The sequence below is a fragment of the Jaculus jaculus genome, chromosome 8 (genome assembly GCF_020740685.1).
Source record: "Jaculus jaculus isolate mJacJac1 chromosome 8, mJacJac1.mat.Y.cur, whole genome shotgun sequence".
NCBI classification, from domain to species: domain Eukaryota; kingdom Metazoa; phylum Chordata; class Mammalia; order Rodentia; family Dipodidae; genus Jaculus; species Jaculus jaculus.
Window position 1 is genome coordinate 140,947,571 of NC_059109.1, and position 144,179 is coordinate 141,091,749.

At 52.4% G+C, this 144,179-nt stretch overlaps 2 protein-coding genes across 22 annotated transcripts; both read right to left on the bottom strand.

The window, feature by feature from the left end:
• Positions 1–26,538: 26,538 nt before the first annotated feature.
• Positions 26,539–114,691, bottom strand: Kcnq2 (potassium voltage-gated channel subfamily Q member 2). 18 transcript variants are annotated; one of them, XM_045156742.1, is made up of 18 exons: positions 114,383–114,691; positions 88,222–88,312; positions 87,172–87,298; positions 86,761–86,936; positions 85,607–85,732; positions 83,124–83,234; positions 82,419–82,514; positions 79,472–79,566; positions 78,256–78,285; positions 75,199–75,267; positions 73,153–73,182; positions 68,249–68,302; positions 64,275–64,462; positions 63,476–63,584; positions 62,882–63,013; positions 36,107–36,214; positions 33,169–33,292; positions 26,539–32,594 (listed from the first exon to the last, which is right to left on the bottom strand). In XM_045156742.1, the coding sequence occupies exons 1-18, from the start codon at positions 114,676–114,678 to the stop codon at positions 31,869–31,871; spliced, it is 2,688 nt and encodes an 895-aa protein (XP_045012677.1). In that variant the 5' UTR covers positions 114,679–114,691; the 3' UTR covers positions 26,539–31,868. The 18 variants fall into 18 exon arrangements, with proteins under 18 accessions (XP_045012677.1, XP_045012675.1, XP_045012674.1 ...); XM_045156740.1 differs by having other exon boundaries at positions 63,476–63,581; positions 64,275–64,498; XM_045156739.1 differs by having other exon boundaries at positions 64,275–64,498.
• Positions 114,692–128,427: 13,736 nt separating this feature from the next.
• On the bottom strand, positions 128,428–137,578 carry Eef1a2 (eukaryotic translation elongation factor 1 alpha 2). 4 transcript variants are annotated; one of them, XM_045155754.1, is made up of 8 exons: positions 137,305–137,578; positions 135,873–136,021; positions 133,928–134,107; positions 133,120–133,416; positions 131,478–131,628; positions 130,379–130,635; positions 128,979–129,213; positions 128,428–128,583 (listed from the first exon to the last, which is right to left on the bottom strand). In XM_045155754.1, exons 2-8 carry the CDS (start codon positions 136,014–136,016, stop codon positions 128,456–128,458), a joined length of 1,392 nt encoding a protein of 463 aa, XP_045011689.1. In that variant the 5' UTR covers positions 136,017–136,021; positions 137,305–137,578; the 3' UTR covers positions 128,428–128,455. The 4 variants fall into 4 exon arrangements, with proteins under 4 accessions (XP_045011689.1, XP_045011687.1, XP_004669564.1 ...); XM_045155752.1 differs by having other exon boundaries at positions 135,873–136,017; positions 137,305–137,577; XM_004669507.2 differs by having other exon boundaries at positions 135,873–136,089; positions 137,305–137,518.
• Positions 137,579–144,179: the final 6,601 nt, after the last annotated feature.

Genomic DNA, 144,179 nt, shown 5'->3' on the forward strand with positions numbered 1-144,179 from the left:
CTCCTTACAATGTGCTCCCCCAGGCACAAAATGGCCTGGATATGACCTCACAGTGCCCAACACTACCTACATAAGACCATCATAAGAGGAGGAAAAGATCATGACATCAAAATAAAAGAGAGACTGATTGAGATGGGGAGGAAATATGATGGAGAATGGAGTTTCAAAGGGGAAAGTGGGGGGAGGGAGGGCATTACCATGGAATATTTTTTATAATTATGGAAGTTGTTAATAAAAATTTGCAAAAAAATAATCAAGTCCAAATGGATCAAAGACCTTAATATCAGACCTGAAACAACTAGAGGGAGAAGTAGGGGAAACATTTCAACAAACTGACATAGGCAACAACTTGCTGAATATAACCCCAGTTGCTCAGGAAATAAAACCACTGATCAACCACTGGGACCTCATGAAATTAAAAAGCTTTTGTACAGCAAAGGATACTGTGAGTAGAGTAAAGAGGCAACTTACAGAATGGGATAAAATCATTGCCAGCCATAAATCTGACAGGATTAACATCTAGGATATACAATGAATTCAAAAACTAAATAATAAGAAATCAAAAACATCTAAAAAATGTTCTACATCCTTATCCATCAGGGAAATGCAAATTAAAACTAGTTTCAGATTCCATCTCACTCCTGTCAGAATGGCTATCATCAAAGAAAACAAATGACAATAAATACTGACAAGGATGCAAGAAAAGAGGAACCCTTCTACACTGTTAGTGGGAGTGGTACAGCCATTATAGAAATCACTGTGGAGGTTCCTGAGACAGGTGAAAATAGATGTACCATATGACCCAGCCATAGCACTCCTAGGCATATATCCTAAGGACTCTTCTCACTACTTTAGAGATACTTGCCCACCCATGTTTATTGCCAATCTATTTACAATAGCTAGGAAATGGAACCAGCCTAGATGTCCCTCAACTGATGAGTGGATAATGAAGATGTGGTACATTTATACAATGGAGTTATAGTCAGCAGTAAAGAAAAATGAAATTTTCAGAGAATGGATGGACCTGTAAAGGATTGTACTAACCAGGCACAGAAAGCCAAGTGCCACATGCTTTTTCTGATAAGTGGATCCTAGTTACAAATGTTTAGACTTACATATGAGTTGGAATAAAACTCAGTAGCAAAGGCTAGTAAGCTAGAAAGAGGCTATAAAGGAAGGAGGAGAAGAGAGGATTTAAGGAAATAGTATTGCATATATGTAAGTACATGATTACTAGGAGTAGAAGGGTCTAAGTGAGGACAAAGGAAGATATTGAGTAAAGGAATTGTAGGGGAGGATTAATAAAAATATAAGGTGCTATAAATAAGTCATATGGAAACCTTTTTTGGATAATGGCACACCCAGAAGTCATAGAGTATTACTAGAAAAATTTCAGTACCAGGGATGGGATGCTTTCCAGTGAGTTTTTGGCCAGGGAGATCCCTGATGCCCCCAAAACATTTCAGACCATTACCAAGGCTGTTGGTTTCCCACCAGAAATAGATGCCAAAACCCTATTGCTAAGAATTCCACATGCTTGGGCTGCAAGGTCACTGAGAAACCAAGCTGGAACTGAGCTGAAAATCTGCTCCCTATGGACCAGCTGACAGAAAGCTGGAAAAGACTATGCTGCATGCAGCCTAATGGGAGAGAGAAGTCATCATCGGTGATAAACAGTAGACACTAAAAGCCTTAACTTTGGCCAGACAGGCGAAATGACCCAACTGGTGCAATAGTGGCATGTCTGTTATGGGGAAAAACAACAACTGTCTAACTGGACTGGAAGCCTGCTCCACAGGAGGGAATACACACCTAGTACTGAAAACCTAGTCAAAAGTCTATGGCAGGGGAGATCATGAGCCCTAGGTGTGTAATGCCTACATTGTCTGGCTAAATGCATGTATTATTCTCACCAAACTGCCCTGTAAACACTTTTTTTGTGTGTGTGATTTTCTGAGGTAGGGTCTCACTCAAGCCCAGGCTGACCTGGAATTAATCATGGAGTCTCAGGGTGGCCTCAAACTCACAGTGGTCCTCCTACCTCTGCCTCCTGAGTGCTAGGATTAAAGGCATGTGCCACCACACCCGGCTAAACACTTTTCTTAATGTTCATACCCATATATTAATGCTACTCTCACTTTCATTTAGAAGAGCTTCTCTTTTTCAATGGCAGGGATTGCTGGGATGACCCAAAAGGCACCATAGTGCTGAGAAGAAGTGACAGCACTATGTCAGCACTGCAGTATCTCTATCACACTTTCCAGGCTCAGGGTCCATTGTGGAAGAGGTGGCAGAAAGGATGTAAAAGCCAAAGGAAGGGTAGGACTCCTTACAATGCAGCCTTCCACTATCCTTCCTCAATATCTGTGACCTCACAGTGCCTAGTACTACTTACCCAAGACCCTCAAAATAGAAGGAAAAGATGATGACATTAAAATAAAAGAGAGAGAGAGAGAGTAATTGAGAGGGGTAGAGGATATGATGGAGAGTCGAGTTGCAAAAGGAAAAGTGGGGGCATTTTCATGGTTTATTGTCTATAATTATGGAAGTTGTTAATAAAAAAGTTAAAATAAAAAATACAGTGGGGAGAAGACTATGATCATGGTATATGATCAGTATTTATGGAAGTTGTCAATAAAACACTTTTAAAAAGGCTGGAGAGATGCCCTAGCTGTTAAGGTGGTGCTTGTCTACAAAGCCAAAGGACCCAGGTTCGATTCCCCAGGACCCATGTAAGCCAGATGCACAAGGGGGGCACATGTGTCTGGAGTTTGTTTGCAGTGACTTGAGGCCCTGGTGTGACCCTTCCCTCTCTCTCTCTCTCTCTCTCTCTCTCTCTCAATCTCTCAAATAAATAAATAAAAATAATTTTTAAAAAATTTATTTTATTTTTATTTGTGAGTGACAGAGAGAGAAAGAGGCAGATAGAGAGAGAAGGGGCACGCCAGGGCCTCCAGCCACTGCAAACAAACTCCAGAAGTGTGCGCCCCCTAAGCTTCACAGGCAAGCGCTTACCACTAAGCCATCTCTCCAGCCCAAAAATAATAAATTTTTTTAAAGTTAAAAAAGAAAGGGAAGTGGGCTGGAGAGATGGCTTGGGGGTTAAGGCATTTACCTGCAAAGCCAAAAGATCCTGGTTCAATTCTCCAGGACCCACGTAAGCCAGATGCACAAGAGGGCACATGCATCTGGAGTTCATTTGCAGTGGCTAGAGGCCCTAATGCACCCATTCTTTCTCTCTCTCAGTCTCTCTCTCTCTCTCTCTCCCTCTTTCTGTCTCCCAAATAAATAAAATATATTAAATTTTTTTAAAAAAAAGATTAACAGGCACAATCATTAATCACACTAGGAACATTAAAGAAAGAAAGAAAGGGAGTGAGAGGGATGCCTGGTTCCTTATTGGAACCAGGGCCTGTCAGTCCTTCGTTGTTAAGTACAATGTCAATCATCAGTCCTGTGTGCTGCATCTTACCAGTTCAGGAACATCTTTTTTGTTCCAATTTGTCATGCATGGACATGGATTTTTTTTTTTTTTTTGGAGGTAGGGTCTCACTCTAGCCCAGGCTGACCTTGAATCCACTCTGTATTCTCAGGATGGCCTCAAACTCACAGTGATCCTCCTACCTTGACATCCTGGATGCTGGGATTAAAGGCATGTGCCACCACACCTGGCTGTTTCTTTTGTATTTATTTGCAAGGGGGAGAGGAGGGTGATTTGACCACCAAGGCCTCTTGCCACTGCAAATGAACTCCAGGCATATGCTCCACTTTGTGCATCTGGCTTTATGTGGGTACTGGGGAATCAAACCCAGGCTGTCAGGTTTTGCCAGTAAGCACTTTTAACCACTGAGCCATCTCTCCAGTCTCTATTTTTCTTATATACTGCTAGATTCTGTGTACTAATATTCTGTTTCAGAATTTTGCATCTATGTTTGTAATTTTTTTAACTGTCCTCTTCAGGCTCTCAGAAGAATTGAGCAGGGCTCTCCCTCTAGAGGAGATAGAATTGGCATACTTCCATAATGTATGCGAGCCCATCTGGCCTGGTTTTGTTGTTGTTGTTTTGGGTTTTTTGTTTTGCTCTGCTTTGAGGTAGGGTCTTGCTCTAGCCCAGGATGATCTGAAATTCACTACGTAGTCTCAGGGTGGCCTCGAACTCACAGCAATCCTCCTCCTCTGCCTCCTAAGTGCTGGGATTAAAGGTGTGTGCCACCATGCCCTGCTGGCTTTTTTTTCACCAAAGATTTTTTGTTTTTCTCGATAAATTCAATTATATAATTGCTAGAGGACTATTCAGCATATCATTTTCCTCTTGGATGAGTTCTGGCAGATTGTGTATCTTTCAAGGAATTGATTCATGTTATTCAACTCATCAAGTTTATATACACAAAGTTGTTGTTGCTGTTCATTATCACTTCATGTCCATGGGGTTAGGACAAGGTTTTTCTTTCACTCCTTATAATAGCAACTCTTCTCTTTTTTTATGGTCAATTCAGCTGGAGCCACTGCAATTGAATACCAGATGCAGGTGCTACTTTTTGTGTCTGGCCTTCTGTGAGTTCTGGGGAATTGAATCCAAGATAGCCAGCTTTGCAAGCAAGCACCTTAAGCTGCTGAGCCATTTCCCCAACCCCCATGTATGGTCATTTTAAAAAAATTATTTATTTATTTGCAAGTAGAGAGAGAAAAAGATAGAGAGAAGGGAGGGGTGAGAATGGGCATGCCAGGGCCTCTAGCCACTGCAAATAAACTCCAAATGTATGTGCCACTTTGTGCATCTGGCTTATGTGGGTACTGAGGAATAGAAATCATGTTGATAGATTTTTCAGGCAAGTACCTTAACCATTTAGCCATCTCTCCAGCCCCATTGTCACTTTTTTTTTTCTTTTTGGTTTTTAGAGGTAGTCTTGCTTCAGCTCAGGCTGACCTGGAGTTCACTATGTAGTCTCAGAGTGGCCTTGAACTCATGGATATTTTCCTATCTCTGCCTCCTGAATGCTGGGGTTAAAGGTGTGCACCACCACTCCCAGGTCCTATTGTCACTTTTATTCAGTTAAAATATATTCTTTCAGCACTCGGGAGGCAGAGATAGAAGGATTGCCATGAGTTTGAGGCCACCCTGAGACCACATAGTGAATTCCAAATCAGCCTTGGCTAGAGTGAGACCCTACCTCAAAAAAACAAAAAAGCCATATTCTTTAATAACAATAATAATAATAAATTCTAATTTCCTTTGAGATATCACTTTTGACTGACAAGTCATTTAGAAATGTATTGTTGGGGCTGGAGAGATGGCTTAGTGGTTAAGGTGCTTACCTGCAAAGCCTAAGGACCCATGTTTGACTCCCCAGATCCCACGTAAGCCAGACACACAAGGTCACACATGTACAAGGTCACACATGTGCACAAGGTGGTGCACACATCTGGAGTTCGATTACAGTGGCTGGAGGCTCTGGTGCACAAGTTCTCTCTATATCTATCTCTTACTCTTGCTTTTGTTCTCACTCTCTCTCTTATAAAAACGGCTAGTCTGTTGGGCTTGCCTCAAAAAAAAAATAAGTAGTATATTGTTTAGTATAGTTTATAGGTAATTGGAACTTTCTGGATATTTTTCTGCCACTGTTTGCTAGCTAATTCTATTATAGTTAAGATGCCAGAACCACAGCTTTGTTTTGAAGACTTGTTCTTATTCTTTGTAGCTGGGGCCTGAGGGGAGAAAAAGATGGGGTATAGTAATGGGAGGGGTCTCTTGTGCTTGTCTTACTTACAGCTCAAGAGATGTCTTCACAGACCAGACCTCTCTGGAACATTCTGACCTACTAGAGACAGGTCTGAACTGGTTGGTGGACCTTGGTCCTGCGTACCTATATAGGAGATCCACATAAGAACTGTGACAAGGGAGACATAGGAAGAAGATGGACTAGGGGCTTTATGCAGCATGACCTTTTCCCAAGAGACACTAGTAGAGATGTCCACTTTATCAAGGGACACTGTGTGTCCTTTGAGACAAGTCCTGTTCCCAGCAAGACTGCCTGTGTACACACTCAGGCAGAATAAGACCCCTGGGTCTGAGCTGAAGCCTTTCTGTGGAAACAGTGAGTGTGGTGGGTTTCGGGTTCCAGCCTCAGTAAGTGCATGAATGCATCTGTGCCTAGGACTGCTGACAGCAGAAAGGAAATGGGAGGTTCAGTGATGCAGACATGCCTGGCTCAAGCTCTCAGGAAGGCTGGGGAGCTGGGAACCCTACAGAGGAGACACAAGACAAGATTCACTGAGCTAGAGACCACTGGACCCCAGCATCCAGCAGTGTCTTCCCATGCTGTCCTTCCCTCTCCCAACAGGACCCATGCCCTGCTCTACTTCTCTTGATGGGCCCTCAGTGCCAGCTGTCTAACACCACAGGAAGACCCACCATGGTACAGCTCTTTCTCTGTCCAGATCCAACATTGAGATGCCTTCTCAGTCTACCCCTCCACATGGCTGCTGACCTCAGGCCGCTGCCCTCAGCTGGTGTACTAAGCCTTGCTCTGACCAGCTGGAAAGAGAACTGGAGAATGTCATTAGTGCAGAGGTGACTGAGGGGTATAGCTCTGACCCAAGTCCCCAAAGTTCAGGAAGGAAAAAGCCATTACAGGTCTTACCCCACAGACCCTATTCAGCAGGGGAGGCTGAGCCCTGGAAAGTTTAACTTAGAGAAAATAGCCAAAGTGACTCATGGGGGGCTATTCATGCAGCACTGAGAGGAACACTGGTGTGGCAGATGGGTCACTGAGCCTCTATCTGTGAGGACAACAGGTGGGCTCACTTGAGCCTGTCTCCTCAGCAGCAGTGAGTTTAGATTCAGCCTCATCCTTAGATCACAGTGCAGATTTCAGCATGACAGGTAGCCAGGTACAGTCTTTCTCTACAACCCTAAGACATTGTGTGAACCTATGATAGCCTAACATGGTAACATGGGTGACACTGTAACACTGTGGTGCTATCTCAGTGTACTACTGAAACATCATGGGACACTTTTTAGTTCTGTGTGACTTGTAACAGGTGTCACATGGCAACATTGTAACAATGTGTGACAGTGTAACACTGTGATTAAAACTGTAGCACTGTGGCTAGGTGTGATGATGCACACCTTTAATCCCAGTACTTGGAGGCTGAGGTAGAATGATTGTTGTGAGTTCAACACCAGCTTGAGACTACATAGTGAATTCCAGGTCAGCCTGGGCTAGAGTGAGACCATACCTTGTAAAGGCACTTGCCTATGAAGCCTAAGGACCTAAGTTTGATGCCTCAGTACCCACATAAGCCAGATACACAAGGTGGTACATGTGTCTGGAGTTCGTTTGCAGTGGCTGGAGGCCTTGGCATGTCCATTCTCTCTATCTGCCTCTCATGAATAAATAAATAAATAAATAAAATGTTTAAGAAAAACTATAGGACTGGAGAGATGGCTTAGTGGTTAAGCACTCGCATGTGAAGCCTAAGGACCCCAGTACAAGGCTCGATTCCCCAGTACATATATGAACCAGATGCACAAGATGGCACATACAACTGGAATTCATTTGCAGCAGCTGGAGGCCCTAGTGCACCCATTCTCTCTCTTTCTCTCTCTCTCTCCCCACCTCCATCCTTCTTTCTCTCTCAAATAAATAAATATTTTTTTAAATTTTTATTTATTTATTCGAGAGCCACAGAGAAAGACAGAGAGAGAATGGGCGCGCCAGGGCTTCCAGCCTCTGCAAACGAACTCCAGATGCGTGCGCCCCCTTGTGCATCTGGCTAACGTGGGACCTGGGGAACCGAGCCTTGAACCAGGGTCCTTAGGCTTCACAGGCAAGCGCTTAACCGCTAAGCCATCTCTCCAGCCCATAAATATTTTTTAAAAAAACTATAGCCTTGTGATGGTATGCAACATCAGGACATTGTAACACTATAGTGCTGTGTGACACTGTAATGCTGTATAATACTCTGATCATCTATAACCCTCAGTGCAACTCTGAGCTCCCTAAAAGCCTTTCATTGTCACACATTATCTGTGATCAGAGAAGCACTGAAGGCAGCTCAGGCATGAGTCTTGTGCAGGATGGTGTGAACCAAGGACATGTAGACAGGCCATGGGACTATTCTGGATTAGTAACCTATGATTAATCACTTGTGAGTCCCAGTAAAAGTTTTTGCAAAGCTCTGACATTCCCAGAGGCTCTGCATGAGGACAGGTGTACTGGCCTTGCTAACCTGACTACAGAATCTGTGGGTATCCAGAGGATCAAGGAAAATTCTGGGTTTTTTGTGGTCCCAACAACCATCCTGGCAAGAACTTAAAATAAATGCAGTTTCTGGGCTCCATGCTGCACTCTCAGGCTACCTCTTCCTTTGTTTCCTGCTTCCCCATCCCTTAAAAGCCACTGTCAGGGGCCGGAAAGATGACTCAGTGTCAAAGGCACTTGCCTTCAAAGCTTGTTGGCCCAAGTTCATTTCCCAAGCCATGTGCATAAGCCGGGGATAAAAACTGAAATAAGTTTCTGATGTCCATTTTTAATGGCAAGAGTCCCTGGTATGTCCCCTACCCCCCCCCCCCACATGCAAATAAATAAATAAAAATTTTCTTGTGGTGGTGCCTGCCTTTAATCCCAGCACTTAGGAGGTCAAGGTAGGAGGATTGCCAAGAGTTCAAGGCCACCCTGACACTATAGAGTGAATTTCAGGTCAGCTTGGGCTAGAGCCAGACCCTACCTCAAAAAGCCAAAAAAGGCTGGAGAGATGGCTTAGTAGTAAGGTCCTTGCTTGCAAAGCCAAAGAACCCAGGTTTGATTTCCCAGGACCCACATAAGCCAGATGCACAAGGTAACACATGTGTTTGGAGTTAGTTTGCAGTGGCTGAAGGCTTGGGAGTGCCCATTCTCTCCCTCTCTCTCTCTCTCTCTCTCTCTCTCTCTCTCTCTCTCTCTCTCTCTCTCTCTCTCTCACACACACACACACACACACACACACACACTTGCTCTCTCTCTCGCTCTCTTTCTCTCTCTCTCTCTCAAATAAATAAATAGATAAATATTTTTTTCAAAAAGCACCCCAATTTTTTTCTTAAAGCCACTGTCCAAGAGGAAAATTTTGGGATCAAGATTCTGCATTATCCCAAACAAGCTTCCCATGTGCTCCAGCTGGGCAGTAGAAGTGAAGAGCTAAAAGTGTTATGCACGCCTCAATGGACAGATGGCCTGACAGTCACCTGAGCGTCCCCAGTACTCAGGAGAGAAGTCATGAGTGAGCATCTCTGGGCCCCAAGCAGTAAAGACTCACTGCCAGTCAAGGACAGAGGCACCTAATGAGGGCACCTCATCAAAGCTACCCCTAAGCCTGCAGATGAGAGGACTTTGGGTGGCCTTGCCTGTTCAGGCCTCCTCAACCATCCCTGTGATTTTAAAGGTGATGATAGGGGCAGAGAGCATGGAAGGTTCTGGTAGAAATGTAGAATAACAAACATCCCACAAAGTCTTTGGGTGGATAATACAACTTCAGTGTAAGTGGCTCCAGAGTGTAGAGGCGGAGCATTGATCCCACCTCAGAGGAACCCCTGATGTCAGAAGTCCTGTCCAGGGTCCAGACCTGTATGGCTTGAAGACAGAAGGAAAAGAGTGGGAAGAGCTTCCCCAGAGACAATAGAGCTGAGAGGTCACACCCTGAAGTGTGTGCTCCTTAGTGGGCCTGGAGGTCTCTGAAGGTGTTTCTTCCCTGAGACCTTCCTGTCTTCTGGACTGTGGAGAAGAGCTGCATGCTAACACCAGCCATTCAAAGTGAAGGGGCTGAAGCTGGAGACAGAGGAAGAACATGAGATGACTCCTTTCCTGCGGCTATTAGGAAGACCCCCATGCCATTCCTGAGGTACCGGTTTCCTGCATCTGGACAAGAGGCTCATGATGGAGCTGTGCTTAGGGCAGGAGTCCCATTGAGCTCCCTCTACTGAAATGAGCTGTGCAGGGCCCTGCCTGGGGAGTGCAGTGTAGCACAGAGCAAGGAACATGTGCTCCACCCCCTGCCAGAGCTTAGCTGGTGGCTGCAGGACTGGGACCTGAAACCCTCTAAGAGGTGGGGACCTGCAGTCCCTCCAGAGAGGATGGTATAGAAGGAATCCCCCAGTTCATTGTCAGGAGCCTGGAGTCAGGAGGAATATCTACAGATCTCAAACCCTAGCGAGTCAGAGGGAAAGAAAGGCTTTGTTTATTTTGCTAAAATGTTGCTAAACACACCAGTAGCTATGTGGATGCACGTAGATGGTCTGTGCCTGAGGTTTTCCAAGCATCCAGAAACTTCCCTTGTGGCCAGTATGCATCCCCTGCTCCACCCCCACCTTGCCCTGTTCTGCTTAGAAAACTCATTCATCTTTCAACACCTCATCACCAGACCCTTCAGGACCCATCCCCCACCTCAAGTAGCCTGTGCGTGTTTCCATAGCAACCTGCACATGTGCTGGTCACATTTCTTCAGATTGTGAGCTCTTTGAAAGTGCTGCCTGACTTGAATCCTTCATGACAGTGTAGGGATGAGAGCACCTTGACCTTGAACCAGTAGCTGAGGTGAACAGGTCCCTCATACCACCTTCTTGTCTTGAGCACATCCTGAAGCAGGATTACCATTATTTAATAGACAGGGAGTGCCAAATGAGACTGCCACCCCATTCAGCTACAGAGAATGAGGGTGTCATGAAGAGCCAGTGACAACCACGCACCTCCTCTCCTTGAAAGCAGACCTTACACAGCAGTCACCTCTGGCTTCCCAGGGAGAAGCTAGCTCTCCTGAGTGCTCCCTGGGAAAAAGGGTTGCCCTGCAGAGCAGCTCAGACACTCACTCTTGTTTTTTAGGGACGGGGGAGCTACTATCTCACTATGTAGCCCAGGCTGGCCTAGAATTCCCAATCCTCCTGCTTTAGCCTTCCAAGGGCAAATACTATGGCTATTCCCCTTGTTCTAACACAAACCCAGTCCCAGGGCTAGAAGCCAGGAGGGTCCACTGTTCCTTCCTGCTGGCCTGAGCTTGGGGAAGCTGTGGACAGGTGAGGGGGGTTTCTCCCCCACTGGGCAGTAGCACCAACACTTCTGGCACTGGTGACACTTCTATACAGCTGGTTTGCTGCCTGGAAGCTGTTTTCCTCTCAGGAGCGAGGCGCTCTGGCTTTCTAGCAGTTACCTTGTGGATATCTAGGGCATCCTGAACCAGCACTGTGTGAGCAAATGTGGACAAAAGGTCAGCCCTAAGACCTGGGGTGTGACAGGCACAGCTGCGTCCCAGCCTTGTGGCTTTAGTCATGCCTCACACACACTATGAAAGTGGCAACAGGAAAAGGTTCCTTTGTTGCCCTCTGGCTATTCTTTCCTCAGAGGTATGGAAATAACTTGTAGCATTTCAAATATGCCAGGCTCCATGTTTCAATTTCTGATAGTAAAACCTTTTTTTTCTGATGCAAATTTCTTAGCCCACAGAAATTTCTGGAACTGACCCACTAGGAAATAAGAAAAAGAGACTATCTGTCCCTCTGTTTCTGGGCCTGGCCAGGCTTGTCACTCATTCTTCATTCGTGCATCAGGCCCTATTGCTGGATGACCCCTGACACTTGGCAGAGTCACGGGGATCCTGATCATCATGGCTCTGCCACATCTTATGGTGGGGACTGGAGCGGAGGAGTGCTGACATGGATGGCAAGCTGGGAGGAGAGGCTTCTGAAAACAGTGTGGCATTCTCCAAGAAGGGAAGGGCTACCATAATGTTGACACCATCGACTCCCAGGGTAGGATCAGCACCAGAGGGGTGCTGAAGATCATGGAAGGGCAGAGCATGACGTGCAGTGGGAGAGAGGAGCCCGCAGAGATACAAACGCCCGCACCAGGGTTACTTCAACTCCCAGACACCTCACTCCTGTTGCGCCAGGAGCCTCTTCCAACCACCACCCTACCTGCCTGAAGCCAGGCCTGAGAATGCTCTGTGCCCACATAGCAGTTGCTCACACCTTATGTTCCACGTGAGACAATGGATCAGCTCTGGGTTTCTGACAAAGGAAGGAGCACCTGGCTGGTTGCAAGCCAAAGCAATGGCTACGACGGCTGAGCCAGTCTCGAGACTCCTTTGCATGTTCCTGACAGCTCATTCCCTCCCATTCACTCACATCAGAAATTCACATGGCATCAGAAAGCCATGGCATCACCAGGACTGGCAGATGGAACAGTAATAGCAGGCTTGTCAGCAGGAGAACCCAAGAGGACAAGGACAACTGCTTCATGGGGAGGGACCCCAGATGGGCCTGAGCCCAGTTATCACCCTGGAGCACTCTGACAGGCCGCACTCAGTGTTTGTTCCCAGGTCAGCTTCCTTCACCTCCCAGAAAACTAGCCTTTCCATGTGTCTTGCAAGTGCTCTTCACCCCATTTCAAGGGGAAAGGTGTCATCCCAGGTGGAGCCAAATTTACCTCCCTGGTAGCCCCAGACTTTCATTAGAGGAGGAGGAAGGGTGGCTGTGTAGACGTGAACCCAGGAGTCTAACCAACCAAGGACATGCTCTGTCCCACTCCCAACAGTGGTGTTAGCTTAAAGAAGAGGGAATGGGGCCGTTGTTGCCCGGTGTTCCTTCCTGACACTTACTTTCTGGACAACCTAACTAACCCCTCCTTCCTGCCCCACCTCCCAGGCTATACTGATGCTCCTGGCCATGTAATTTTTCTATCAGAGGAGTCGTGGCTGGTCTCTGCAGCACATGCCTCTTTGACCTGATGTTGCCTTCTAGGTGCATGGCCTGTCCTGGGCGTTGACAAAGTCACAGGCTCTTGGGGAGGTTGGTTCTACATGGGGACCTCAGAACGCTGAGAGAAGCCCAGGATGCCCTGTAAATTTAGCTCCAAGCAACACCATTTAATATGAAAATTTTAAAAATATGTTATTTGAGAGAGAAAGGGAGGGAGAGGAAGAGGGAGAATGGGCACACCAGGGCCTCTAGCCACTACAAATGAACTCCATATTCATGTGCCACCTTGTGCATCTGACTTTACATGTGTACTGGAGAACTGAACCTGGGTTCTTTGGCTTTGCAGGCAAGTGCCTTAACTGCGAAGCCATCTCTCCAGGCCTGAAATCAGTTTTAAGTTGAAAAGGAAACAAACTCCTGCTATGAGATGTATGTTCCAAGCTTGACCTGCCTACAGATGGGAGACCCTGACCCAGCCTGTCCCAAGTCCCTGACTATAGATCCAAAGCTACCAGAGATAGGCAAGCATGTGTCACTATAGCGCCATCTGCTGGGCATCTCTGGAAGTGCTTGCAGATGGGTAGGGATGCTGGAATCACATTGCCGGCTTGTAAATTGTGACTGCACTGTTGATTTTGGCCACAGATTCCTGCTCTATAAAGTGGGGTCACCCACACCCTATCTGTCACAGTGTTTACCAGGGCCAGCAGAAAGGAGGACCATCTACAAACAATGAGGGGCTAGGAAACACATCCCCAACTTTGCCTGTGTGCTGTGAGCAACTACTGGCAAGGGCCCACACAGGTCCCTGTGCTTCTGATCCTGCTCTCTTGGGGCTGGAATGACCTCCTTGGTGGGTGGCATGGACAGATGTTCTGAGCAAGACCAAAGATCCTCATTTGTCCTCACTCTCCAGGGAGATGCTAGCTGGCATGCCAGTATGTTTGTCACCTGTGTGGGTAAATGTGTTTGCACAACCCATGCCCCAACTCTCCCCAGGTAGATCTCTTCCACCATTAACCCTATCTCCTCCCTCCCTTAGAGTGAAACTGCCATTTGGTCCATGTCTTACAGCCAAAATCTCCTCCCAGAGCTGCCCACGACACTGTGCCACTCCCCTCAAGCCCTGCTAGAAGCCCATAGGTGACAGACAGGACCTGCTCCAGGCCTCAATCAGGTGCTTTACTCCTCGGCCGGATACAGTTCTCCATCATCAACCCATCTGATGGGCTGAATTGCTGTCTTGGCTGAATTGTTTTTAAGACAGAAATGTTTTTCTGGACCTCTTGCTTCCTGAAAACATAAAATTCGTTTTGAAATCTTAAACTGACACATAGTCCCTCTATACCCACCCACTGAGAATGAATGACATAGTTGGGATTCTAATCACAAACTCAGGGGAGTGTGTTTTCCAAGGCGCCTGCCTGACCTCAGGGGCTCAATGACCATCCTGCATGGCATGTCTAGTCCTGCCTCACTTCTTTTAGTTGTTTCATTTCTCAGGTCTCAGGATAATTGATGCTTTGTTGTTTAATCACAAAATTGATGAATGATGCTTATAACTGTCTCAAGTAAAATAACAGAAAATGAATGAGAATGCACTTGCAATGCCTCACCATCTGCTGGGACAGCAGATACCTCTTAAATCTTTGAGGTAGCGTGCCTGGAAGTGCCTTCTCCTGTAGCTTAGTTCGGGGTATTTGGGGTATCGGAGTGCAGAGGGAGCTTCAAAATGGGGTGTGGGAACCACCTGGCTCTCATGGGTCTTCAGAGACACCTCAGGTAAGTGTCAATTCTCTCTTGATGGCTTAGCCCTGACCCAGCCTCCCTGCAGCCTGGGGTTAGGATGGAAGACTCCCCAGAGCTGCCAGTGTGGGAGGGGCTCAAGGTATGAAAGCCCACAAAAGCTACAGGAAACACGTAAGGACATGGGATGGAATACACTTGACACTGGGTGAGCAGATACCTAAAGGGATTATCCCCAGACTGGAGGGACTACATGCCAGAGGAACCTATGTGGCTTCCACAAGAGTGATGCCACATTTACTGGTGGCCAAGGCCAAGATCTCTAAGAGGCTCAATTACAGGACATTGACCCTAGCTTCCCAAAGGACCAAATCTATGTGAGAAAGGCCCAGGGCAGGGAAATGGAGACAGCTGGTGATGGAGATGAGGACAGCACCATGAGTAAAATCACCCTCCATGTCAGCTAACAAAGTAGAGGAAGGAGCAGCTCTGAGGCCCTGGATACCAGGCAGCAAAGAACAGTTGGCTCAAGACGTGGCAGGCCAGCAGGGGAGGTCCAACTGCCTCACCTTGCTTCCTGGTGGCTCCAAGCCATTGAGTAGAGGTAGGGGTCTGGAGAAGCAGAGGAGGCTGGTATGGATGGAGATGAGAAGACAGTAGGTCTAGAGAGCTTCTCAGCAGCTCATGAGGAGAGGACTGTGCAGGGTCGAGTTAGGACCAGTTTCCATATAGGGCTAGGAAGAGGGTTGACTCCCACCAGATTGGAAAGCCTTGTAATTCAAGGACACCAGGCAGAGTGCTCCATAGCATGAGAAAGCCTGAGACTAGATTAAACAACAATCTATTGTTTATGAGAAAAAATTTAAAGACAAGATCCCCAAACTCAAAGTATTCCAAGAAATGTAGGATTATCCTATAACAAATGCCAAAATTGGGGTTGGGAGATGACTTGTCAGTAAAGTGCTTGCCCTGTAAGCATGAGGACCTTAATTCAATCCTCAGTGCCCATATAAAATGCTAGATATGGTGCTTGCTTGTAGTCCCAGCATAGAGAGGACAAGATAGGAAGATCCTTGGAGCTCACTGGCCAGCCAATCTAAAATACTTGGTGAGTGACAGACCAATGAGACACTCTGTCTCAAAGCAGGTGGACAGAATTCCTGAGGATGACACCTGAGGTCATCTTCTGGCCTCCACATGCATGTACACACACATATGTACATACATACACATGTTTACTTCACAACCATACCCACACACGAACATATATACACACATCCACATACACAAACACACATATGCCAGAAAAAAAACCCAAAATCATGGGGATATAAAAATATCCCCAGCCAAAAAAAAAAAAAAACTACTGTGAGTCAAATTCACAATTCATGGCATTAAATCGGGTTTCCAGGCATGCAAAGAACAAGAAAAAAAAAAACCCACAAATCAAATAATTGGAAATGACCAAAAATGACATAGATGTTAGAGTTGGTAAGAAGAATATTTGAAAGAGTTGTATGTCTATACTTAATTTACTCAAAAAGCTAAGTAGAAACAGGGAAAATATGGGGAAAAAATCAAAATATTTCTAGAGACAAAATCTGGAATGAGCTGGAGAGATGGTTTAGTGCTTAAGGCACTTGTCTGCAAAGCTTAAAGGCCTAGGTTTGACTCCCCAGTGCCCATATAATCCAAATGCACAACGTGACACATGCATCTGGAGTTTGTTTGCAGTGGCGAAAGACCCTGATGTGCCCATTCTCTCTCTCCTCTCTCTCATAAATAAAATAAATATTTTAAAAAACTGGAATGCCTGAGATGAAACATTCACTGGAAGGCTTGGCAGAAGAAAAGATTAGAATGTACAAACAACAAAGCAAAGATTCAAAATCAAACTTGGAAGATTAGAGCCTAGAGCCGGGGTGATGGCTTAGCAGGGAAGAGTACTTGCCACCCATGCATGAGGACCCAAGGTTGATCCCCAGGAGACATGTAAAAAGCTGGGTGTGGCTATACAGGCCTGTAACTCCAGTCCTTATGGACTCCATTCTATCCCGCTCCTCTGAGGTCCTCACAGCCAAGTATGAAGATGGTTCTCTCAGGGTCCACTGTCCTGCACAAAGGACCTCTTCCACACCAGAGCTCTGAAAGGTGAGGAAAACACTCCCAGAAGGCAGAACAGTAATCAAAACCAGAATGGATAGGATGTGACAGATGTTGGGACTGCCAGGCATGAAGCTTAAAATAACCATGAGTGATCTGCTGAAGCCCATGGAGACAGTAGACAGTATACAAGATGCAAAGAGTAATTCCAGCACAGACAGAAACTGTAAGAACCAGATGGAAATACTTAGCAACTCAGACAAAAAGTGCCTTCCTTGCACAGGAGACTCAACACAGCTGAGCAAAGGCAGACGGGCCAACACCCTGAATCTGAGCTAGAGTACTGAGAATGTGGACAAAGAATGGGGAGAACCATCTAGAGAAGCAGAAGCTATGTTGTGTTCAAAGTCAATGCCAGATACCAAACAACAGGGCTAGAAAATCCAAGAGCACGGGTGGGATCAATACCAAAAAAATGGTATGTAGAGCTGGGGAGATAGCTCAGTTGGTAAAGCTTTTCCCATGCAAGTGTGAGGACCTGAGTTTGGATCCCCAGAACCCACATAAATGCTGGTTAGGCATAGGGCACACCTTAATTCTAGTGCTGGATGGTGAAGACAGAGAATCCCCAGGGCAAGCTGACTAGTTAGACTAGATGGGTCAACGTGCTTTGCCCCAATAAATAAATGAAGTAGACAGATAGCAGGAAGACTCCTGGGGGGCTAGGAGTGTGGCTCAGTGATAGAGTGCCTGGCTGGCATGCAAGAAGACCTGAGTCCACCCCCCAGCACCACATAAACTGGGTGTGGTGGTGATACACACCTGTAATCCCAGGACTCAAGAGATGTAGGCAAGAGGATCAGAAGTTCAAGATCATCCCTAGCTACATAGAGAGCTCAATATCAACCTGAATTACATGAGATCTTGACTCCAAAAAATGAAGACATCTGATGCCAATACCTGACCTCCACTCAATGCATACACAGATGTACATGCACACCTACTCATATATGTACTTGCACACCACACACTTATACACAAGTAAAAAAAAAAGACAAAAAGTGCTGCATGTGGGCTGGAGGGATGGCTTAGCGGCTAAAGCATTTGCCTGCAAAGCCAAAGGACCCAGGCTTGATTCCCCAGGACCCACATAAGCCAGATGCACAAGAGGGCGCACACATCTGGAGTTCGCTTGCAGTGGCTGGAGGCCCTGGCGTGCCCATTCTTTCTCTCTCTCTGTCAATCAAATAAAAATAACGTATTTTTTAAAACAAAAACTGCTGGGCTGGAGTGATGGCTTAGTGATTAAGTGCTTGTCTGTGAAGCCTAAGGACCCCAGTTCGAGGCTTGATTCCCCAGGACCCAAGTAAGCCAGATGCACAAAGTGGTGCATGCATCTGGAGTTCACTTGCAGTGGCTGGAGGACCTTGTGTGCCCATTCTTTCTCTCTCTGTCAAATAAATAAATAAATAAAAATAACATATTTTAAAAACAGCTTCATGTAGGAACATACACCTCAGAGTTCTTAAGACTAAATGCAAAACAAAACTCTTGAAGGACACACACAGACATGCACATACACACAAACATGCACACGTAGACACATGCACACAAACATGTGTACATATGTGCAAACACTCAGATTGGAAGAAAAGACCAGTGGAATGATAGCTTTACTGAAAGTAAAGCTGTTTGCCCAGAATTCAATAACCAGCAAAATTATCCTCAAATCTAAAGGATTAAGTCTTTCTCAGGCAAACAAAAGGATTCATCATCTCTGATCTTCTTCCTAGGAAACACTGTGGGACCTCTCTGTGCCAAGGGAACATGCTTGGGTCCAGGCAAAGAAATGAGGAATACTGGAAAGCAGAGGAGTGACTCTAAGATAAAGTTCATGTTTTCACTTGGTCTTAAAAGACAGCTCAGCTAGGCATGGTGGCACATGCCTTTCATCCCAGCACTCGGGAGGCAGAAGTAGGAGGGTCCCCGTAAGTTCAAGGCCACCCTTAGACTACATAGTGAATTCCAGGTCAGCCTGAGCTACAGTGAAACCCTATCTCAAAAAAAAAAAAAAAAAAAGCTAGCTCATTGTCCAAATTAAACATAGAAGTAAGAGATTTTGTGCTGATAGTACATATAAATGTAAATTACTCAGTGATGCTGTGAACGATGTGTAGAGAGAAGGAGGAATAAATAAGGCCAGATGGAACAAATGCAGACATAGCCTGCAAGATGGTAGCTCACACACACACTCTCTCTCTCATATATTTGGGGTGTGTTTACATATGTACAGATATGCATGTGGAAGTCAGAGGACGACTTCTGAGTTGGTCGTCACCTTCAAACTCATATTGAGATAGGATCTGTTATTGTTGCTCGTTGCTCCTCCGTTGTGAACTTCTGGGAAATTCTCAAGTCTCTGCCTCTCTTTTCACAGCAGCTGAGCTGTGATTAGTTCAGCTGTGAACAGACCCCACAGCTTCTGGCTTTCACATGGGGGTCTGGGGCTCTGAACTTGGGTACTCAGAGTACATTAAGCACTTTATCCACTGAGTCATCTCCCCAGCCAAGGTGGTAGATCTCAATTTAACTATATCTATTATCACAATAAATGAGAAAGCAGTAATTGACAAGCAAACCAGGCTGAAAGTGAAGATGCAGAGGCTCAAACAACATCACTCAACCTGATGCAGCTGCACAGAGAGGAGCAGGAATGAAGAGATCACGACCACACCTCCCAGGCGCACTCAGGGCATTGAGCAAGGCAGTTCATATCTTACATGCTGAAAAGGGCAGAATTTAAACAAAATATGGTCTCAGAACATAAGGAAATTAAAGTGGATTAAGTAGAATCCCCATAGAGGAACACCTGTAGCAGTTACTGTCTTATTGCTGGAATGAAACACCCAACCAAAAGCAGTTTATGAAAGAAAGGGGTTTATTTCTGGCTTACAGTTTTGAGGGGACATTTCTATCATGGTGGGGAGAACATGGCAAGAGCAGACAGCCAGGAATCACATCTCCCCATCACATCAGCAGAGAGGAAGTAGCAACAGTGGGCTCAGCATGGTGGCTCACCCAATGTCACAGTGGTTACATCCTGGAGGCTGGTTGAACACTGAGTATATCACAGACTTGAGCTGGTGCTGGGATGGGAAGGAAAGAATGGAACCAGCCCTGAAGTAGGTAATGGGGGAATACTTCTGTGAAATAAGGGGGAAACAAAGTGTGCTCAGAGCTCAACAGGGAAAGGTGACACTCCACAGGGCCAGCCAGGGAATGTCACAGCAGGAGCCACACACTGTGCAGGGACCATGAGCAGAAACAAGAGCTGTGTCCTCTATCCTACTGAAGTCAGGATTGGGGTGAATTCTCCATGTGCCTTACAGCATGGCCCCAAGCTTCTCTTGTGGGTAATGCATGCAGGTATGAAGGTCCATCCCACAGTCCTGCCTGAACCATGGAGAACTGTGTGTGCCAGCAGAGGTGAGAAAGTTAGTGGGAATCTATTCTAACCCAAATGTCAGAGCCATGTGCATGAGAAAAATAGCAGCTTTGAATGTCAAGTACACTCCAACTGTGGCTGTCTGGCTCTTCATGAAGTGCTGAGCTATCTGCAGTTCCCTGTGGGAGCTGGGCAGAGGGGCTCTAAGATGTCGAGGTTGGAGATACTCAGGAGAGATCTGATGCTCCTTGAATATTTGGGGGTGGGGTATCAGGGAAAAGCTCAGCCAGGGGAAACTGTGGCTGTGGGAGAAGCAGGGAAGAGACTGCTCTCCCCTCCCACAGACAGGGCAGTGGCTAGTTTACCAATGTCCAACACAAGGCTGTGTCCAGAACCAAGTATGAGGTCCAACAAGGCACATGATATCCAGCCCTTGAATTCACTGTCAAGGCAAAGTGTGTCACAAAGAAGACCAAGGGTGTCAGTGGATCACAGCCTCCAGGATGTAACCCAGAAGCCTTACAAGAAGCTGTGGGTCCTCATCTGAGTTTGGCACTGTGGAGTCCTAAGTCAAGCCTAATAGGGGTTTGGGTGACTGAGACATTACAATACAACCAAGGCTAGTGTGAGAACAAGGCCACCCGAGGGTGGTAGATAGACCAGGCGAAACAGGCCCAGTGATCCCCTGTCCCAGGGCCATACATTTTGGTCAGGCTCTGAACAGGAGATGCCAAGCACTTGACATAAGGGGTGGGCACCTCAGGGCATGAATCACTCATTCCCAAGATGAACATCACCCACAGTTCTAGCCCTTGTCCACAGTCCCAGGAGGGACTTATGGATATGGCTATGCCTCTTCTTCCCTCAACTCCCTCAATTTATGGAGCACCTGTTACAAGCCCGAATTGCTTGTAACAGGTGCTCCATAAATGCTCTTGGTCACAACATGGTCCTGGGCAGTTGCTCTCCCTCTGCTCCTAGATTACAGGATTGACAGGTACCCCATCCAGGGTCCCTACCACTAACTCTGTATTCATGGTGCTGAGGATTGAACCCAGGACCTTGCTTCATTTTTTAATGAAAAAATTACATTTTCACATTTTATTAAAGCACATGCGGCTATAACCAGGTGAGGATTTCCAAAGACCAAGTGGTGCCTGGATTCTGGGACTTCCCTAGCAATGGCTCAGCAGTGAGTCACTGAGCCTAGGTGCCCAGGTGCTAAGCACAGCTTTAAGGACAAGATCATAGAAAGAGGCCATAAGAGAAGAAGGCACCTCTAGAGGCCTAAGAAAAGCTGCATGGGGAGAGGGGGCTTCAGAGCACTGTGGGGACTTGCAGGAGTTTGAGGTAAATCCAAAGGAGCAGAACATATGGAAGACAGTAGAGAGGAGAGAAAGCGTGGCCAAAGGGGGCACAGTGAAGACGGGACACCTAGGGGAAGGTTAGAGGATGGGGTTGAAAGCTGGGACTTTTCAATGTGGCTAATATGGAGTCACAGACAGATTGAGAGCTGGGTAGTTTTGTAGTCAACTGAGTCAAGGTGCACAGAAGGAGACGGATTTGGAACCTTATGGGGAAGTGAGCACCCAGCAAGGTGGAGGAACATCCAGAAGATGCTGGAAAGGAGAAGTCACAGGACTTGGTGTGAAAGGTCAGCATCAGAGCATGCAGGAGAAAGCCCGGCTGGTTTCCGGGTGGGTGACAGGGTAAGACTTAGGGAATCCAGGGCCACTGCTCATCACTGTAAATGCAAACAGGATGCTTCCCTAGGCAGACCACTACTCCCTAAGAGCTCCTGCATCCCACACATGGGGCCCACACCTGAGTGGATGACTTGAGGTGGGAGGGGGATGCCCATTCCTCACAGATCCCAGGAGTAGGGAGCAGGGAGGTAGTTCACTGATTCTGGAACAGATAGCCATCACACTGGACCATGTCATTCCACTTCTGCGGCCTCAGTTTTCCATTCTCTGAATGAACAGGTCAGCATTTGGGGGCCCCACTGTGACTGTGCTGGCACTGGGGGGCAGTGACCAGACCAGGGGTGGTTACAGGGCAGGTAATTTCAGATGAGGAAGAGATGATCTAGGCTGTGTGCTCTGGGACACAAGGGGCACCTAAGAAGCAGGAAGAGATGATTGCAATGGGGCTGGAAAGATGACTTAGTGTTTGAGGCACTTGCCTGTGAAGCCTAAATCCCAGGTTCGATTTCCCAGTACCCAAGTAAGACAGATGCACAAGGAGGCACAAGCATCTGGAGTTCATTTGCAATGGCTAGAGACCATAGCATGCCCATTCTCTCTCTCTCTCTCTTTATCTGCATCTCTCTATGTCTTAAATAGAATAAAATTAAATTTAAAAAAAGATGATTGCAAGACCTCTCAGCCTCAGGAAGTCCTAGATCCCAGCTCTCCACTCCTAGCATTCAGCACAACCTGCTGGGATCAGTATCTATGCCCCAGGCAGGAAACAGTTTTGTTCCAAGATGGCGTTCTGCAGAGGTCAAGCCCAGTGAAGGACATAAGTACTGGTGCATACATCATAGAGGGCAGGGAGCTCTCAGGCAGGCTGAGAGTGTAAGGGATGGCTCTAGACCACAGATGAGAATATAGGGCAGAGCCCCTGTAAGCACTCAGCCCGGCCTGCAAATTCCCTCCAGCCTATGTCTTCAGAAAGGGCCTGAGAGCTAGAGCCTGGGGGCTAGAAGGAAAAGTCCAAAGAATATAGAAAGGCCTCTCTTCAGTAGGCACAGCAGCCATTTCTGGGACAGCACTGGCATCTAAGGTCATGGAATAGGCTGTACCCTGGGCTCTAGGTTGCAGGTGAGGGTAGAGCCCAACACAGCGATGGTAGAACTTTGTCTTCTGATCACAACCCTCTTAATCAGAAGCAGGTGAGGGCAGAGCCCATACAGCAATGGAAGATCTCTGTCCTCTGAGCATAACCCTCTTTACCAGAGGCAGCAGAAATGACTCATGAGTTACCCTCAGGGTTGGGTTTGTTTGACATTCCTTCATAGGAGTAGTGGGCAGAGAGTCCTCATACCCTCACCTAAGATCTTAGCCGCTCCCTTCTACACCTCTCCACCAGCTTCTATGTAATTCTTCCCCCAACTGACACAGGATGTGCTAGAGTGTATAGCATGCAGAAGGTTGACTCAAGGAGCGACTCCATCTATACAGCTATGGGGAATCCATGCTCGGTTAGACTTTCTAGTGGTGCACCTGCTTTGGTACTGCCCGTGCTCCTGTAAGTAGCCCCTCACCCATGCTCTTCAAGTAAGCAAGCACATTAAACTCATTGATTGGCCAAGATGGACTTTGGTGGAATCGTATTTTGGTCTGTCATTGGTGGCCTATCTGGAGGGAGCAGATGCTTGTCTCCCCAGAGGAAATTCACATGACCAGGGCACCAGGCCACCCCACACAAAGGCCCTTGAGGAAGTCTGACCTCCATGGCAGGTGTAGAAGATGAGTATTGGCTCCAGTCACTGGACATTCCTTGGCTCAAGCCCACCTTCAACCCTTGAGGGTGTGCGTCCAAGGCCTGTCCCCTAGGTCTTCTAGGCAGGCTGAATTCCCTTTCAGAAGACTACCATAGCCTCCATGCCCTCCTCTGGGCCTTGGGCTTAGGTTTGAGGTCCTGCTGATTGGTGTGGCTGCCCAAGGCTTGCCTCCTTGGCTGAAGAAGACAGGAGCTAGTGGGTGACTCTGGCATGACCATCTGTGGGGCAGGTTCCAAGTCATCTTGAGCTGGAGCTGGTCAGCTCTTCCAAATCCTCTCCACTGTCCCTGTTTCTGCAGGAATCCTGTAAGGTTGTGCACTGCCACCTGGTGGAAATCCTGGGCAAGGCCTCAGCTCCAGCATCTTGGACCATCAGTGGACATCCATTGCAGGGACGTTCCTGCAGGTGGCCTGACTCATGGTCTAACCCTTGGGCAGGTGATCCTCAAGCATCCCTTGAGCCATTTGGGCTGGTGGTTCCCCAGCCTCTGCTCATGGCATCTCTTTTCTGTCCACACCGTGTCCTGCCCCATCCTGGACTATGACACATCCAGGATTCTCCACAACCCATGTGGCTCCTATATATGTGCCTCCTGGTAAAGTATCTTCCAGGTGGTTGGCAAGTGCCCAGGGGTCTTGGTGGAGTATGGGGTCACAGCATGTTTACACAGACATGTGTACACAGACACCATGTAGGATGATTGTCACCTCAGGTGTGTAGTGTCATCCCCAGGGTATCAATGAGGCAATCATCCCTCAGCCCTGACAAAGTCCCTTGTGCTAAGGAAGAGCTTGACCAGGGACATAAGATGGAATGCCTAGGGATGGGGTAGTCATGCGGGAGACAGACAACTGACAGGGAAATAGGCCTGGTGGACACATGGTAGGCTGAGGGACAGGAAGTACCCTAGGGAACAGTGTGGAGGTGCAGTGGCCTCTCTTCTGAGGCCAGAAACCTGGGATCAAAGTAGGTCACCCCTCTGCCCTCACACAGTGAGACAAACTCACTGTTTCTCTCAAAACTGGATCCCTGGGTGTTACCCACATTTGGCCCTCCACCTGACAGCCTGACTCAGTCTGGGAGCCTGTCTTGGTGCCCTTCTGCCTGCCAGTCCACCCAACATTGGCATGATATCCTTAGTTGCCTAAATGATGCAGAAACAGTATGGTATGATTGCCTGGTGGTACAGGAGTAAGGGGACACTCCCAGAGACAAGGTGGCTACAGTATGGTCAGCCCAGAAGGGGCTTGTCAGGATGCAGCCCACACTTACCTACAAGACCCCCATGTCATCTCCTGTGCTGTGGAGAGGCTGCTGCTGCCCATCGTACAAGAGGACTCTTAGCATACTGCAGGCCTGGGCCAGGCTATTGACCCAAGATAGAGGATGCCTAGGCACAGGGACCATGCTCAGCGTGGGGATAGAAGAACTATGGCCAATGTGGGTTACAGAGACCCTCTGCAGAACAGGTGAGGCCTCAGCCCCAAGAAGCTGCTCTTCCCACAACTGCTATCTAGTGGACAAGTGCTCAGCCAGAAGCCCTGTGATGCTGCTGTATGGTCCAGAGGCTCCCACCTGGGCACAGGCTGCTAGTGGACCCCAGTCACCTTCCCCTGTTTTGTTAATAATAAACCCCCTCACTTAACTGACCATGTGACACCTAGTAGAAGATCTCATCTCCCAATCTTACTTATGGCCCAAGTTTTAGCCAGTTGAATGGAAGCACTTTATAGCCGTATCCTTAACAAGAGGTGTGCTTTTTCCTCATGTCCCATTGCTTCTCACTGGAAGATGCAATGGCCTGATTCCAGCAGTCATACTGAGTCAGATGATGCCCTAAAGTCATGCACAGTAGAGCCTCCACTGGGGTCCCTCATGCTGGGGTGGCCTCCCTGTGGACAATTATACTTCTCTTTGGTTGTTCAGAGTTTCCCTGTTTATCACAGCCAATTCTTAACCCCCATCCTAATCCCATAGAACCCTCAGGACAGAGAAATGAGGCAGGCAGCACTGGGAGAAAGCTGGTTGCATGCAGAAGGGAGCACAGAGCACAGGTCACACCTGGGGGAGTGGAGACCTTTAGGGTCCAGGTTTCTCACAAGCTGCCCCCACAGAGACTGACTGATGACCCAGGCATGGAGGGTCACACTGGTGTCTACCCAGCCAGTGCCTGTTATGAGCACATGGTCCCATAGACTTTGCTGAGATGGCCCAAACCCTCAACCCCACCCTACAGAGCTGAGACAGGATTTCTGTGCTGGGGTGGTGGACCTGTATATGGCTGAACTAGCAGGTCTGGGCACCAGTCTACAGCCAGTCACTGCCTCAAGGGGCCCCTTAGCCCAGCCTAGCTGCCTCCCCTTTCCTATTCAATTAGTCCTCAGAGCTCAGAGCAGATGACTCCAGGTCTGAGCAACAAAATCCAAAACTCACAGGCCCAGAACCCACCACAGCCAGGCATTGCTGATCACCTTCAGATAGGGTGGGTGGAGATAGACTGGGTGCCTTCCCATTCTCCACCTCACCCCTCTAGGCCTGCAGAGCAGGAGCCAGGGTGAGGATGAAATGGAGATGACCTTGTCAGGCACCCAAGGATAAGCAAGAGGCTCCTGGATGACAGAACACAAGCCAAATGCTGGCCACAAGGAAGGCTCAGCCAGATCCCTGTAGCCCCAGGGCCGGAAGAGTCATCAGGACAGAGTCCATGGGTACCAGGCCCCACAACTGGCTCATTCTTTAGTGAAGTGTATGGGACTGGGCTGGTCCAGGCCAGAGGCTCCTGTCTAAGGACCCCACTGCAACTGACTACTGGGCCACTGTGCTCCTGACTTTGGTTCCAGAGTAACCAACCAGAGTCTAGTGCTTCATAGTACCTGGAAACTCACAGCGCCTGGGATGAGAAAGCCAAAGTCAGAGGGTATCTGGTGGCCATCTCTCACCAGCCAGGTCTCTGGTACTCAGAACAGCCACCCACAGATACATGCAAGTGAAGAGTCCACACCATTCAGGTTGAATCACTGCGTTTTACTAAGTGCACAGGTCCACTGGGCATCCGAACTCAGCCCCGTGGCAGCAGAAATTTCCAGAACTATCCATGTATGTCCCTGCTGTGGGGTTCTGCACCCAAAGCCCCCGCAAACCCACGCCAGCCCGCTGGTGCTGCACAAGCATCAGCCGTGTCGTGTGAATCAGCTAACCATTAGAAAACTAGAGTTCATTACCTGGGCGTCTATCCCTAGAAGACAGGCGCAGTCAAGAACAAAGTGTGCAGGTGACGGCATGCTGGCCAGAAGACCGGTAGCCGTGGCCCAAGGGCACATATAAAATGGTCAGGGTGCACGTTGATACGAAGGCATTATGAAATATTCTTTGGAGCATGAACAAAAGTGCAAAGACAGCCAAAGGCAACAGCGCAGATGGGGAAGCTGCAGCCGAGGGACAAGACCGCGATGGACAGCTGCAGGCCGGGACGTAGGTTGCGTGTGTGCAGAGCCATCCCAGGCAGGCGGACAGCACTGAGGGGAGACAGCGTTGAGCCGCTCTGTGTGGGATGGCTGGTGGCAGCCCCTACTGCCAGCACTACTCTCCAGCACCAGACCTGGACGTGGAGTCTGGGGTGTCTATGTCTGGCAGAGGGCCCAGGGCAGAGGTGACCTGGGTACATTTCCCTCAACATGCATTAAGGCAATAACTTTGTAAAACCACTCCCGGTTAGATGTGCGGTTTAGCGACGTGCACTCCCTGCCCAGGAGCCCCAGGATCTCAAGAGTTTGGGCATCATCCTTCCTCTGATGATCAGACTTCAGGGGAACTTCAGGGCAGCCCATGGGCCACACCCAACATCTTCCATCAATCAGTGCACCAAGGTGAGCATCGAAGACAAAGGGTCTGTGAACAAGCCTGACCCCCAGACACCTCTAGACATTGGCAGGTCTCCCTCCCACACAGCACCCCATTCTCTTCACCTTATTCCCTATGACCTCCTCCAAATCCCTTCTTCAGAGGCCTACTACCAGCCCCACTTCACAAGATAGTAAGATTCAGGAAACTATGGCACCCTGTTCATTCACAAGAGGATACTGGGCCCCTTGGGGTGTGTGACAGGCACATGCTGGGGAGGAAGAGAAGCCAGAGTCTCCCCTGAAGCCTTCATTGCCATCACGCTGACTCCTTCAAGCAGTATGCCTACTCGCCTCTCTGCCTTAGCTGAGCTGGGCATAGGAGGAGCCGGAGACAGCCATGCAAATGCCCTGGTGGCATTCTGTCTGCAAACTCTTCCCAGCCTCTGTCCCACAGCCCACACCAGAAAGGACAAGTAGGTAGCCTGGGATATTTGAAGTAGATGGCAGAGAGAAGCCTGCCCACCCCATGGTTGAGGGCAGTGATGACCACAGTGAGCATCTGATCCCATCAATGCATGCCAGGGCTCTGTGGGTACCATGCAGAGCTCCCAATGTAACCTTAGCCTGCCCTGCTGGGATTCAAGTTACCCTGGACACCTCCAATTCTCCCCACAATGGGCTGCTCTGTCCAAACCATGCCTCTCACATTTGTCTCAGGGGTTTGTGACCTCAGAAGGTGGCTCAAATGTCATCTGGTCCTATTGATCTTGCAGTGTGAGCCTCAGGCAGGTGCAGTGGCCTCCACTGTGTGCAATGTATAAGTGAGCAGGCACGGATATATACCAAGCAGTTCCAAATGAATTCCCAGCCCCTGGTTCCTCTCAACTCTGAGGAAGGGTCTGTAGACATCTCAGGATCCAGTCCTTTCCACAAATAGGGATGTTTTTCAGTGTCCCTGATGTGGGGCAAACCCAGTAGGGGTAGCAGAAGGCAGGGTGTACCTCCTCAATACCAACACCCTGAATCTGAGGCCACCAGCTCATGGGGAGAAAACAACCCTAAATAAGTACATTAAAGGTATGGGTGGCCCTGGCCATGACTGCCCTATGTAGTGACCAAGGGTGATTAGACTTGCAACAGTCAAGGGCACCGCTCTAGCTAGGCTTGTGTACAGTTTCCAGCGACTCCTCAATTTCCAAGTGGTTATTAGATGAGGACCTCCCAAATGTCAAAGGTGTTGCTAAGGGTCAGCTAGCCCTTGCATAAGTGCTTGCCCTGCCCAGGTCATGTGTGAGGAAGAGTGGGCCTTCTCCCCACAGGTGTTCCAGTCATGGTAGACAGGTGTGCACTTTCTGGGAGCTGAAATTTAAGGGGATAGAAATGCCAGTGGTGGTGAGACAATGCCTGCTTGGGGGACAGGCTAATGTGATTAGGCAGACACATATGTAAAAGGGAATCAGGAGCTGGCCAGTACATAATGCTAGTCCAATGCAAGGACAGATCTGGACCCCCAGCAAACACTGGACCTCTCAGCTTTTTTTTTTTTTTTTTTGGCATTTTTGAGCCCCAGGCTTGGGACTGCCACCAGACAATGGAGGGAGAGGGCATTGTGGAAACTTGATGGACTCCAGTTGGACCCTGTATCACTGTTGCCCAAGAGTACTGGACAGTCAAAACCCCCACCCAAGTCAGTGGTCAACATTACAGAACCATCTGTATAGTTACTAATTCCTTGTGGTTTCCTCCTCAGGCAGCTTCTATCAGAAAAAGCAAAGAGAAAAAGATCAGAGATGGGACAGCCAAGGTGAAAACATGATATGTATACATGTGAGCCTGTGTGTGCAGGTATGTCAGTATGTGCATGCAGGTAGTTTGTGCACATATGTGCACCTACATGTGAACATGCAGGTAACCTACTATGTGTGGAGGTGGTCTGTGATAGTGTACCTGCCATGTGTGGTCTGCCAGTCTGAGTGTGTGACCTTGTGTATGCATTCTACATGTGTGTAAGCACTGGGCTAGAAGTGCACCTGCCATGTATGTGCTTGTGTATGGGTACCTGTGTGTAAATGAGTGTGGTCTGAGCTTCTGTGTCATGTGTGTGTGCACATGTGCCCATTTGCACTGGTGCTCATATTGGGGTGCTGAAACAAAAGGAAACTTTTACCAGGGGGCAGCCATTGGTCTTCAACCACATTTGGCCACAAACACCCCAAAAAGTGCGAATTCCTCTCAGGAGCCTCCAGCACCCTTCCCATTTTGCTTTCCTGGGGTGGGGACTCTAAGGCAGTGGACAGTTGAGCTACTCAGGCCTGGATCCTGGAGGCCCCAAAGAGGGGGCTCCATTATCTTCCAAATCAGTGTTCCCATGTCATCCCCCCTGAGGCCTGCAGGCTCCTCGAATGTAGAATGGGCCATGGGGTTCTCATTCTCAATCTAGTTATAACCTAAGAAAGGTCTCTTGCTGGATGCTGGGCAGCCAGAGTTCAAGGAAAGTGGGGGCTACTTGTCTAATATTCTCAACCCCAGGTCAGGGAAGTCCAAGCTTTTGAAGTCTTGGCAACCTTAGGGACAGGGCACATGGGCTACACATCTGATGTTGGGCACACAGCTTGTCCAGCACAGAGACAGGTACAACCTACCTCCCATCAGCTTTGGAGCTGAGATAGCTGTGGCCTGATGTATCAGACATTGCCTGTCCACTGTACACAGCTGGAACCTCTCTGACCACCATGGAGGGCAAGGGGGGCTTCAACCCCCATTGTATCTTCCCAATAAAGGGATAGTAAGGGGGAGGCCATTCTTCTTGCCTTGCCCATGCCCCATGCCATGCCAACACAGGAAGGGACATTTCTCTTGAGAACTAAAGAACATGCACACATTGGGATAAATGTGGGCAGACTCCTAACTAGCAGCCTGGCAGAGGCAACTCAGGGGAGGGTCCTAACATTACTGCATGGAGAGCAGGTACAGGTTTGCCACAGTTATAGCAAACATAGGTCTCCAAGTGCCTGGGTCCCAGAAATCCAGGGGCATGTGACCTCAAGTTCTCTCCAGTGGTCAGGATGACTACCACTGACCACAGGCCCCAGGATACTTCTGGCTCCAATACAAAACACGCTTCATATGAGAGACAGAAGTTGGAAGGGCTCTTCTTGAGCACAAGACCTAGGGTGTTTGTACTCAGCAAGTCCAGACTTAGTGCACACACCAAGGAAGGCTCTGCTTGAGAAAGCCCAGAGGCCCCACCTTCCAATGTTGTCACTCAAGTACCAGACACCTCCAGGCCAGATGCTGAAGGGCCACAACCTCTCAGTGCCTGGGCTTGGGACTTCCTCTAAACCTGGCTGTCTATTGGTCCAAGATGCCCAGCAAGAAGGGATACAGGTCCCTGAGCACTACAACCCATAGGTGTTCCCAACTCCCAAGTCACCCAGAGGCCACAGCCAAAGGGAGAAGAAATGGTTGAGAATGGCTAGCTCCCATAGGAAGGACCATCTCATCCAAGCAAGGTAGCCATCTCAAGTGGGCTGAGTCAGCCATTTGAAGTGATTTCATGGCTGGTGTCATGTCCTCCAGCCCTGCCTGGGTCTGGACATGGCTGGGCAGTAGCCAGAGTACAGCCCTGGTTACCAGGTGGCTCTCTTGAAGTGCTGGGTATCCTGGAGACCAGCACCACATCAGGAGAGATGAGAGACCACAGGATGCCCACCTAGACCTCCTAGGCTGAGGTATCAGGGCCAAGGCATCTGGGGGACCCCCTTTCAGAAGAGGCTGAGTGCCAGACCCTCCCATGAGAAGCTGAGGCCAGCAGGGTCCAAGGGACACACCTAGGTTCTGGTTTGGTCTCTGAGACTTTACTCCTTCCTTAGCTCCAGGGAAGGGGTCCTGACCTTGGGGTGGCTCCCATAGAAAGACCCACAGAACCCAAAGCGGAGGGAGATGCTGGCCTGCAGCAGGGTACCTAGGGCTGACATCTCACTAGAGCAGTCAGGAACCAAAGGACAGACTGCCAAATGGGAAGATAGGCCATGTTCAGTGGCCTGCCACACACTCCTGAACTGAGAGCTCAAGTTGGAAGACCCACAAGCCTCAAGGCCAGTCATTGGCAGTTGGTAGATCTGCCTCACCACCACCTCCCTTGGGCCTCTCCTAGCCATACCCCCACTTGCCTGTGGCATCATCACTCTGCCCCCTCACACACAGGGCAACGTTGGTCTGGAACTGGGCAGGACTGGCTTTGCGGCCACAGGGAGTTCCTGGGACTTCCATGGCCCACCCCAACCTCCTGCCCTTTGTTAGAAAAGACATCACTGTGTGAGCCAAGGAGCCCTGCCTGCTAGCCATCCCACATGGATCCTGAGAATCAGACCCCATGGCAACCCCACAGCCCACATCATTCTGTCACTGTCACGCTATGGAAAGGCTTGAGGACTCCATCCCTAAATTAGGAGCCAGAGTGGGATGAGGCACAGGGCCCAGAAGCCCAGCTTGGCCTCATTTCCTGGGCCCAGCCCAGCCCACATCCCCAAAGGGGCCATCACCAGTGGCAGAGCGTGGTGGGGGCCCACATGGTGTGCACAGGTCTGAGTCTGTGTCTGATTCACCCTCCGCTATGTAGGGCCTGACCTTGGCACATGGCGCCACAGCTGCATAACAGCTGCCCAGGGCATCCAGGTTCTCCTTGGACTGGGATATGCTAAAGCCACTAAAAGAGCGTTCCAGCTCTTCGTGGTCCACAGACGGGATGGAAATGGACGTGTCACTGTCCCGAAGGGCACCTTCAGGGGGCCTGCAGGCTGGGGTGCCCTCCAGCCTCAGAAACTCAGTGCTGGCCCGGTGGCCCCCACTGTAAGCAGACAATGACCGCTCATGCGCAGGGGGTGGAGGGATGCGCACTAGCGAGCCGTGGTCCCCCACAGGGGAGGTGCCATGGCGCTGGTGGCCCTGTGGCTGCCATGAGGTGGATGGAGGGCACTGGGTGGGGGGCACAGCTGGGGGTGCAGCGTAGTTCCTCTGGCCAGTGGAGCTGGTAGAGCGGACAATCTTGATGATGCAGCCATGTTTGTCCCCATGCTCACGGCTGTCCTCTGGGCTATGATAGGGCGGTGCTGGCTCAGGCTCCTTGGCCCCAAAATAGGCCTCTGTCTCTGCCGGTGGAATGCCCATACGTTGTGTGTAGATGCTCACCAGGAAGTCCAGCTTCTTTTCCATGGACAAGACCTGCAGGAGTGGCAGTTGCTGGGCTGGGCTTCCAGGGGAAGTACCCAGGCCTCACGTGGGTAGGGTGGGCAGAGAAAAGGACAGAAGAGGGGGAAGCTGTCCCTTTGCCACGCCACACTGTTAGTGCTCAGACTCTGACCACACTGCTAGTGTGCACTTGGGCTCAGGCCAGCTCCCAGTAAGGACCTTAGACAAGAAGGGTCTTCAGTGGTGGCTTCTGAGGACCCACTCTCAGGCGAATGGGAGTAGGTGTTGAGCAAGAAGAGAAGGGAGGAAGTTGGTCAGGAATGACTTCTGGCAAGTTCCAGTGTATAACCCCACCCCAAGGGACCTTCAAATGCAAATCATGCCCCTTAACTATTCCACCCAGGACACAAACACCCAGACTCCAGGTACTTGATACCTCCAGGTACTGACCATCAGAAGGGGGGCTAGACCCGGGAGCCCAGAGGGAGTAGGAGGAATCCCACAGAGGGGTCTGCTCTGCCTACCCTCACACCTGAGCTGCCCCAGGTTAACAAAATGGGACTGGGGGGGGGGGATGCATGGTGACACCTTTCCCAGCCGCTCCCACCTGCTTCTCCACCTTCCCGAGCCGGCCCATCATGCTGGGGTCCTCGGGCAGCTCCGCCTCTGCTGGGCCTTTGGTGCGGTCCTTGTCTGCTATTGTTGGGCCTCGCCCCACGATCTGGTCCACTCTGGCCGAAACAGAGACCCAGCCCCCAAGCATGAGTTTGAGAGGGTGTGGCCAGGCCCCTGCCCCTTCTTCCTAGGCCTGCCCACAGCCCCCCAGATCTGGGCTCTAGACTCTTTCCAGAGCTGACCGGGGGGCAGCAGGTGCCAGGACAGATGGACACCGGTGCCTCACAATCTCAGGCTGCCTTCTAACACCTCAGATCCTGTTTCCTAGCTGTTCTATTCCCGTGGGGTCTGGCACATTAACAAGGAGTAAAAAGAAAGACTGCCCCAGCCCACCCGCAGCACGGCTTTTCTCATGCCTCTCCTCCCCAGCCTGGTCTGCTGGTCTCACAGCAATCTGAGACCCTGGGGGTCAGTGACAGCTAGTGGACATCCAGCTGAGGAACCAGAGCAGGGAAGATTGTGCCTCTGCCCCCAGAAGCCACGCAACCCATCTTTACTCTCACATTAATGTGCCACAGAGTCCCTCGGTGGGTGTGACAGGGATAGGGACAGAGTTAAATGCCTATAGCAAGGACAACAGAAGCAGAGAGGCAGTGAGAACAGCAGCTACATGCATCAGGAGGGAAGAGGGTCAAGGAACACACAGGAAACTGCCAACGCACAACCAGAGGTTTGTGTGAATGCACTGTGTATGGGTGTGTACACAGGTGTGCAGGTGTATGCATGAAAGTGTGTGTGCACTTATATTCACATGAGCATGTGTGTGTACTCACACTCATGAGTGTGTCATGTGTGTGAGAGATGGAGAATTCAGCTGAGCTGACCAGTAATGAGGCTGTAAATTTCTAGGGCCAACAAGAAGGGAAGGATTCGCTTTGTCCTCAGAGGACGGGCCTTCTGCCTGCCAAGTGTGGCATCAATAGACCCACAGTAAGTAGTTCAAGTGAGCATGAAGAGCCATGGCAGGAGAGACAAGTGTCATGGGAGTGGACTATGCATGGGCTGAGAACTGTGCCTGTTGGGACACTAGTTGACAACAAAGACCTAGGAGGGTAGAGTCTACAAGCCAGATAAATACCAAGTATGGCTAAGCAGTGTCACTCAGGTTGAGCCACACAGCCCTGCGTACAAGGCTCACCTGGCAGGTCCACATCCGCTGGAGGCCCACTCTGCCTTCTGCAGATAGGACTGCCCTACCTGCTGGCTCTGTGGTAACGCTATGTCCATGACTGGGGGCGCGCAGGCTCACATCAGCTTGGGACAGTTCTGCATGCTCCACCGGGGTTCATGCTAGACTCATGCACAGGAGGGCAAGAGGGATGGCAGGAGGAAACCCTCCGGCTCCAAGCAGATGCCAGTGGCAATGGCGACGGACAGGCTCCCTGATATTCCAATGTCCACATGGTCCAGGCATGGATGCACAGCCCCTTCAACCCTGCAACATGACAGGCCGCCTGCCTGATGGGTTTCAGGACCTACAGCTTCTGTGAGGTGGCCAAACAAGGGTCCTTCAAGGACTCTGTGCCACGTCTTCCCCCAGGGTTCAGACTAGGGAGTTCAGACCCCAACCCCAGGTGCTCCTCAACCCTCAGATCAAGTGCTGACTATGCTGCAGGCCCTTCCTTGTGTATACCTGTAGATCCCCCTAGAGAAAGGCTGAAGCTCCAAGATCCATAGGGTCTTCCCAGCTCACAACCTGGATGTCCAGCTGCCATACCTAGCAGCAATACCCAGGGGACTGGACTTTAGTCTTAGGATGCATTACAGTAGAGGACTCAGCATATGACGTCACAGGCCACTCAGTCTGGTAGTCTGGCTGAGATCTGCTCCCTGCTTGGTCCCCCAAGAACCCTCTCATGGGAAGGGCTACTGAACTGAGATGCCCAGCATATTTGCTTTCAACCTCATGAATAGCAGCTCTGACCCAAGGGGATGGGCAGATACTACAACTGACAGCTCCAACTGCCCAGACATCCTGGCCTGCCCAGAGCTCTTCTGCCCTGGGCTGCCAAGCAGGGTAGTGTCTGTTCCCCTTTGTTGCACCAGCCCCTGGGAGCTTAGCTCTTCCTGGCCAATCATGCAGGCCAAATAGGGACAAGCCATCATCTAAGTGGTGCCAGAGCAGACAGAAGGCCTTGAAGCCTAAATTAACCACGGTAGAACCTACATTTAAACATCTGGACTTCATCTGCCCATCAATGGGGAGGAGACACAGTAAGGTGGGCCACTGTCTTCCTTGTCAATGACACCAAAGATTGTCATGGCAACTTGAATTAACAGTAGAGTTCATGTGAAACCAGCTTGGTGCTGGACATGTGATGGAGATTTTCTCATCATTTCCCCTAGAACTTCATGAATTCTAGGCAAGCTTTCTGCCTCTGCACTGAACTCCCAGCCCTACAATTAATTTTCAGGACAGGCGTGTCTCATACCTGAGGAAAAATCCAGGAAGCAGCTGCATCTGCAGATTTACTAAGGCCAGTGGTGGCTAGGCCCATGAAGGCACCTCTAGCAATGGGTAGATGTAAGGAGCCTGAGTCTGGGGAGAATATGGGCCTTGGACTGATCTGGGTGAGAAGACCACTTCATAGCCACCGAGGCCCTCTACTTCAGTGCAGGAGTCAGCTGGCCCTAGTGGATGTCATAGGGACATCCATGGCAAAGGTAGCCCTGTTCTTGGAGTACTTGGAACTCTGCCCAGTGCCTTTGGCAAGGAGAGGCCTTTTCTCTAACATGCCCTTTTACGAAGAGGAGAGACTTGAATTCCCCCACCCCATGTGAAGAACAGCGCAAGGTGCTGCTGTCATGCGGCCCAGAGCGAAGGGGCTGGCCATTCACAGACAGGTCGGGAGAAGGCAGCGTGTCCTAACCTAGGTGAGTACTGGGGTGAATCTCTCGAAGGGGCCGTGGGTCCTTTGGTGGGGTACTTCTTGTGCCGGGGAGTTGAAGGGGGTGGGGGGCCCACAATCATATCTATCCTGGCAGCATAAACAAGAAGAAAGACACCAGCAAAATGCATCATAAAATGACTTGAGGGGAGTGAGTCTCTGGACATAAGCAGAACACAGAATGACTCAACAACAGAGATTCTTCTGAAAAACATGCTCAAAACAGCAGCTGACCCACACTTTGGCCCTCACATCCACCAGACCTTTCCAGTGTTCCAAGCACAGTACTGGGCATGGGGAGTGGGACCTCAACCATCCAGCCTTCCCCACAGAACCCCAGGTGGCACACAGGATGGACTGGCCCTGGGAGTGAAGTCCCAGAGAGTATGCTGCTGTGGGGCAACATGGCTCAACATCAGAGGCACATGGCTCCTTGCTGGTGGGTCTGTTTTATCTGTTTTCCAGACAGAAAGGGAAAGAACGGGGAAATGGAAGGTGGAAGGGCCTTCTGGGCAAACAGCTTTGGGAAGAGGCCAGAGGCCAGGAATTCTCTCTCTCACACACACACACGCACACGCACATGCACACACACACACACAACATGAGTCCAGTTTCTGCTTTCAGGATGCCAGTAAGAGGCCCCAGCCTGAGCTGGGGGTACCCCCCCAGTTCCCACTGTGGGATAGCTTAAGACCTAGAGGCCTCATCCCCAGCACCTGCTGTCACTGAAAGATAACTTCCTATGTCTATACAGTGGCACACAGGTTGTCTCCACAGGTCTGACTCTGCCTACCCAGGACCCAGGCTCCACCTGCACATCTGGAAACTCCCACAGTTTGCTATGCTCGCTGGGGAGCCCAAGGGGTGGGAGGACCCTGCTGGCAGATGGGTGTGTGATCCATTTCAGAAAGGGCAGCCAGTAGTATGGCTTCTCACAGTTGCCACAGAAACATACCTATGTGTATGTCATGTCACATGGGGCTGCAGCAGTGATGGACATGGGTCTGTGTGTGCATGCCTATACATGGTTGCACATGGGGAATGCATTAGTGCAAGTATGTAGGCCTTACTCATGTGTACACAGAGCATGTATGTATGGCTTCTGGAGCAAGCAAGCCCATTTGCAGAAAGATGCCCCAGTGGGTGCTTGGCTACACTCAAGCCTCAGACATGCTCCTGTCTCAGCTTCCTACTAGAAAGTGGAGCACCCAGGACGGGCTATGTGTTCTAGAAAAGAGATCCAGATAGCCTGGCTACTGCTGCTGGGAGCCACAAAAGTGCTGTGACTCCATCTCACTAGAGAAATACTCGCTTCCCAGTACATAAGTGCACACAACACGTGTGTACATACATAAATACCAGTACATATGCGTGTATACACAGCAAAGGACACAGCATTCATGCACACGCCCGTACATCATACACACATGCTTGGGCACATACATGCACACAGACATGAACTTACACATACATATGAGTACATTCAGACACCCACATGCATACATATGTGAATGTGAACACATACACACTTGTGATCATAGTGCAAGTGGGTGGTGGAGAGAAGGGAGGAAAGGAGGATTATTAAAAACAGACAGTGTGAAGACACAGCAGAAAGCAACAAGAAGCCAACAAGATGGAAAGAGACCTCCCGAGCTAGCATTGACCTGGCCCAGCACACCGCCACCCAGCCCTGGATACACCTGTCCTGCAAACTCCACCCAGCCCTGGATACCCCTGTCCTGCACACTCCACCCAGAACTGGATGCCCCTATCCTGCACACTCCACGCAGCCCTGGATACCCCTGTCCTGCACACCTCCACCATGCCCTCCATACGCCTGTCCTGAACACCTGCACCCAGGCCTGCATACCCCTGTCCGGCACACTCCAACCAGCCCTGGATACCCCTGTCCTGCACACCTCCACCCAGCCATGGATACCCCTGTCCTGCACAACTCCACCCACCCCTGGATACCCCTGTCCTGCACACCGCCACCCAGCCCTGAATACCCCTGACCTGCACACTCCACCCAACCATGGATGCCCCTATCCTGCACACTACACCCAGCCCTGCATACCTCTGTCCTGCACACCTGCACCCAGCCCTGCATACCCCTGTCCTGCACACTCGACCCAGCCCTGGATACCCCTGTCCTGCACACCTCCACCCAGCCCAGCATACCCCTGTCCTACACAGCTCCACCCAGGCCTGGATACCCCTGTCCTGCACACCTCCACCCAGATCTGCATACCCCTCTGCTGCACACCTCCACTCAGCCCTGGATACCCCTGTCCTGCACACCTCAACCCAGCCCTGGATACCCCTGTCCTGCACACGTCCAACCAGCCCTGCATACCCCTGTCCAGCACACTCCACCCAGCCTTGCATAACCCTGTCCTGCACACCTCCACCCAGCCCTGCATAGCCCTGTCTGAACACCTCCACCCAGCCCTTCATTCCCCTGTGCTGCACACCTCAACCCAGCCCTGCATACCCCTGTCCTGCACACCTACACCCTACCCTGCAAACCCCTGTCCTGCACACTCCACTAACCCCTGCATAATCCTGTCCAGCAACCTCCGCACAGCTGTGCATACCCCTCTAAGGCACAGCTCAAACCAGCCATGCATACCCATGTCCTACACACCTCCACCCAGCCCTGCATTACCATGTCCTGTACACCTCCACCCAGGCCTGCATACCCCTGTCCTGCACACCTCCACCCAGACCTGCATACCCCTGTCCTGCACACCTCCACTCAGCCATGCATACCCCTGTCCTGCACACCTCCACCCAGCCCTGCATACCCCTGTCCTGCACACCTCTACCCAGCCCTGCAGAGCCCTCTCCTGAACACCTCCACCCAGCCCTGCATACCGCTGTCCTATACACCACCACCCAGCCCTGCATACCACTGTCCTGCACACCTCCACCCAGCACTACATACCCCTGTCCTGCACACTCCACCCAGCCTTGCATACCTCAGCCTGCACACTTCCACCCAGCCATGCATACCCATGTCCTATACACCTCCACCCAGCCCTGCATACCCCTGTCCTGCACACCTCAACCCAGCACTGCATACCCCTGTCCTGCACACCTACACCCTGCCCTGCAAAACCCTGTCCTGCACACTCCACTCAGCCCTGCATAGCCCTATCCAGCAACCTCCCCCCAGCTGTGCATACCCCTTTCCGGCACAGCTCCACCAAGCCCTGCATAACCATGTCCTGCACAACTCCACCCAGCCCTCCATACCTCTGTCCTGCACACCTCCACCCAGGCCTGCATACCCCTGTCCTGCACACCTCCACACAGAACTGAATACCCCTGTTCTGCACACCTCCACCAACCCCTGCATACCCCTGTCCTGCACACCTTCACCCAGCCCTGCATACCCCTGTCCTGCACACCTCCACCCAGCCCAGGATGGCCATGGCATACACACCTCCAACCAGCCCTGCATACCCCTGTCCTGCACACCTCCACCCAGCCCTGCATACCCCTGTCCTGCACACCTCCACCCAGCCCAGGATGGCCATGGCATACACACCTCCAACCAGCCCTGCATACCCCTGTCCTGCACACCTCCACCCAGCCCTGCATACCCCTGTCCGGCACACTCCACCTAGCCATGGATGCCCCTATCCTGCACACTCCACCCAGCCCTGCATACCCCTGTCCTGCACACATCCACCCAGCCCTGCATACCCCTGTCCTGCACATCTCCACCAAGCCCTGCATACCCCTGTCCTGCACACGTGCACCCAGCCCTGCATACCCCTGTCCTGCACAGTCCACCCAGCCCTGGATACTCCTGTCCTGCACACCTCCACACAGCCCTGCATACCGCTGTCCTGCACACCTCCACCCAGCCCTGCATACCCCTATCCTGCAAACCTCGAACCTGCCCTGCATATACCTGACCTGGACAACTCCACATAGCCATGGATACCCCTGTCCAGCACACCTCCACCCAGCCCTGCATACCCTTGCCCTGCACACTCCACCCAGCCTTCCATACCCCTGTCCTGCACACCTCCACCCAGCCCTGCATACCACTGTCTTATAAAACTACACCCAGCCCTGCATACCCCTGTCCTACACACCTCAACCCAGCCCTGCAATCCCCTGTCCTGCACACTCCACTCAGCCCTGCATAACCCTGTCCTGCAACTTCCCCCCAGCTGTGCATACCCCTGTCCGGCACAGCTCCACCCAGCCCTCCATACCCATGTCCTGCACACCTCCACCCAGGCCTGCATACCCCTCTCATGCACAACTCCACCCAGCCCTTCATACCCCTGTCCTGCACACCTCCACCCAGCCCTGCATACCCCTGTCCTGAACACCTCCACCCAGCCCTGCATAACCCTGTCCTTCACACCTCCAACCAGCCCTGCATACCCCTATCCTGGACACCTCCACCCAGCCCTGGATACCCCTGTGCTGCACACCTCCACCCCACCCTGGATACCCCTGTCGTTCACACCTCCACGCAGCCCTGCATACCCCTGTCCTATACACCTCCACCCAGCCCAGGATACCCCTGTCATGCACACCTCCACCCAGCCCTGCATACCCCTATCCTATACACCTCCACCCAGCCCTGCATACCACTGTCTTGCACACCTCAACCCAGCCCTGCATTCCCCTGTCCTGCAACCTACACCCTGCCCTGCAAACCCCTGTCCTGCACTCTCCACGAAGCCCTGCATAACCCTGTCCTGCAACCGTCCCCCACCTGTGCATACCCCTGTCCGGCACAGCTCCACGCAGCCCTGCATACCCATGTCCTGCGACATGTCCACCCAGCCCTGCATACCCCTGTCCTGCACACCTCCACCTGGCCCTGCAAATGCCTGTCCTGCACACCTCCACACAGCCATGGATACCCCTGTCCTGCACAATCCACCAAGCCTTGCATACTCCTGTCCTGCACACCTCCACCCAGCCCTGCATACCCCTGTCCTATACACCCCCACCCAGCCCTGCATACCCCTGTCCTGCACACCTCCACCCAGCCCGGCATACCCCTATCCTATACACCTCCACCCAGCCCTGCATACCCCTGTCCGGCACACCTCAACCCAGCACTGCATACCCCTGTCCTGCACTCTCCACTCAGCCCTGCATACCGCTGTCCTGCAACCTACACCCTGCCCTGCAAACCCCTTTCCTGCACACTCCAACCAGCCCTGCATACCCCTGCCCTGCACACCTCCACCCAGCCCTGCATACCCCTGTCCTGCACACCTCCACTCAGCCCTGCATACCACTGTCCTGCAACCTACACCCTGCCCTGCAAACCCCTTTCCTGGACACTCCACCCAGCCCTGCATACCCCTGCCCTGCACACCTCCACGCAGCCCTGCATACCCCTGTCCTACACACCTCCACCCAGCCCTGGATACCCATGTCCTGTACACCACCACCAAGCCCTGCATACCCCTGTCCTGCACACCTCCACCCAGCCCTGCATACCCCTGTCCTGCACTCCTCCACACAGCCCTGCATACCCCTGTCCTACACACCTCCACCCAGCCCTGGATACCCATGTCCTGTACACCACCACCAAGCCCTGCATACCCCTGTCCTGCACACCTCCACCCAGCCCTGCATACCCCTGTCCTGCACTCCTCCACACAGCCCTGCATACCCCTGTCCGGCACACATCTACCCCGCCCAGTATGCCCCTGTCCAGCACACCTCCACCCAGCCCTGGATGCCCCTGTCTGCACAACTCCCCCCAGCCCTGCATACCCCTGTCCTGCACACCTCCACCCAGACCTGCATACCCCTGTCCTGCACACCTCCACCAAGCTCTGCATACACCTGTCCTGAACACCTCCACCCAGCCCTGCATACCCCTTTCCTGCACACCTCCACCCAACCCTGCATATTCCTGTCCTGAACACCTCCACACAGCCCTGCATACCCCTGTCCTATACACCTCTACCCAGCCCTGCATACCCCTGTCCTGCACACCTACACCCTGCCCTGCAAACCCCTGTCCTGCACACTCCACTCAGCCCTGCATAACCCTGTCCTGCAACTTCCCCCCAGCTGTGAATACCCCTGTCCGGCACAGCTCCACTCAGCCCTGCATACCCATGTCCGGCGACACGTCCACCCAGCCCTGCATACCCTTGTCCTGCACACCTCCACCCAGCCCAGGATTCCCATGCCCTGCACACCTCCACCCAGCCCTGCATACCCCTGTCATGCACACCTCCACCCAGCCCTGCATGCCCCTGTCCTGCACACCTCCACCCAGCCCTGCATACCCTGTCCTGCACACCTCCACACACCCTGCATACCCCTGTCCTGCACACCTCCACCCAGCCCTGCATACCCCTGTCCTGCACACCACAACCCAGCCCTGGATACCTCTGTCCTGCACACCTCCACCCAGCCCTGCATACCACTGTTCTGCACACTCACCCAGCCTTGCATACCCCTGTCCTGGACACCTCCACCCAGCCCTGCATACCCCTGTCCTACACACCTCCACCCAGCCCTGCATACGCCTGTCCTGCACACCTCAACCCAGCCTTGCAAACCCCTTTCCTGCACACTCCACTCAGCGATGCATAACCCTGTCCTGAAACCTCCCCCCAGCTGTGCATACACCTGTCCGGCACAGCTCCACCCAGCCCTGCATACCCATGTCCTGCACACCTCCACCCAGGCCTGCATACCCCTCTCATGCACACCTCCACCCAGCCCTTCATACCCCTGTCCTGCACACCTCCACCCAGCCCTGCATACCCCTGTCCTGAACACCTCCACCCAGCCCTGCATAACCCTGTCCTTCACACCTCCACCCAGCCCTGCATACCCCTATCCTGGACACCTCCACCCAGCCCTGGATACCCCTGTGCTGCACACCTCCACCCCACCCTGGATACCCCTGTCCTTCACACCTCCACCCAGCCCTGCATACCCCTGTCCTATACACCTCCACCCAGCCCAGGATACCCCTGTCATGCACACCTCCACCCAGCCCTGCATACCCCTATCCTATACACCTCCACCCAGCCCTGCATACCCCTGTCCTATACACCTCCACCCAGCCCAGGATACCCCTGTCATGCACACCTCCACCCAGCCCTGCATACCCCTATCCTATACACCTCCACCCAGCCCTTCATACCCCTGTCCTGCACACCTCCACCCAGCCCTGCATACCCCTGTCCTGCACACCTCCACCCCACCCTGGATACCCCTGTCCTTCACACCTCCACCCAGACCTGCATACCCCTGTCCTATACACCTCCACCCAGCCCAGGATACCCCTGTCATGCACACCTCCACCCAGCCCTGCATACCCCTATCCTATACACCTCCACCCAGCCCTGCATACCACTGTCCTGCACACCTCAACCCAGCCCTGCATTCCCCTGTCCTGCAACCTACACCCTGCCCTGCAAACCCCTGTCCTGCACTCTCCACGAAGCCCTGCATAACCCTGTCCTGCAACCGTCCCCCACCTGTGCATACCCCTGTCCGGCACAGCTCCACGCAGCCCTGCATAACCCTGTCCTGCACACCTCCACCCCACCCTGGATACCCCTGTCCTTCACACCTCCACCCAGCCCTGCATACCCCTGTCCTATACACCTCCACCCAGCCCTGCATACCTCTGTCCTGCACACCTCCACCCAGCCCGGCATACCTCTATCTTATACACCTCCACCCAGCCCTGCATACCCCTGTCCTGCACACCTCAACCCAGCACTGCATACCCTGTCCTGCAACCTACACCCTGCCCTGCAAACCCCTGTCCTGCACTCTCCACTCAGCCCTGCATACCGCTGTCCTGCAACCTACATCCTGCCCTGCAAACCCCTTTCCTGCACACTCCAACCAGCCCTGCATACCCTTGCCCTGCACACCTCCACCCAGCCCTGCATACCCCTGTCCTACACACCTCCACCCAGCCCTGCATACCCCTGTCCTGCACACCTCCACTCAGCACTGCATACCCCTGTCCTGCAACCTACACCCTGCACTGCAAACCCCTTTCCTGGACACTCCACCCATCCCTGCATACCCCTGCCCTGCACAACTCCACCCAGCCCTGCATACCCCTGTCCTACACACCTCCACACAGCCCTGGATACCCATGTCCTGTACACCACCACCAAGCCCTGCATACCCCTGTACTGCACACCTCCACCCAGCCCTGCATACCCCTGTCCTGCACTCCTCCAAACAGCCCTGCATACCCCTGTCCGGCACACCTCTACCCCGCCCAGTATGCCCCTGTCCTGCACACCTCCACCCAGCCCTGGATGCCCCTGTCTGCACAACTCCCCCCAGCCCTACATACCCCTGTCCTGCACACCTCCACACAGACCTGCATACCCCTGTCCTGCACACCTCCACCAAGCTCTACATACCCCTGTCATGCACACCTACACCCAGCCCTGCATACACCTGTCCTGCACACCTCCACCCAGCCCTGCATAACCCTGTCCTTCACACCTCCACCCAGCCCTGCATACCCCTATCGTGGACACATCCACCCAGCCCTGCATACCCCTGTCCTTCACACCTCCACCCAGCCCTGCATACCCCTGTCCTATACACCTCCACCCAGCCCAGGATACCCCTGTCATGCACACCTCCACCCAGCCCTGCATACCACTGTCCTGCACACCTCAACCAAGCCCTGCATTCCCCTGTCCTGCAACCTACACCCTGCCCTGCAAACACATGTCCTGCACTCTCCACTCAGCCCTGCATAACCCTGTCCTGCAACCTCCCCCCACCTGTGCATACCCCTGTTCGGCACAGCTCCATGCAGCACTGCATACCCATGTCCTATGACATATCCACCCAGCCCTGCATACCCCTGTCCTGCACACCTCCACCTGGCCCTGCAAATGCCTGTCCTGCACACCTCCACCCAGCCAAGGATACCCCTGTCCTGCACAATCCACCCAGCCTTGCATACTCCTGTCCTGCACACCTCCACCCAGCCCTGCAAACCCCTGTCCTATACACCTCCACCCAGCCCTGCATACCCCTGTCCTGCACAATTCCACCCAGCCCTGCATACCCCTATCCTATACACCTCCACCCAGCCCTGCATACCCCTGTCCTGCACACCTGAACCCAGCACTGCATACCCCTGTCCTGCAACCTACACCCTGCCCTGCAAACCCCTGTCCTGCACTCTCCACTCAGCCCTGCATACCGCTGTCCTGCAACCTAAACCCGGCCCTGCAAACCCCTTTCCTGGACACTCCACCCAGCCCTGCATACCCCTGCCCTGCACACCTCCACCCAGCCCTGCATACCCCTGTCCTACACACCTCCACCCAGCCCTGCATACACCTGTCCTGCACACCTCCACTCAGCCCTGCATACCCCTGTCCTGCAACCTACACCCTGCCCTGCAAACCCCTTTCCTGGACACTCCACCCAGCCCTGCATACCCCTGCCCTGCACACCTCCACACAGCCCTGCATACCCCTGTCCTACACACCTCCACCCAGCCCTGGATACCCATGTCCTGTACACCACCAACAAGCCCTGCATACCCCTGTCCTGCACACCTCCACCCAGCCCTGCATACCCCTGTCCTGCACTCCTCCACACAGCGCTGCATACCCCTGTCCTGCACTCCTCCACACAGCCCTGCATACCCCTGTCCTGCACAACTCCACCCAGCCCTGCATACCCCTGTCCTGCACACCTCCACTCAGCCCTGCATACCCCTGTCCTGCAACCTACACCCTGCCCTGCAAACCCCTTTCCTGGACACTCCACCCAGCCCTGCATACCCCTGCCCTGCACACCTCCACACAGCCCTGCATACCCCTGTCCTACACCCCTCACCCAGCCCTGGATACCCATGTCCAGTACACCACCACCAAGCCCTGCATACCCGTGTCCTGCACTCCTCCACACAGCCCTGCATACCCCTGTCCTGCACACCTCCACCCAGCCTTGCATACCCCTCTCCTGTACACCTCCACCCAGACCTGCATACCCCTGTCCTGCACACCTCCACCCAGCCCTGCATAACCCTGTCCTGCACACCTCCACCCAGCCCTGCATACCCCTGTCCTGCACTCCTCCACACAGCCCTGCATACCCCTGTCCGGCACACCTCTAACCCGCCCAGTATGCCCCTGTCCTGCACACCTCCACCCAGCCCTGGATGCCCCTGTCTGCACAACTCCCCCCAGGCCTGCATACCCCTGTCCTGCACACCTCCACCCATACCTGCATACCCCTGTCCTGCACACCTCCACCCAGCTATGCATACCCCTGTCCTGCACACCTACACCCAGCCCTGCATACCCCTGTCCTGCACACATCCACCCAGCCCAGGATGCCCATGCCATAAACACCTCCACCCAGCCCTGCATACCCATGTCCTGCACACCTCCACCCAGCCCTGCATACCCCTGTCCCGCACACCACCACCCAGCTTTGCATATCCCTGTCCTGCATATCTCCACCCAGCACTGCATACCCCTGTCCGACAAACCTCCACCCAGCTCTGCATAGTCCTGTTCGGCACACCTCCACCCAGCCCTGCATACCCCTGCCCTATACACCTCCTCCCAGCCCTGCATACCCCTGTCCTTCACACTCCACCCAGGCTTGCATACCCCTGTCCTGCACACCTCAACCCAGCCCTGCATACCCCTGTCATGCACACCTACACCCTGACCTACAAACCCCTATCCTGCACACTCCACTCAGCCCTGCATACCCCTGTCCTACACACCTCCACCCAGCCCTGGATACCCATGTCCTGTACACCACCACCAAGCCCTGCATACCCCTGTCCTGCACACCTCCACCCAGCCCTGCATACACCTGTCCTGCACTCCTCCACACAGCCCTGCATACCCCTGTGCGGCACACCTCTAACGCGCCCAGTACGCCCCTGTCCTGCACACCTCCACCCAGCCCTGGATGCCCCTGTCTGCACAACTCCCCCCAGCCCTGCATACCCATGTCCTGCACACCTCCACCCAGACCTGCATACCCCTGTCCTGCACACCTCCACCAAGCTCTGCATACCCCTGTCATGCACACCTACACCCAGCCCTGCATACACCTGTCCTGCACACCTCCACCCAGCCTTGCATACCCCTTTCCTGCACACCTCCACCCAACCCTGCATATTCCTGTCCTGAACACCTCCACACATCCCTGCATACCCCTGTCCTATACACCTCTACCCAGCCCTGCATACCCCTGTCCTGCACACCTCCACCCACGGCTGCATACCCCTGTCATGCACACCTCCACCCAGCCCTTCATACCCCTGTCCTGCACACCTCCACCCAGCCCTGCATACCCCTGTCCTGCACACCTCCACCGAGCCCTGCATAACCCTGTCCTGCACACCTCCACCCAGCCTTGCATACCCCTCTCCTGTACACCTCCACCCAGACCTGCATACCCCTGTCCTGCACACCTCCACCCAGCCCTGCATAACCCTGTCCTGCACACCTCCACCCAGCCCTGCATACCCCTGTCCTGCCCACCTCCACCCACCCTGCATACACCTGTCCTGTACACTTCCATCCAGCCCAGGATACCCCTATCCTGCACACTCCACCCAGCCATGGATACCGCTATCCTGCACACTCCACCCGGCGCTGCATACCCCTGTCCTGCACATCTCCACGCAGCCATCCATACCCCGTTCCGGCACACTCCACCGAGCCATGGATGCCCCTATCCTGCACACTCCACCCAGCACTGGATACCCCTGTCCTGCACACCTCCAACCAGCCCTGCATAACCCGGTACTGCACACCTCCACCAAGCCCTGCATACCCCTTTCCTGCACACCTGCAACCAGCCCTGCATACCCCTATCCTACACACTTCACCCAGCCCTGGATACACCTGTCATGCACACCTCCACCGAGCCCTGCATACCACTGTCCTGCACTCCTCCACACAGCCCTGCATACCCCTGTTCTGCACTCCTCCACACAGCCCTGCATACCCCTGTCCTGCACAACTCCACCCAGCCCTGCATACCCCTGTCTTACACACCTCCACTCAGCCCTGCATACCCCTGTCCTGCAACCTACACCCTGCCCTGCAAACCCCTTTCCTGGACACTCCACCCACCCCTGCATACCCCTGCCCTGCACACCTCCACACAGCCCTGCATACCCCTGTCCTGCACTCCTCAACACAGCCCTGCATACCCCTGTCCGGCACACATCTACCCCATCCAGTATGCCCCTGTCCTGCACACCTCCACCCAGCCCTGGATGCCCCTGTCTGCACAACTCCCCCCAGGCCTGCATACCCCTGTCCTGCACACCTCCACCCATACCTGCATACCCCTGTCCTGCACACCTCCACCCAGCTATGCATACCCCTGTCCTGCACACCTACACCCAGCCCTGCATACCCCTGTCCTGCACACATCCACCCAGCCCAGGATGCCCATGCCATAAACACCTCCACCCAGCCCTGCATACCCATGTCCTGCACACCTCCACCCAGCCCTGCATACCCCTGTCCCGCACACCTCCACCCAGCTTTGCATATCCCTGTCCCGCATATCTCCACCCAGCACTGCATACCCCTGTCCGACAAACCTCCACCCAGCTCTGCATAGTCCTGTTCGGCACACCTCCACCCAGCCCTGCATACCCCTGCCCAATACACCTCCTCCCAGCCCTGCATACCCCTGTCCTTCACACTCCACCCAGGCTTGCATACCCCTGTCCTGCACACCTCCACCCAGCCCTGCATACCATTATCCTATACACCTCCAGCCAGCCCTGCATAACCCTGTCCTGCACACCTCCATCCAGCCCTGCATACCCCTGTCCTGCACACCTCCACCCAGCCCTGCATACCCCTGTCCTGCACACCTCCACCCAGCCCAAGATGCCCATGCCCTGCACACCTCCACCCAGCCCTGCATACCCCTGTCATGCACACCTCCACCCACCCCTGCACACCCCTGTCCTGCACACCTCCACCCCGCCCTGCATACCCCTGTCCTGCACACCTACACCCAGCTTTGCATACCCCTTTCCTGCACATCTCCACCCAGCCCTGCATACCCCTGTCCGGCACACCTCCACCCAGCTCTGCATACCCCTGTCCTATACACCTCCACCCAGTCCTGCATACCCCTGTCCTATACACCTCCACCCAGCCCTGCATACCCCTGTCCTGCACACCTCCACCCAGCCCTGCATACCTCTGTCCTGCACTCCTCCACCCAGCCCAGGATGCCCATACCCTGCACACCTCCACCCAGCCCTGCATACCCCTGTCCTGCACACTCCACCCAGCTCTGGATACCCCTGTCATGCACACCTCCACCCTGCCCTGCATACACCTGTCCTGCACACCTCCACCCACCCCTGGATACCCCTGTCGTGCACACCTCCACCCAGCCCTGGATACCCCTGTCCTGCACACCTCCACCCAGCTCTGCATACCCCTGTTCTGCACACTCACCCAGCCTTGCATACCCTTGTCCTGCACACCTCCACCCAGCCCTGCATACCCCTGTCCTATACACCTCCACCCAGCCCTGCATACACCTGTCCTGCACACCTCAACCCAGGCTTGCAAACCCCTGTCCTGCACACTCCACTCAGCCCTGCATAACCCTGTCCTGAAACCTCCCCCCAGCTGTGCATACACCTTTCCGGCACAGCTCCACCCAGCCCTGCATACCCATGTCCTGCACACCTAGAACCAGCCCTGCATACCCCTGTCCTGCACACCTCCCCCCAGGCCTGCATACCCCTGTCCTGCACACCTCCACCCAGACGTGCATACCCCTGTCCTGCACACCTCCACCCATCCCTGCATACCCCTGTCCTGCACACCTCCACCCAGCTCTGCATACCCCTGTTCTGCACACTCACCCAGCCTTGCATACCCTTGTCCTGCACACCTCCACCCAGCCCTGCATACCCCTGTCCTATACACCTCCACCCAGCCCTGCATACACCTGTCCTGCACACCTCAACCCAGGCTTGCAAACCCCTGTCCTGCACACTCCACTCAGCCCTGCATAACCCTGTCCTGAAACCTCCCCCCAGCTGTGCATACACCTTTCCGGCACAGCTCCACCCAGCCCTGCATACCCATGTCCTGCACACCTCCAACCAGCCCTGCATACCCCTGTCCTGCACACCTCCCCCCAGGCCTGTTCTGCACACCTCCACCGAGCCCTGCATACCCCTGTCCTGCACACCTCCACCCAACCCTGCATGCCCCTGTCCAGCACACCTCCACCCAGCCCTGCATAGCCCTGTCCTACACACCTCCACCCAGCCCTGCATACCCCTGTCCTGTACACCTCCACCCGGCCTTGCATATGCCTGTCCTGCACACCTACCCAGCCATGGATACCCCTGTCCTGCACACCTCCAACCAGCCCTGCATAACCCGGTACTGCACACCTCCACCAAGCCCTGCATACCCCTTTCCTGCACACCTGCAACCAGCCCTGCATACCCCTATCCTACACACTTCACCCATCCCTGGATACACCTGTCATGCACACCTCCACCGAGCCCTGCATACCACTGTCCTGCACACATCCACCCAGCCCTGGATACCCCTGTCCTGCACACCTCCACCCGGCCTTGCATATGCCTGTCCTCCACACCTACCCAGCCATGGATACCACTGTCCTGCACACTCCACCCAGCCCTGGATACCCCTGTCCTGCACACCTCCACCCGGCCCTGCATATGCCTGTCCTGCACACCTACCCAGCCATGGATACCACTGTCCTGCACACTCCACCCAGCCCTGCATACCCATGTCCTGCACACCTCCACCCAGCCCTGCATACCCCTATCCTATACACCTCCACCCAGCTCTACATACCCCTGTCCTGCACACCTCAACCCAGCCCTGCATACCCCTGTCCTGCAACCTACACCCTGCTCTGCAAACCCCTGTCCTCCACTCTCCACTCAGCCCTGCATAACCCTGTCCTGCAACCTCCCCCCAGCTGTGCATACCCCAATCTAGCACAGCTCCACCCAGCCCTGCATACCCATGTCCTGCACACCTCCACCAGGCCCTGCATAACCCTGTCCTGCACACCTCCACACAGCCCTGCATACCCCTGTCGTGCACACCTCCACCCAGCCCTGGATACCCCTGTCATGCACACCTCCACCCAGCCCTACATACCCCTGTCCTACACACCTCCACCCAGCCAAGCATACACCTTTCCTGCACACCTCAACCCAGCCTTGCAAACCCCTGTCCTGCACACTCCACTCAGCCCTGCATAACCCTGTGCTGAAACCTCCCCCCAGCTGTGCATACACCTCTCCGGCACAGCTCCACCCAGCCCTGCATACCCATGTCCTGCACACCTCCAACCAGCCCTGCATACCCCTGTCCTGCACGCCTACACCCAGACGTGCATACCGCGGTCCTGCACACCTCTACCGAGCGCTGCATACCCCTGTCCTGCACACCTCCACCCAGCCCTGGATGCCCCTATCCTGCACCATCCACCCAGCCCTGGATACCCCTGTCCTGCACACCGCCACCATGCACTCCATACGCCTCTCCTGCACACCTGCACCCTGCCCTGCATACCCCTGTCCTGCACACCTCCACCCAGCCCTGCATACCCCTGTCCTGCACACCTCCACCCAGCCCTGCATACCCCTGTTCTGCACACCTCCACCCTGCCCTGCATACCCCTGTTCTGCACACCTCCACCCAGCCATGGATACCCCTGTTCTGCACACCTCCACCCATCCCTGCATACCCCTTTCCTGCACACCTCCACCCAGCCTGGCATACCCCTGTTCTGCACACCTCCACCCAGCCATGGATACCCCTGCCCTGCACACCTCCACCCAGCCCTGCATACCCCTATCCTGCACACCCCCACCCAGCCCTGGATACCCGTTTCCTGCACACCTCCACCCAGCCCTGCATACCCCTGTACTGCACACCTAAACTCAGCCCTGCATACCCCTATCCTGCACACATACACCCTGACCTGCAAACCCCTGTCCTGCACACTCCACTCAGCCCTGCATAACCCTGTCCTGGAACCTCCCCCCAGCTGTGCATACCCCTGTCCGGCACAGCTCCACCCAGCCCTGCATACCCATGTCCTGGACACCTCCACCCAGCCCTGTATACCCCTGTCCTGCACACCTCCAACCACCCCTACATTCCCCTGTCCTGCACACCTCCACCCAGACCTGCATACCCCTGTCCTGCACACCTCCACCCAGCCCTTCATACCTGTCCTGCAAACATCCACCCAGCCCTGCATACACCTGTCCTGCACACCTACACCCACCCAGGATGCCCATGCCCGGCACACCTCCACCAAGCCCTGCATAACCCTGTACTGCACACCTCCACCCAGCCCAGCATACACCTGTCCTGCACACCTCCCCCCAGCCCTGCATACCCCTTTTCTGCACACCTCCACCCAACCCTGCATATTCCTGTCCTGAACACCTCCTCACAGCCCTGCATACCCCTGTCCTGCACACTACCACCCAGCCCTGCATACCCCTGTCCTTCTCACCTCCACCCAGCCCTGCATACCGCTATCCTGGACACCTCCACCCAGCCCTGGATACCCCTGTGCTGCACACCTCCACCCAGCCCTGCATACCCCTGTCCTGCACACCTCCACCCCGCCCTGTATACCCCTGTCCTTCACACCTCCACCCAGCCCTGCATACCCCTGTCCTATACACCTCCACCCAGCCCAGGATACCCCTGTCATGCACACCTCCACCCAGCCCTGCATACCCCTATCCTAAACACCTCCACCCAGCCCTGCAAACCCCTGTCCTGCACACCTCCACCCAGCCCTGCATGCCCCTGTCCAGCACACCTCCAACCAGCCCTGCATAGCCCTGTCCTGCAGAACTCCACCCAGCCCTGCATACCCCTGTCCTGCACACCTCCACCCAGCCCTCGATACCCGTGTCCTGCACACCTCGAACCCGGCCCTGCATATCACTGTCCTGGACAAATCCACCGAGCCATGGATACCCTTGTCCTGCACACCTGGACCCAGCCCTCCATACCCCGGCCCTGCACACTCCACCCAGCCTTGCATACACCTGTCCTGCACAGCTCCACCTAGCCCTGCATACCCCTGTCCTATACACCTCCACCCAGCACTGCATAACACTGTCCTGCACACCTACACCCTGCCCTGCAAAGCCCTGTCCTGCACACTCCACTCAACCCTGCATAACCCTGTCCTGCAACCTCCCCCCAGCTGTGCATACCCCTGTCTGGCACAGATCCACCCAGCCATGCATACCCATGTCCTGCGACACGTCCACACAGCCCTGCATACCCCTGTCCTGCACACCTCCACCCAGCCTTGCATACCCCTGTCCTGCACACCTCCACCCAGCCCTGCATACCCCTGTCCTGCACACCTCCACCCAGCCCTGCATAGCCCTGTCTGAACACCTCCACCCAGGCCTGCATACCCCTGTCCTGCACACCTCCACCCTGCCCTGCATAGCCCTGTCCTGAACACCTCCCCCCAGGCCTGCACACCCCTGTCCTGCACACCTCCACCCAGCCCTGGATACCCCTGTCCTGCACACCTCCACCCTGCGCTGCATACCCCTGTTCTGAACACTCCACCCAGCCCTGGATGCCCCATCCTGCACACTCCACTCAGCCCTGCATAACCCTGTCCTGCAACCTCCCCCCAGCTGTGCATACCCCTGTCCGGCACAGCTCCACGCAGCCCTGCATACCCATGTCCTGTGACACGAACACCCAGCCCTGCATACCCCTGTCCTGCACACCTCCACCCAGCCTTGCATACCCCTCTCCTGTACACCTCCACCCAGACCTGCATACCCCTGTCCTGCACACTTCCACCCAGCCCTGCATAAACCTGTCCTGCACACCTCCACCCAGCCCTGCATACCCCTGTCCTGCCCACCTCCACCCACCCTGCATACACCTGTCCTGTACACTTCCATCCAGCCCAGGATACCCCTATCCTGCACACTCCACCCAGCCATGGATACCGCTATCCTGCACACTCCACCCGGCGCTGCATACCCCTGTCCTGCACATCTCCACGCAGCCCTCCATACCCCTGTCCGGCACACTCCACCGAGCCATGGATGCCCCTATCCTGCACACTCCACCCAGCCCTGGATACCCCTCTCCTGCACACCTCCAACCAGCCCTGCATAACCCGGTACTGCACACCTCCACCAAGCCCTGCATACCCCTTTCCTGCACACCTGCAACCAGCCCTGCATACCCCTATCCTACACACTCCACCCAGCCCTGGATACACCTGTCATGCACACCTCCACCGAGCCCTGCATACCACTGTCCTGCACACCTCCACCAAGCCCTGGATACCCCTGTCCTGCACACCTCCACCCGGCCCTGCATATGCCTGTCCTGCACACCTACCCAGCCATGGATACCACTGTCCTGCACACTCCACCCAGCCTTGCATACTCCTGTCCTGCACACCTCCCCCCAGCCCTGCATACCGAAGTCCTATACACCTCCACCCAGCCCTGCATACCAATGTCCTGCACACCTCCACCCAGCCCTGCATACCCCTATCCTATACACCTCCACCCAGCTCTACATACCCCTGTCCTGCACACCTCAACCCAGCCCTGCATACCCCTGTCCTGCAACCTACACCCTGCTCTGCAAACCCCTGTCCTGCACTCTCCACTCAGCCCTGCATAACCCTGTCCTGCAACCTCCCCCCAGCTGTGCATACCCCAATCTAGCACAGCTCCACCCAGCCCTGCATACCCATGTCCTGCACACCTCCACCAGGCCCTGCATAACCCTGGCCTGCACACCTCCACCCAGCACTGCATTCCCCTGTCCTGCAACCTACACCCTGCCCTGCAAACCCCTGTCCTGCACTCTCCACTCAGCCCTTCATAACCCTGTCCTGCAACCTCCCCCCAGCTGTGCATACCCTTGTCTGGCACAGCTCCACGCAGCCCTGCATACCCATGTCCTGCGACATGTCCACCCAGCCCTTCATACCCCTGTCCTGCACACCTCCACCTGGCCCTGCATATGCCTGTCCTGCACACCTCCACACAGCCATGGATACCCCTGTCCTGCACAATCCACCCAGCCTTGCATACTCCTGTCCTGCACACCTCCACCCAGCCCTGCATACCCCTATCCTATACACCTCCTCCCAGCCCTGCATACCCCTATACTATACATCTCCACCCAGCCCTGCATACCCCTATCCTGCACACCTCAACCCAGCACTGCATACCCCTGTCCTGCAACCTACACCCTGCCCTGCAAACCCCTGTCCTGAACTCTCCACTCAGCCCTGCATAACCCTGTCCTGCACACCTCCACCAAGCCCTGCATACCCCTGTCCTATACACCTCCACCCAGCCCTGCATACACCTGTCCTGCACACCTCAACCCAGCCTTGCAAACACCTGTCCTGCACACTCCACTCAGCCCTGCATAACCCTGTCCTGAAACCTCCCCCCAGCTGTCCATACACCTGTCCGGCACAGCTCCACCCAGCCCTGCATACCCATGTCCTGCAACACGTCCACCCAGCCCTGCATACTCCTGTCCTGTACACCTCCACCCAGACTTGCATACCCCTCTCCTGCCCACCTCCACCCAGCCCTGCATACCCCTGTCCTGCACACCTCCACCCAGCCCAGGATGCCCATGCCCTGCACACCTCCACCCAGCCCTGCATACCCCTGTCCTGCACACCTCCACCCAGCCCTGCATACCCCTGTCCTGCACACCTCCACCCAGCCCTGCATACCCCTGTCCTGCACACCTCCACCCAGCCCAGGATGCCCATGCCCTGCACACCTCCACCCAGCCCTGCAAACCCCTGTCCTGCACACTCCACCCAGCCCTGGATACCCCTGTCATGCACACCTCCACCCAGCCCTGCATAGTCCTGTTCTGCACACCTCCACCCAGCCATGGATACCCCTGTCCTGCACACCTCCACCCACCCCTGCACACCCCTGTCCTGCACACCTCCACCCCGCCCTGCATACCCCTGTCCTGCACACCTCCACCCAGCTTTGCATACCCCTTTACTGCACATCTCCACCCAGCCCTGCATATCCCTGTCCGGCACACCTCCACCCAGCTCTGCATACCCCTGTCCTATACACCTCCACCCAGTCCTGCATACCCCTGTCCTATACACCTCCACCCAGCCCTGCATACCCCTGTCCTGCACACCTCAACCCAGCCTTGCAAACACCTGTCCTGCACACTCCACTCAGCCCTGCATAACCCTGTCCTGAAACCTCCCCCCAGCTGTCCATACACCTGTCCTGCACAGCTCCACCCAGCCCTGCATACCCATGTCCTGCACACCTCCAACCAGCCCTGCATACCCCTGTCCTGCACACCTCCCCACAGGCCTGCATACCCCTGTCCTGCACACCTCCACCCAGACGTGCATACCCCTGTCCTGCACACCTCCACCGAGCCCTGCATACCCCTGTCCTGCACACCTCCACCCACCCTGCATGCCCCTGTCCATCACACCTCCCCCCAGCCCTGCATAGCCCTGTCCTACACACCTCCACCCAACCCTGCATACCGCTGTCCTGCACATCTACCCCCGGCCCTGCATACCCCTGTCCTGCACACTCGACCCAGCCCTGTATGCCCCTATCCTGCACACTCCACCCAGCCCTGGATACCCCTGTCCTGCACACCACCACCATGCCCTCCATACGCCTGTCCTGCACACCTGCACCCTGCCCTGCATACCACTGTCCTGCACACCTCCACCCAGCCCTGCATACCCCTGTCCTGCACACCTTCATCCAGCCCTGGATACCCCTGTCCTGCACACCTGCACCCTTCCCTGCATAGCCCTGTTCTGCACACCTCCACCCAGCCATGGATACCCCTGTCCTGCACACCTCCACCCAGCCCTGCACAGCCCTGTCCTGCACACCTCCACCCAGCACTGCATACCCCTGTCCTGCACACTTCCACCCAGCTTTGCATACCCTTTTCCTGCACATCTCCACCCAGCCCTGCATACCCCTGTCCGGCACACCTCCACCCAGCTCTGCATAACCCTGTCCTATACACCTCCACCCAGTCCTGCATACTCTTGTCCTATACAACTTCACCCAGCCCTGCATACCCCTGTCCTGCACACCTCCACCCACCCCTGGATACCCCTGTCATGCACAACTCCACCCAGCCCAGGATACCACTGTCCTGCACACCTCAACCCAGCCCTGGATACCTCTGTCCTGCACACCTGCACCCAGCCCTGCATACCCCTGTTCTGCACACTCACCCAGCCTTGCATACTCCTGTCCTGCACACCTCCACCCAGCCCTGCATACCCCTGTCCTATACACCTAAACCCAGCCCTGCATAGACCTGTCCTGCACACCTCAACCCAGCCTTGCAAACCCCTGTCCTGCACACTCCACTCAGCCCTGCATAACCCTGTCCTGAAACCTCCCCCCAGCTGTGCATACACCTGTCCGGCACAGCTCCACCCAGCCCTGCATACCCATGTCCTGCACACCTCCAACCAGCCTGGCATTCCCCTGTCCTGCACAGCTCCTCCCAGGCCTGCATACCCCTGTCCTGCACACCTCCACCCAGACGTGCATACCCCTGTTCTGCACACCTCCACCGAGCCCTGCATACCCCTATCCTGAACACCTCCACCCAGCCCTGCATACCCCTGTCCTGCACACCTCCACCCACCCTGCATACCCCTGTCCTGCACACCTCCACCCTGCGCTGCATACCCCTGTTCTGCACACCTCCATCCAGACATGGATACCCCTGTCCTGCACACCTCCACCCAGCCCTGCATACCCCTGTCCTGCACAACTCCACCCAGCCCTGCATACCCCTCTCCTGCACACCTCCACCCAGCCCTGCATACCCCTGTCCTGCAACCTACACCCTGCCCTGCAAACGCCTTTCCTGGACACTCCACCCTGCCCTGCATACCCCTGCCCTGCACACCTCCACCCAGCCCTGCATACCCCTGTCCTACACACCTCCACCCAGCCCTGGATACCTATGTTCTGTACACCACCACCAAGCCCTGCATACCCCTGTCCTGCACACCTCCACCCAGCCCTGCATACCCCTGTCCTGCATTCCTCCACCCAGCCCTGCATACCCCTGTCCTGCACTCCTCCACCCAGCCCAGGATGTCCCTGTCCTGCACACCTCCACCCAGCCCTGGATGCAACTGTCCTGCACACTTCCACCCATCCCTGCATACCCCTGTCCTGCACACCTCTACCCAGACCTGCATACCCCTGTCCTGCACACCTCCACCCAGCCCTGCATACCCCTGTCCTGCACATCTCCACCCAGCCCTGCATACCCCTGTCCTATACACCTCCACCCAGCCCTGCATACCCCTCTCCTGCACACCTCCACCCAGCCCTGCATACCCCTGTCCTGCACACTCCACCCAGCCTTGCATACCCCTGTCCTGCACACCTCCACCCAGCCCTGCATTCCCCTGTCTTATACACCTCCACCCAGCCCTGCATAACCCTGTCCTGCACACCTCAACCCAGCCCTGCATACCCCTGTCCTGCACACCTACACCCTGCCCTACAAACCCCTGTCCTGCACACTCCACTCAGCCCTGCATAACCCTGTCCTGCAACCTCCCCCCAGCTGTGCATACACCTGTCCGGCACAGCTACACCCAGCCCTGCATACCCATGTCCTGCAACACGTCCACCCAGCCCTGCATACTCCTGTCCTGTACACCTCCACCCAGACTTGCATACCCCTCTCCTGCCCACCTCCACCCAGCCCTGCATACCCCTGTCCTGCACACCTCCACCCAGCCCAGGATGCCCATGCCCTGCACACCTCCACCCAGCCCTGCATACCCCTGTCCTGCACACCTCCACCCAGCCCTGCATACCCCTGTCCTGCACACCTCCACCCAGCCCTGCATACCCCTGTCCTGCACACCTCCACCCAGCCCAGGATGCCCATGCCCTGCACACCTCCACCCAGCCCTGCAAACCCCTGTCCTGCACACTCCACCCAGCCCTGGATACCCCTGTCATGCACACCTCCACCCAGCCCTGCATAGCCCTGTTCTGCACACCTCCACCCAGCCATGGATACCCCTGTCCTGCACACCTCCACCCACCCCTGCACACCCCTGTCCTGCACACCTCCACCCCGCCCTGCATACCCCTGTCCTGCACACCTCCACCCAGCTTTGCATACCCCTTTCCTGCACATCTCCACCCAGCCCTGCATATCCCTGTCCGGCACACCTCCACCCAGCTCTGCATACCCCTGTCCTATACACCTCCACCCAGTCCTGCATACCCCTGTCCTATACACCTCCACCCAGCCCTGCATACCCCTGTCCTGCACACCTCCATCCAGCCCTGCATACCCCTGTCCTGCACACCTCCACCCAGCCCTGCATACCCCTGTCCTGCACTCCTCCACCCAGCCCAGGATGCCCATACCCTGCACACCTCCACCCAGCCCTGCATACCCCTGTCCTGCACACTCCACCCAGCTCTGGATACCCCTGTCATGCACACCTCCACCCTGCCCTGTACACCTGTCCTGCACACCTCCACCCACCCCTGGATACCCCTGTCGTGCACACCTCCACCCAGCCCTGGATACCCCTGTCCTGCACACCTCCACCCAGCTCTGCATACCCCTGTTCTGCACACTCACCCAGCCTTGCATACCCTTGTCCTCCACACCTCCACCCAGCCCTGCATACCCCTGTCCTATACACCTCCACCCAGCCCTGCATACACCTGTCCTGCACACCTCAACCCAGGCTTGCAAACCCCTGTCCTGCACACTCCACTCAGCCCTGCATAACCCTGTCCTGAAACCTCCCCCCAGCTGTGCATACCCCTGTCTGGCACAGATCCACCCAGCCCTGCATACCCATGTCCTGCACACCTCCAACCAGCCCTGCATACCCCTGTCCTGCACACCTCCCCCCAGGCCTGCATACCCCTGTCCTGCACACCTCCACCCAGACGTGCATACCCTTGTCCTGCACACCTCCACCAAGCCCTGCATACCCCTGTCCTGCACACCTCCACCCAACCCTGCATGCCCCTGTCCAACACACCTCCACCCAGCCCTGCATAGCCCTGTCCTACACACCTCCACCCAGCCCTGCATACCCCTCTCCTGCACACCTCCACCCAGCCCAAGATGCCCATGCCCTGCACACCTCCACCCAGCCCTGCATACCCCTGTCCTGCACACCTCCATCCAGCCCTGCATACCCCTTTCCTGCACACCTCCACCCAGCCCTGCATACCCCTGTCCTGCACACCTCCACCCAGCCCAAGATGCCCATGCCCTGCACACCTCCACCCAGCCCTGCATACCCCTGTCATGCACACCTCCACCCACCCCTGCACACCCCTGTCCTGCACACCTCCACCCCGCCCTGCATACCCCTGTCCTGCACACCTACACCCAGCTTTGCATACCCTTTCCTGCACATCTCCACCCAGCCCTGCATACCCCTGTCCGGCACACCTCCACCCAGCTCTGCATACCCCTGTCCTATACACCTCCACCCAGTCCTGCATACCCCTGTCCTATACACCTCCACCCAGCTCTGGATACCCCTGTCATGCACACCTCCACCCTGCCCTGCATACACCTGTCCTGCACACCTCCACCCACCCCTGGATACCCCTGTCGTGCACACCTCCACCCAGCCCTGGATACCCCTGTCCTGCACACCTCCACCCAGCTCTGCATACCCCTGTTCTGCACACTCACCCAGCCTTGCATACCCTTGTCCTGCACACCTCCACCCAGCCCTGCATACCCCTGTCCTATACACCTCCACCCAGCCCTGCATACACCTGTCCTGCACACCTCAACCCAGGCTTGCAAACCCCTGTTCTGCACACTCCACTCAGCCCTGCATAACCCTGTCCTGAAACCTCCCCCCAGCTGTGCATACACCTTTCCGGCACAGCTCCACCCAGCCCTGCATACCCATGTCCTGCACACCTCCAACCAGCCCTGCATACACCTGTCCTGCACACCTCCCCCCAGGCCTGCATACCCCTGTCCTGCACACCTCCACCCAGACGTGCATACCCCTGTCCTGCACACCTCCACCCATCCCTGCATACCCCTGTCCTGCACACCTCCACCCAGCTCTGCATACCCCTGTTCTGCACACTCACCCAGCCTTGCATACCCTTGTCCTGCACACCTCCACCCAGCCCTGCATACCCCTGTCCTATACACCTCCACCCAGCCCTGCATACACCTGTCCTGCACACCTCAACCCAGGCTTGCAAACCCCTGTCCTGCACACTCCACTCAGCCCTGCATAACCCTGTCCTGAAACCTCCCCCCAGCTGTGCATACACCTTTCCGGCACAGCTCCACCCAGCCCTGCATACACATGTCCTGCACACCTCCAACCAGCCCTGCATACCCCTGTCCTGCACACCTCCCCCCAGGCCTGCATACCCCTGTCCTGCACACCTCCACCGAGCCCTGCATACCCCTGTCCTGCACACCTCCACCCAGCCCTGCATAGCCCTGTCCTACACACCTCCACCCAGCCCTGCATACCCCTGTCCTGCACATCTCCACCCAGCCCTGCATACCCCTGTCCTGCACACCTCCCCCCAGGCCTGCATACCCCTGTCCTGCACACCTCCACCCAGACGTGCATACCCCTGTTGCACACCTCCACCCATCCCTGCATACCCCTGTCCTGCACACCTCCACCCAGCTCTGCATACCCCTGTTCTGCACACTCACCCAGCCTTGCATACCCTTGTCCTGCACACCTCCACCCAGCCCTGCATACCCCTGTCCTATACACCTCCACCCAGCCCTGCATACACCTGTCCTGCACACCTCAACCCAGGCTTGCAAACCCCTGTCCTGCACACTCCACTCAGCCCTGCATAACCCTGTCCTGAAACCTCCCCCCAGCTGTGCATACACCTTTCCGGCACAGCTCCACCCAGCCCTGCATACCCATGTCCTGCACACCTCCAACCAGCCCTGCATACCCCTGTCCTGCACACCTCCCCCCAGGCCTGCATACCCCTGTCCTGCACACCTCCACCGAGCCCTGCATACCCCTGTCCTGCACACCTCCACCCAACCCTGCATGCCCCTGTCCAGCACACCTCCACCCAGCCCTGCATAGCCCTGTCCTACACACCTCCACCCAGCCCTGCATACCCCTGTCCTGCACATCTCCACCCAGCCCTGCATACCCCTGTCCTGCACACTCCACCCAGCCCTGGATGCCCCTATCCTGCACACCGCCACCATGCCCTCCATACACCTGTCCTGCACACCTGCACCCTGCCCTGCATACCCCTGTCCCGCACACCTCCACCCAGCCCTGCATACCCCTGTCCTGCACACCTTCACCCAGCCCTGGATACCCCTGTCTTGCACACCTCCGCCCTGCCCTGCATAGCCCTGTTCTGCACACCTCCACCCAGCCATGGATACCCCTGTCCTGCACACCTCCACCCAGTCCTGCACACCCCTGTCCTGCACACCTCCACCCCGCCCTGCATACCCTGTCCTGCACACCTCCACCCAGCCCTGAATGCCTCTGTTCTGGACACCCCTTACCAGCCCTGAATACCCTTGTCCTGCACCCTTCTACCCAACTCTGGTGTCCCTTGTGCCATGTCTGTGTTTTGGCCTAGGGTCCCTTCCCATGCCAGTCTTAATAGGTTGGGGGTCTTGCCTTGATTGCAGGCTCTTGATGCGGGACAGCATATCCAAATGTCCAGCTGAGTATTGCTCAATGACATCCATTACATCATATGGTCGCAGACTCTCCTTAAACTTCCGCTTCGACACCAGAAACCTCATAACACTGTAGGGATGGATGAGACATGAACTCCAGCCAGAGGCTGTTCTTCGAAGTCCCATGTTCTCCAGCCTGTAACCCCCGTCCCCCACAGCTCTGAGACTGTGGTATAGCATACACTCTCCTCTGAGGCCCCCACACACCACTCAGTGCCCAGCCTCAAGGTTGGCCCCTTCCACCATGGAACCACTGATGTAAGGAAGCTCTTACTGTCCACAAACAGAATCTTTCCTTTGGCCCCAAGATGGGCATGGGTTCTGGGTCATGGCAGGCCCTCCAGGGCTCTATGCCAGTCCAGGTACAAGGTGACAGGTGTAACTCACAGGGGCTGGCGATGGTGGAGCCTCCTCTGGTGCCCTTTGTGCTCCTGGAAGCTGCAGCCCTTGGTTGCTGTGCTTGGCCCCTGCAGCCACTGGGCATGACGCCCCCCCCCCCACACACACACACAGGCTGGGCAGGCTCCCTCACCACACGGCCCTGATGCTGACTTTGAGGCCAGGCGTCAGATCCTCAGTCACAAACTCGCAGTTACAGCTCTTGTTGTCCTCCACGATGTCCTCCCCTGGGAGGCTTGCTTCTGGGTAGAAGGAATTGCAGACTGTGAGTGGACAAGTCACAACACTGTGATCCCAGGCTGAGTATCAGTGTGCCCCTCTAATGCCCTTGCTGCTCTGGAGGTCCCTCCCTTGTTTCTGTGTCCTCATTCTGGCAGGACTTTCTCCAAAGGCTGCTGGAGAAGCTGATGTGAGAATTTAAAGGCACATCTGGTCAGCGAGGATCAGCCAACCACCAGTCACCCAGATACTGTAGTTCACTGGCCAGCTGAGAAAGGAGCAAAGAGTGACACATGACATGGATGAGCCTGGAGGACATAATGCTCAGTGAGAAGTGACCACTGTGGACCCCACAAAGCCCATTACTACACATATAGAATGCACAAACTGACAGAAAGAAATGGGGGCAGGGGCGGGGCGGGGCTGATGGAGCAGACGGAGTGACACCTAAGGGCCTTAGGCTTCTTCTCCATCACTTGGGCAGAGGTGTCACTGCAAATAATGTGATTAGAAGATACCAATGGATGGTGTGTGTTAAAATAGTTCATATTATGTGATGTTATTTCAAAGTGCTAGGGTGAAACCCTACCTCAAAAAAAAAATGACCAATAAAAGGGAATGGGGGCATTCCTGCTTCAAGAGGCTGCCACCTGCACCCTGAGGCCAAGTACTGATATTCCTCCCTTGGGGAAGATGATGCTGTGCCAACCCACCTTCTGAGTTCTGCCTGGATGCTGCACCCTTGATACGGAAAGCTTGGCGTGCCCGGCTACGATCCCCGAAGCTCCAGCTCTTGGGCACCTTGCTTGGGCTGTCCTCGAGACTCTGGTCAGCGCTGGGAGACCGCCGGACCGTCTGGGCCTGGGGTGACCCCTTCCCCTTGGCAGCCACGCCTCGGGGGCTGGAGAAGACACGATCTTTCAAACTGACCTTCTGACTGCTCCCACGCAAACCAACAGGCAGACAGAACAGACAAACAAGAAAAACAGCAAGAGAAGTCACTCTGGAATTAACAGGCTATGTCCGTTTACTGCCAATGCTGTCCCACAAGACACGAAGGATAGCAAATCCAGAGAGTAAACAAACACCAGCCACGCTGGGGGCAAAGAGCAGTGGCCAGGTGAAGCATGGGGCAGTGGGAAGGGGCTACACAGGTGTGGCTAGAGCTTGGGAAGTGACGGCGGGACTCCTAAACCATTCAATAGTGTCAGAGACCTCTCCACTGTCCTGTCAGCCAGCTTTGTCCCCAGACACCCACAGGCTTCTTCACAAGATCTTCTGTCTGTACTGACCTGACCAGCAGCTGTCCCTACTGGCCTTTCCAACTACCCCCAAGAGTACTTTCCCCATCCCTGTTTCTCAACACCTCCTGCCCAAGAGCCAGGGGAAGCCAGGGATGCTGAGATGTGTTCAGACACACCCTGGCCTCCCTGTGGAGCTGTTGCCCAATCCCCAGGCTCCAGACCAACCAGAATCCATCTGGGCAACAGAACAGCTCTGCATTGGGGATGATGGCAGGGTCAGGGTGTCTCTAAGGCCAGACTTGGACTGTCACGGGCCTGGCCATCCCCAGCCTTGGCCCCAGGTGGTGGCTACATGAATTGAGGGAGGCGATTGGTGGTCACCCCACAAAGTTATTTCCAGCCAGGCTGCGGTTTCCAAACTCTTGAAGGTTCAAGGGTCTCCCTTGTCCCCATGTTTCTTCATAACCACGTAAATGGGTCTAACCCCAGAGTTCAGCAGCCACTGTCAGACGTCAAAAGGCAGAGGGTGCATGGCTGGGCTGTTCCAGGTAGATGTGGCCTCCATCCGTCACTGTGTGTAGCAGCAAGCCCTGTTCGGGCAAACTACTTTTTCTCCCTCTCTGCCTCCACTATCACTCCAGGGGCAGCAGGTCTCTCGTGAAGTGGAATCTGCTCACATTAGCCATGCAAGAACCATGGAACTTCCACATCATTCCAAGCAGTACCCAAGACAAGACCCAGGGACAATAAAGCCTGGCGGCATTTCCAGCATTTTGGAGGTGACTCCAAGGGAGCTGCAATGCTCAGTGTCACTCTTCACAACCCACTGTGCATTCCACCAGGAACCACCAGCCAGACGTGTGTCCAGCAAGCAGGGAAGAGGTGACTGTAACAGGTAAGATGGCCACAGTGCCAAGTCTACTCAGCCTGGATACTGTGATTGAAGCTCATGCCCCTTCCCCTTAAGAAACTATCTGTGCCTGCTCAGGCTCTCCAAAGAAAAAAGAGGGAGAAGGAATGCAGAGCCCACCCAGGGAGACTAAGGCAGCTGCAAGGTACCCTGAGTCTAGACCTCTGTACCTCGCTGAAGGGCAACAGAGGATGTCAGGACCAAGGACACCCAGTGTTCACATGATCCTCTGAACCCTTTCTCACCAGAGAATCCCAGCTGGATGACGGAAAACTGGATGCTAGGACCGCCTGAAAATAGTCACACCCAGGCTGAGAGCCATGGTAGCACCATATCCCACCAAAACACTCAAACCTGTCCAGCTTAGGTAGTAATCTGACTTCCAGAATGTTCTCTTCTCCTATGAGACCCTCCATCACAGGAGCCACTTTGGACCCAGGAAAATGGGCCTCTCCTGACCTGCCCACAGGGACAGGCTCCAAGCTGTGGGAGCTCACACTTCCCTCCACTCAAGGTCCCTACATTGTACACTCCAACACGCACAGTAAGGGAAGGGAAATGAGCCACCATCTCCTCTTTAATCACAGCTTGTACTGGGCAGTCTGGTATTAATGAGTCCAAATCAAGTCTCAAGCTACCTTCTCACTGAAGTCCAGAGAGTTAATCCTGATAATTTATGCTTGCAATCAGGAAATTCAAGTACCAGTGTGCATTGACTCCTGCTGTAAGACAGACTGAACTGTAACAGCTGGTGCAGCAAGTCAGATTTCTCCCAAGGCCCCCAGCCTCTGTGTGAGGTTGCATAAAGAGGGGTTGGAAGTGACTTCTGCAGGTCCCTCAAAGTGGGGAATTCAAAGTCAGCCATTTCCTTCTAGGGATGATTCCTTCTGCAGACTCCAAGAGAAGTGTCACACAAGCTATGCCAGGCCAGGACATTAGTCCCACCCCTAGCTGCAGAGCACTCGCTGCAGGGGCAGAGCAGCCAGGAAGAAGCCTCCCCATCTGAAATGCCTCTGCTGCCCCCAACTCTCCATGCTGCTCCCACCTAAGGTCTGTGAAGGAGGCCTTGACAGAAGAGGGGACAAGGTAGATTGCCACTGCTAGGATACTCAGTCCCCCACCCAGCCTTTCTCACCCCTGGGGCCTGGATGGAGGTATGGAGTCTTACAGGCTACCTCTAGTCTCCAAAGCCACCAAGCCAAGGACAAAGCCAATGCAAAGTGAGGAGCTCTGCAGAGCATCCTCCACAACTCTGATGAGTCTGTGACTAGAACTGCCCTGTATGCGAGAGGCATGACACGGTGACACGGAGGCAGTGAGCACAGGGAAGATCTGGGGAAGCAAGCAAACCCCAGCTTCTCTCTTTTGCTACCCTCCCAGCATGAAACTGAAAGGGGACCAGCCATGAGATGGCCCTTAACTTGGTCAGCACACAGAGACTCAGGCTCAGCAATGCGGAAGGGCCAGCATCCACAGAAACTGCCCAGCTCATGTCTGGACCAAGGATGTCCAGCAAACTTTCTGTAAGAACACATAGGGTAGGGGAGCTTGCTAGGGCTCCTAAAGCTACATCCTTTCCCACCCTTAGGCTCCCCAAGCAGCCTGACCTCAGCCTCTGCCCCAAGGACCCAGTGTGAGGCCAGAAGCACCTGGATACAGATACCTGGGCAAGCAGGACAGCCTTAGCCAGGACCAAAGCAGTCTGCCTCCCAGAGAAGCCCAGACACCCAGCTCCCTGTCTGGTGCTGCAATAGTCTCCCCACTAGCACCTGCCTCCAGGTCACATGAGCAGCAGAGAGGCCCATGGGGCGGGCAAGTGGTCCTCAAGCCCTCTCCAGTGGAGAAGGACACCGAGCATGCACAGGTGCAGATGCATAGCATGCTGCTCAGCACGGCTGGCCACATGCACATGAAGGGGGCTCCCCCATGCGGGGGCACCACAGCTGCCTGTGCTTGGCTGGGCTGTACCAGCCAGGTAGGGGACAGGCAGGGGCAGAACACCAGGAGGCAGGGGCCCCAGAGCAAGCAAGACAGACGCCTTCACACATGGACAGCAGACAGGGGACTGGGATGGGAAAGGTGAGGTCAAGGTGCAAAGAGTTAGGCTTTTTCACCATCCTGTTTCCAGTCTGCCCTAAACCAGGTCTGCAAGTCAAAAAGGGGAGCTGTGGCCTCTGGGATTTGGTGGGTCTGAAGAACCCAGAACACAGCGAGCTGCCTCCTGCAGTGAGGCGCTGACTAAGGATCAGTCCTTAGTGCCTAGTAGAGGTATCAGAGTGGCCGGCCCCAGAGGAAACACTCCCTGAAGGGCACTGAGCTGTTTCCACAGCAGAAACCCCAGCCAGCCAGCCCCCTGCTCTAGCAGGACAGGGCATTGAGTGGAGGGGAAGCCAGGTGCCCAGCTCCCCCTCGCGCCCGGGCATCGGGGAACACAGAGCTGGGTGGGCGCCTTGCCGGCTCACCCTGAACCTCTAGTAAGCAGGGAGAGCAGGAGCGTGCAGCGTGGTCAGTCCGTGCGAGCGTTGCGCGGTACCTAGAGTGTCCGGGGCAGCATCCACACAGGCACCCTCGGCAAGGTCTGCCTTTACTGGAAATGAGGAGAGCACAGTTAGTCCCAGGGGCAGGAACAGGACCCGAACAGAGAGCAGGCACACTGAGGCACTGTGACCACCTGAAGAGGTCAGGCTCACAGACCCCCAGCTGCAGAGTGTGCGTCTGAGTGGGAACAGTGAGAATGGGGTGCACGAAAGTCTTCCGCAGCCTGGAAAAGAACACAGTTCCCTATTTTTGGAGAAAAATAAGACCTGTGTTTTTCCTCCAAAAATACTTTTTCCTTCCAAAGCCAGAGTGTGGAGTCATGTCTTTAAAAGATGTATTATTTATTTTGCTATATCCATGCCAACAAAAAAATAATACATGAACCAAGATGCTGCGGAAGGCCGGGTGTAGGGGGGGCATGACCTGGGGTATGGCCACCGTGAAGCATGCACGATTTAGGGGGAAATGTGGTTTAGCTTTAGAAACCAACTAGTGAGGTCCTGGCATGCTAACTTGTGGCCCAGTTGGATGTTAGCTTTGCTTTATCCAGAAGGCAGTAGTTGCCCCCAGTTGGAGATTAGATCTGGAAAAGGGACTTAGAGACACCTAGGATTAAAAGGTCTTTGCGCAGTTCATTTGAGATTATAGTCTACCTTACCACCACGGCCTTAGCCAATGGCTCAACCCAGCAAATGCTGACCTTTCTCAAGAATCCCCCAAGCTCCTGAGATTCATTTATGCATTAGAGCATGCACATTTTTTAAGAAAAAAAAATGAAAGCAATGAGAAATTAAAAAAACAAAAACCCTTTTTTTCCCTCCTGGCCTATCCTTCCCACGGTGCAGCTGATCCTACTGCAGCACATCTCAAACTTTGCATTTGAGGAACTCAATGTATACGACAGCCTCGTATCAGAAATAAACAGATTCTGGGAAGAAAGTACTCAGCCTTCCGTCTTCTTTCACACAGTTTATTTAAACTTTGATGTGCCTGCTGTGTGTCATTAGCACATAAGTCTCTTCACTGAGGTACAAAGGACACACTTAACTAAACTGGGCAAACCAGGGTGGTACTGACAGAAAGCACTCTCTATTGCCCAGGCAGGCCAGGGCCCTGAGCCTTTCCACAGGACCCTGATCAAGCATTGGGCTTCTGACCAAGCTTTCTAGGTAAACAAGCAGCTTCAGGCTCCCCAGTCACTGTGAAGATATGGGGCTGAGGCTGACTCACGTGCTGACTCACTGTGGGACGGCACCCTGGGCCCTCTCTCAGTGACCTGGCCTAGGAGAAAACACAGCCTAGTAGGTAAGTGAGCACCTGACTCCTTAGCCCCTCGTCCCCAAACCCAGTGAAGGCTACTGCCGCTTATGGGTCCATGGAGAGTTCTCTCCCACCTTAGAACTATAAGACATAGAAAGTCCTGTTCCCAGCACATTTGAAAGATTCCATTTACTCCCCAGCTCCATGACTTCCTGAGAAGCAAGTCCCTAAAGTCCAGATCTACACTGGGTCCATACCTGACAACTACTATTGGGTATGGCAGACACTGGCCACAGCTGGCACTGAACTCAGGGATGAATCTCAACTCTGTCCATTCATAATTATTATTTTTTATATTTGTGAGTATGTGTGTGCATTTTAATGTTCAAATACAGACACATGTGTGGCACAGAGCACATGTGGAGGTCAGAGGATAACTGCATATTTTCACCTTTCACTTTGTTTGAGGCAGGGTCTCTTTGTTTACCACTGTTATGCTAGGATAGCTGGTCTGTGAGCTTCCAGGATTCTCCTATCTCCACCCCATCTCTACTTAGGAGAGCTTGGATTACAGTCACTGACTTCTGTATTTGGCTTTTACATGGGTTATGGGGATCTGTATTCTGCTTGCCATGCCGGTACAGCAAACAGTTTTACCCACTGAGCCATTTTCCCAGTCCAACTGTGTCCATTTTAATGGATGTTAAGCATGGCTAATGACTTATTTATGGAAAAGCACAACCTAAGAGCCTGACAAGTGCTAGGTAAGAAGGGGAATGCTGGCCACAGCCCTCTTTACTTGGTGAGTGCAGAGATGAGCAATTCAGGCTGGCATGACGCTGTACTAGCTTGAGGCTGGCCCTGGGTTTTCTTCCTGCCCCCATAAGATAAGCAGAGCTTTACCCCATCTAAGAATGGCCAGCACACTTAAACCCCAAGCAGGAGCCAGAAGGCCAGCTCATGGGGGTCTCCTGCCTATTAGGAGGTAGAGATACCATAGGCACTGGCCAAGACCAGGCAAGGCAGATGGGTACCAAGACACGCAGACACTTCCCCCTGTGAAAAGAGGAACCCACACGAACAAGAAGGGCAAAGCCAGGATTAAGGGCCCCTCCAGGCATGGGAGTAGGAGGCAGTGAGAAAGGGCACAGGACCACAACGGACAGGTCACAGCAATTGCAGTTACAAGAGACACACTGGTGCAGCACAGGCCTGAGCTCTTGCCTGCCCTGGCTCCCCTGACCCAGACACCCATGACAACTCCAAGCCAGTTCCATTAGTCTCACCAGGAGTAGAGGACTCCAACCATTAAGGGCTTCCCCCTGTTCACCTGTGTCCTGTGCCCATATCGAAAAAGTTTCTCAGTAGCTGAGGTGGGTTCACATCACCCACCTGCCCAACCAAAAATACCAACTGGTCCTGTCAGGCAGGGCACAGGGCTACATGTCCAGGGCCAGGCAGAGGTGCAGCCACTGTCTCCCACTGGACTGGCTGAGCTCAGAAACAGCGGGGCCCTAGGGAATCAGACCCCACTTGGCATTTCATAGAATAGGCCCCTTGCCAGGTATACCAGAGGCAGGCCTACAAGCAGCACAATGCTTTGCACACTTCCTATATGCCGGGTGCTAAAGGAGAGGGTGACTGCCTCTGACAAAGGCCAGAGAGACCACCCCACCCTCCATTACCTTGCCAGCAGGTATGCATCCCAAAAACGGGGTCTTCATCAGTAGAAACTGCTCCTCACTCCCTCAGCACCCAGTTCTCCAGGCACCTCAGACCACCAAAAAGCTCAGAATCCATGCAAAGGTGTGTGCCCTTCCTGTAGACAGCCAATGTGCTGTCTAACTGAGCACCTACAGGTCAGAGCATCCTGGGAGGAGGGCCAGGTTGGCGGGCACTGGCCCTGGGGAAAAGGTGTGGGGTCACAGGCAGGCAGGGGCCACTGACACGTGGGGCAAACAGAGGAGTGGCAGGGTGGAGAGCAGGGGAGCCACTGAACATACCGGAGAGCCAGGGGGCTCCCTTGGGTCCTCACCTTGAGTCCTGCTTTCAGGGTCAGCACCTCATCCCAAAAGACAGAGCAGACGAGAAAGGGGCCCGAGAAGGGCAGTGACAGTGATTAAAAGCACTTGGGGACAGCAAGATTTTCCAGATTGGGGGCAGAAGAGGGAGAGAGAGAAAGAAAGAGGCTGAGACGAGAATCGCGCAGGGAGCGCCAAAGCTACAGCAACAAGCGCAAGAAACTGCGGGAGGCCAGCGGTCTCCTGAGTGACCTGCTCCCAATCAGAGTGCAGGGTGTCAGGTGGGCAGGGTATCATGGAGTTGGGCACAGAAGCCTCCAGACCCATCACCGCTGGAACCAGCTCCATCCACCTGGGGCACAGGTGAGGACTGGGTCAAATCACAGCATTGGCATCTAGGACCGAGGGGGCTGGGGCTCCCACATCCCTCCAACTCTAAGCCCCAGAGCCACTGGAAGCAGCAGTGCCAAGAGAAGACTGAGCCAAAGCCGCCCTGACGGTGACAGTGAGGAGCACAGAAGGGCAGTCCCTGGGTCTGGGTGGGTCTGACTCTCTTAAGCCTGCTTGTTAATGACAAGGCTAGGTCACATATCAGTCATGACTATGGTGAGCTGCCAAACTCCAGACAGCTTTCTTAGTGCCAAGAGTTTTCAGCCACTGGTTGCTGAATTAGAGCAAAAGCTTTGCTAGTCTTTGCAATTCAAGGCACCAACTATTAAATTCTCCTTTCAGAGCGGAGTAATGTGTCCTCCATTGGACAGAGGACAGGGCTAGCCTGATTCCACCCTCCTCCATGCCCAAGCAGTTCCTGAATGTTTTGGGTCTTCCTGCTGTTTAGGAGGACACGAGAGGGCAGAAAGGTGTCCTTCTCAGACCTGAGATCTGTGAGCAGGATCCACACTGCACTGTGGACAGGTCATGGGGGAGGAGAGCACACCTAACCCAGAGGGTACAGGGATCCAACTGGAATGCACAATGAGCTCAAAGTCTATGAGATGGTCTTGATTTGTTTCGAGGTGCTGGAAAGCTGGTTCTCACCTAGCACAGAAGCAGAGCTGGCCTGTGAGCCTAATCTAACCTGCCTGAGCAAAGGGGGCCAGGGAGAGGAACAAGGTCTGACTCTCCACCAAAAGGATGTGAGAGGGGAGAGGCATCCCACTCTTCCCACTAGGACCCTGACTCCTGCTCACCTCAGGGACTGTCAGGAAAGCAAAGTCCTCCACTAGCATCTAGCCCTAGGTTCTCCTCCATGTCTGACCCAAGGTTGCTGGTGGGGCCCCTGCTTAGGGTTTCCACTTAAGGCTATAAATTCATGTCTTATACTTGCCAGGTGCTTTAACAGGAATCTTGGCCTCAGGGTACCCTGTGGGAGCTGAACCATGGGCAGGGTTGGGCAGGGCTAACCCCAAGAAGTCCCACCCATGTACTGTATTGAGTCCAAAGCCCTGGGAAGAGGCTGTGATTGAGCAGTGATCCTGGGCAGAGCAGGATACGCAGTCATACACTTGCACATAGAAGCATACACAGGGCCTGCCCTGTGAAACGTGGTGCACACAGAGGAAGCAAGGCAAGATGAGCTCAGCACAGGCAAGGGCAGCTGGAGGCAGGAGGGACTGACCTTGGTGATGGCTCCGGCTGTGGCTCCTTCCTTCAAACAGAGAGACAGACCGTTAGCAGCCACCCCTCTAGCAGTCCCTGGGACCTCTCTTTGTGCCTACCTAGAATCCCTCTGACCTCCCCTGATCCTTGGTCTCAGCCCTGACATCCATCCTACTCCCACAGATTGGGCTACAGGTGAAGGGGCTCAGTGAAGAGACCCAGCTGCCTTGATCACAGGACCCAAAAGCAGGGCCCAGAAGGGACCAGTTTGTTGTCACACGTATGTCCCAGAGAGATTTTATTTTATTTTATTTTTAGGAGAGAGAGAGAGAATTGCCGTGCCAGGGCCTCAGCCACTGCAATTGAACTCCAGATGCCTGTGCCACCTAGTGGGCATGTGCCACCTTGCCTCACCTTTGTGCATCTGGCTTACGTGGGATCTGGAGAGTCAAACATGGGTCCTTAGGCTTTGCAGGCAAGCACCTTAACTATTGCATCTCTCCAGCCCCAGAGAGATTTTTTTTTTTTTTTGAGGTAGGGTCTCACTCTGGTCCAGGCTAACCTGGAATTCACTATGTAGTCTCAGGGTGGCCTTGAACTTACGGCGATCCTCCTACCTCTGCCTCTGAAAGCTGGGATTAAAGGCATGCGTCACCACACCCGGCTCAGAGAGATGTTTTACTCAGTATTTATAGACATACATTTCAACAGGATCATGAGCTAGTGGAGGCCATGGTTGTTGGAGGTATGTCTTTGAAGAGTATTTCCTCTCTCTCTCTCTCTCACCCTCTTCTGGCTATCATGAGGTGAGCAGCTTTCCTCCACCATACCCTTCTACCTTGCCATAGAACCAGCTGATCTAGACTGAGCCTCTGAAACTATGAGACAAAACAGACGTTTCTTCCCTTAAGTTATTCATGTCATAGATGTCACAGTAGCAGATAAACTAATGGTATTTCTAACCACATTCTACTCAGGACAATACAAACAACCTCTATCATGGTCCTCATTTCCTTCACAGCCATCATCAGAAGCACCTTTAATATCCATAATCCTACTAACCATCTCTTGGAGGCAATATGGGCATATTCTAACATGCACCTCAAACCTTTTCCAGCCCCTTACTAATTACCCTGTTTCAAACTCACTGCCATACTTCTAAGTGTTCATTAAAATATCACCCTATTTCAGGATCAAAAGCTGAATTGTTTGCTAGAATTTTCATAACAGAGTGTCATAATCAGGTGGTTGAAGCCACAGAAAGTCAATACTCTCACAGTCTTGAAGAGAAATCCGGGAAGTCAAGGTGTCACAGGACTGCGCTGCTTTGATGAGCTCCAAGGGAGGATTCCCCCTTTGCCTTTCCTGCATCTTGTGACTCCTAGTGTCCTCGACTTGTGGCCACACCACTCCAGTCTCTGCCTGTATCTTCTCTCAGCTTCTCCTCTGAATGTCTCCGAACTTCCCTCACCACATACTGACACTGTGTTTGGATACAGGGCCCATCCAGAAAAGCCAGGTGAAAAATGGATGCCAAAGGTCACATTCACAGGTTCCAGAGCTCACACATATCTCGGGGTGGGAGGGCAGGGGCTACCATCAGGCTATTGCTCAGGCTCAAAAGAGATAGAAAACTGCATGTGGACAACCAGGTCCCTCATTTCTGTAGTGAGCAAGCCTTTATATGTGCCTGTCTCTGTGCTCAAATACTGCAAGCCACAAATTTTGATACTTAAAGGGCCAGCAGGTACCACTGGACATGTCAGTGCCTGACACTGATGGGATGTAGAGCTGGGACACTCCTTCCCATGTAGTGCTCAAGCACGAGCCATGAACGGAGCCAGCTGGCCTCACATCAAGTCTTATTCTTTGCCCCAGCCCTTCATGCCCACCCATAGAGGAATAAGGGTCTCAATCTGGTAAACAGGAGCTGACCAAGACCAACAGCCAAGCACACCCTGGGGCTTCTTGCTGCTGACTGAAGAAGTGCTGGAGTCCCTCAGGAGGCCCAGGCTACCCACTACACCCCAAAGCTACAGCCTCAGCATGGAGATCTGGTGCTAACCTGAAGGTGAGTCCAGATTTGCTCTTGAGGTTCCTCAGCAGCTCCAGCTGGTTGAGAGGCGGGATGAGTCTGTGGTGAGAGAAGGAGAGGCAAGTGAGCCTCCACAGGTGCCAAGGTCCAGCCCTGCTTACCCACATCCACTTCTCTTATGGGTGAAGACAGAAGATGATGCCAGGGTATGGTTGTGGCTCACTTAGGATCCTGGGTTCAGTGTGAATGCCTCTCCCAAACCTTGGAGTCATCTTTATTTTCTGCTTTTCGGGGCCAGGCTCTGGAAAGAGGGTGGGGATCACCATGGACAGTAGACTGTAAGAGCTCCACCCTTCAACATGGAGTAGGTCCAGAGAACAGAGCCCAGATGGGGCACCCACTCTCCTGTTCTCCCTTCCCTCCACTCCCCAGCCCCTGAACATCCTAAAGGGCTAGAAGCCTGTAAACACAGATAGTTAGACCCCCTAAACCATTCCCTGAGCTTCTTTCCTGACCAATACTGGGACAGTGAAGGTCTTTTCCGGGCAAAAAGGAGCTCATTTCTGGGTAGGATTATTGGCCTGGACAACTGGAAGACAAGCCCTGGCTTCATCGGGCCCAGATGCCCTGAGGACCGTCAGCAGATGGCCTGTCCCCCATTCTCTTGACCTGCCCCAACAGACCTATGCCTGGCAACCATCTGACCACTCTGACATTTGGTCAGTCCACAGTCATAGCACAGCAGCCTCCCCAGGGAAGGTGTGCTTGGATACAGGAGGTAAGCCCCACCCCATATCTGGGTGAAATGTCTCCTTACCCCATTCCACTCTCCAGCTTATATCCTGGCAAATGTCTTCTCTATACACAGCCTGCCTCATTTCAGGGAAAGTGTCTGAACAGAAGTACCTCAGTTGCTGTGAATCCAGTGCCTGCCACTCCTGCTCTGACTCACTACCCCCCAACACACACACACACAAAACCACCACCACCATTTACTCTAGGACAGCCTCACTCTACAGAGCCACCCATGTGCCACTGGACACCAGGACCTCCAGAACCTAAGTCCCTCACACATGCTTGTCTCTGTCACTCTTGACATCCTAGTTGCAGAACACCACTTGGGTCTTTGTGTTCAGCGGTCTTTCAATAGTTAACTACCTCCCAAGCCCTCCCAACCCAACCTTTATGGCAGCTATGGCTACTTCCTACTGAAGATGCCCCTTCTTATGTCTCTTGATCCCTCTATCTAACTCACCTAGCTTCTTTCAACACCTCCATGATCTCCCAACTAATCTTCCAAATATGCCCAGCAACCTCGTTGTTCTCCCACTCAAATACTTAATGGTTCCACATTGCCTCCAAAACAAAAGGACACTGAACTCCACTGGTCAGGCTAGCCAACTCCTCCACTCAGAAAGACCCATCCTGCACCTGAGCCACTGTTGCCTCCCTGCCCCAACCTGCTACAGCCTCTGGGTGGTCCCCCTTCCCCAGTAGGCTGTACAGACTCTGACAGGTCACTGCACTTGGCCTCTTCCGGGTCCAGAGCCACAGCCTCACAATTGGACCTAGAAAGGTTCTGAAAATGTTGGTAGGAGGAGGCAGGCCTGTGAGCTCATCCCTTCCCATCCTTTGATGTTTCTCAACCTCCCCCAGGCCATCCACTGTCCAGGCAGAACATGAAGCAGGAGCTCAGCAGTCAGGTTAGTCAGCTAGTGCCACAGGGGCCTTCCCCATCTCTCCTACACCAAGCTTTGGGGCATGGAGTGAATGAAGACCCTGGCACAGCCCTCCCTCCTTAGACACCCCCCCCCACGCGCAGGCTTAGGTTAGAAACACATGACACCAGCCCACTGAGCCAGAGAGGATGCATGCCTGGACACACAGAGAAGCCACTGGGCTCAGACACACAGGTTGGGGCCATGCGCACAGCTGGTCAACTCTGGACAGTCAGAGAATGATGGGAGTGGAGGCAAGGGTGATCCTAACAGATAGCATAGGTTAATCTGGGAGTGAAACTGACCTCAAGGGACAACTCCAGCCATGCAAATGAGGGGGGGGCTCTGTGGGCATGGGACATCTTATTTCTAGAACAGTGCTGGCTAGAGAAAATGGACCAAAGGTACAAGGAGCCTATCAGGACACAGATCCTCCACCTGCCAGGAAGTTGGGAACCCCAGGTGAGGCTAGACAATGGAACAGTGCTCCCATGGTCCCCTGTGCTTCTAGAGTCTTGGCAAGAGATGCTCAAGGGCCTGACCCCAAGGTTACCCAGCATAGCAGCCCCACTGTCCTAGGAATTGAGTGTGTAACTATCTAGCCCAATCCCCAGATGGGCAGCAGACAGATCGCTGCTCCAGGGAAAAGAACTTGAGCCCACTGCTAGGCCAAACCAGAAGCTGTCTGCTCTGCAGTGTTTGCTGGGGGGTGTGCCTCTAATTCAACACAGGGAGGAGACCCTCACCCTCTATGTGGAGTAAAACTTCCTGAGCAGCTCAGAAGCCCCTATCTGGACAAAGACCCCAAAGCACAAAGGAGAGCTGGTACCCAACAGATGGTTCTGCTCCCAAGGCCTGCAAGTTCCCTCTAATGTAGAAAGGCTTTGGGGAGGGCTTGAGCCCAGGGAGGGAGACCCTGGGACAGCATTCTGAGCAATATTCTAGTCGGAAATGTGAGTTTGGCACCTGACACGTATCCCCAAACACATGTTGAGTTCACAACTTATTGATTCATAAGTCGGCCTATGGGATGGTATGGAGACAAGGAGGGGAGACCACAGCTGTAAAACAATGCAGGAAGCAGGTCAAGAAACACGACTCACTGAGGACAAGGGATCCAGCAACAAGAGAGCAGCAGCTGAGGAGGCAGGAGGCAGGGGAGGGAAGATGAGCTCACTCTGGGAGGAAAAATAGGTTGGCAAAGGTGTCCAGGCAGGGAGGGGCCAAAGGGAAACCAGATCTGACAATGGCAGCATGAGGACCACGGGGAAGGTGCTCTGGGTTGGGCTGTGGGCTTCCAAGGGCTTGCCTGGCACCAGACTCAGACAGACAAGAGCCACACACAGCTTCTATCCCATGCATGTCCTACCTGGAGGCCCCATAGGTTTGAGTTTGCGAGCTTTCAAGGGTTTCACACACACACACAAAGGGGAAAAAACCAAAATTTAAAAGAAAAGATAAGAAAAAGAAAATGGAAAAATAGTCAAGGAAAGTAGGGGAAACAACAGAATAAAGAAAATTAGCCCATGGCTCAATTCTGTCCTGATGCCCGGCAAGGAGCATGGTGCTCAGGGAAGGCCAAGCAAGGGCTCAGTGCTCCAGAGGGGCTGAGGGTGAGGTTGCGGGACCTCCTTATCCCCAGGTGACAGCTTGCCAATGCTAGTGCAAGAGGAATGACCTCTGATCTGTCACTCATGATGAAAGCCTCAAGACGACCCCTCAGCCGAGGAGTGCCAGACTGAGCTCTGTGCCCACTCCACCTGGGGACAGCTCAGATGTACCAAAGCAGGTGGACTAAAATTCCCTGGGAAGACCTGGATCAGCCTCACCCCCTCAATGTATAATGGCGGGACAGTATGGTGTCTACTCTGAGGAGCTCTGCACTACAGCATGGGGCTGTGGTCTCTGTGCTCAGCCCTCACGACCTCGCCTCAGACCTTTATCCAGGGAAGATGCCAGCTCACAACTCCTAAGCCAGCACTGCCACTTGCCCTGAGTAGTTGCCCTACAGTCTAGCTGGAAATGCCTCCCAGTGGCTTCCAAAGAGGCATTTCCTGGTCTTCTCCTTTCCTACCAAGGCACCTGGAATGTCCTGTGCTCCATCCTCCTATGGACCCCGGAATCCTCAGATAATGTAAGTTACCCATGTCTAGATCCTCAGCTCAGTCCGGGATACCTCCTCCCCCACAGAGACCCCAGTCCTCCCTGGAGAACAGTGTTCTCATCATCCTTCTGCTTCGAGCTGAGGCTGCTAGCGGACTCTGGCATTAGATCCCTCCAGTGCTCAGGTCAGCAGTCACCTTATGGGACAGCCTGGGGTGGGGAGGGAGGCTCATAATACAACACACCTATATTGAAGAGCAGAAAGCAAGGGGTAGGGGAATGAGGTAAGAAAAACCACACACTGTAAAGCAAAGAGCAAAATCAATACTTTGAAACAAACCACACAGAATCTTCTTTGGAAAAACAGATACATTTGAAATGAAAAACAAAGCAAAAATCAAACAAAAATAGGGTTTATGACAAATGGAAATTCAAAAGCAAGGCCACTGTGCAGGGTGGGGAGGCTGGACTTGATGCAGTACCTGTACATGGGGACGGTGACGGTGCGTTCATAATACTGCCACGTGGAGTGCAGGTCAGTCCGTGAGAGGTTGGTGGCATAGAATCTCCAGGCAGACTGTGGAGAGAGACAGGCAAGGTTGGTGCAGCAGGACCAGACGCCCCCCCCAACCCCTCCAGTGATCTCATATGTACCTTTCAATCAGGAAGGCTCAGCTCAATCATCAGAAATGTGCCCCCACCTGTCCTTACCCTACAGACTTGGTTTATTCTGGTGAAAGGGATGGGCATGATGCCCACAGAAGCTGCTGGGGTATGAAGGAGACAGAGCCAGTGCAGCTCACAGCAAGTACCTTTATATCTTACTTGATACTGATTATTTGGTCAACACAATGATGTTGCTGTCCTCCCCAGTCCAAACAAGACTTTATCTCAGGCTCTTGGCAACCTAGGAAGGCCAGCAATGCTAGGACATACCTCTTTTTTCCAGGCCTAGGCCCAGTCTTTAGCCTGCCATGTAGATTGGTTTCACTGGCCAGTACTTCCTTTGGACCTCTACCCTTTTGTGTGTGAAAAAATGCATGCAATGACCTCACAGTGCCTGACACTACCTACACAAGACCATCATAATAGGAGGAAAAGATCATGACATCAAAATCAAAGAGAGACTGATTGAGATGGGGAAGGGATATGATGGAGAGTAGAGTTTAAAAGTGGAAATTGGGGGGAGAGAGGGCATTACCATGGGATATTATTTATAATCATGGAAGTTGTTAACAAAAAAAAAAATACATGCAACATAGAATCCACAATTGCATCCACTTTAAAGTGCACACTCAGCATTATGTAACCACTGCCATTAGCTAAGCTTCTCGGAATTCTCCTATTTCCAACTCCCTAGCATCCAGCTTTATATGGGTCTTGGGAATCCAAAGCCAGGTGCTTTCCTTTGCCCAGGTTATCCACTGAACCATCTCCCCAGGCCCTGGAGATCAATTTTTGTTAAAAAAAATTTTTAATGAGATTAAATCTTCCAATCTATGAACATGGGATATTTTTCTGTTTATTTAGATCTCCCTAAAGTTCTTTCAATAACATTTTATTTGTTTTAGACTTGAGGTTTAGGCTAACTCAGGCATGCTCACTTCCACAGCATGCAGATGATCTTCTCAGATTCTTAGAGGGCACAGGGGGTCCTACTATCTTCTGTAAGGCTCAAGGTCTTTTCCTCGCTGGTAGCCAGAATCATATCCAAGTTGTAGACTTCTCAAAAAGCAGTCCTTGGACAGGAGAAATGGCTTAGCAGTTAAGGTGTTTGTCTGTGAAGCCTAGGGACTCAGGTTTGATTCTCCAGGTCCCATGTAAGCCAGATGCACAAGGTGACGCATGCTTCTGGAGTCTGCAGTGGCTAGAGGCCCTGGCACACTCGTTCTCTCGCTCTTTCTTTCAATCTCTCTATCTCTAATAAATAAATAAATAAATAAATAAATAAATAAATAAATGAATGAATGAATGAAAAGCAACCGGTGTGGTAGCACACACCTTTAATCGCAGCACTTAAGAGGCAGAGGAAGGAAGATCACAGCGAGTTCAAGGCTACCCTGAGAATACAGAGTGAATTCCAGATCAGCCTGGGCTAGAGTGAGACCCTACCTTGAGAAAAAGAGGAGAAAAAATAGTAAAAATAAAAAAGCAGTCCTGCTGGGTGTGGTGGTGCACGCCTTTAATCCCAGCACTTGAGAGGTAAAGGTAGGAGGATCGCCATGAGTTCAAGGCTGCCAGAGACTACATAGTGAATTCCAGGTCAGCCTGAGCTAGAGTGAGACCCTACCTTGAAAAACAGGGGGAAAAAAAGCAACCCTTCCTGGCCCTGTAGCTGGGGTCATGGCTATCCAAAGTTTTGGCCCCCAGATGCACAGAAAAATGAGCTTCCCTTAGAGGAAAGTCCCTTTGACTAGGTGCTCTGTAACAACATTCTGTGGCCACACATCAGATATGAGTCAGAGACCACCTGAAGCACTGGAAACAATCTTAGGTCCACCATGGGGATAGGCTGGGAGGCTGTTCTATGCTGACAAGGGGGCTCTCCTGGGTGAAACAGAGCAGAGGGTGTGTTGATGCCTATAGTGTCTCTTTTGATCTCTGGAAGACTTGTTGGCTGCTGATGAGTGGCCTTTGAGTTGAGAAGAGGGACAAGTAGGGAGCACTTCGCTGTATGTGCTCCCCACACGATTTAAACCTTTTGGCTTTGTGGACGTTCAGTCACTGTTTTCAATTGGACATTTCTATTCTTCTTTTTTCTCTTTTGCATTTACAAAACAATAAAAGTGAAGTTTTGTGGTGAAAGATAAACAATACGTATATAAAAGGAGGCTGGCCTCAAGTCAAGATCATAGGGAACCTTCTAAAAATAAAGGCAGAGGCAAAGCCATGTCCAACTGGCATGATACCCCTACTAACTCCAGGGTACAGCAGGAGTCTCAGCTATTCTGCTTGTAGATTCAGGTAGCCAATGCACCCCAACTGTCTCTGAATGGGGGGTTAGCCAGCTGAACTCAGGGAGGGAAGGCACAGTGTCCTCAGTCGGGCTTGGAGGGGCAGACACAACTCAGATGCCACTTTCTACCACAGTGATAATCTCTGAGCTGCAGGTCCTCCCACTGCAGAATGGGTGTGATGAGGGACCTTACTACCAAGGGTGCTGAAGGGTGACCTGGATTGTGCCTGGGACACCCTGGCCTGGACCAGATACCTGCTAAGGAAAGGAGCACCCAGTGTCATTGCTGTACTGTGCCCTCAGGTGTCTGCACTGTTTTCATGCTATTTACACATCCCCCCCACACACACCCAGCATAGCCCCACCCACAGGTAGGGAGAAGCCTCATGATAGTTCAAGTCCCCAGCAAAGTCCCCTCTGGGCAAGGTGGGGCCAAAGAGGGATTGGTCTCTAGCGAGGACCAAGGGGATCACCTGGATCAGGCCCGCCGCAGGGTTCCGCCGCTTCTCAAAGTGCTTCTGCCGGTGCTGCTCTTGGACTTTCAGGGCAAAGCCAGACCCCAAAATGCCCTGCAAGTCACTGAGGTCAGACCACATCCTGGGATCCATGCCCCTCCCCCAGCCTTACTGGTATACTCAGGCTTCATGGATGCCACCTCCCATCTCAGTGCCTTGTCACCTGGACACCAAGCTAGTCCTCTGGACAGCAGAAGGCATGGCAGTGCCCACTGAACCCAAACAGGAGCTCTCTTCCCCTGCTCTGCTCATGCAAGCCCTACATCAGCTACCTTCTGCCAGCCCCCATTCTACATGGGATGGAGCCTTGTCTCCTGAGACCCTTACAGGAAGCCCATTACTAAGCAGCATTGTTCTTGATCATGAGGACCCCACTGTCCAATGCCATGCAGATAGGAGGACCACAGTGGCACAGAGAGCCAGGTCAAAAGCCACAGTCTATGGACCCTAAGAATACAGCTTAGGGATACTGGGGAAACTGTCTGCATCTAACCCAGTGCAGCTCTGATTGGGCATGGGGCATTCCTAGAATCTATGGAGAGCACAGACATCTGCTCCCATCCAATATCCCCAGGTGCCCAAATAGCCTGTGGCTGTGTTTCACATGGAACCTACAAGATTCTGTCACCCTCCCCACAAGACAGGAAGGGGCAGGAGGCTCACCGCAGGAAGAGCAAAGAATGAGACACCGATGAGGGTGAAGGTCGCTGCCAACAGCCTCCCGTTCCAGGTCTGAGGGTATTTGTCCCCATAGCCAATGGTAGTCAGAGTGATCTAAGGGATAATGGGCTCTGGTCACTTAGCTAGGCCCATAATCCCAAGCTAAATGCCCCTGCTCAGCCCCAGGAGGCTCATCCAAGAAGCTTTCCTGCACCTCTGGGGGCAGTTGGATGTAAGTAGCCACTTGGGCCTGGGCTGGATAGACATGGAGGTCAACCCTCCCACACACCTCCCATGCTGGAATCAGTGCGGACTACCCTTCATTCTGCAATGCCATGAAAACCCATAATCTCTCCTCTGCCAAGCAGCACCCTCAGAGCACCAGCAGCTTCTATTTTGTTCAGAATGCACAGGCTGAGCCTTTTTGTACCTGTGACAGACTGCAGAGCTGGACCACCTAGTCCTTAGTGAAAGGGGCCCAAATTCCCTGTGGGAGGGACAGCCACTGCTCTGAGCTCATCCATCATCCCTCCATTTGTCTAAGGCCACCTCCCCCAAGGACTATTCTGGAGCAGCCAAGATGACCTCCCATGGCCAGACTTCATCACTCCATATCACACGATGGTCCAGCTCAGCAACATATCCTGCATGTGGACCTACACATGCAGGACTGTGGAAAAGGCATAGGGACTGGTCGCAGGTAACAAGGCATGCTTGGGAGAGTCATTTCCACCACTAGTCCTCCCCTAGCCAAGGTTCTGCCGCATATCTATATCCCTTGTTCCGGGTATTATCATAAACTTACATACATGAAAAAATGCCTTATGCTATTCTCCCCCAAACTCAACTAAGTAACAGTAAAAGGTGATAAAAAGGCAGAAGAATGGGAGGACAGGCAGAAAAATAACAGTGAGATGCAGATCAGGACAGAAGGTCTTGAAAGAAATGATACGCAAGACTCCAGAAGGACTCTGAGTTCTGTGCTGCTGCACACAGTGAAGGCAACCCTGGAACACAGCACAGTCAGAGACACCTGAGAAAGGGTGGCCAGGCCCCTCGCCAGCCATGAACCATGAGACCAGAGGGAACACTTTAGACAGACTCAAAATTCACCCCTGAAAGTTTCTAAGCAGCTGTTGGACCTGCTGTCCAGTGAGGCTCAAGGGGGAGGCTGGAAGTGTGGATGAGAATAGGAGGCCCCAGAATGCTAGGACCTGGAGAGCAAAAGAAAGGAGCCAAGTAAAACCTCACTCAACCATAAAGGGGAAGACCAGGGTCAGAAGTCTGAATTAGGAAATGTAGCCTAGGCCTATTATGTGGCCAAGGAGGTTGCCCCCAAAGTAAGCCACAGAACTGGCCACAGAAATAACTGGAGGAGACCCACAGGTCTGTGTTTTAGGAACCAGAAGACACTTTTTAAAACACATGCAAAGACACTGTGCATGATGGCATATGCCTTTTTAAGCCCAGCACTGTGAGTTCGAGACCACCCTGAGACTACATAGTGAATTCCAGGTCAGCCTGTGGTAGAGCGAGACCCTATCTCAAAAAAAAAAAAAAAAAAGAAGAAAGAAAAAAAAAAGAATAACTTTGAAACAGCACACATAAAATTTTTAGTTCAACTCTGAAAGATGAGAAGACCATGTCCCACCAAAGGCCTGGTCACAGCTCAATATTCTTGGGTGGAATCGCTCTGCAGAGCCTGAACATACACAGACAATCCACGGGATCAAATATTTCTGCCCCAGCCCTGCCATCCCCTGCACTGCTTGCCTCTGCCTGGCCTCTGGAAAGTCTCACTCCTGACAGTGCTACTTCTCCTGGGAGGGGGAATGAAAGAAACAAGATTCCAGACCTGTGGCCATTGATGAAAATCACAACTAGAGCTGGGGAGGCTGCTCAGTGGTGAAAGGTACTTGCTTACAAAGCCTATCAGTCAGTGTTCAACTCCCCAGTACCAGGACCCACATAAAGCCAGATGCACAGCATGGTGCATGTGTCTGGAGTTTGCGTGCAGCAGCAGGAGGCCCTGGTGTGCCCATACTCTTCCTCTCCCCCATCTCAATAAAGAAGCGAAAATTGCCTTGTATATTCATCCCAAAAGAAGCTGTCCAACTCTGCATGCATAGAACCAGTCCACATAATTGCCACAGGGTCTCCCAGGGAACAATTGACTCTGCCCTCTGCATCTATCTGCATGAGGTATCCAGAGCAGGGATTGAGAGGCAGACAATGGGGATGAAGGAGATCAGTCTCTCCCCAGTGTACAGGCCAGCACACTGACCACCAGCAGCCTCGGTTGTCACCTCCACAGCCAGCCAGCAGGCGTCCTCCAAGAGACATGCTCACCCAACTCAACTAAGGAAGAACAGGCTTTCCTTCCAGGCCCCAAGGACATCCTCAAGACAGCTGGAGGAAGGGGAGGGTATCAAGAAGGAAGGCAAATGTCTTCGGGAAAGGGGAAATTAGCAATGACCAGGACTTACCAGGCCCCACCAGAGCGCGTCTGCGTAGGTGTCAAAATGGTCATTCTCTCCCTTCTCCGCCAAGTACACCAGAAAAGAGGCCAAGATGAGGCAAAGGAAGCCTATGTACCAGGCAGTCACCAGCTCCTACAAGGCAGCACAGGTCACATCATCATTCCACTAGAACAGTCTGGCCCATGTCCAGCCTGGGAACCTCGCCCTGAATGGTACTTCTCTAGAACTTGAGCAAAAGTGGGCTCTCTTCCTGATGAGGGCAGAGGTTCAGCAGGAGTGGACTGTAGAAGGGCTCACCCTGCAGAATATGGGGGCACTACTGGCAATGTGGTGTTGACCAAAGCAGCCTTTCACTTGACCATCTCAGAACTCAGAGCTGGCAGCCTCATGAGCATCCTTCCCAGGTCTGGGAAGCATGAATCCTACAGTTGGCAGCTGCAGGTCTAGAAGATCCCAGAACTGTTAGGATCTTGTGGAGACATACCCAAAAGGGACTACAGACCCCAACAGGCTGTATACTCAGCTCCCCAATTCCCAGAGTATGCAGGAAGGAAGAGTGCTGAGGTCTTGGGAAGTTTGGTATACCTATGGGCTTTCTTCGTGCCCTAAAGCCATCATGACCCACAAAAAGTGGTTCAGGCAGTAGGAAAATGGGACACAGAGCATTTGGATCAATAAGCCCATGTGTGCAAGGATGCCTCATAGCACAGCCTGACAGAACCAGATCTTAAGAACTGGGGAGCCTGAGCCCCTCTCATTGTGGAATATGTGAACACAGCTATCCCATGAGTCCCATGGCCAGCAGTCACCACAAGCCACAGCTTAAACAACCTCTAGGCAAGTGGCTCAGGCAAAGTATTGATCCAAGCCCTCAGAACCAGCAAGGGAAACACCTAGCCACAGAGCCAGTAGATTCCAGAGAGGACCACTCAGACAGCCCAAAGCAACTTTCTGGGATAGATGTCAAAGATGGTGAGTCATGGAGTAGGGGAAGGGCAAGAAATCCAAAGAAGAGTGGGGAGGCTCATTCATATCTTGCCAGGCCCTCAGCTGAATTGGCTTTCTGGTTTTTTGTGTCAGCTACCCAAGACCTTCAGAGAACACAGGGGTGTTGAGGTCTGGGTGAACAGCAGCCCTCAGGCTAGATCACAGATGCTCACCTTGCTGTGGGCATAGACCACTGAGCCCAGGAGCTTCCAGGTGCCACCCCTTCGGTCCATGCGTATCATTCTCAGGATTTGCAAGAAACGCAGGCTCCGGAGCGCAGATGTGGCGAAGACATTGCCCTGGGAGCCAGCAGCCAGCACAGCAATGGAAGCGATTAGCACCATTATGTCTGTAGGAGACAGATGCAGCTTGTGGGATCTCATCTCCTCAGGGTCTTGAAGCGGTCAATGTCTTATAGGGCCCCTGGGAAGAGTGGGTTCCATCGTCTAGACACCTAGACCCCATTAGCCATGGGCTCCAACTCCAACTCAGTGGTGAGAAGAAGCTTCCAGAAGGAGCTGGTCCTGCCCTCTCACCCAGCCTGCTGTGGCAACTCCCATCCTGAACGTCCCACTGGGCCTCACCAATCACACAGAATGGCTTCCTTGCAAACTTGAGCCGGCCCCTCCAGCCTCGGTACCGGCAACAGCAGCCTGCAGCCCAGATCCGCACAAAGTATTCCACACCAAACACCACGATGGTCACAATTTCCTGGGGGAAGGGGACACAGCTGACATACCACTAAGCCTGGAGAGGGTTGCTTAGATGCCACATGGGCAGTTTCAGTCCAGAGACAGATGGAGACCCTAAAGGGGAGCTATAGGCTTAGCTGGAGCCCTGTAAGGCCCCAAGTCATACTTGCCAGGCAGCAGGGGTTGGGCCCATTCTGGACTCAGGGTCTTGGATACCCTAGGGACTGATAGCTATTAGTCACAACCTGAAGGCCACTGTGGGAACCTGCCTACAAGCTGGGAGGGTGTTCTGCCCTGCCTGACCTAGGCGATTCTTGCCCTATCTGAGCTGAGAAATTGCCCTCTCAGAGCTCGAAGGTGGTCTCAGGTATTGGTGTGTGGAACATAGCAAAGCTGAGCTGAAGAAGAGCTCCTCTTCATAGCAAAAAGGGGAGCAGCTTCCTCTCAGAACTCAGACAGCCCCAGGGTAATGGGGCAGGATGTGTGATGGGGCATTCTGGTGGGATCAGTCTCCTTGAAAGGCCAGCCCTGTTACCAATGACAACACAAAAATTATAGTCCCGTTGCCATGGTGCCCACCCCGCCCCATCACATGATTGCTGTGAGTGAGCATCATGGCCCCGTATCCCTGCACCTACATATGCTGGGGAACATCTCACACTGCCAGTGGGGGCAACTGGGTCCTCAGACTCCAAAGAAAACCAGCAGGGTGGAAAGGAGGAGGTAGGGGATGTCAGATGCTATAACATCACTTGTGGAAGGACGAAAAGGTTGGCAGGGGTTGAGAGCAAGCCACCCAGTAGACCAAACTCATTTGAGAAATCAAGATTGCAAACAGACATCTGCAAACTGAAGTGTTGAGGTCTTACTACAAAGGCTGGCCAGGGCTCATTAAGGAACTCTAGGTGCCTTTCTCTGCTCCCCTCTAAGTATCTGGCTTACCAAAATGTAGAGGGCCCCCTCTGAGCTCTTCTCATACTCCTTGATGGTAGAAAACACAGACAGCACAAGGCAGGAGAAAACCAGAAGGAACCTGCAGCAAGAGGGAGACATGAGGTCCTACAGGTTCTAAGTCCTACCCACCCAACCCCCCGAAACCACCATCATCAGAGGCAATTCAGGGAATAGCAGAAGAGACACAGTCCACAATCCACTTCCCACCTCCCAGGACCCCAGGACTCCACTGACACTAAATGCTGATAAGATTCCACCACATACTTTTATCAGGTTTTTTTTTTTTTTTTTTTTTTTTTGCTGTTTAGTTTTGTTTTGTTTGGGGGGGTTCGAGGTAGGGTCTCACTCTAGCCCAGGCTGACCTAGAATTCACTATGTAGCCTCAGGCTGGCCTCAAACTCACAGTGATCCTTCTACCTCTACCTCGCAAATGCTGGGATTAAAGGTGTGCCACTATGCCCTGCTCTGCCCCACACTTTGTTCCTAACCCTTTTCTATCTGGTTTTAGTCCTGATGGCCTAAGTATTACAAAGGTAAGAAAATGAGCCAACTCCACACTGCCTGCCCCACCAAAGGCATTCAGTAAAAGTTCACTCTTTCATCTGTCATGCAATGGCTTTCTTCCTAGGAAGCAGGAAACTTCTCTTCCAACTAAATCTGGCACTCAACAGGAACCTCTCAGATTATCTTCTTTCTGGTCTTGTATTGGCTGCCAGGTAGCCCAAAGTTTCTGTGCTTCTCCTTCCTTATTACTGGAGCTCCTCCTCACCAGTCCATGCTTTATTAGCTGATTCTTCCTGGTCCACCGAATTCTCACATAGGATCTATGCCTCTTTAATAGCCACATGACCTCCTTTGACATGCTGCCATCAGCTCCCTTGCGCCACCCCAGAGGACTACAGAGGGGAAGTATCACCCTAAGGACCCCACTAAACAAACCCAGCCTGTAGACTATGACAAGGGCACCCTAAGTGGTTATCGTAGTTTGAATAAATGTCCCCCAATAGATTCAGGAGCTTTATTCAAGCTTGTTACCTGGTGTCACTGTGGATGGATCCTAGGGTCTGGCCCTAAGATGTGGGAACAGATCTGGAATTCCAGTCTAAAGGTATGCAGAGTGTTTGAATTGTGTCTGGCGTCCCTGAAGTATGCTTGCTTGTGGTGTTGGTGGTATTGCTTTCTGAATATACCTGTGAAAGGGGGCTAGTTTCTGCCATTATGGAACGTCCCCTGGATCTGTAAGCCTCATAAACTATGTTCCTCCTATAAACTGTGCCTAGATTTAAGGTTCATCCCAGCAATATGAAGCTGTCTACAACAGAACTAGTATCAAGAGTGGAGTGTTACAGAAATCAGTAGCCTTCATATATGCTAACAACAAACACACAGAGGATGAAATCAGAGAATCACTCCCGTTCACAATTGCATCAAAAAAAATAAAGTACTTGGAATAAACCTAACCAAGGAAGTAAAGAATCTCTACAATGAGAACTTTAAAACACTCAAGCGAGAAATTGCAGAAGACACTAGAAAGTGGAGAAACATCCCTTGTTCCTGGATTGGAAGAATCAATATTGTAAAAATGGCAATCTTACCTAAAGCAATCTACACATTTAATGCAATCCCTATCAAAATTCCAAAGGCTTTCTTCATGGAAATAGAAAAAACAATCCAAAAATTCATTTGGAATCACAAAAAACCTCGAATATCTAAAATAATACTGAGCAACAAAAATGAGGTTGGTGGTATCACCATACCTGATTTTAACCTATACTACAGAGCCATAGTAACAAAAACAGCATGGTACCAGCACAAAAACAGACATGTAGATCAGTGGAACAGAATAGAGGACCCATATGTAAGCCACCTGATATTCAATAAAAATGCCAAAAATACTCAGTGGAGAAGAGACAGCCTCTTCAGCAAATGGTGTTGGGAAAACTGGATATATATCTGCAGAAGGATGAAAATAGATTCTTCTCTCTCTCCATGCACAAGAATTAAGTCCAAATGGATTAAAGACCTTAACATCAGACCTAAAACTCTGAAACTGCTAGAGGAAAAAGTAGGGGAAACCCTTCAACATATTGGTCTTGGCAAAGACTTTCTGAATACAACCCCAATTGCTCAGGCAATAAAACCACAGATTAATCACTGGGACCTCATGAAATTACAAAGATTTTGCACTGCAAAGGACACAGTGAAAAAAGCAAAGAGGCAACCTACAGAATGGGAAAAAATCTTCGCCAGCTATATATCTGATGGAGGATTAATATCTAAGATATACAAAGAACTCAAAAAGTTAAATAATAAGGAATCAAACAAGCCAATCAAAAAATGGGCTATGGAACTAAATAGAGAGTTCTCAAAGGAAGAAATATGAATGGCATATAAGCATCTAAAAAAATGTTCTACGTCACTAGCCATCAGGGAAATGCAGATTAAAACTACATTGAGATTCCATCTCACTCCTGTCAGATTGGCCACCATCATGAAAGCAAATGATCATAAATGTTGGCGGGGATGTGGAAAAAAAGAAACCCTTCTACACTGCTGGTGGGGATGTAAGCTGGTCCAGCCATTGTGGAAAACAGTGTGGAGGTTCCTAAAACAGCTAAAGATTGATCTACCATATGACCCAGCTATAGCACTCCTAGACATATATATCCAAAGGACTCATCTCACTTCCTTAGAAGTACATGCTCAACCATGTTTATTGCTGCTCAATTTATAATAGCTGGGAAATGGAACCAGCCTAGATGTCCCTCAACTGATGAGTGGATAATGAAGATGTGGCACATTTATACAATGGAGTTCTACTCAGCGGTAAAGAAAAATGAAGTTATGAAATTTGCAGAAAAATGGATGGACCTGGAAAGTATTATACTAAGTGAGGTAACCCAGGCCCAGAAAGCCAAGTGCCACATGTTCTCTCTCATATGTGGATCCTAGCTACAGATGATTGGGCTTCTGCGTGAGAATGAAAATACTTAGTAGCAGAGGCCAGTAAGGTAAAAAGGAGACATAAAGGGTAGAGAAAGGAAGGGAGGAGGATACTTAATAGGTTGATATTGTATATATGTAATTACAATGATTGTAATGGGGAGGTAATATGATGGAGAATGGAATTTCAAATGGGAAAGTGTGGGGGTGGGTAGGGAGGAAATTACCATGGGATATATTTTATAATCATGGAAAATGTTAATAAAAATTTTTAATTTAGAAAAAAAAAAGAGTGGAGTGTTGGCCAGGTGTGGTGGCACACACCTTTAATCCCAGCACACGGAAGGCAGAGGTAGGAGGATAGCTGTGAGTTTGAGGCCACCCAGAAACTACATAGTGAGTTCCAGGTTAGCCTGGGCTACAGTGAGACCCTACCTTGAAAAAAAAAGAGAGAAAGAGAGTGGGGTGTTACTGTGTGATGATTCTGACCATGTGGATTTTGGTCTTTTGGAACTTTCATTTTGGAAGAATGAGCATGGACTTGGTACTTGCAACTGAAGATGCCTTCCAGAGCGGTAAGCCAAGGTTTATGAACTATTCTGGTGAGAGTTTGAAAAAAGAATTTATTGGGAGGCATTGCTTATGAACTTTTAAAGGATAAGGAAAGGCCACAGAGAACTTTGTTGGAACTGAGGTACTGGCTTAATGACTAGCTGCATTTTGCTGCCCATGCCCAGAGAGTTTGATCAATGTTAAATATATGTAATGGATTGATGCACTTGGTTAAAGATATGGAACTGAGAAATTTAAGATTTAAAGTTGGGAAAAATCCAGCAAGTTTAAGGTTACTGGCACTGAGACTGATTGCTAAAGCTGCTATTGTTAAGGAGATATTGCCATGATTAAGGAAGACAGCCAAACTATTTTACACTGATACAATGAAAGGGATGCCTGAGGGAAGATTGAATGGTAAAAATGAAAACCTTTTGAAAAGAGTTGACTGAAAGGAAGGAACCTACTCTTCAAGGTCACACTTTATTTTAACCCTGAATTAAGAATATGGCTATGTCCTGCACACTTGGCATTGATGTCAGAAGTATAAAAAAAATGAGTGGAGTGGGTGATGAAGTGCACATGGTTTCAGGAGCTGCAGCTGAGATACAGCATATAGGCAGGGCACGATGACCCTGACAGGCCAGTGGAGCCTTTGAAAGATGGACCATGGTTTGCATGGAGACCTGAAGATGTTTTGGATAAACCAGGCCTATGCAAGAACTACCATACAGTACTGCTGGCTCAGGATGGAAGTTCTCTCTTGCTATTCAGCCAGCTAGAGGGGTTGAATTAGGAATTCTGGAAACTGTCAGTCACTGATTATAATATCGAACTTGAACTGCAGACATTTGATATTTGCTTGGTGGCTATTGACTTTGCATTTGGTCCAGTCTCTTCTTGTTATACCTTACAACAGTTGGAAATGTTTACACTATACCTTTATATATTGAAAGTATATAACTTGTTGGGCTGGAGGAATGGCTTAGTGGTGAAGGTGCTTGCCTAAGTAGCCTATGGACCCAGGTGTGATTCCTCAGCGCCCACATATGCCAGATGCAAAAGGTGGCACATGTGTCTGGAGTTCGTTTGCAGTGGCTAAAGGCCCTGGCATGCATATTCTCTCTCTCTTTCTCTCTCTTTCTCTCTCTCTCTCTCTCCCTTCCTCCCCCCCCTCAACTAAATAAATAAAATATTTTTCTTAAAGAAAGCATATAACTTGTTTTGATTTTACAGGACTCACACCTAGGAGACAATCTTAAATCTCAGATGAGACTTGGGACTTTGGAACTATCTTAAGTTAGTAAAGACTACAGGGACCTTTGAAATTGGAATGATTACAGTTTACAATGTGAGATGGTTATGAATCTATTGGAGGCCTAGGTGGAATGTAGCAGTTTGAATGGATGTCCCCCCAATAGATTCAGGAGCTTGTAACCTGGTATCACTGTGGGTGGAACCTACGGTCCGGCTTTAAGGTGTGGGGGCAGATCTGGAATTCCAGTCTAAAGGTATGCAGAGCTCTGCCTGGGGTTCCTGGAGTGTGCTTGCTTGTGGTACTGGTGGTATTGCTTTCTGCATGGATCTGTAAAAGGGGGCAGCTTCTGTCATTATGGAACTTCCCCTGCATCTATAAGCATCATAACTTACGTTCCTTCTATAAACAGTACCTGGTTGGAAGGTTCATCCAAGCAATGTGAAGCTGTCTATGACAGTGGCCAAGATACACAGAGGACAGCACAGCAGAAATGTTGTCTACTGAGGCACCACACCACACCCTGGGAGATGTGAGCAGAGCACAGGAAACAGACTGCAGAGCATCATAGTGTGCTCACTTCTTAGGTGACTCATGTGTTTACATTTGTCTATAGACGTCAATCTACCATTCCAGACACACACACCCCTTTGTCATTGAGCCCCTGCTATCAGGGTAGAAGAACCCACACCTGCCATCACCTCTGCATACTGCATAATGTCCTTTACAGTCCAAGGTGCAGACTTCCATGGGCCAAAGCCCGACCACCTAAAGCCAACAAGCATCCTCCCAGAACCTTTGCTTAAACCATCAAGACAAAGGCATCCCTTTCCACTACAGCCAACCTGGGTTCCAGCACAGGAAACACCTATGGGTGAAGTTACATGGAGGAAAGCAATAAAAGACACAGCTTGAGAGCCAGCCTACAGCTGTACCAGAACCCCTGCAGCTCCAGGCCATGAAGCCCATGACTAAAAACACTTTGCAGTTGGTTTCTGCCCCTTGCAAATAAGACCTCTGACTTTTCCAGGCTGTGAAAGGCTAAGGATCAAGGTAGGTCTTGCTCTGAGCATCCCACTCATCCCCATGATGCTATGGTCACTCCTACTCTGGCTGTGTGCCCTCCCCTTTCAGACAAGTCATGGGAAATACAACATAAGTGGCCTTGGATCAAGAGAGGGAAACAAGGGTTGCAGAGATTACTCAGTGGGTAAAGTGCATGTTGTGCAAGTATGAGGACCTGAGTTCAGTTCCCCAGCACCTACATGAAAACTGGGTGTGGCAGTGTGTGTCTGTAATTTCAGTACTGAGGAGGTAGAGACAGGCAGATCCCTGTGACCTGATGGGTAAATTTATAGCCAAATGAATGAACTCTAGGCTCAGTGTCTCAAAAAATTTAGGGGGAGAGCAACTGAAGAAGATACCCAACATCAACTACTTGCCTCCACATGCACGCACACACACATATATACGCCCCCCCAACACACACACATACAAATATGGATACACACATACCACAAACACATGCAAAAATAAAAAAAAAGAAAGAGAAAAGCCAGGCATGGTGGCACATACTTTTAATCCCAGCACTTAGGAGGCTATGGTAAGGAGGATTGCTGTGAGTTCGAGGACATAGTAAATTTCAGGTCAGCCTGGGCTAAAGAGAGATCCTACCTTGAAAAACCAAAGAGAACAGAGTGTTTGGGCAAAAGTATCCTATGGAGGTGAGTAATGTGCCCAGAAGCCATATACTGATACTAGAAAATTTTCAGTGTCAGGGGTGGGGTATATTCCAGCAAATTGTTAATGAGGGATGTCCCTGATACCCTAGGCTACTGCCAAGGCTTTTGGTTGTCAACCAGAACTAAATGGTAAGACCCTATTGCTGAAGACTCCAAATGCTTGGGCTGAGAAATCAAGCTGGAGCTGAGATGAAAACCTTCTCCTTGTTGACTAGCTGTCAGATGCTAGAAATAGCTATGCAGTCTATTGGAGGAAAAAAGTCACCAATAGTCTTAACCAGCAGTGGACCATACAAAATTTATGGCTGGACAGCTAGGCCAAATGTACCAACTGGTACAATGAAGACATGTCTATTATGGGGAAAACAACTGCTCTCTGAATGGACTTGAGGCCTGCTCCACAGGATGGAATTCCTGCCTGGTACTGAAAACCTAAGCCTATGGCTAGGGAGGTCATAAACCCTAGCGGGTAAACTGTTACTGTTGTCTGACTAAATGGATTTATTATGTCCACCAAACTGCCCTCTAAATACTTATGTTTGTCCATATTTTAATGCTACTCTCACTTTTGGTAGAGAAGCTTCTCTTATAAGATGTTAGAGACCACTGAGGTGACTCAAAAGTCACTATATTGAGCCAGGTGTGGTGGCACATGCCTTTAATCCCAGCACTTGGGAGGCAGAGGTAAGAGGATTGCCATGAGTTAGAGGCCACCCTGAGACCACACAGTGAATTCCAGGAGTGAGCTGGAGTGAGACCCTACCTCAAAAAAAAAAAAAAAAAAGTCACCATATTACTGAGAAGAAGTGAAAGTTTAGTGTTCAGCACTGTGACATCTCTATCACCTCCTCCAAGGCTCAGAGACCATTGCAGAAGAGGCAGTGGAAAGAATATAAGCCAAAGAAAGGGAAGGAGTGCTTACAATGCTGTCTTCCAGACACAAAACAGCCTTGATATTCATGGCCTCACAGTGACTGACGCTATCTACACAAGACCTGCATAATAGGAGGGAAAAGCTGATGACATCAAAATACAACAGAATAGAAAAGAGAAAATGAGAACAAATATACATATATATATAAGAGAGACTAGTGGAAATAAGAAGGGATTCAGTGGAGGGGACACTTGGGAGGGAGTAAGGAGGCGCGAGGAGATTATGATCATGGTATATTTTATATATGCATGGAGGTTGTTGATAAAAAGTTTAAAAATAAGATAACAATAATAAAAACAAAGAAAGAGGGTGAAGTAGGTGCTAGAGATGATGAGTGCTTTTGGGAACACACAGCAAGTGTCAGCATCTGACCACGGTGTCTGGCAGAAAGAGGACCCCACGGTCTCATCATTGGAAGTCCTGTTGGAGCACTGTGGAGAGCACTGGTGAAGAAGTGTGAGTAGTGGGAAAGCCCACTTTTATTCTCAAGACCTCAGAGTTGTGCTCTACATCCTGGGAAGAGAAGGTACATAACACATAGGTCTGATGGCCAGGTTGTGGGTGAAAAGCTCAGGGCCACCAGCCCCATAGCCTGAGAACCCCTAAGACCCAGACCCCACATTCCCAAAGCAGAACTGATGTACTGCGGGAGGGATGACAGACCACAACAGTATCAATACATGCCTGTCCTATCAGCACTGCCCACTTGGTCACTTGCACCCATGCACCCACTACCCACCTCACTCACAGAAGCTCATCCTTTTCTTCCCATCAGACTCCTGGCCACCCACCATGGCCAAGCCATTATCTCTGCCAGTCCCATCACACCACCCTTTCTGACCACAAGGACCTATGCACCACAGAGTATCACCTGTGTTATGGTCACTTACTGAAGTGCCCATCACCTCTGAAAACACAACAGCACCAGAGCAGGTCCTTGACCAATGGGGGGTGGTGGACCAGCAATGCTGACACATAAACCTGATCACCACAGTTAGGGAGGGGCATGGGGCCTCAGCCAGGGCCCTGGGAGCCCCAGGTGACTCAGCAGTTGGAAAGGAACGCCCTGGTCAATGTTTGCACACAGCCACAAGAGGAACCAAGATCATTGTCCATGTGCTCCCAGCAAAGGTCTGTGTCCAAAACCTATACCTGCATCGCACCAGGCACCCAACCCCTCAAGCAGAAGGACCCATCAGTGACTGGGAATTCCCATAAAGGTCATCAAGGACACCATGGCCTGGGATGGTGTGATGAATCAGGCAGCAGGTCTAGCCCAAGGGGATGGTGAGGGGTGGTGTGGGGCTCTCAGGAACACTAAGGAGCTGACACACAAAACAGTACAGAAGCTGAACAGAGCCTCAAGGGGCACAAGCAGAACCAGCCAGGTGTGAGAGATAGCGCCCTCTGTCACTCCATCCCTACCAGCCAATGTCAAGACCCTGTATCTCCCCACCCAGCCCTGGGGGCATTTCATGGTCCAGCCTGAGCTGGGCTGCAGCAACAGCCAACCAAAGAGGGCCAATATGGTGTCATCAGGATTCAGACTTGGCCCCAACAAGACTGGCCCCAAAGAGACATACAACTCCTGCAGCCCTTCCCTACAGACTGGCTCCCACCGGACACTTCAGCCCTCTGCACAGCCCCCATGTTTGCTATCCCTGAAGACACGGGGCCACACACTTCCCAGCTCCTGAGCAGAGCTGTTAACAGTGGTGACAGAGGCTGCTGGCACAGACAGAACACAAAACCACGGTCACATTTCAAAAGTGCAATTAATTTCCTTTCCTCATTAGTCAATTTATACAATTAACTGAGCTCTGAAAAGAAATGTGCAGACATCTCATGTGTCTTCTATCACTAATTCTGTCTGCCTGGGTGTTTTCTCCCAGCTTGGTCAGTGGGGAAGGAGGACAAGAAATTCCTATATCTCATCCATGACCCTAGAGGCTTGAGTGGCAGGGGAGAACACAGGAGAAACAACGAAGATGCCCATCGTAAAAGGGACATGCAGGACCAGCTCTGCCTACAAGGTGATATGACAGCCCAGGGGAGACACAAAAGGAAGCATCCCTGGGGCTGGTCCCTGCTGGATAAGGAGGAACTAGCTTGGTTGGGAGGAGAGGAGGGAAGAGTGTTACGATCAAGGGAAGAAGAGCAGGGAATGTGCTGGATATGAGCAGACTGGAAATCCAGGTGAGGGACAGGCCCATAGACTCAAACACACAGTTCACAAACTAAGTCCAGAGAGCCAGATCTTCACACTGCAACTCATTCCTTTTTGTTAAAAAAAAAAAAAAGTCTGGGGCTGGTACTGGGGAGATTGCTTGGTGGTTAAGAGGCTTACCACAAGGGCCTCTTTGACCAGAAACTTCCAAGTTTGACTCCCTAGGATCCTCCAGAGACTGGAGAATCACTGGGGCTCACTGACAGCAGCTCTGAGTTGAGAGAGACCCTGTCTTAAGTAAGTACATAGATAAGGATACCTAACATTCTCCTGTCCTTCAAATGCACATACATAGAAAACACACATCTGCACATACACATGCACATACCATACCACACATATATTCTATATACACATGCGTACACACACACACACACACACACACACACACACACACACACACACACACAGACTGAGGTAAAGGTACCCAGTGACAAGACTTACTCAGCCCCATTCCTAAAGGCCTCTGGCAAGGCATCTCAGAACATTCCAGAAGCCCTGCAGGTAGGAACATATGTTGACATGGCTACACTATGGATCCACAGTCCTTCCCTGTAGTTAGTGACCTGAATGTATGAATCACTGACTGATCTAGGAGGAATATCAACCCAGCCCTTTAGAACATTCTTGCTTGGCCAACAAGTTGTGTGCTACCGGCTCTACAAAGAAAGTCACCCTAGGCTGGAGAGCTGGCTCAGAGATTAAAGGCACTTGCTTACAAAGCCTGACAGCCTGGGTTTGATTCCCCAGTACCCACATAAAGCTAGATGCAGAAAGTGATACATGTATCCAGAGTTCGTGTTTGCAGCAGCAAGAGGCCCTGGCATGCCCAATCTCCCTCTCTCTCCCTTTCTCTTTCTCTCAAATAAGCAAATAAACTTTTTTAAAAAAGAAAAAAGAAAGTCACCCTAGAGTATGCTCTGAAACTATGCCGCCCCAGCAGTCCCAGTAAAGTGCCCACAGCTCTTCAGATCCACGTTTTGTTTTTCACGTTTTTGGAACAGAAGGCGCAGATGGCCCCACGGGAAAGGCTGGTGCAGAGGAGGCTGCAGGGACATGCAGGAAGAGTCACACCCACACCAGGAGACTCCTGGAAGCCCAGGAACAGGAAGGAGCTCAGGCTGTGGGTCCAGGCTCTTACCCAGGAAGGAAGCTCCCAGCCTCTGGGCCAGGCTGCAGCCATGGCTCACTCTGCTGCATATGCTCCACTGGCTGAGGGACAGACTATTCCCAGCCTCATCCTTCTGCAGACACCCCAGTGTCTGGTGACTTCCCTACCCAACATATACCAGTCCTGACAGACCCCACACTCAACTCACTTGGGAGTTGTGTACTCTGAGTCTCTGAGAGGCTGTTGGGACTCTGCCACTTCCTATCTTCTGTCCTCAGGAGAAGTAAGATATACTTCTCCAGCCTCTGACCTTCTTTTTTTTTTTAAAAAAAATTATTTTTATTTATTTATTTGAGGGAGGGGAGAATGGGCACACCAGGGCCTCCAGCTGCTGCAAACAAGCTCCAAATGTATGTGTCACCTTATGCATCTGGGTTACGTGTGTCCTGGGAAATCAAACTGGGGTCTTTGGCTTTACAGGCAAGTGCATTGACCACTAAGCCATCTCTGCAGCCCGAGCCTTTGGCCTTCTTGACATGGGTACTTCACGGGATCTCAGCCTTGAGCCCTTCTTTCCTCTGTCCTACTATGCTGTGTTCCAGCTCCTGACATTCACAGAAACTGCAGCAGTGGGCCAAACATCACTTTCTTTCCCTTCTAAGAGAGGACAGAAACCTTGGTCCAGCAAGACACCAGAGTGTTTATCAGGGTCCAGAACCTTCCCCTGGGCCTGACTACCACAGAATCCAACCTATGGTGAAACTTTCAGATGTGGAAGTCAACTGCTCTGCTCAGCTGGGTAGGACTGGGGGATAGAGCAGCTGTTCTGGAGGCTCCAGGCTGAAGATGGCATCCCCAGCTGTGAGGCTTAGCCATGTCTCCCCACAGTACCCACAGACAAAGGCTGGGAGCCCAGGAAGGGACCTTTCCCAACCCTTCAGCCCAGCCACTATTAATCCTACACTTTCAGAAAGGACTAGAGGCCTGGGGGAGGAGGAAGACTGGTTTTTTCTGCAGCCTAGAATTATAACACAAGGGGTTTCAGGACTAATTATGATAATAGATTCAACTTTAGGATGCTTGCCTGGCAGCAGTTGCCAAGGAGACCAGCATTGCTAGCTGTTGGTTCCCAGCCCCAGATTCCCAGGGCCAAGAAGGAGCAAGACCAGGAGTCAGACAGTCCCAAGCAACCCCACCAGATCAGGGGGGAAAGGTCACCTGGCACTGGACCTTACCAGGGTCTATTCTGAATCCCAAGGCACGTCCAGGCCCCAAATCACATGATGCCACAAGAGGATCAGAGTGAAACTGTCTTTACCCAGCAGGAGAAGGGACTTCTGAGCTCTGGGAAAAGGAAAATCACTTGAAACCAGGACTGAGTACAAACAGGAGGAAGAGACGGGAAAGGAGAAAGGGGGCGGTGGGGGGGGGTCAGATAACATGAGACCAGAAGGCCTCCAGTCACATCTATCTCCCAGTTTAATGCAGTCCTGAGATGTGACAGGGCACACATGTGCATGTGAGCATGCCTGGGTCCCTGAACTCCAGGGAGGCACCCCACACACACATCCATACCAGCCAGAGACTCCTGTTCTTTCCCCTTTCTTCTCCCCTACCCCCTCAATAATAGGGAATCTTTCTGTTCTGCAAAAACATGACAAAGGCACTGCCAACTCCTAGCAATCCCACCTCACACACTGGCTGCCTCTAGATTGCTCAGTAGCCCCAGACACTGCCAGACCCTGGGAACACAATGCAGGCTAGTTCCTACCCAAAAGACTGCCAGGCAGTCATTCCCATTGCACATTCAGTAACCTACAAATCTAACGTGCGAACTGCTGGGTCAAGCCTATCACGGCTCCCAGGCCCATTCACTGCTCAATAGGCTGCTGGGGACACAGGTCTGGAGGAATAGAGCCCCATTCACTCAAAGCTTCAGTATGTTTATTTCATAAGGCAGGCAGGTGCTCCTGTTCCCACTTACAGAGGAGAAAATGAAGACTCTCAGGCCACCGGTGGGATCCAACTGAAGCTGGCTGGCTGCAGAGCTGCCCAGAGCTGGCACCCTATGCATGGGAGGGAATCTTCTGTTCCCACTGAGTCCTTGGCAGAAATCCATCTCTCCAAGAAAATGCCCATCCCATATGATTGGCTCTCCCCAAGTCAGGTGCTGAGAGTACAGCAGGGCCCCTGGGAAAGAGGCAGCCATGGTGAGGCCACACATATCCCTCCTGATCCAGATCATGTCAAACTCCCTGGGGACCTTCTGCCGCCTCATCCATTAGGCTCAGCCTGGAGCTGCAAGCTGGAATCTAATTTTGCCCCCTAATAAACTGCTCTGTGGAGTGGAACTGCTGATGGCTGCTGTAGGTGCAAATTGCCACTTGTCTCCTGGGCTTGAAAGGGACAGTGGCTACACTCCATCCAGGGACCCCCTTATGCTATCCTGCTCTGGGGACTGCTGTGACTTGTCTGTCACACCAAGGCCCATCTGCCCAGCTGGGCAGTATCCAGGAGAGCTTAAGGCCCTGGGGAGGTGACAGGAGATGGACCAGGTGCATCAAACGAAGCCTTGTACACACCAGGTGCTCAGCAAATGCTTCAAGCAATGGCAGACCACACCCCAGGATGCCCAGGGCCTCAGATGCCCTGCAGCTGACTCGCATTCAAAACCTTCAAAAATGGCCTCAGGCAGCCCTGCCCACCAGCCCCCAGTCAATCCCATCCTCCAAACACAGAAGTCAGAGGATGTTTTCAGGGGACCCCTCACATCTCCAGGGATCAGTGGTCCTAGGATAGTTAATGATGATTTTCTTCAGGATCCGGGGAGGGTGCAGAGGTGCTGCGGGTCAGGGTTCCACTCTGCCTGCCTTATTTCCAGACCTCATCATAAATCCAAAACTCACAGAGAACTCCAGCCCCAAGTGTTCCCCTAGTGCTACTGCAGCTACCATGAAACTCCCAAGAAAGGGCTGGTGTCTGCTGTAGGCACCGATGCCTGAGCTGTGGGCTGTAAAGGATTCCCACTAGGCAAGGAACCCACTGGCTCAGGACAGGGAGGGCACTCCCCAGACACCACCTTGTGACCTGGTTGGTGCCTCTAGCCTGAGATCCTTGGAGACTGAAGCTCCATGAGGTTAATTTGCTCCTATTGGTCACCGCAGGTGCTGGACAGAGCCAAGGATGTGCCACACGGGAATGTCCAGGCCCTGCCCAGGTCCATGCTGTGTCTCTGGCCCCTGGACAGTCCAAGATGGCAGTCACTCCCTAGGTTCACAGCCCCCAGCCCCAATGTTCTGACCTCCCTCCCACGAGCTCATATGAACCCCTCTCTCCAGAGTGTCTCATTCCAGCCGCCCATGTCTTCCACTGAGACCACAGGAAGTATGACCCTATCTCAATCCTAAGAGCTGCAGAAATGACAGCCACCATAAGCTAGCCCTGCCCACAGCTCTCCACTGGCCCCAGGGTCCTAAAGACAGACCCAGCCCCTGGCCTGGCATACCTTGTGCATCACCACCTCTCCTTGCTGTCCCTGGCCTGGCATGCCTGGTACACCACTACCTCTCCTTGCCACCTTCCTTCTCTTCCTCAGCCTCGCCAAATCACCTCCTGCCTCGGGTTCTCTGCTCACCTCTTCTTGCTGCCTGGAGTTCCCTTCTATCCACTCACCGCACAGAGTCACCTCTTCCTTGGCCTCATTCTTGGGGCCTCTTCTCTGAGAGGCTGCACCTCTGGGACTCCTCAGTCTTTTCCTCTTTACTCTTTCTGGTAATAACAATGCTCTCATCAGGCGTGGTAGCAAACGCCTCTAATCCCAGCACTCAGGAGGCAGAGGTAGGAGGATTGCCATGAGTTCAAGGCCACCCTGAGAATACAGAGTGAATTCCAGGTAAGCCTGAGCTAGAGTGAAACGCTACCGCGAAAAACCAAAAAAAAGCTCTCCCTTCCCTCCTCCTCAGATGCACTCACTCTCCCTGAGGAAAAGACCCCATCCTCTCTCCCCTTTCTGCTGCCCAAAAGGCCAGTCCAGCAACTGTACATAGAGTTGCCATCCAACCCAACCAATAGGACCCAGTCCTAACCAAGCAGGGTTCAGCTCCAAAGCAGTAGGTGCCCAAAGGCCAGCAATGCTCAGTGCTTTCCTATGCTGCTCAGGACAGACATAGCTAGGAAGGACAGGAGGACAGCAGGGAAGTGAGGCCTTGTGTAGGCCTGAGATCAGCAGGGACAGGGTCTGCCCCAGGAACCTGCCCATCCTGAACCTATCATGGGGCAGAAAATGCTGACCACAGACTATGTCCCCAGAAAAATGATATGCATGTCACAGAAAACAAGCACTCATATTCACAGCAGCTCTTCTCACAGCCCAATGGCATGGACAACCCACATATCCACCAGAAGGTAGGGGGACAGATGTACTGGGCCTCCTCAGGAAGAAGCAAGGCTCCACCACACTATAGCTGGGTCAGTCAGAGGGGACCATGCACACAGAAAATGCTAGACATGGAAATACCGTGATCCTGCTTGTGGAAAATATATAGAACAGGCACTTCACAGATAGGGGTACTGCGACCCAGCAAGGAAGGCTGTGGGGGGGGTGCATTCATGGGGTCAGATGTTTTCATGTGGTCACAAACAGCTTTGGAGCTACAATGGTGGCCATGCATTGGGTGCATACACAAACCACCACTGTGATCTTCATCTTTAAATGATTAAGAGTATGTTAGCAGAATTTCACCTCAACCTCAAAAGACAACAGGCAAACACCTCCCAGTCATGGCAGGTCACTGATCCAGCATCAGTGGTTCTATGTCCCAAATAAGACCTCCCCTGTGCTTTGGGGTTCTCTTACAGCAGGACAGACTCTAGGCCCCTGCTCTAAGGCCTCTGAGTCAAGACCAGCTCAATCTCTCAAGGGAGGTTTGAGTGTCAATGTGGCATTTCCATAACATGAAGAGACCTTGAAGTCTGGAGACAGGGCATTACCCTTCCAGGACAAATCGTGAAGTCTCATGGCTGAAATGGAAACTCTCTTTGGCCAGAACCAGTCATCTGCTTCCCAGCTCTGGCAGAAGACTCCTCTTCTGACCTGCTCTTCCTAACCTGGCCCCCAATTTAGGCACCCTACTTGGCCTGGCCCCTGCAGGCCCCTCCTCATGGCACACCCAAGCCCTTAGCAGCCATGTGTGTGGGAAGGACTATATAGGAACTCAGGGAAAGGAGAGCATTTTTTCCAGATTTTGCTGTAAGAGGTGAGCATAGCTCCCAGTGCCTCCTGAGCATAGATTCTAAGGTGGTTTGAATGTCTAACCCCCATAGACTCAGGTGTGTTTTTTGTTCGTTTTTTAATATATTATGTATGTGTATGTGTATATATACATACATATATGTGTGTATGTATGTATATACACACACACACACACACATACATACATATGTATGTATGTATATACAAGAGGCAGAGAGAGAGAGAGGAAGAGAATGGGCATGCCAGGGCCTCCAGCCACTGCAAACAAAATCCAGATACATGTGCCCCCTTGTGCATCTGGCTTACGTGGGTCCTGGAAAATTGGGCCAGGATCCTTTGGCTTTGAAGGCAAATGTTTTAACTGCTAAGCCATCTCTCTAGCCCTAGACTCAGGTGTTTTATTAAAGATTATAACTTGGGTCTCTAGCCACCTGGCTGGAAGAGGTGTCACTGGGGGCAGATCATGGAGTTCAGCTCTAAGGTGTCACTGGGAAAGGACCTGATTTCCAGCCCAAATGTATGCAGAGCAGCCTGGGCTCTGGCAGGGGTGGAAGGGAGCCCCTGCCTGCTACTGGTTTGTGCTTGCTGCTTCTTGGCGTGGCTGGGAGGCGATGGTTTCTCTCTCTGCTTGGATTTGTGAATGGGAGTCAGCTTCTTCCACCATAGCTGGAACTTAGCCTTGGAGCTATAAGCTAAAAGAAATCCCTTCCTCCCCTAAACTGTGCCTGGTTTGGATGTTCATCCCAGCAATATGCAGCTGTCTACAGCAGACTCCCATGCTCCCTCATGGCTCAGGTGGCCTATCAGGTACTCAGAGCACCCCAAAAGCTCTTCCAACAAAATCCCCTCACAGGCCCCCTCTACCTATGGTCCCTGAAGGTAACAGGACAGCCAGGCCTAGGCTCCTACCCAGGCCAAGAGCACTGATCCTTAGTAATCCTTAGTGGATACTCTTTCTGGCCATATGCACACCTCCAGCAAAGGAAGACTCACTCCAGTCAGGATCTTGTCCTGACACAGTCCTCTCTCAGGCCAGCCTGGGGCCCCCTCTCTCTCCAGAGTCTTCCTAATGCTCCAGCTCAGCAGAGCAGGGGACAGGACCACCTTGTTACCTGTTCCTGTGACAGACAGAAATGGAGCCTATGGGGACAGCCCACCTTGACAGGATACATCTGTGGACAGAAGTATGTGTGAACATGTGGACAAGCTGATTGCATAAGATGCTGACTCAGATACCATCCTCACTCAAATCCCCCCGGGGGGGGGGGGTCTAGCTAGTGACAGCAAGCAGCCTGAGGGCAGAGACATGCCAAGGCATGCCAGATCATGACACAGCTGATCTATGAGGAAATCCCACTGTACCTTGAACAGGGGACAAAAGCCAGATCCCAAATCTCATTTTTTTCCAGAAACTCACAGAGGAGCAGAGGTCTGTAAATCAATAGGAGAAAAAAATACTCCTTGTGTTTTCCAGTCCTTTCCCAATTTCCTGCAATGGGCATGTAATCAAAAAGAAATATTAACCATAACCAAGTGTTTCTATGAGATACAAAGAGATCTGGCCATGCCAGAGCCTCCAGAGCTGTCTACCCACGCTATTTCCTTCCACATGTTATGAACTCAGCATTCAGCTAATGCAACAAGGCATAAAAGAACACCATCATGGGAAGCCAGTCATACAATGACACAAGAGGAAGAAAGACTATCAATGTCTGTGCCCCACAGGTCCCAGTGCCCCCATCCTGGGCAGCGCCTCCTAGACTCCAGCCCCTTCTCCAAGGCCAGCAGCAGTGATCCAAGCCCCACTCTGGGCTAGGCAAGGGAAGCAATCGCATAGAGAGGCCTTTCTTCAGCGAGGAGGTACCAAGCGCACTCTTGTTCAGGACCATGGTCAGCACCTGGGAGCCGGCTCCTCTTCTGTGCCATCCAGGCTGCTAGGATATAAACAACATCCACCCTCTCCCACAAATGGCACTCCTTACTCTGTATCAGACACCTAAGCAGAAGAGTGGCAAGAAGGGCCCAAGACCCTTGCGCTGCCTGCTATCTTCCAGCAGACACTTTTCAACAAATGCGTAGTCAGTCAGTAAAGGACAGCAAATATCAGTATCTGCATACCTAGTCCAAGAGAAAACACTGAAATGAGAACATTTTTACAGCTTCTAGAAGTCTTACAGTCAATACTGAGATTGAAGTCATCTTCCAGAAGCCTCACTGCAATGATCTTTGCAGTGGAGAAATCCCAGATATGGCATGACCTCATTTCCTTCAGAAAGCCTGCCAGATGTATCATGATGCACTCAGGTGGTGTGCCCAGAAAGAGGGCTAAAGCACCTCCCACACTCAGGACGGGATAATGCCATGACAGGAAAGGTGCAGGTGGCAAGCACAGAGCAGCAACAGGCATGCATGGGAGTGCTGGCAGTGGACCATGAGAACTGTGTAAAGACAGGCTCGAGAGATGGCTCAGCAGGAAAAGGCATTTGCTTGCAAAGTCTGATAGCCTGGTTTCAATTCCTCAGCACCCACATAAAGCCAGATGCACAAAATGGGGCATGCATCTGGAGTTCATTTGCATGGCTCAGAGCTCTGCCCACTCATTCTTATCCATTCATATTCTCTCTCTCCCCTCACAAATAAATAAGCAAATAAATATTTTTAAAAAGATAAAATCCAGGCATGGTGGCATATGCCTTTAATCCCAGCACTGGAGAGAAAAGGTAGAAGGATCATGTGAGTTCAAGACCAGCCTGGGACTACAGAGTAAATTTAAGGTCAGTTTGGGCTAGAGTGAAACCATATCTTGAAAATAAAAAAAATAAAAAGAAAGAGGATTGTGTAAATAATATCTCTGGACGTAGATGCTAGAAGACACAGCTATCTGAGTGGAAGACAGGCTCATTGCATTGGACATTATTTTATGTATTCTAGGTTTTTCCCATGGGCATGTTTTCAGCAAGTGTTCCTATTCTGGAAGAAAGAGATAAGAATGGGACAGAAGTGCCCCCCATTCTGATCCTAATAACCTACTCCATCAAAAGGGAGCTCTCAGGAAGCCTTGCACCCCACCCTGGGTCTCAACTTCAGAAGCCCCTGATATGTTCCATGGACCAAATCCTACTCACCCATAGGCCTGTTCCCACATAGCACAGCTACCCACGAAGGCTGGTCCCCATGAACAAACAGGTTATGCTAAAAGATAGAGTACATCTCTTTGCTCCTGAATAAGACTCTTGTGTTAACTTTTCTGCCATATATTCTGGGCATCTGCAGCATGGCTCAGAGCTCCACATTCCTGCCACACTCTTCATTTCCACAGTCTCTTCCGAAAGGGATTTCTAAAATTTCTCATCCCTGTCTTGCTTCCCAGCTTTTCACCATGCCCCCAAAGTTGGACCCTGTGGAGAAATTGGCCCTTTACTTTCCCATTTATATCTTTCCAAGCTGAAGCAGAAAAGTATTACAAGGTCTCCAACACAGGTCAGAGCTGAGAACACTTTGGGGGAAGGGGCAAGATCAAACAAGACACAGTCAACCAGGACAAAATCTCTGTGGAGAGAAAGGAGGTATTCCGAGGGACACTAAGGAGCTGTAGACACCAATCGAGACCATCAAGGGATCTCTGCAGATAGTTTATAACCAACTCCTATTAGAACATTCTGAAATAACTACTCTTCTAGACAAGCACAAATTTATTCCTAGTAACCCACAAAGTAATTGAAGGCCTAATTTTGTTTCGGCCAGATAGCCAGCAGAGCCCAGTGACAAACTGGAGCATGGAACACATCCTGCCTCCTATTGCCACACAGAGGAGCCACTGTCCCTGAGCCTTCACTTCCTCTGTAAAGAGGTTGCTAGAAAAATTGTAAGTCTGTTGGTGCCAGCAGCCCCCACCCCCTACAGCCCCTGCTGGGCAAAGACACACAGATAGCTAAGGGAGACACCAAGAGCCTCCTCATAGGTGGGTTTCTCCACCCAGACCAAGGACCAGCTAGCTTATCAGCAGGGGCACATGGGGGCAGTGACCGCTGTGCAAGAGCCCCCATCCTCCCTCAGCTACTTGGGCATGTCACTTAGCTTCATCCACTGGGTCTCTCACCTCAAACAGTGCGTCCAGTTCTGCACAAGACTGTACATCCAAGATTGTTGTCAAGACCTGACCTTGGAAACATAGACAAGCACCACAGCACCTACCCACTGCTAACAGAACACTCTTGGGAAAGCAGAAAAGCAAAAATCAGAGCCCACAGGACACAGAGACTGCAGAGAAAAACCTGGAAGGGCAGGGCTGGGCAGGCAGATGGTAAACGCAAGTCACTGCCAGGATACTCCTTGGAGATAATCACAGGCTGGCAGTCTCCCCCCACCCCACCTTTCTTCTTGGATCAAATAAACTGCTTCCGTTGTTGTTAGGTGGTTAGATAGGTGCCACTGGGTTTCCTCCTCCGAGCCACAGTCTGGTGCCTGGTGCGTCACCATGAGTGGGGAGCTGTCTCAAGAAGCTCCCAGGGCTGTCAGCAAATTATTGTCTGAAAGCAGAGCTGAGCTCCAGCCATGAAAAGAAAAGGGGCTTGGCAGGATCCCCACAGAGAAGAGCCATATTCCTGAAGGTGGAACCGAGTCATCTGCATCGGTATAGGAACCAGATGTCCACAGGGCTTATGTGGTAGTTCCTCTTCTGTCCAAGGGGCTCACTGGTAAAACCTATCCACTGTGCTGTTTTTTGAGCCACAATCATTGCTCCCCTTGATACTCAAACCCTGAGGGTGATGATGCTTGTTTCATCCAGCTCCACACAGGAGAACCCTTCCCCCAAACTCATGGCCAACAAAAAGCAAGCACGCTGTCCTAGGGAAATGGCCAGCATCTCTGTGACCAGCCTGCCAGACCAGCATACAGTAAGCTCCTCACACTCAGAACCTGGGACTTATGCCTAAGGCCACACTTCTTGCTAAACCAGCTCCCCAAGGTCAACTGACCACAGCCTGAGGCTCTTGAATAATCTTGACTAGGACTGGCTGATGAGCAGAAGGCTGAGGAATATTGTTCAAGAAGGGGTCAGCCATGGACCCCAGCCCTCGATGTCCCACAGAATGAGGTCTACTCTGCAAAACCTCAGGCAGGGTCACAAGGACAATGGCAACATGAGCCTGTAAACATCAGCACCCACCAAGAACTGTGTAGTCAAATCACACCCATCCAGAAATGTTACCCACACTCCACACACAAGGAAACTGAAGTCCTGAGTCCAGAGCCAGGCATTGGTATAGTTACTTGAAAATAACCATGGCAAGGTGATACCCTCCACTGAGCATCATTTGTAATAACAAGCCATGGGACATATACCAGGTCCCTCACAAAGAGCACAGCCTCGTTTATCAGCTGTGTCTCACCAGAGAGCAGCAGCCACCAGCCCAGAGCCTATCTTCCTCCCCAAATGGGGCCCACTGTTAACACCCAGCCTTTATAGAAGATAGCTAAGACCAAGCTAGGCACCAGCCCCATTCCTTCCATTCAACTTCAAGGATGCTCAGCCAGCCCAGAGCACACATACCACATCCCTTCTCCATCCTTCCACACATGGAAATTCAGTCCCATGTGTTCAAACCCAAAACCTAGCTGTTAATGCCCTCCACAAAGTTCCTCAAGGAGCCCTATGGCCTTGAGAACTTGCCCTAGACTCCACCTCGTGGTGAGTAGTGGACTCTTCTGTCCAGACTGTGATCTCCTAAGGTCCAGAGCAGCACTGTGTTCTCACTAGCTCAGAATACCCCCCTCACCCAGGATGCACTGAGACAGCAAGGAGCATGTGGACCAACAAAGGGCTGTGGGTTTGTTCAAACTGGAAAGACACTGAAGACAGGCTGCTCACCCCTGGACTCCACCAGAGCTCTTAGATGCCATCACAGGCTCCTGAAAAGCACTCCAGACTCAAGTACTTCCAGAATTAAAGATAGGCCTCCTACCCATGAGGCTAGGGGCTGGAAGTAGAACCCTACCCAAAGCTAAGCAGTCTCCACATTAAAAGGTCTCTAGGCCCTTGACTATGCTGTGTATCCTCCCAGTTGCCTTATAGGTTTGCAAACCAGGTGAAAGAATGTCTCAAGATTTACTCCACAGAAAGCAAGTATAGAATGACTGCAAATATTCCATCCCTTCATAGTCATTTCCCTTCTGGTTATTGGTGAGGGTTAAAAACTCTGTGGGTAGGCCTGAAAAGTTGGACAAGCCCAGGCCCCCGAGAAACCCAGGTTTCCCTAGAAACCACAACTCCCAAGGCATTTCAATCTTTTGGGAAATTTCCATAAGATTCTCTCAATCTTGATTGATTAGGGCTGCAGGAAGGCCTGCAATTTGAGAAAAACTGAGAACATGCTGCCTTTCAGTGACTGGGTCTCTTCTCTGCACATCATGTGTCCAACCAGCAGAGCCCAGATCCTAGTACCGAAAGCAGCCACCTCTCCTGGCTGCTGCGAATGCAGCAGAGGTGGGCACCTGCCCCTCAAATGGTCTGGCCATCCCAACCCCCAAGACTTTCATCAGTCTCAAACTAAAGCTAAATGAGTGGGATGGGGAAGGAGGCCTAACTGGGCCCATAGCACCCAAAGGCCCTGGAGTAAGACTGGGATGCTGGATACTGCTCTTACCACTGTGTGAAATGGTGATGCCTTGCTGGACAGCTCACAGCAATGGCTTCAGATTATTCAAGGCTCTCACTGGGGGGAGGGGGATGTCCAAACACTGTGACCCTCCGAGGGGCCTTGGTGACCAGCCCAAACAGCCAAGCAATGGAGTAAACCTGTGGTACACGCATCGTGACTATTTCCTACCTGGCCAATTTTAGAAGCCATCTCTTCCAAGCCAGCCAGAGGTATGGATGATGGAAAGACCAAGCAGTCTACACCCTTGGCTCTCATCTCTGAGGCAGGCCATCTCTACCTGCCTATGCAGGAAATCCTTTTCAGTCTGTTTTCCCTTCATGCCCTTCTAGCCAGTGAGGGATAGGGTTGCAGCACAAGGAAGGAGAATTGGAACCTTTCATTCTGTCCCTGAGTCATGTGGAGTTATCACCCAGATTTCTCAAACACGGTGGGCAGACATGACTCCTCAGAGTGCACCCCACCATGCTACACGCATGTGGTCACTCATGTCTGCCCAGGATGGCATTTCCTGTGGCTTATCCTTCACAGGCACCGGGCAGCACACACTGGCTCTGCCTGAGTGGCCCTCGGACTCCATGCACATCTTGGCTGGCTCCAAAAACACTCTAGAGCTGCGTCTCACAAGCAGTGCACAATGAACACCACTCTGCAAGGGGTGGGCTGCAAAGTCCCATGGATTGTGGGCCTGACTGACCTTGCTCACCTTGGCCTGAGCCCACAGTGGGTACCTCCATCCAACTTGAGAGTGGCTGTCGCCCAGGGACCCAGCAGCAGGCATATTCCTTGGTGGTCAAATGCAGAAGGAAGGAGGCAACAGGACAGTCAAGCACTCCCCAGCTAAGGAGCTCACTTCTGGTCTGAAGAGATGGCTCAACAGTTAAAGGAGTTCATTTCTATATATCTCATTCCTGTCCTCCCCTGGATGTCCAGCTGTGAGAGGGGTTCCTTCCTCATGGCATGAGCCAATTCACACAGGCCGGCAGGGAACATGGGGTTTGTCACATGCTCAGGAATCTCAAGCCATCAGGCCTCCTGAGTCAGTTGTGGGCTAGGTATTGAAGAGTCTGCCTGGGGATTTGGGGAGGGACTGTGAGCAACAACTGCCCAAAATATGTCGCCTTTCACATGGGCCCACTGGGGAGCCTGAAAGGAGCCAGCTGTTCTTCACAAAGTCCAGGGGACAGGGAATGGCTGTCCAATCTTATTGCTTAGAAAAGGAAGATTGGGGCTGGAGAGATGGCTTAGCGGTTAAGTGCTTGCCTGTGAAGCCTAAGGACCCCGGTTCGAGGCTCAGTTCCCCAGGTCCCACGTTAGCCAAGGGGGCGCACGCGTCTGGAGTTCGTTTGCAGAGGCTGGAAGCCCTGACGCGTCCATTCTCTCTCTCCCTCTATCTGTCTTTCTCTCTGTGTCTGTCGCTCTCAAATAAATAAATAAATAATTTTTTAAAAAAAAAGAAAAGGAAGATTGTTTGGGGCTCTGAAACAGACTCCTGTACGTGACCCGGAGAGTCAGCAACCAAAGACTCTGCTCTTCAGCATCCTCCCAACCTCACCTTCAACCCCACCCCCCAGAAAACCTCTGATTGAGCAGAGCCATCTCCCCTGTTGGCACCCACAGGCAGAGAGCTCAAGGAAGCCCTCTACCCACCACAAAGAAGCCAAGGAACCTCCACGCTGCAAGTCACACCCCTAAGGCCCCCATGCTGCAGGGGCAAAAGCTGCCAGCAGGCCCTGACTCCAGGATATCAGGTGGAGGGGACACAGGTCCCACATGGCAGGAGCCTCTACACTCTTCTCCTCTCTGGATGCTGCTTCTTTTAGGAGGCAGTATGGATAGAGGAGAAGATAGCTAAATCAGACTCAGGAATAGAGGGCTCCTAACCAAAGGGGGACCCCACAAATTGTTGCTGGCCTGGATGTCCACTCTTAGCCACCTAGATACAAATTTCTATCCTGCCCATGTCCCAGAAGACACCTCAGGCCAGGACCTGTATGTTCAGAGCCAGCTCTTGGGCCAGAGAAGGTGGTGGAGGCACGAGGACCATTACAGATCTTTCAGACAGTAAAGAACAACACAGGACCCTGTGCAGGGAAAAGCCAGTTTCATCTCTCTGGGGGAAGTGGTAACAAACACTACAGTGCATGCTTTGGGGGGCTCAGCTAGTGAAGCCCCTGCCTCAGGAGTCTCAGACAGCCTACAAGACAACCCACCCCCCCCCCAGACAGTGGCCACCTCCCAGAACATTGTTCTGCAGGCAGTCTGGCATGTCCCTCTGAGGAATTCTCCCTTACCCCAAACCCTCCGACATCACATCCAAAATGTTCACAGGTGCACACACCGGCACACTGATGAGGCACACGACCCACCAAGACCAGGTGGGTACCTTGAAGGAGACTTTCCCAGAACCTGCGCCTCACTCCTTTCCCAAAATGCCTCTCATACAAAATGGCCGAGGCTTGCTCTTCTGTCCCTGGCTTAGCTGGGATGGCAGAGTGAGTGCTCTTGCACTGGGAGGCTGTACACACTTGCACACACATACAGCAACTCATAAAATACCACACATACACACCCATGTGCACAGAAACACCCATTTGCATGGAACGCAGGGGCCACCCCCGCCAGCCCTACCTCTAGAGGTAGCAGCAATACGCAGAGCCCCAGGCCTGGTGACCAGGAACAGCCCATTCCAATACCAGGGCTGACGGGCCTCAGGACAGCAGCAATACCTGTCCCTGGCCTCCAATGGGCGTCTAAAGCCCAGAATGCGCAAAGGGACCCCCAAGCGCTGCAAATGGGCTGCCAGAGTGCAGGGGGATTCCCTCCCCATAGATGGGTGCAGGCAGTTGTTCTCAGTTGGTTATGTCAGGACCCCTCCCCACTTCTGCAACCTGGAAGCTCAGGTGGGCAGTGAGAGGTTGGGAAGACCCATGAGAAAAGGTTAGCCTTCTCCGCCCCATTTGGATGGAGGAGGGAAGCGCTGGGTGCAGAGGGACCCTAGAGTCAACACCCAGCGCTGCGCAGCACTGCCTCCTCCTCCCCCTCCCTCTCCTCCTCCCACCCCCCCCCCTTTCTCCTTCTTCTTCTCCTCCTCCTCCTCCTTCTCCTCCTCCTCGCCGGCCCTTTGTTCCGCTCAGCGGGCCGTGGGGAGGGGCCTCCAGGGCTGAGTGGGGCTGGGGCGCTAGCACATCCCGTCCTGCGGGGGAGGGGTTGGTGGAGCCCGGCCAGGCCTCGCGCCCCACCTGAACGGCCCCTGACCTCATAGTGGTCTCCAAAGTTGCTCTCCAATCTCTGTCCTTCGCTTTCACCAGAGACCGCAGTGCTTCGACCCAAACCCCCGACCCACCGAGAGCCTCAGTAGCGCGCGGACAGGCACACCGGTCCCCTCGACCCACCCCACTGCGCCCTCTGTCCCCTCGGGGGCCCGGCCGGGGTCGCCGGGGACCCGCCTTGTGCCGCAAGGCTGGCCACTCACACGTAGGCGTGGTAGATGAACGCCCAGCCGCGGGGCCGCTCCAGCACGTTGTAGAGGAAATTCTGCAGCTTGCGGTAGAAGGCATTGCGCTTCGGGGGCTTCCCGGCTCCCGCGCCGCTCGCGCGGGGCTTGCTCAGGACGCTACCGCGCTTGGGGGCCTCGGAGCCGGCGATGAGCAGCGCGCCATCACGAGTGGAGTCGGGCGCGCCGGGGTCCAGCCCCACGAAGCCCACTTTGAGCTTCTTCTCCCCGCTAGCGCCGGGGTACACGCCGCCGTTGCGCGACTTCTGCACCATGGTGCCTGTGGCGCCCGCGCCCGGGCTCAGCGGGGGAGGTGCGCGGGGGGCGGCGCAGGGCCCAACCCAGGCCCCCGGCCCAGGAGCCGCATGGCGGAGGCAGCGGCAGCGGCGGATCCGCGCTCCTACCGGGCCCGGTCGCGCGCGAGGACGCTGCGGCCACCACGCGAAGAGCGCGCCTTGGTGCCCGGCCCGCGGCCTGCCGGCTCCGCCCGCCGCCCCGCCCCGCCAGTCTTAACCCCTACGACGCCATGGCAGCTCCAGGGAGAGAGAACAAGACCTAGTGCACCAGCCACCCCCCGGGGCCACCCCTTCCGGCTTTCCTAATTGGGTGAGGCTTGCTTGACAAGGAGTGTACAGTCCCGCGGCCACCTCCAAGGAGGGCATGACCCCATAAGTGGACCCTATTAGCCAGCCTCAGTTTTCCGAGAGATCACAAAACCGTGCCAGCAGCTGCCAGGTGCTGGACTCTGGCCAGCTGGGCCCAGGGCGTGACACCTCAGGAGGACAAGGATACTGGCTATTGCCAACACTCTGGATCAAGGCTCAGCCCACAGTGATCTCAGCTCTTGACAATATGATGGACCAGGCATTTGGGTTCCACATCCCCACTGGGTGCACTGGAAAGTCTGAGAAGGCTCCCAAAAGGTAGCCAGGGTGGTGCTTAAAGCAGGGTCCTCTGAAAGAGACCCTCCATATGTCGAGGCGTCAGGAAAGATGAGGCCTGAGGATCATCCCTGGAGGCCTAAACTTTGCTCTGCAGACTCCAGACAGAGCCTGGGTAGGGTGCAGGTGCTGGTGGTGGCCCCAGGGTAACGATAGAGGCCAAAAGAGGGAGAGTGCCCCACTGATGGGAGTGTGAGTAAGGTGAACTGTCTGGCAGGGTTCACGGATGCCCTAAGTAGGCCTCTTTGGAACTCACTGTCAGGAAGCCAAGGAGACCCATTTCTAAGACCTGACTGGAGCCCTCCAGTCTCAGCTCCCCACCATGTTCTTCCTCCACTGGGGCCTTCTGCTCCCCTTGGAACATTAGCTGCAGGTGTGTCCTCTCACTACCCAACTTTCTTCCACCTTAACTCAGCACCCCCTCCCATTTTTCCCTTTAGAATAGAGGTGTGTTGCCCAGACTGACCTGAAACTCCTGGGCTCACATAATCTTCCTACCTCAATTCCCAAGTGGCTGGGAGTACAGGCATGTAAACACTGCAGCCTGGCTGAGAAAGGTGCTATCTCCATGGGTAACTCACTTATAAAGCAGAATTAATCAGTGACAAGCCAGCCCTTTAATTGTGCGTTTTGGTTCCCAGAGCTATGGTCATAGGCCTTGGTTTGGGGAGAAGGATGAATGGTTCTCCTCATTCCTCTTTCTTATTAGGCTAAAAGCACAGGTCATATGGATGCAGTGCTAACTTGTCACTATCTACAATGTTGGAAATGAACTGCAATTTACACAGGTATGTGTTCATGCCACAGACAGGATGTCTTGGGCAATCCTAACCATCCCTGTCCTGTCTGCGTGACATTCATTGGCCATGATTGCCACAGTTAGTGTGCTGAGATCTCTGCATCCCACAGCCCTCTGTTCTGTCCTTGGCCAATGATGTTTGTACCAGCAGCTTTGCCACATCTCAGAAGGTTCCAGAAAGTGACTCCATCAGAGCTTGTAACTCTCTCCAGGCTAACTGAGTTAGCTGGATCTAGTTAAGGCAAGAGGCACCAGTTCACCCCTCTCAGGGAAGGGGAAAGCCTTGAGATTCAGAAGGAGGAAAGCACTGGTTGGCTTTACCATTACCTCTGGATTACCTTCTTCATCCAAACTCATTCATTCTTTGTCTCTCTCCTTTCTCTCCCCCCACCTTCCTCTCTCTTTCTCCTGAAGAGCAAACCAAACAGCTGCAGTTCTTAAGTACCAGCTGGGGAGAGACTGGTCCATCTTATCCTCCCTCCTGGGACAGCAACTTCTCAAGTTTGAAGTCAGAGCATCATGGAAGCGGACGTCACAGCTGGTTCACAAGGAGATAAGCAGGTCCCCAGACCCTGGAGCAGTTGCACAGGCATTGAGAGGAGGCCAAGGTTCAAGGCCCCAAGGTCATCAGGAGAAACAAACTTAATCACCTTATATTTTAGAAAACACAGGGACAGGAGATATATCTCTGAGGTCATGGGGAGCTATAAGATGACCTCCCGGTTTCCTGGGCATGGCAGAGCTTGAGCCTTCCAGAGGTTGGGAAGGGAGCCAGCTTGGTATGATGGGCTCTGTGCATCCATAGCACTGTTTTCTCCTCACAAATGGCATCAGCACCGGCAGTTTCACCACATCTTTTCCTGTTTGTTTTTGAAGTGGGTTCTCACTCTAGCCAAGACTGACTTGTAACTCACTCTGTAGTCCCAAAATAACCTCAAACTCATGGTGATCCTCCTACCTCTGCTTCCCAAGCACTGGGATTAAAGGCATGCACCATACTCAGCTGCTTCACTGCACCTTAGAAGGTTCCTGGAAGTGACGCCATCGACGCTCTTAACTCTACTCTCTCCGCTGAGACTGTCCTCTCAGTGAGCTGGCTTCCTAATCATTTATATCTGCATACCTGTGGGCTATGCACTGTCAGCAACCTGGGTACCAGCATGCTCCCACCCAATTGTCATGAAAACACAGTTGGGGGTCGAATTTCAGGCGAGTAATAGGAAATCCATTTTATGTCAAAGTAGATGAAAAAACTTGCAATCTTAGGCCATCTTTGCTGAGAGTACATTGACAAGAGGAGGGTAGGGTGGAAAAATTCGGATGCATATGAAGCAGGCTCCAGCTGGGGAGAGCTCTAGGCTAGGAATGCATGCCAGCGTTCAAACAGCCGGGCGCTGTCCTTTCAGCACCTCCAGGACTGCTCCTCTTCCCAGAGCTCCTCTCATATGCAGCAGGCAGACTTCAGGACACAGGCTGACACTGGTAGCTTCTGCATCAAAGGCCAGTTTAGAGTTCTTGCCAATCTCCTCTGCCCCCAAAGTCCTGTGTGTCTCTTCTCTGTCACCACAACAGGCTGGGAATACAGCTCAGTGGTAGAGTGCTTGCTTAGCATGTGCAAGACTGAGTTCCATCCCAAGCACTGCTTTAAAAAAAAAAAAAAAAGATGCATTCAGTGCATAGTCCCTCATGCTTATAACCATAGAACTCAGGAGGCAAAAATGGTGCCCAGAGTTCAAGGCCAGCCAGGGAAGACCCTATCTCAAAAAATTGACAAAAGTCCCCCCCAAAAAAAAAATCTTAGGATATGGACACCTGCCTGACTCCCCTTAGATTTGTATCTGTTGTATCTACTGTCCCCAAGAGCCTGGCACAGTTGGGACCCCAGAATTTGTGGCTATCGCAGCCATTCATGGTGAAGGACCATCTGAATGATACCCTCTTGTATGGAACTCTACACAGAGCCCCTCCTACAATGGTGCAGATCAAGGGTGTGCCAGTGCTTTCTGGAAATCCACCATTCTGCTGCCTCCAGCCTTACAGTTGTCAAGCACAAGGAAAGTGAGTGAAAGGAAGCTCAGGTTTACTGGCTACACTTGCCCGGTATAGCAGCCTCCAGAGAGGTACAGGAAGTCTGCGCAGACTGCTGCTACTGGTTTGAAGGCCCTGCTAGGTAGCCCCAATTTCATGTTTTTTGAGCACAAACTGTCATATAGATAGCATTTGGCCACCCTAATTCTGAGAACCAACAACAACCACAGACAGCACCCCACAGGAACACATCCCACCATGGCCCATTGCACTGGGCACAGCCTCAGGAAGACAGATCAGCTGCCAAGGCCCAAAAGGGAAGCTGCTGCCAACCGGGAAACAAGACTCAATTTGGGGAAATGAGAAGAGACAGGTTTTCCGTCACTCAGGCTGTGGTTGTTTTAATCTTATAATTTGGACGACAGGAAGTGCCTACTCAAGCAGAAAGGCCCCCCCAAAGGAATTTTCCACTATTAGGTAGAAGGACTGTCTTAGTCCAGTTTGTGGGGAGCAATTAAGTGAGAAAGAGACTTGCAATAGGAAAGCATTAGTTTTTTTTTTTAAACATCTTACATGAATGCCTGCTGACTGAAATGAATGGAAATTTAATTCATAGTTTTTTTAAAAGGACCAGAGCTCTCAACAGGCTGCTCTAGCCACTAGAAAACCATCTAATCACATGACAAACTGGACTTGGTCTTCTCAGACACTGATAATACTTTGATTGTAGAAGTTCCATTGCTGGTAACAGGTGCAGATAGCCAGAGATTGGCAATAGCCCTGGGAGTATCAAAGTCATGCTTCAGCCTCCCAGACCTCCAGAAACTTCTGTTCCTCTTGTGTACAATAGCCCCACATCCCTGAAACCCTTTTTTGTCATTTCTGCCTTTATGTCATAGGTGGCACCAATACATACCCTTGCCCATACCTCAAGGCAAGTGAAGAAGCTGCCCCTGTTCTGTTGCAGGTACAGGGTGAAGAACACAGAGGCTTCTTGACTCACCAAGAGTGTGGCATGGGCTCTGGCTCTACTGTGGAGCAATCTATGCTGTGTTCTTGTGGCACATTGATGCTACCTCAATATTTTCTAACTTGTGGTCACTCATCTGTGAGACCAGCCCTGCTAGGTGCTCTCAGTACACCTTGACCTCTGCCCCTAGGCTCCCACCCAGCGTAGCACCCCAGTACCTTTTACAGAAGTGAAGGAACCTGTACATGGACTGTTCACTCTGCCCAGAATGTTGTTTCCTGTCCTGGTATTTGGTAAACACAATGCCTCTGCTCAGGGAGGCCCTGAGGTCAGACCCCCATACCCAACTGTCACTCATTTGTCTGACACATGCCCACCTGCCCTGCAGTGAGCTCAGATCAGGGTCCTACAGCCCCCTCACAACCCATAGCCCAGATTACAGAGGGCCTCATCCACATTCATCAGTGAACAATCACTTTGACCTACCGCTGATGTGCCTCCAGCCACACAAGCCCTGGAAGACAGCTGAAGATTTGAGTTGTTCAGGGCGCGCTGAGGTGGACTCTGGGAGAATGTGGGCAGCTGGAACTTTGTGCCCTGAAGACACTTCTGATTGCAGAGTGGTCAGCGCCTTGCCCACGCATGAGCTGTCAGCATCTGTGCCCTGGCACCCGCCCACAGCTGTCTCAGCTCTCCAGGGTGCTGCTTGCCCAGACATCCAGTCAGCTCAAACAGTTCTGTGCAGCCTGAGGCAGGTCTCATGGTCCACTAAAGTTCTTATGCCCACCCACCCCTCACCAGGACAAGGTCAGCAAATGCCCCACCAGAGGATGACTCAGGAAGGCTGGACAGGAGCTACGGCCCTTGCTGATACCAAGAACACTGCCAGGCAATTTCACTAGTGAATCCCAAACTGCAGGGCTGCACCCCAACGTCCAGCAAGCTTACCATCCTTCCATCCCAAAAGCAGGAGGGTAGTGCTGACAACAAGAGCATGCAAGCTGCAGAGCTCTGGGCTTAGTGACCTTGAGTGATGTACAACATGTGAACTAGACTGAATGAATGTTCATGTCCTCAAAACTCATTTGTTGAAGTCGTATTCCAAAGTAATGGTGGGGGAGATAGGGCCTCTGGAGGTCAGCAGATGGTGAGCCTCATGTTGTGGCCCTGGCCTGAGGGAAAGACCAGGGTCATCACTTCATCTCAGTTCTCTGCTGTGAGACCACAGGAAAGGTTGTGGGTTCAAAGGCAGATTTTCCCTATACTGGCACCTCAGTGTTGGACTTCTGCATCTAGAACTGAGAAACAGACTTCTTTGTTTAAATTCCAACCTAAGGTTCCTGTCCTCTAACAAGGAGATCCCCACTCATTGTGACTCAGGTCCCAGCATCTGCAGCCCCCAGCCCCTCACTTTGGTGGCTCCATACTAACCTCCCCACAGTTGTAATGGAAGTGAAAATACTGTGTGTGTGTGTCCCTAAGGATGGCTCTTGGGGATAAGACTTATGCAACTCAGAGAGGATGGCTCCAAGACTAGCTCTGATCCAATTCCCTTCCTCCTATCCAGCTAGGTCCATCACTTTCACTAGGGATGTTTTGTGTCCCCTCCAGAGGCATTTGACAATCAAGTAGGTAGAGGCTAGCAATGATGCTCAACATTCTACAGTGCACAAGATGAGCTCCCCAGTAAAACAATTATCCAACCCAGATGTTAGTATTGATGAAGTTAAGAAATTTAGGTTAGTGTATTTTATTAAAATACAAGTTGGAGAGATGGCTCGCCATTAAAGGTGCTTGCTTACAAAGCCTGACTCCCAGGATTTGATTCCCCAGTGCTCAGGTACAAGATGTACAAAGTGGCACATGCATCTGGAGTCTGTTTGCAGTGACAGGAGGCCCTGGCACACCCATACTCTCTTTCTGTCTGCCTCTTTCTGTCTACCTCTTCATCAATTAATAAATACAAATATTTTAAAAGCAATTCGCATCTTAGCATGAAATAGCCTAAACAAATAGATCTCCGTGCCGCCACTCTATCCTGAAAATACCAAAACAAAGAACAGAAATTTTCATGGGAAAAGAAAGAAAAGTAAGGGCTAGATAGATGGCTTACCAGTTAAGGCACTTGCCAGTAAAGCCTAAGGGCCAAGGTTCAATTCCCCAGAACTCACATAACCCAGATGCACATGGTGAAACATGCATCTGGAGTTCATTTGCATTGGCTGGAGGCTCTGGCATACCCATTCATATTCATTCTCTCTCTTTCTCCCTCCCTCTCTCTCTCTCTCTCTCTCTCTCTCTCTCTCTCAATCTCTCCCAAATAAATATTTTTTAATTTAAAAGAGAGAAAGAAGAGTAAGAGCATAGGAAACAACGGCACCCACCCCTGAGAAGGACTTTGAAGATACCCAGCAGGTGTTTGGATGAGCCCAATACCCAAGTTCAACAAAGTAACTGTAGGTTTTGTTCATCTCAAGCTTGATGAGAAAATGCTACCCTGATTGCACCCAGCACAAGGGAACTACTGCTGTGTTTCATAAAGCTATAAGCTTAACTTCCAGGGGTGACTTGCAGGAGAGGTATCTCTGAAGTTCTATACCTTGGTTCCTTTACCTGTAAAGGAAATAAAACAGTCACAGCGCAGGACTACAAAGACAGTGGAAACAGGCTTGTGAAGCACTTGGAACAGGGCCTTGAAGGAAAGGCATTATGTAAGTGTTAAGGTAAAAATAAATGAACCAGGCTCTGCCTTCCTCAGCATTCAAGATGAAGACCACAGACATCAGGGGTACAAAGAGGAAAGAAGGTGGTAAGAGGGTGCCAGACAGCCAAGTGTAGGCAGCCTTAGTTTTCCAGGAGGGAGAACCACAGGGAAGAGCCATTTAAAACCAAGGCTCCTGTTGTGCCTCTGTATAGAGCCTTGGCTCCAATGTTCCCTCCCACCCAGGCTGCCACGTGTCTGTGACAAGGCAGAATGGAGGCCTCTCCCAGAATTTTCAGGGAGAACAGGGAGACTCCAAAGGGGACAAGCTTTTCCTGCCCACCTTACCAATCCTTATAGGTTCATCCTGCAAGCTCTGTCTCTAGTTGTATCCCCAGTTCCAGCTGTACTCACAGCTCCTGCTGCTCTTCTAACTCCTGCTATATCCCAGTTCCTGCTATACCACAGCTTCCACTGCACCTCGGTTCCTACCCCCAGCTCTAGCCATACAACCCAGCCCCAACCTGTCCAGCCCATTCCCTTATGAGATGCAAAAGCCCTTGGGGCCTGATGCCTCCCTCAATCTTTAGCACTGTGGCATCTCCCCACCAGTAGAGTGAGATAGTACCAGGAGGTGGAGGGACCTCCAGTCTACCCCAAGCTCCGGCCAGGGCAAAGACTCCATCTCCTGCCCTCCTTCCATCCACGTGCAGGCAGAGGAGGGACAGAAAGGAATGCTCTCTTTCACCTCCTCCTCACTTCTGTGCTTCCTGTCTACCTCAGGCCCTCAGACCAAGCCCTGACCCTGGTTTGGTGGGACTGAACTGACTACCACACTGACAGAAACCATGACCAACACCACACCTGAGCAGCTCTCGACCTTAAGCATCTTTGGTGGACATTGATTCCCCTGGCCCTTTTCCTCTTCCCCAACCAACCCCAAAATAGCATGAGTGACAAAGGAGTCCAGAACTGACAGCACCTCAGGCACCATTTGAGGCTCTTCATTGACCATCTTCAAGGAAGGGACTTCTCTCCCACCAGCAGTGTCAGGAAGCAGCCTCGAGGCTAATATACATGTCAGTTCAATCCTCCTGTCCTCCTCGAAGGACAGGGACAGCTGCTGCAGTAATGCCTGGGTCCAATCACCCAGAAGTACCTTCGAGCAACTGGGTTCTGACCTGGTGGCCAGCAACAGACACCATGCCCAAACATTGACACATATGCATAATGTACACACTGGGATTCTTGCATACATATGCAAGCACAAACCCTCAAGAACAGTCATTCTGAAGCCAGGTATGGTAGTTCATGCCTATAATCCCAGCACTCAGAGGGCTGACACAGGAGGATTACTGTGAGCTTGAGGCCAGCCTGGGCTACAGAGTGAGTTCCCGGTCAGGCAAGGCTAGAGTGAGACACTTCCTCTAAAAACAACAATAGCTCAGTCAGTAAAGACTGTGTCTCAAGCATGAAAGCCCATGTAAAATAAATTTGGCATGGTGGTGTACGCCTATAGTCCCAAAGCTCAGAAAGTGGAGACAGGAGGCTCAATAAGGTGCTCACTGGCCTGTTTGGTAAACTTCAGACCAATGAGAGACCCTGTCTCCAAAGGTGTGGACAATGCCTGAGAAATAACACCTGAGGGTATCCTCTGAACTCTTTGTTGTTGTTGTTTTACAAGAGAGGGAGAGAGCAAGAGCAAGAGCGAGAGCGAGAGCGAGAGCGAGAGCGAGAGAGAGAGAGAGAGAGAGAGAGAGAGAGAATTGGCAAGCCAGGGCCTCCAGCCACTGCAGCCAAACTCCAGACACGTGCACCACTGTATGCACATGTGCGACCTTGCACTTCCATCACCTTATGCATCTAGTTTATGTGGGACCTGGAAAGTCAAACATGGATCCTTAGGCTTCACAGGCAAGTGAATTAACCATTAACCCATCTCTCCGGTCCTGTTTGCTTGTTTTGTTTTTGCTTTTTTGTTTTGTTTTGTTGTTTTTTTTATTTTTATTTTTAATTTTTTTGTTCATTTTTATTTATTTATTTGAGAGTGACAGAAAGAGGCACAGAGAGAGAGAGAGAGAGAGAGAGAGAATGGGTGCACTAGGGCTTACAGCCACTGCAAATGAACTCTAGAAGCATGGGCCTCCTTGTGCATCTGGCTAACGTGGGTCCTGGAGAATCGGGCCTCGAACCAGGTCCTTAGGCTTCACAGGCAAGCACTTAACCACTAAGCCATCTCTCTAGCCCTGTTGGTTTTTTGAGGTAGGGTCTCACTCTAGCCTCAGGCTGACCTGAAATTCACTATGGAGTCGCAGGGTGGCCTCAAACTCACGGTAATCCTCCTACCTCTGCCTCTCGAGGGCTGGGATTAAAGGTGTATGCCACCACGCCTGTCTGTTTTGTTTTGTTTTTGAGGTGGGGTTTCACTCTAGCCTGGGCTGACGTGGAACTTGCTGGGATCCTCCTACCTCAGCCTCCAGACTGCTGGGATGCCACCACACTCACCAAGGGTGGTCTCCACGTGCACCTGTACACACATGCACCTGTATCTGCACCAACAAGCACACACACTCACACACATGTACATGCCTGTGTACACACACACAGAAAGAGGGTAGGTATAAGGAAGAGAGAGAGGGAGGAAAGGAGAGAGAGGAAGAAGGAAAGGAAAGGAAGAGGGAAGGGAAGAAAGAGAACATTCATTCTTCTAGTTACAGCATGTGAGAAGTCCCAGGGTCTCATTGTGGGATGGCTGATCTACCACAACACTCAGTCTTTTAGAGGAGAACCCAGAAGCCACTATCCAGAAAGAAAACTGTCACCCCCAGAACAAGACTGTTGTCCCTTAGGGGAGGGAGAGAAAGTCCCTCTGCACAAGTTATGGGAGAGCATCCAAGAAGGCTAGGCAGACACAGATCAGAGTGGACAGCTCAGCACACCCCACAGTGCCTGCTCTCAATTCATGAATCTTTTAGAGGTGAGCAAAGTACACAGAGAGGCCACTGGTCCATCTGGGTGGAACCTACTTTAATTATTTACTAACCCAGCACTGGGTGATGTTCCCCCAGCCCTTATCCCACCCCACACCCTGCCCTCTGGACTGATCCCTGCCCCTAAGCAGATGCCAGCAGAGCCAGCTACCTAAGTGTCCCTCAGCCAAACAGCAGTCCTAGGCCTGATACTACTCTCTGGCCTGTGGTGATGTTCATGCCCCATCAATGCTCCCCAAACCAATGCTGAAGGACAAGTCCTCAGTCTGCCTCCACTAAGCCCACAGATTCCCCTCCCTGCCTGACTCTTGCTTGTTACAGGAAAGGTCCACCCCCACTGGGCTGAGGAGACACCTCATCTTCCTCCTGCCTCTTGTTCCCCCTCCATCTTAGCCCTGGATTAGGCAGCAGCAGAGGTACAGGGTAGACAATGATTGCTATGTGGTCATTTCAAGTCCTCCACACAGGTAGGTGCATCTCCACCCCCTTTTGTGTCTCAGATCTCATGTGTGCTCAGGGCTCACTGCTCCCCTGAAAGCTCCTCTTGTTCTGAGTTCAAGCAACTCCAGGAACTCCCCAGAGATCAATGCCACAAGCCACTGAGACCCTGCCTTCTACAGGGCTGTGGGTGAGCTGGACACAAGGAACCTCAACTTAGATGTCAGTGGGAAAGACTTGGAGGCCCCAGAAGTGATCACATTCGCTGGTCCCACAGACATAAAGCTCTCAGCCTATATTTTGCCTCCTCTGATCACTGCCTAGTCATCCCTAGGGACCCACCCGGGCTGGTGCAGGGGCTATAGTGAGGTCCAGAGCCTTCCAGGCCTCAGTCACAGGAACTTGGGCCTGCCTTCACCACCTCATTTCAAGCCCAGGGCTTAGAGTCACTTCTCAGAGGCCTCACTCTCCAGGCCACCATGGTTAGAGGACACTTGTCTGCTAAGGACTCCAATGGGAACCAGAAGGACCCCCACTATTGTCCTTGGGCCTACTAGTTCACAAGACTGTGTCTTTCTCCACTATAAGAATATGTCTGTCTGGAGGGGGACAGTGTGGCACAGCAAATATCACTGGCCAGTAGGATGGGAAGAACTGAGCCAGCCTACAGCACCTGAGTAACCAGGGTTCCCAATATGTCAGAGTTTAATATAGCAACCAGGAAAAAGAAGAATAAGAAACCTCTTAGCCCTTCAGGGTCTGCCCAAGGGACTCCCTTCAACTCCAGCCAGGGTCTGATTTTCACACTTGTTCTATCTCAGACTAAAAAAATTTCTTTAGTTTGACCTCAATTCTTAAGTGGGCCAAGAGTATGAGAACAACTTTCTGGATTTACAGGCCCTATCTGGTCACTCTCACCAATGACAGTGGCCCAGGAATGGCCCACAATAGGCCAGGGGTCCAGGAGCCACCTGGTGTTAATGAGTAAGGTCATCAAACAAACTACAGGATACCCAAGTCCAAATTTCAGATAAACAACCAATATCTCTTTAGTATAAATGTGGCCCAAATCTGTTATTTTAAAAATTATCTGTGGGCTGCAGAGATTTCTCAGTGGTTAGGTGCTTGTCTGAAAAGCCTAATGACCTGGGTTCGATTCCCCAGTACCCACTTAATGCCAGATGCAGAAAGTGGAATATGCATCTGGGGTTTGTTTGCGGTGGCTGGGGGTCCTGGCATGCCTGTTCTGTCTCTCTCTCTTCCCTCTGTCACTCCTCCCCCCACCTTGCAAATAAATAAATATTTTTTTTAAAAAATTCAAAAAAAGTATCTGGCTGGGGGTGGTGGCACATGCCTTTAATCCCTGCACTCAAGAGGCAGAAGTAGGAGGATCATTGTGAGTTCGAGGCCACCCTGAGACTACATAGTGAATCCCAAGTCAGCCTGAGCTAGAGAGAGACTGTATCTTGGAAAAGCAACCAAACAAAAAAAAGTATCTTGTATTCATCTGATGTTCAGGTTTGACTGAGCATCCCTACCTGCCCTCCCTCAGAGTCTTGACATTCATCAGAGGTGCAGGCTTAGCTTTCCCAAGCCACATGGCTGCCTAGCCATGAGGGTCTTCTTCTCTTACCATCCCACCTTCATCATGCTGAGGGTCCCACCCACTTTGAGGTTGAGTGGAAATACCAGCAGCCCCTTGGGCACTCCCTGAACTGTGCACCCATCTTTTCCATTTTCAAGATTGCCCCTCACAACTGCAACATTTCCATCCTCTACCAAGGTAGAGGCTGATTATGCTTAAGTTATGCAGAACCCATTGCCCGAAACCTGGGATGTGATTCTGTGTAATGGAGGATTCCTCAGATGATATTGAGAAGGTTGGAGACTATCTGATTCTCCAGGATAACCCTAAGTTCATTCATAGATGCCATGATAGGAAGGAGGCTTGACACCCACAGAAGTGAAGCCATGTGTCCACAAGGCAGAGACTAGAGAAACTGGGCCATGAACCTGGCCATGCCAGGGAAGTCAGAAGTAGAAGAGCTCTCCAGCCCTGCAGCTGCTCCACCTCCTCCCCATGGCATGACTGAGCCGGCTCCAGAAGCCACACTGTATGTGGTCATTTGTTAAAGTGACCCTAGGAGACTGACATGTTGGGATTTTATGGGAACCCAGGGAACAAGTGCTCTGCTCTGGGCAGGAAGGTCTGAGGCCCCAGAGAGTCCCACCCTGGCCCTGTGGAGGGAATCAGCTTGCCTAATCTAACTTTCATCTTCAACAAGAAGACACAGGCACCTGGCCAAGGGTCAGCTTCCTGGCACAGGAGTGGGCAGACAGAGATGATTCTGTTATCTGCCCTGCTACACAACAATGATAAGGGCATGTTCTGACTCAGATGGACTGGGGACTCCAGCCTGGCTGGGGAAGTGACTGCCATCCCAGCCTCTGGAGAAGGAAGGAGTCCCTGCACTCAGTTCATACTCCAGGGCAGTTTGAACACGGGGCAGGCCTAGCAAGCAAGAAGGAGTAGGGCTGAGGATGGGCTTCCATGGGAGCCCTGGAAACCCAGGGGAAGGACATATGCACCCACGTTTGTGGGAAGGAGCCCTTCAGGTCTCATGGGTCCTTAGGGATACATCCAGGACATTCAGCCATAGTTCTAGGCTTGGTCCTACACAACCCACTTAGGCACCCTGAAGCCATCATGGCTAGCTGACCTGCCTGCCCCCAAACTGTGTGGGGGAAACCAGCACCTATCCCAGCAGGTCCACCCTTCGAAGTTCGAGGGCAGCTGGCCAGGTCACCGGGCAGCTGGCCAGGTCACCTGGCAGCAGCAAGTGCTAGGCTGGACACCTTGGGCGACGGGTCTTTGGGCCAGCGGGCCCCAGCAGTAGGCGCACACGACTGTGGGGTCGCTCAGTTTATTGGGAAAACGGGCACTGAGCGTGGCGAGCGCTGGCGCGGAAGCCTGGGACGGGGGCGCTTTTCCTCTTGAAGAACTTCCACTGGACCTTGATGGCGAGCATCCAGTCGCTGACGTAGAGCCTCTTACAAGCGGAGGTGCAGACATGCGCCTGGCGGGGAGCTGGGGCGGCGGGGCCGCGCCGGGGACGGGTCTGGGGGCGGGTCTGGGGGCAGGGCGCGACGCCGCCGGGGAGGGCCGCGCCGCGGGCGCCCGCGCTTCACTTGCCCGCCTTCTGCGCCTTCTGCGCGGACTTGGTGACCTTGCCAGCGCCGCCGCTCTTCTTCTCCACATTCTTGATGACGCCCACGGCCACCGTCTGCCGCATGTCGCGCACGGCGAAACGGCCTATGGGGCGTGTAAGCAGCGGGAACCTGAGATGCAGCGCGCAGGCGCACTGGACACCCACAGCATCCTCCCAATCTCCCATTTTGAGCTGTTCTGACAAGGAACCAGAGCCTTGGCAGCCCTGCAGAGCGCAGCTGCCTACTTAGGGCAGAACAGGCCATGATGTTAAGTGATCTCTGTGCCCTGGGCAAGTTGCTTATGGGACCTTCCTCAGCAGGGGGAAACTAGCCCAGAGATGCCCACCAAACTCCCAGTGGCAGAAGCCTACTAAACTGCACTAGGCTCAGCAGTCGGCCACCGTGGAGGAGCCCCCACCACTCTCCTGCCCCCAGAAGTGTTCTGCCCCCAGCCTGGATCAGCCACCAGTTGAAGGGCACCTGAGCCACCCGGCTTACCGAGAGGAGGGTACTGCGAGAAGCTCTCCACACACATGGGCTTGCCAGGGACCATCTCCACGATGGCTGCGTCACCAGACTTCAAGGACTTGGGGTTGTCCTCCAGCTTCTTCCCAGAACGCCTGTCGATCTTCTCCTTCAGCTCTGCAAACTTGCAGGCAATGTGCGCTGTGTGACAGTCAATGACGGGGGAGTAGCCAGCGCTGATCTGCCCGGGGTGGTTCAAGATGATGACCTGAGGGTACAGTTGAAAGTGGCCATGAGGCATGGCCCCCAGGGGAAGGTCAACACTGGATACACTGAATAGGGAGACTCCAGTAAGAGAACCACTTCCATATCCTGATCCCTTATATGCTGGCTCAACGGGTGGGGCAGGACTGTGTCAACTGGCACTCCAGCTCCAGACCTGGGCTCCAACATGTCAATAAGCATGTAGCAAATTGATGCCCTTAACCCTAGCCTGAACTTAAGTGGCCACAGCAAAACTAGGTCACACTTATTGTACTTCCATTACATCTCATTAAGGTCATTTTGAAAATTACTCTCCCCTGGGGCCAGGGAGATGGCTCCACGGTTAAGGCTGCTTCCCTGCAAAGTCTGCTAGGCCAGGTTCAATCCTCCAGTAGCCACATCAAGATTACAGAGTGGTGCATATGCATGAATTTGTTTGTAGTGGCAAGAGGCCCTGGCATGGCATCATTCATTCTTGGACATATATATTCTCTCTTTCTCTCTCTCTCTCTTTCTCTCCTTCCTCCCTCCATCCTTTCCTCCCTGTTTCCAAATAAATAAAATTTTAAAAACAGCGGGTCATGGTGGCACATGTCGTTAATTCCAGCATTTGGGAGTCTGAGGTAGGAGGCCCAAGGCCACCCTGAGACTACATGGTGAATCTTGGGTCAGCCTGAGCTAGAGCTAGACCCTACTTGGAAAAAAAAAGGGGATTGCTGAAGCAATGGCTCAATGTTTAAAGGCACTTGCTTGGGAAAAAAAGGGTGGGGAGAGAATAAAATTATTGTCCCATGAAGAAGTGATTAAAGAAAAAAAGAATTGATCAAAGAGGGTGCAATGAAGGTATAGAGCAAGAAATCTTACAGAGATATCCCAGGCAATAAATTGATAAAAGAATTTTTAGGCAAAATATCACAGAATATGACTGCCCAGAGAAGGACAGGCATGACCTAAGGCTCAGCTGATCCTGCCTGTGACTCTAAGCACCTATTTGGCCTTTGAGCCTTGGCTGGCCTGAGGGTTAAAAAAAAAAAAGGCTCTTCCGTCATCACTGGGTGAAGGGCCAGCAGCCATCACTCCCAGAATGCTCCTCCTATCCCTCTCCATTCTAGACTTCAGGCAGAAGGAAACACACATACACACACACACCCCCCACTGCATCCACCAACCTGGGAGGTAAACTGTGCAGCCTCTTGAGGTGGATCAGACTTGCTGTCCCCACACACGTTGCCCCTGCGGATATCCTTGACAGACACATTCTTCACATTGAAGCCAACGTTGTCTCCAGGCAGGGCCTCACTGAGGGCCTCATGGTGCATTTCCACTGACTTTACCTCCGTGGTGATATTCACTGGTGCGAAGGTCACCACCATACCAGGCCGGAGGATGCCAGTCTCTACTCGGCCCACAGGCACTGTCCCAATGCCTGGACCAAGAAGGGACACTGTGAGAGGCAGGCCAGGGAAAGAGGTACAAGGCAAGATATTTGGGCAGAGATCACAAGAGCAGACAAAGGTCGGGACTTGGTTCTCCTGGTGAGGTCTAGGTGGCTACATGAAGTGTATGAATAGGGGCTAGAGAGATGGCTTAGTGGTTAAGGTGTTTGCCTGAAAAGCCAAAGGATCCAGGATCAATTCCCCAAGACCCATGTAAACCAGATGTACAAGGTAGCACATGTGTCTGGAGTTTGTTTATAGTGGCTGAAGGCCTTGGCATGCCCATTATCTCTCATTCTCTGTCTTTCTCCATCTTTCTATCTCTCTCTTAAATAAATAAAATAAAAGTTATTTTAAAAAAGAGTATGAATGGGCAGAGGGACCCCTGGACAAAGAAAATTAGTTTCTAGCTGAAACAGGGATTCCTTTGGCCCAGTTTGAAAAATAAAGCTGAATCAGAGTTTCTAGGACTCAAGAATAAAGAGAAGGAAAGAGGATAGGGTCCCATCCCTCCCCTGGGGGCAGCCATCCCTCATAAGGAAGAATGGAGGGAGGGAGAGAGGGATACTCTGGCAGATGAATAGATGGGTAGAGGTGAGTATGAGGGGTACTGAACTGGATGGACAGCTGGATGTGGGTGGGTGAAATGAGTAGTGAACTGATGGATGGGTGGATGGAGTGGGTGGATAGTCAGTCCCTTAAAGAGTATATGGTATGGGGGGGAATGGAGACGACTGGCCTGAGAGCTCCTTGTCACCCTGGTCAGGATTGGGGACAGACCCAGCAGGCACCTGCAGGGAGCAGGGAGCTCCAGGCTGGAGCCTTCACTCACCACCAATCTTGTACACATCCTGTAGTGGCAGGCGCAGGGGCTTGTCAGTGGGGCGCGTTGGGGGAAGGATTGTGTCCAGGGCCTCAAGCAGAGACACACCACTCGCATTCCCTTCCTTGCGCTCTACTTTCCAGCCCTTGAACCACGGCATCTTGGTGGGGTAAAGACAGCACCTATTACCATGGGATGACCTATGGCCTCCCACCCTGTAGGCCCAGCTGACCAGAATCTCAGCCTCTTGACTTCCAGAACTCGGGAAGGCACCTGCCTGAGGAGTGGCTTGGGGAGGGAGCATTACAGTTTGAGCTAAATTGCTTTGTGGCTTTTCACATGCTGGACAGCTTGCTCTCACTTCCTGCTCATGCTCCCAAACTCATGGGGACCATGGACAGACAGACCTTAGCAGAGAGGGAGGAGTAGAAAGCCTCTGTCTCCCCACACTGTGCTGACACTTGCAAATGAGCCTCCAGCCTGGCCATCAGAGCCCTGAGCAAAGCAGAGCAAAAGGGGCCAGAATGTGGCCAATGCCAAGCCAAGGATGGAGTTCAGCCACAGCCCTAGCCTCAGAAGCTCTGCTGGCTGCTAGACTGTCTGTGAGCATAGGATCTACCACCACTGCACCTCTCAGTGGCTGACACTGTGCCTGCCCCACACAGTGCTCCTGCTGGTCCACCCCAGGGGCTATATATCCTCCTACCCTTGTCTTGAGAGCCAAGACCAGACACCCAGGTCAACAAATGTCTCTTTGAGAATGTGGGTGGGGCCCCACCATCCAACACAACAGAGCAGTGGGAACAGAGAAGTTCTGCTGGCCAGAGGCTTCCCAGGGGCTGAGGGTTCCTGATGGCCTGTGTGCTACATCTCAGGAGGGAAGAAGAAAGCATGGTCCATGTAAACCATAATCACCAAGAGCAAGATAGAGAAGAGCTGAGAGCATCCTTCACCTGCCAGTTCTGTCCCCACTCTACCAATTTCTGTTCCAAAATGCCCCTGGCTATACCCAAAAGGCCCAGCCTTCAACCACTCCTCTCTGTGGGTATCTGCAGAGCTGACCAAAGCTGGGTGGCTGCATTTTTAGTTCAGCTACCCTTCTGGCTAGACCAACCCTAGGGACACAGTACCAGGTTCTGAAAAGTCTGTCTCTTCATCTTACAAAAGTCAGAGGCTTGGACTGTAGTCTGTCTAACCCTCAAGCTTTCCAGCTAACCAGCCAAGAGCCAACCCTCCAGTGATGAGCATGATTCCCAGAGATCAACCTACTCCAGACCCAAAGGGAGGCAGTGAAGGAGGCCACCATGCCCCGCACAGTGCCCAGGGTCAGGACAGTGACCCAGGGGAGATAAAAATGAGTCTTACCCATAGTGAGATCCAGAGCCTGACAGCCACTACCCCTGCAGGCACAGCTGGAGGGACTATCCCTGGCCAGAAAAGGGGCTTCAGCTGCCACCAGCAGCCTCATGGGAAGGCTGAGCTGGAGGACCCCAAAGGTGGGCCCCTCATCAGTTCAGCATCCCCAGGAGGCTGAAGTCCACTGCTCCAACACTCATGCAAAACCAGCTGGACAGAGGAAAGCCTGACCCGGAGTGCTGGTACCCTGGACTCTCAAGAAGGGCAGCCCTGTCCCCATCCTGACTGCACTCACATTGGGTGAGGGCTCCAGCATGTTGTCTCCATGCCAGCCAGAGATGGGCACAAAGGGCACCGTGGCTGGGTTGTAGCCGATTTTCTTGATGTAGGCGCTGACTTCCTTGACAATCTCGTCATAACGCTTCTCACTGTAGGCAGGCTCCGTGGAGTCCATCTTGTTGACGCCCACAATAAGCTGCTTCACACCCAATGTGTAGGCCAGCAGTGCGTGCTCCCGGGTCTGCCCATTCTTGGAGATGCCAGCCTCAAACTCACCCACACCTGCTGCCACGATCAGCACTGCACAGTCCGCCTGCCCAGAAGATCGGAAGCAATAAGCCCTGATCCTGCCTTTCAAGTCCAGTACAGATAGGGCCTGAGCAGTTGTCCAGGGCGTGGAGACTTGGGGTCCACATCAGGGGAAGCACAGAGCTCGCCCACCACGCTCTACACCTCTGTATGAGTCTCAGCCTCTCTGGTTTTATTCCCTCTGTCTGTGTGTCTGTGATCATCCAGTCTGACTACATTTCCACCCGCTTTTCACTGGCCCCCATGGTGGACTCTACATGAATCTATGAAGCATCAATGTGCTCACACATGTCCCCTTTGTCCATCTGCTGTCCTCAACAATAGCAAAGTGACCCTACAGGCATCCCAGCTAGCTAAGATGTAGACAATGATTCAGTTCTCAGGGAACTCTGTGCCAAGCAGGTTGGGGGTGACCAGGGTAGGGGGGCTGCCATGGCAGAAAGCACAGGAGATTCCCATACTCCAGGATAACTCCCAGACCCTGTGTTGCTGGGCTGGGTGCCCTCCCCACCCACCTGGGATGTGCCAGTGATCATGTTCTTGATGAAGTCACGGTGCCCAGGGGCATCAATGATGGTGATGTAGTACTTGGTAGTCTCAAACTTCCAGAGGGAGATATCTATAGTGATGCCACGCTCCCGCTCCGCCTTCAGCTTGTCCAGCACCCAGGCATATTTGAAGGAGCCTTTCCCCATCTAGAAGAGTGGAGGCACTGCTCAGGACACAACCCAGGACTCGGGGGGTCATATCCAACTACCAGGCGGGCCCCAGACTGTCAAAGCAATCAGGCTGCAATGCCCTGGGTATCTGTGGGGTCCGGGTCCCTTCCTATTTCTCTGATGCTGACACAAAGCCACCAAGGTTAGCCAGCACCCCTTTCCTAAATGACTGTGGACTCAACTGTCTCCCAGCAGGGGGCGCAAGGGCCTGGAAGCTATCAGACCTGGTAAACCGCTTATCCTGGCAGAGGGTCCCCCTTTATCTGAAGTTGGGACCCCCATTTATCATCAGTCAGAAGCCAATTATTCCACTGGATTTGGGACTACTAAACTGAAAAATCCTCTGCTTTTTTTTTTTTCCAAGGTAGGGTCTTATTCTAGCTCAGGTTGACCTGGAATTCACTAAGTACACTAAGTAGTCTCAGAGCGACCCTCCTTCCTCTGCCTCCTGGAGTACTGTGATTAAAGGCACCATGCCTGGCCTCCTCTGTGGGTTTTCAAACTCATGCTGATCCACCTACCTCAGCCTCCCAAATACTGAGATTAGAGGTATGCATTACTACCTGGCTTACATTGTTTTTTGTTTTTGTTTTTTTGTTGTTGTTGTTGTTATGCTTGTTTGTTTTAAAGAAGGAAAGTTAAAAAGAGAAATTAGTCAAGGTTCTGAGGAGGGTCTGGCTTCCCATCTTTTTTTCTCAGGTGACAAGGACTTCCAAATAGTGCCTCCCCTTCTCTCTTCCTCCAAAGTGAAAGAATCAGAATTCACCCTCCCCTCAGAGCAGAGCAGTGCTGGTCATTTTCTCTAACAACCTGGGTGCCAGGAACTGATCAAACCCCCACAGCAAGGGCTGTGCTGTGGTCATTACTCAGCTGACCTCAACTCTTTGTCAAGACCTCACGTGACAAGTCTCTATCTTTCAGGGAAGCTACTCAGCCTGATGGAGTTGCCCAGATAGAACCAGACAGGACCCAGGTGGGATCTGACCCTGGTGCCCTTCAACTCTATGGCTCCCTCCCACTACCACCCAAAAGTAGAGTGATGCAGCTTTGGGCCAAAACACAAAGAATTATGGTTCAGATGTGCCAAACCTCCCCCCCCCCCTTGCTCCTACCACCTGGGCAAAGGTTCAGCACAGGCCACCACTGCCCCAGGCCCAGCCTCAGTCCTTATTCAGGAGATGGGTGGGTGCTCTCTTAGCCCTCTCAGAGTGTACAGGAGTGGGAACAGAGAGCAGACTCCACTCATGACGACTACCTACTCTGATTTCAGCCAAAACTGGGCTACCAGCACCCCAACACCAGGCACTAGCCAGGTCCAGCGGTCCTCTTCAGCCTGAGAAAAAGGAGCCAGCAGTCTTGCTGCCCATCAATCAGCTATTAATAGCTATCCTTAGCCCTGGCCCCTGTGAGGGACAAGTGAGAGCAGAATCACCTCTGGCCTTAGCCTTGGCCCTGAAGACATGGGAACAAGGCTTGAGGGCCCTCTGGTGTTTGCCTGAGGCTGAAAATCCAGAGTTCTGCTGTGGACCTGCTTAGAGCAGAAATATCCCCTCCCCCAGTATGGGGCAAATCTGGCAGCATTCTCAGAACCAGGCTGCCCTGCTCATCCACCCTCTCCCCCAACCAGTCACACACACACACACACACACACACACACACACACACACACACATCTGTCTCTGGAAGAGATCAGCTGAGCCACACATTACAGTTGGGGAAACACCACACCCCTGGGGCTCACCTCAGCTGCCTCCTTCTCAAACTTCTCGATGGTCCTCTTGTCGATGCCCCCACATTTGTAGATGAGATGGCCTGTTGTAGTTGACTTGCCCGAGTCCACGTGGCCAATGACCACGATGTTGATGTGTGTCTTCTCCTTGCCCATTCTGCCTGGGTGGGGGAGGGGCTCACACAATAGGGGATCTGGCTTGGGGTTGAGGGGTTGCTGGGCAGGAACTCTGTGGGACCAGGGGCAGGGAAACTGAAGGAGCCTAACCAAGACAGGGACACAGTTCTAGCACCAGATGGGAGCTCACCCTCACCCACCGTCTTCACATCAGGTTGAGCAGGGATGGAGGACTCCCCCTCCCAGATCTGGTCCAGGACCAGTCCAGCCAGGTGGCAAGCACAGGCTGCCTGTTCTCTCATCCCACACATAAGCTCAAATGGTCCAATCCGCTGTAAACGTCTGAATATTGGTGCCCTGAGGGCTCTGGCTCCTTAGGGAAAGGTTAATCTTGTCTGGATAGCTGGAAGCAGCAGACTGGGTGAGCCCCTCAAGCAGCCAGGAGCCTGGTGATGAGTCACGGTGCCCAGCTCTCCAGTGCCCTGTCCTCCCTGTCCTGAATGCCCCCCCACACGCAGTCCTGGGAGGAACACCACGCCCCACCCCCACTGCTGCCACCATGGAGAGCTGGCCAGCACTCCCCAGCCCCTCCTCAAACGAGGGCGCCATCTTCCTCTCTCTCTGCCCGCAGGATGGCAGGGAGGTGCCCAAGCAAAGGCCCAGAATAACTCAGGCCCTCCCCAACCGTGACAAGAGGAAGCCATCAGAGCCAGGAGGCGAGGGTCCCTATTTTGGCCGCAGGAAGAAAATTCCCACACTGGCTCAGCAAGTGCCCACAGAGATAACCCCACCCTGACCTCTCCCATGGTGTCCAGGGTCTGAGTTTCAGCCGCTAGGCATCGCAGAGGTCAACGGGGGAATTCAGACTAGGGGAAGGGGACAGTAACAAACACCCTAGGGTAGGAATCCCTCAAGACGCGGCGGCGGGAGAGGGGGAAGTCTCTAGATCTCACCATCTCTCGCCCTCCTTGGGTGCATCACCGTCCCCCCCAGAGCCCGACCTCCGCCAGCACCTAGGCTGGCCAGCCTGCCCAGCCCGCAGCGCACAGGCGGGCCCCAAGGTCATGGCTACAGAGCAATCAGGGGACCCAGAAGAGGCCCTGCCACCGTCGCCTCCGAGTAAACAAGCGCCACTGAGACCCACCGTCCGGACTACCGCAGGGACCCACTGTGCCCACCCAGAGCGCGGCAGCAAGGCCCCCAGCCCACGGGGGCAGCCTCGCCAAGCGCCTCGCAGTCATCTCTGCCCTAGGGCCCGTCCCAGGACCTCTGGGTAAAACCCTGGAGTGGGAGAGCAGCGCGGACCGAGCGAGCCAAGGGTCCTTACCCGGAGCTGAGGTCTCAGTCAAGGGGACTGGCGGCGCGGGGGAAGACGGTTTTATCTCTCCAGGAGGAGGTCCACCTATTGACGGTGCGGGCGCAATGCACTGCGCCCCTGCAGTACGGCAATGCGGTACCGACGGGAGGGGGGAGGCGAGCGGGCGGGGTGCGAGCGATGCGAGGACGCAGGGGCCGGGCACCCACGGGCGCGGGCGGATGAGACGAAGGCTCGAGAGGACGTAGCTGCAATGGTGCACCGAGCGAGAGCAGACCGGGAGAGAAAAACAAGCAATGGGGCGGTGCGGCGCAGAGAGCTGGGGGCAGGGAGAGGGAGCCAGGAAAGGAGGGGCAGGGATGGAGCTAAGAGAGAGGGGCAGGAGGCGGGAGCTGAATAACCAGAGATAGAGGCAGCTGGAGAACAGAAAACGGTTCATCCGAAATAAGGAGAGATGGAGGAACATGGGGCAGGGACAATACAGACATAGGTCAGGCTCCTCCAGTGTGCCCACGGAAGCAAGCTCATGGTTGAGACACAATGAACACAGAGCTCTGTTCTGAGGGGCTTGACCTGATGTGGTCCCCAACTGCCTACATGTTTGTTCACATAGGCCCAATAGAGGTGTCAGCAGGTCCAGACCAGAGACACCCTTGCATTAAAGCCCTGAGAACAGCCTGATCCAACTGGGTGTGGAGAATGCATAAAGCCCATTATCAGAGCCAGGAGCAGCCTCAGTGTCCACTCCTGGCCTTAGCTAAGACCATCAAGCAGATCCAGAGCTCTGGCCCCCACTGGTCCCAGGCTGAGCTCAAGCCTTCTCTTGCCCCTGTGGGTAGAACGTGAGTAACCCTTGAGTGTCTTGAGCAGATGAAGGTAAACAAAATGGGCCTTCAGGGAGTATGTGGGGTCCATGTGTCATGTGAGGAACTTTGACAGGGGCTTCTTCAGAAACCCCATTTTGTCTCACCTAGACATTAAAATTTCCACATGTAGCTACCTGTCTCCACACAACCAAGGTCTTATAGTCAAACAAATAAAAAAGAGGCTTCTATGTGTCTTTATAAAGTAACACCAGACCTATGCCTGTCCCCTCCAATCAGGGCATAGGTCCAGGTCAGAACCCAGCGCCTCCCACGGAGGTAGTGCCAGCAAGGAGCCCCTGGAAAGAGAAAGTAAAGGTAGAGAGTGCCTCATCTCCTGGCAGGTGAGGAGGGTCTCTCTAGCAGCCTGAGGTAAGGCAGACCTCTCAGATTACTCAAGGCTTCCAAGGGCTGCTGATACTGTCATCTCGGAGCCAGGAATTAAAAATAAACACCTGGCAAGACAACAGGACCAGCCTCACCCGCCTCCTCAGTTTGTCTCTCTACAGAATGCCTCCCTTCTCTCTTAGAGGTTAGGCCAGGTTCAAGATTCTGAAGCTGGGTGTGCTGGATGAAAGGGGTGCTGGGCTCAGTGTCTGGGGTTCTTCAGGATGCCCACCAGTCCCTCCACTTTGGAGGGTTTCATCAGATACCATTCCCTCTGCAATCTTCCTCTGGTGCATCTAGGGCACAGTGAACTGGTGAGGCCCAGGGTGAGGGGCTCACCTACCCAGAGAATTGACCACTGATGGCCAGACATTGTGTCCTGCCTGAAACACCTGTGTGCTGACCCTGGGGAGGACTGAGGAACCCCTCCCTACCTATAGAACATATTCTACCTCACACCATCTTTCTTGCCCAGGAGGTTCCCAGGAGCCCCACAGTCGACATGGAAGATGCTGGGAATATGCAAAAGGCAAGCCTACATAAGGTAATGATGATAAGAGACAACACACTAACTGTATGAGCCATGAGGCCAGCAGTGCTGAGCAGCCACTAACCCAACAACACTAAGTAATTTCCAGACACTCAATTGCCACTGAATAGCTATTGTGCTATTCAATGTATCCCCCAAGTTCAGGGCAACAGTGTTGGGAGGAGACACCTTGGGAGGCATTAGGTCCTGAGGATTCTGGCCTCATCTATGGATTAATGCTACAATGTGAAGGGCCTGTGGAAAGTCTCCTGCCTTCTGCCTTTCACTGTGAGATGACATGCCAGAAGGCCTGATCAGGTGCCATACTGAGAGCTTGGGCTTCCAGCATCTACAGAGTATAGCTAAAAATAAATAAGTGAATAAACAAAAATAAGACAAATAAAGAGTATAGCTACAAGCACTTGAACTACTAAGTAATCAGTAATACTAGATAACAGCTATAGTTAGTTGCCTGGCTCTGTGAGTTCCCTTTGTAGGGCAGGACCACAAGGCAAGTCCTGAAAACAGACCGGGAAACCCCAAGCACCCATAAGAAAATAGGTCACAGAGAGGCTAAGCCTGCTGCCTGAGGTCACACAGTAAGTGGGTGGGCCAGGCCACAGTGACTTCCAGACAGAAGAATCCTCTCTGTGGCCAAGACCTGTGCAGTCTTCCTACCCATGGCCTTCTGATACCCCTTCTGCCTCTGAATCACTGGTTTCAGTGTCCCTAGGGAGCTACCAAGGAAAGGATGAAGCAAGCAAGGAAGGGCTCCAGTCCACTTAGATCTTTTCCTGGGAGCAGGGTAGAGGATGGCGTTCAGGCCTTATCCCTCTTCAGTCCCCTTCAGAAGCCCCTAGGACCCATCCCCAAACTGATAAGGAAGAAACATTAACCCCCTCTTTAGTTGACGGAGGTTTTACTTGCCTCAGGAATGAAGATCTAGCTAAAATTAACCATTATCAAGCTGTCAACCCTGCAAATAAACCCTCTTCTCATTGGCTGCTGGTGATGTCACTGTCAGGTTAATAATAGCTTCAGTGCCCAACTAACCACCTGTGTGGGTGCCTTCGGTAGGCCTGGTCAGGCCAGAATGCTGGAGCTGCTGCCCAGGAGATGGCTATCCCTGGGTCTGATACATCTGGACAGGGCTTGGGGACAGTGAGGATCTTTCTAGAGGTGCCTTCTGCCCTAGGATCTCCAATAACCTCTACCCTGGCTTGGACTTCTGACCCCAAAACACACATATATTCAGCCCCTGAATATGGAGTCACTCACCGGCTGCCTACTTGGATTTCAGAATCCACTGGGACAAGCTTCTCCCCTGGGGCCAGCTCTTGGACAGGCAGGTACTCAGGACACTGACTGAGCAGAGTCCAAGCCCCTGAGGCTGCAAATAGAAGCTCTTGGCTCTGGGGCTTCTCCCAGACAAGCAGTGTTGCCTTTCCTGAGTCGGAGCAGCTGGTGGGCAGCAGGCCACCTGCAGACCAGCCAGCCAAGTCCCACCGTGGGCCAGCCAATGCCTCAAATACACTGTCCTACAAAGCTCAAGGCCCACAGGGTCTGAGGCATCCTGAGGCTGCCAGGGAGCCTAGAGCCACAGGGAGGCAGGGAGCTGTTGCCATGGTGAGCAGCAGCTCATTGGACCAGGAGGCTCCTCCCTCCAATTCCAGGGAGTCCAGCCCACAGCCAGGGTGAAGAGGGCTACACAAGGCTGGGCACATTCGGTCCTCTGCAAGCCAGGTGAGAGCTCAGGGCTTCAGGAGTAGGGGCTGTGGCCCTCAAAGTTCTGTTCTGCCAGTTACAGGCCAGAAGAGCACACAGCAGGACAACTCCTGGAGTCAGGTCAGGGGTGCTGTGCCCTCTGATGACCAGAGACAGGAGAAGCCCAGGAAAAGTCTGTGAGCCTACTTCCCGTGACCTGATCTAGACCTGGTAGAAAGGGAAGAGGATGGCACATTGGTTCATTGCAGGGTGGTGGGAGTCCTGTGTGTATGGTTGGGTCTCCTCAGGGCTCACTGGAACCAAAACTCCCTACCATGGCCTTTCCCTGGGTGGAAAAGAGGCCCCCACCCAGGCCCATCTTCTTCCCTGTGTGCTTGATGCAAGGTGCGGTGGGGGGGGGGGGCTTACTGCTCAGGAACTGAGCTCACTAGCACCTGTGGGAGCTCTCAGCCCTTGAGAAGAGTTGCCCTATGTTAAGTGGGCACCCTGCAGGGAACATCCAGCCTCAGGAAGTGGCACCCTCATAGCACAGAGAAAACCAGAGCTCCTTCCAAGGACAGACTCCTGCCACTGAGAGCCATGCCAGGTGGCAGGAAGACATGGAGGGGATGCCACTCCTTTATTAACATGGGTGAATGAACTTAGAGTGATGCAGAGAACACCGCGCTCAGTGAGTATCTGCAGAGTGAATGCAAATTATGGGAGAGGACATCTTGTGCCCAGTCATAGCTACTCCTCAGTGGCCACCACTGGGCTGACCCCATACACAGGTCACTTGGGGCTATCATTTTAAATTGTTTTTATTTATTTGCAAGGAAAGAGAGAATTGGAGAGAGATATAGCTTGCCAGGGCCTTTTCCTACTGCAACTGAACTCCAGACACATGTGCCACCTCGTTCATATATGGGTACTGGGGAATCAAACCCAAGCCATCAGGCTTTGCAAGGAAGCACCTTAACCACTGAGAAATCTCTCCAGCCTGGGGCTGTCTTTTGAGAAATATCGGAGTGGAGCCCCTAGCATTAGTCCTGTCTGGCTTCCTTCCCATACTATGTCAGCCATTTTCCTGTTACCATAAGGGACAGCTGAGCAGCTTACAAGGAGAAAAGGTTATTCTTCCTCACAGCTTTCAGGATTCCAGGCCACTGTTAACTGGCTTCGTGTCAAGGCCACATATTGGTACAGGAGCATGTGGTGGAATAAAAGTGTTAATGTCCTGGCCAGGAAGCAAAGAGAGAAGAGGTCAAGGTCCCACAATCCCCTTCAAGGGCATATCCTCCACTGTCCTAAAGGCCTTTCACTAGACAGCTGGGGAGGTGGTTTGGCAGGTAAGACTTGCCTCATAAGCATGAGGATCTGAGGCTTGGTTTGCCCTGAGTTTCATTCCCCAACACCCATGTAGACAGCTGAGAGTGCCATGCATGCTAATAACTCCAGTCCTATGGGGAGCAGTTGCTGGAGCTCACTGATCAGCCAGTCTGACTGAAAATGGCAGCTCATGGATCAGTGAGAGGCTCTGTTGCAAGGAAATACTTGGATGACCAATAGATGAGGACACCTGAGGTTCTTTTCTGGCCTCCACATATGTATGCATGGGGCATACACCCCTACACACACACATGAATACACCACACACATACACACACACACAAAAAAAAAAAAAGCAAAGGGGCCGAAGAGATGGCTCAGCAGTTAAGGCACTTGCCTGCAAAGCCTAATGACCCAGATTTGATTCCCCAGTATCCATGTAAAGGCAGATGCACAAAGTGATGCATGCATCTGGAGTTCATTTGCTGCTGCTGCTGGAGGCCCTGGTTCACCCATTCTCTCTGTGTCTTTATCTCTCTCACTCTATTTGCAAATAACTAAATAAAATATTTTTTAAAAGCAAAGAAAGGGCTGGAGAGATAGATTGGCATTTGAGCACTTTCCTGTAAAGCCTAAGGACCCTGTTCGAGGTTTGGCTCCCCAGTACCCACATAAGCCAGATGTACAAGGTGGCACATGCATCTGGAGTTCATTTGCAGTGGCTGGGGGCCCTGGCACACCCATATGCTCTTTCTCACTCAAGTAAATAAATAAAAAAATTTAAAACTTTAAAAACAAAAATAAAAATAAGAAGCAAAGAAAGACTTCCCCTTAGCCCTACCTCTCAAAGATCCCACCTCTTCCAGTAGCCCCACTCTGAGAATCAATCCTTGAACACACAGGCCTTTGGAAAAATTTAACATTCAAACAACCACACACACCATTATGTTTGTGAGATTCAGACATGCTGTCTCAGGCAACTTTTCATGGCTGAATAGTATTTATATATAATTTTAACCTACTGTAAACAAATCTGCCATGTATAGGTCTGTGTATGTCTCCTGTGAAATGTTGCTGTGTGGTATATACCTCAGGCAGAGTTCTAAGCCAGAGGCTAGAGCCTATTGGCTCTAAATTCAGCCTTCAGTAACCACTATAATGGTGGACAAGATAACTGTAAGCACCACTCTTGGCACTGAACAGTCTGCTTTCAAGACAATAGTGAAGGTCATGTACAGGTGGAAGTTCTTTGGTGGCTGGCTTTCTTCCTTCACTGTGGAGGCATTTTCCTTGTACATCGGGGGATTGTTCACTGGTATAGAGCGTAATGATTAATCTTGATTGTAAACTTGATGGAATCTGGAATCAAGTGAGACCCCAGACTGTAGGGGTGTTTCCGAGAAAGATTAAGGAGAAAAACCTGATCTCCAGAGGAGCAGCACCTTCCAGTCATAGACTTTAAGAGGCCTAAGGGAGCAGGGCATGGTGATGCACTTTAATTCCAGCACTCAGGAAGCAGAGGTAGGAGGATCATCGTGAGTTTGAGGCCACCCTTAGACTACATAGTGAATTCGAGGTCAGCCTGGGCTAGAGTGAGACCCGACCTCAAAAAACAAACAAACAAGCCGGGCGTGGTTGCGCACGCCTTTAATCCCAGCACTCGGGAGGCAGAGGTAGGAGGATTGCCGTGAGTTCAAGGCCACCCTGAGACTACAGAGTTAATTCCAGGTCAGCCTGGACCAGAGTGAGACCCTACCTCGAAAAGAAAAAAAAAAAGAAGTCTAAGGGAAACTCAGTGCCACTTCTTGATGGTCAGTGCATCTATTCGGGTTACTGTCACTGCTACTGCTGCCACCCTTCACTGACGTCAGAACCCAACATCTTCTGCCTTCCAACATGGATTGAAGTCCCACCCACCGCTCTCCAGGAGTTCTGTAAGCCTCCCTTGCTAGATTGCAAACTGCTGCAGCACTTGGCCTCATGGACTGAGTTGCTACCAAGCTCTCAGCCTCTCTAGCCTGCAGACACCCTTTGTTGGACTGCCCACTTTGTATCATGTAAAGCCACTTCTAGTA

Bases quoted from the DNA above. Each gene is read 5' to 3' on its own strand.
- Kcnq2 (XM_045156739.1), bottom strand. From the start codon at position 114,678: ATGGTGCAGAAGTCGCGCAACGGCGGCGTGTACCCCGGCGCTAGCGGG. The intron at 88,313-114,382 runs GTGAGTGGCCAG...CTCTTGCTGCAG, and splicing joins TTCATCTACCACGCCTACGT to GTTCCTTCTGGTTTTCTCCT. The intron at 87,299-88,221 runs GTAAGCCAGATA...CCCTTCCCCCAG, and splicing joins AGGGGGCCCTCTACATTTTG to GAAATTGTGACCATCGTGGT.
- Eef1a2 (XM_045155754.1), bottom strand. From the start codon at position 136,016: ATGGGCAAGGAGAAGACACACATCAACATCGTGGTCATTGGCCACGTG. The intron at 131,629-133,119 runs GTGAGTGCAGTC...TACCCCACCAAG, and splicing joins TGCTGGAGCCCTCACCCAAT to ATGCCGTGGTTCAAGGGCTG. The intron at 129,214-130,378 runs GTTGGTGGATGC...CTGTACCCTCAG, and splicing joins CTGCACAGTTTACCTCCCAG to GTCATCATCTTGAACCACCC.